This window comes from Camelus ferus, chromosome 31 (assembly GCF_009834535.1).
Source record: "Camelus ferus isolate YT-003-E chromosome 31, BCGSAC_Cfer_1.0, whole genome shotgun sequence".
Classification (NCBI taxonomy): domain Eukaryota; kingdom Metazoa; phylum Chordata; class Mammalia; order Artiodactyla; family Camelidae; genus Camelus; species Camelus ferus.
Window position 1 is genome coordinate 15589796 of NC_045726.1, and position 137467 is coordinate 15727262.

At 45.2% G+C, this 137467-nt stretch overlaps 2 protein-coding genes, 2 long non-coding RNA genes and 1 other non-coding gene across 9 annotated transcripts; 2 read left to right on the forward strand and 3 right to left on the reverse strand.

Moving 5' to 3' along the window:
- Window positions 1–9098: 9098 nt before the first annotated feature.
- On the reverse strand, window positions 9099–31939 carry ATP6V1B2 (ATPase H+ transporting V1 subunit B2). The gene is made up of 14 exons (XM_032470758.1): window positions 31756–31939; window positions 25429–25484; window positions 21072–21170; window positions 19771–19864; window positions 19568–19645; window positions 18960–19099; window positions 18522–18623; window positions 18078–18175; window positions 17319–17442; window positions 15605–15755; window positions 13884–13966; window positions 12577–12681; window positions 12298–12429; window positions 9099–10533 (listed from the first exon to the last, which is right to left on the reverse strand). The coding sequence occupies exons 1-14, from the start codon at window positions 31889–31891 to the stop codon at window positions 10453–10455; spliced, it is 1479 nt and encodes a 492-aa protein (XP_032326649.1). The 5' UTR covers window positions 31892–31939; the 3' UTR covers window positions 9099–10452.
- SLC18A1 (solute carrier family 18 member A1) lies at window positions 31281–71819 on the forward strand. The gene is made up of 19 exons (XM_006180224.3): window positions 31281–31690; window positions 38626–38841; window positions 41399–41607; window positions 44856–45023; window positions 47024–47267; window positions 49316–49676; window positions 50497–50555; window positions 53418–53501; window positions 54366–54458; window positions 56211–56300; window positions 56544–56587; window positions 58561–58621; window positions 58705–58800; window positions 65206–65284; window positions 66478–66529; window positions 69087–69150; window positions 69420–69539; window positions 69758–69891; window positions 70668–71819. Exons 5-19 carry the CDS (start codon window positions 47144–47146, stop codon window positions 70764–70766), a joined length of 1560 nt encoding a protein of 519 aa, XP_006180286.1. The 5' UTR covers window positions 31281–31690; window positions 38626–38841; window positions 41399–41607; window positions 44856–45023; window positions 47024–47143; the 3' UTR covers window positions 70767–71819.
- LOC116660842 lies at window positions 59003–59193 on the forward strand. Its single transcript, XR_004316494.1, has one exon. It is a non-coding gene; the product is annotated as a U2 spliceosomal RNA (small nuclear RNA).
- Window positions 71820–96566: 24747 nt separating the features above from the next.
- LOC106729055 lies at window positions 96567–122145 on the reverse strand. Of its 5 annotated transcripts, none has more exons than XR_001365338.2 (7): window positions 121939–122145; window positions 121732–121833; window positions 116066–116273; window positions 115259–115357; window positions 113280–113411; window positions 112709–113032; window positions 111894–112603 (listed from the first exon to the last, which is right to left on the reverse strand). It is a non-coding gene; the product is annotated as an uncharacterized LOC106729055 (long non-coding RNA). The 5 variants fall into 5 exon arrangements; XR_004316360.1 differs by having other exon boundaries at window positions 111894–112278; window positions 112503–113032; XR_004316361.1 differs by lacking the exons at window positions 111894–112603; window positions 112709–113032; window positions 113280–113411 and adding exons at window positions 96567–97753; window positions 101651–101814.
- LOC116660751 lies at window positions 118170–121162 on the reverse strand. Its single transcript, XR_004316362.1, has 2 exons — window positions 120771–121162; window positions 118170–120115 (listed from the first exon to the last, which is right to left on the reverse strand). It is a non-coding gene; the product is annotated as an uncharacterized LOC116660751 (long non-coding RNA).
- Window positions 122146–137467: the final 15322 nt, after the last annotated feature.

A 137467-nucleotide genomic window follows, 5' to 3' on the forward strand; every position in this document is an offset into this window, starting at 1 on the left:
CCTCCTTCCATCCCATTTATCTGCCCCTTCTCCGCCCTGGTCGCTTTACCACTTCGCAGGGCCCCTTGCCTCATTCAGGTCCCCGGTTCTGATTTGTCTTGGCTGAGGTTAACAGGACACTGTCCTTGAATAGTTCTCAGCCCGAAGGTAGACAGGCATCAGCTGAAATGCAAGGCCCTCTGACATCTGACATCACTGATGACCAAACCATGAGCAGTGGTGGCTGGGCCTGGGGTCTCCGGACCCAGCCAGGGCTGGGAAAGGGTGAGGGGTGGGGCTCTGTCTCATGGGCATGCGCAGCTGCTACCTGGGGGGTGATGCAAGGCATGTCCTTGTGGGGCACCGCTCTTGGAGGGGACAGGGCTGTGCCACGGAGACTCCGGGGCCTGCCGGGTAAAGACTTCCTGGAGCTGACACCTGCTCCTTGCTGTCCTGGGCCCTCAGGGACATTAGTCCTGACCCACGGCAGGGGAAGCCCCTCCCTGCGGGCTCTGAAGAGGAAGTGTGGGGACTGGGTCTCGTGTCCCTTTCCTGGGGCCACCATGAGAAAGTTCCGCACGCTGTGTGTCTTAAACAACAAAAATGTATTGATTGCCTCACAGTTAGGGAGGTCTGAAAATCAACACGTCAAAATCACATCCAAAATCAAAGTGCTTGTTACCGAGTCCAAACTCATTCTGCTCGCCGCACGACAGGCCAATAAACCGGGAGATGAGGTGTTGGGGCAAGGAATAGTGGCTTCATTGGAAAACCAGCAGACCGAGAGGATGGCAGACATGTCTCAGAGAACCATCCTACTCAAGTCAGAATTCAGGCTCCTTTTCTACTAAAAAGGGGAGAGGGTGTGGTTGGTTGTTGCAAACTTGCTGTAGGAATTCCTTGTTCTTGGAATCCTTTGCAGCTGTCCATGTGGGTCATGATGCCCCTGTAAAAACCTCCAACAAAACAAATGTTTTTTTCTGTTCTGCAACTTGTTACCTTTATAGGAGTGCAAAAGTGCTAATATCCTTAAAGGTCAGCGCCTTGAGAATAGGCTCTCCTGTCTATTTCAGGCTAAAGGCAATATTGTTCTGCAAACGGTGCAGAGCGAGCAGGACTAAGCCTGGAAAAAGGGGCACAGGGTTAAAGCCAAAGGAACAGGTCTAATATGGAGTCAGATTTGTTCTTCTCTATGACACGCTTACGGGGTCGGCCCCTTCTGAGGGCTGTGGGGGAGAATTTGTGTATCTCGCCTGGATTCTGGCGGTTTGACGCCGTCTTTGGTGCACGCTGGCTTGTAGCTGCCTGCCTCCGGTCGTCACATGACATTCTCTTTGTGTCACTGTCTTCACGTGGCAGTCTTTTTATAAGGAACCAGTCACGTTGGATTAGCTGCCCCCCATTCCAGTATGACCTCATCTTGACTGATTACATCTGCAATGACCCTATTTCCAAATAAGGTCACATTTTGAGGCTCCAGGGGACATACATGAAATTTTGAGGGGATATCATTCATCCCTTAAAAGGATTTTGACCAGATAAGCATCATCCCCTGATACGGTAAAAGCCAAGACCAGAGAGCCTGGAGGCATCTGATCTGGAAGAAGGCAGGGAAACCCTTGTGCTTGGGTCCCAGCCCCTCGGGGGTGGGCAGGAGGCTGCGCCCCGGATGGTCAGTGCCTCCCCTCTGCCCGTCTGCCGCCTGGGGAGCGGCGGGAGGCCAGCCTGTGTGGGGGCGTGGTTACGTGGGAAGTGGGAACTGCTGGGAGCTTTGCTGTGACTTAAGAGGACGTGCCCAGGGGTGGCTCAGCGCGTGGCTGGGGCTCCGCCTCTGGGGGAAGGGCCTCAGGTAAAGCCCGGGCTCAGGCTCTTCGCCCACGTGACTAAGAAAGCTGCTCGTCCTCTCCGTCCGCCCACTTCATCCGTCCACCGGGGCGACTAGCGGTGCCTGCATCGTGGCGTTGTTTTGATAATTAAATCAAATGATTCGTGTAAATGTTTAGATCTCTTCCTGGCATGGAGTAAATACACAAATTCCAGCCATGGCCGCCCGGCCCCTGAAAGAAGACACGGAAGCGAGCTTTGGGTGTTGGGGCTACTGTGAGAACCGGGGTGGAAGGAGGGTGGGGAGGGGAACGGAGGTGCCTCGGATGATTCCCGCTAGGGGAAGATGGGCAGCAGGACAGACAGCCCCTCATCGGAGACGAAAAGCACACTCTGCTCCTGAGAGCGCCCTCTTTCCTGTAGCCCACTGCCACCTTGTGGTGAATACTGGAATGGCAGTGAGAATCACGAGGGCTTTTTTTTTTTTTTTTTTAAATTCCTGTTTGCTTTTATTTCTGTAACAGGATTAAAAGCACCGCCACCGCTTCAGACGCACAGACAGCTCTGCTAGTAGCATCTGACTGGTCTAAGTTTCCCCATCTTGCTGAGTGGCCGACCGACGTGGACCTCAACCTGGAGAGGAGTTCAAGTCGTGGTTGGTGATGGATTTGCAGTGGGGGAACCTCGCCTCCTCACTTGGAACCAGGCCAGCCGCAGAGTGGACCTCAGAAGAAAGTCAGCGCTTTCTGTGCCCTTGAAAGTCCTCTAGAGTCGAAGGTTCCGTGACCTGCCTGATATATACTGTCCTCCCTGCATGCCCTCCAACCAGCGAAAGAAAAAACCCTGGCTCGATGCACAACCCCGAGGCTGCAGCACGGGTCCCAGCTGTCGGTTTGAGAACCTCGGGGGAAGGGAATGGGAGGGGAGGAGAGAGCAAGAGAAGAGGGAACAGCTTGAGAAGGACATACGTGACCCTTTCCAGAAATCTGTGACCCAGTTAGCATTCCCTGGGGAAGCCATGGTGCTACCAGCCCCCTCTTTGGGAATTAAGTTCCAGGCGCTTTGTGCAGCAATGTGGATGGGCTTTGCGGGCATTATGCTAAGTGAAACAAGACAGAGAAAGACAAGTAGTGTATGAGCTCACATATACGTATGTGGGGAAAACTGAACTCATAGAAACAAGAGATCAGACTGGTGGTTGCCAGAGGTGGGGGTGGGAGGTAGGAGAATTGGGGGAAGGTGGTCAAAAGGCCCCAACGTCTACTCATCAAGTAAGTCCTGGCGATGTGCCATGCAGTGTGATGACTGTCGTTAACAAGACTGTATTGGAAAGCCCAGGGAGTAGATCTTAAAGCTCTCATCCTAAGGGGGGAAAAATTGTAACTGTGGGAGGTGATGGATCTTAAATAATCTCATTGTGGCTTCAGTACTGACATGAACAAAATGGAAAGTGTCTCACCACCCACATAAGAGACACAATACAACGTAGCTTTCCTGGGACACTTAAGGCATCTTAAGATCCCAAATTATTCCAAGACACGTGGAGTCAGCATTTCCACTTTGTTGTGAGACCGTGAATTTTGCAACGATTTTCAGTGACTTGATTTCTGTCCCCACCCTGCAGCATCAGGACGCTCCTGCCCAGATGGTTTCACAGGGGAGGGAACTCGGCGAATCGTCGTCGGGGCGTGGCCTTAGCAGCGGCCTTCCCTTGAGTGAAACGGCTCACTCCTTGTGTGAACGTTCCGCCGCTGGCTTGGAGCGGCCTCCTCTGAAGTTTGGTTTGATAATTTATGGGGGGCAGAAAAAAGCCTCCCCTCCCCCCAAGAAAAGCAAGACGGCAAGTGTTCCCCAGAGGAATCTAGACCCAAGCCTGGCACGTGGTGATCAAATCTGAGACCCTGGGACCAGGAATCCCATGGGCTCCCTCTTCTCCCACCTCGCTGGGGACCCTGAAATAAAGAAACCCTCTGCAAAGTGAAGGTCCTCGATCACCCAAAGAAACACATGGAAAGGGGTAGGAAATCTGTGGTAACTTGGCTTATGTTAATGTAGTATGTATTTTTATGCATTAAATTATCATGGCTTTTTTCCGTTTTTAAGAGTTAGAGTGACTTCCCTGGGGAGCAGTGGGGGCGGCTGGTCCTTGGAAGGGCCGGATGGGAACTTCTGAGGTGCTGAAGGGTCTTGTCTGCCGAGGTGGGTCTGTTTGCACAGGTGTGTCCACTTTGTGAAAGTTCATCAAGCTATACAGACATTTTGTGTAACTTTTGTGTAATTTTCTATATGGTACTTTAATAGAACATTTTTCTTGAAATTAAGCTTTTGGTTTCGATTTTGTTTTTCAGCAAGAAAGACACCCAGTGCTAGTGAAGCCACAGCGAAAGGAACTCTCATATACTGACAGTGGGACCATGAAGTGTCATATTTTTTAAAGCAACTTGCCAATGTAAGTCAAGAATAAATTCATATTCCTTGTCCTGCGCTGGTCGAAATCTCTTAATATCTCAGAATAGAGAAATATATTTATATACCAACAAATTCATCACAGCACGAGGGAACAGTTGACATTACCCTAAATGTTAACAATGGAGGAACTCTGGGGTATTTATGATAAAGGATTATACAGCCATTAAACTGCCTGCACACCTACTACATGCAGCTTCCCCTGCAATTAAGTCAGAAGGCAGGACGCAAAATATGGATCTTTAGTTTCAACTATATTAAAGCACTTGGTCTCATAGTAAATAGAATTCTGATTAAAATAAAAAAGGCATGAAGAGTATCCTTAAAAGCACAGTGAAAAAGAGTTTTAGAAGTAACTTGCTTCCCAAGCAAACTGAAGTCTTTGGCCTGAGAAATCCCACCCTGACACGCTGCTGACGGGAATGGAGAATGATGCCACTGCTCTGGTCGTGTGGCGGGTCCTTTAACCTTTAACGAAGAGGTTAAACAGCCTTACCGGACAGCCGGGCCGTCCCGCTCCAAGGGGTGTGCCCGAGAGAGATAAAAGACGTGTGCACGTAAAAACTTGCACGTGAATGTCCACAGTGGGAATTGTCATAATAGCCACCCAAATGCCCATCAACCAGTGAACGGATACATAAAATGGGGTTATCCATACAGTGAAATATTGTTCAGGTGATAAGAGGAAATGAAGTCCTGCCGGGTACGTGCTTTGACTCGGATGAACCTTGAAGACGGCAGGCTAAGCCAAAGGGGCGCTCACGGAGGACCGCGTGGTGTATGATTCCAGCTCTATGAAGTGTCCAGAAAGGCAAGCCTGTGGCTGCCCAGGACTCACGGGGTTGGGGGGACCATGAGTGGCCTCTCAAGGGGATTCCACTTCTAAGGGTGAGTCGCTTCTTTTGGGGGGGTATCAAATGCTGTAAAACTGGGGTGATGGTTGCACAGCCCCACAACTATCCTAGGAAACAATGGCACGCTTTAAATGGGTGAGTTGTGTGGTATGTGGATGGTATCTCAATAAAGCTGCTATTAAAAAAAAAACCCCAGGCAGCAGTAAGCCCGTCCTGCGTGACCTGCGACGCTGCAGGGCGCGCTCAGTGCTGCAGGGCGCGACCTGTCGGATTCTGCTGGAGACCACGGCACGCGGACTGAAGCTGTGCTCGTGTCTTCATGTGGCCCTCGCGGCTTAGAGCATCGTTCACGCTCACGTTCTTGGGTCTTTCAGAGTCCTTGGTGAAACGCACAGACGACTGCCGGTGTTTCCACAGGCTGCCGAGCACTAGGGATACACTCCCTGCACAGGTCTCTCTGGATGGCCCAGGAATGAGCACATAGACTTTACGCTGACCTTGCCTTCAGGTGGGGGCGGGGGCTTCAGCCCTCCCTACTCCCGTTCCTGGGGTCTCCTGATGGGAGAGGGGAGGGATGCGCAAAAAGCAGCACGGCGGAGAATGGGCTTCTCGGCCCTCTCTGAGGCTTCGATCCGAGCAGCTGAAGGAGACAGAAGGAGCGAGCCGATGAGAAGAGACGGGCGTTTAGAAGTGCTGGGGAGGACCACAGCTCCCTTCACTGGGGCTCCAGAAGTCCAGGAGCTGGGTGGTTTTAACTGACGCCACCCTGATTAGACCTCGTGGTTCACTGTTTTGTAAGTGTAGGTACTGAGAGTTTACAGCTTAAACACGTCTCTTCTTGACATGATCCCCACGACCTTGTAGACACGGTGTGTGGGAGGAAGCAGCCACGGGCTTCGGCTTAACAAGACGGGTGGGCAAAGCTGTGGCTGTTCAGGGATTCTCGGTGCCAGCATGTTACTAGTTTGCTCTGAGTGGTAGGATTATGGGATTCTACGTCTTTGTACTTGTCTGTACTTTATCGGCAGGACGAGTATTGTATTTGGTAAGCAAACCAACCATTAATGAAACTTCCTTGGTGCTTGGGTTACACCTGACCGCAGCGGAACGGCAGATCCGGGGGGGAAGGTCCGCAGAACCAGAGAACAGAGCGTCTCAGCTCTGCGCACACTTGGGTTTTCAGCAGCCCGAGTCCGAATCACAGTCCCGGCCCCGGTGAGAGCGGGTCCTGAACACCGCGTACAATGTTTCCATGCCTTCAGGTCCAGCTGCCCGCCTGGGGGAGAGCCTGATTTCTGTGTCCAGGCCTCCACGTTTTGCAGACCACCTTCTGTGGACGGCATGAGGCTAGGAACCGAGGTGCAAAGACCCCTGTTCCAGGTTAGATCTGGGTCCTAATCCTGTTCAGTTACTGAAGGGCTGAATAACCCCATCACCCATCAGGGGAGGGAGGGTTGAGAGAACCGGAAAGACGCAGACTGAAGACTCCGAAGTGGTGGCTATCTTCAGAGTTAGGAGGGTTACCACGTGGCGGCGCCTGGGGGAGACGACCAGGACGGGCTGTGTGATGTTACAGGGAGGCCAGTTTTACTTTGATTGAGGAAGAACATTCCAGCCACCGGAGACGTCCATCCCTGCAGGGGGCTGCCCCCGAGACAGTTCAAGATTCACCAGAAGCTGGATCTCACCGTTTCAGATGCTTAGAAGGGCTGTCAGTCATCAGGAGAGAGCTGGACCAGATCATCTCTCTGATCCTTCCAACCCCATCTCCGGAGTCTGCAGCCCAGACCTCTTTGTGCTAGCTTTGGTGTTTTGTTTTTCATTAGAGCGTGTTCCCTTATAGCCCCCAGGCGAACGGGCAGCTCCACAAAAAGCCCGTTTGATTCAGCGAACCTTGACTGTGAAGTCTCCCTTCCCGGAGCTCGGCTGGGCGGGAGCTGCTGCCCCCTTGTGGGAGCACAGAATACAGCGGCTGCGGAAGTGACCTCGTCATCCCGTCTGCTGCCTTGTCTCGCTCCCCAAAGAGCTTAGCTTCCTGGTGTGAGCGCCGAAGTTCTCGCTCCAGACTATCAAGTCCGTTTGTCCATTATGTCCCAGAAAACACTGGAACCTTAGCCACAACATAAAGGCCTGCCTTCCAGAGTGGCCAGTTTTGGATGCCTGTTTCAGCCTGGAGTGACCTCTGCATGCTGACAGCAGGGCTCTGGAAAGCGCTCAGGACCCAGGCTCTAGCCCACGTTCTGCCACTCCTCCCTGACGCTGAGCTCGTCACAGATTCATCACGTTTGTAAAACGCTCTGGAGTTTGAAGGGGAGTCCTTTCAAGAAAAGTGGTCTGCCATGCGTGTGCTCGCTGGGCTAAGCACAGAAATGGCCCTTGGTTCTGTTCAAGGCTGGGGACCCTGAGCTCTACGGGGGGGGAGGGGGGGGATGGCCAACCCCAGACCCCGTCCCTCTGTGCCTGCAGCCTCGGGGACAGCCCAGGTGAAGGCTGCTCTTCCCCTCTACGGGGAGCCGGCAGACTGACCAGGGGTGGGATGGACAGTCCCCAGGGCGCCCGAGCTTTCTGGGCAGGCTTTGCCATTCGTGCTGACACAGAGCTCCGTGACCGAGGAGTCACTGCAAGAGGTTTCTCGTTGTTTCTAAGCATCAGGCACCTTCACTGTTGTCACTGTGGGCTTTGTACGGGGGGGCGGGGGGGCAGCTGAGGACACCGCATAGTCTGCCTGTGCACCAGGCAGGCGCTCAGCTCGTCTGGAAAAACAGTTTGGAATAAAACCACAGTTGGTAGCTGAGTAAGGAACACAACTTTGATTAAAAACAAACCACCAAAACCATTTCTTTGTGCTTAAGTTTTCCCATAAAAGATAACCATCCTTCAAGGACCTGCCTTGCTAAGTTTTCCTTGCAGCCTCCGCACTCGCACTGCGGCCTGGGAGCTGTTCCCCGTTAGCCCAGCACTGGCTTCCCGTGGCCGGTGGGACAGAAAATGTCAAAAGCAGACAACGCCCTGCCGACCCCACACGCCTTGCGTCATCCGCACTTGCTGCAAATAAGACATCTTAGTGAAGGCATTTATCACTTTAGTCTGAAAGCAGTTCTTCACTTCCATGAATTCTTACGAAGTGACGGTCCACTGCAAGCAATCAACGCTTCAGGAGCCGGAGCTGGGGAGATCCTTTTCTCCTCCTAAATACTTGAAGCCAACTGACACGAACACTTTTTCAATTTAATCATTGCAAGAGTCCACGTTAAAGCGTAATTTTAACTGGTCTTATAATTCAGTCTCATCACTGGTACAGAAAGGTACACTAAGAAAAGGTTTTCACTAAAAGATAAGCAACAAGCCAGTAAGAGTGCTCCGTAAGCAGATAACCGGGAGCGTTAGAGTCGGAAGTCAAACCCGCCTTAGCGTCCTCAGGCCCCGGGAAGGAACCCACAGCTGCTGCCGACTAAGCAGGGGCTCGCCGGCAGGGCGGCGGCAGCCGGAGCCCGGGCTCCCGCCCTCCTGCCACGTGGCCGCCCCCGCGTCCCCCAGCTGCTGCTGCGGCCTGAAGAGGCGAGGCAACCCGGGGCCTCCAGGACACCACGTCCTCGCGCTGTGACCGCTGTGTTTCCCTTACACACTGCACGGCTATTTAAGATTTCACTTAAAGCAAGTGTTGGCTTGCCTCAGCGTGTACTTCATTTTCTGTTTATTACCCTCCATCGGGACAGGCTCCAGAGGACGCCTGTCGCAGCTCTCAACCTCGGATCAGACTACCGTCTGCTGGAAGAGGTGTTACCGAAAAGAGCTTGAAAGGGGAGCCTGAGAGACAGAGGGGTACAAACCCCGGGCCGCGTCCCTGTAGCACAGGGGGCTCACAGTACCGGTTATGATGTTCAAAACTGTGAATCAAAGAGGTGCCTTGTTGTATGTCACGCGCCTGCTTGTTGCTACTGCTTTTCTGATTACAAGATACAGAGTCACTTTAGGTAACTTCCATTTAATTTAATATTTATTTTCATTTTATATCCAGGTCACATTTTCTACATTAAAATATAATCATGCTGACTCCCCCCCTCCCCCTACACCCTCAGAGAGAAAAGTGAAGAACTTCACACAACTTGAAAGATGGAATGCACAGAGAAGTTGCCATCGCACCCAAGTGACAAAGGAGAGACCAAGCAGGAGACACGTCAGAAGGGCATAGAGGACAGCGCAGGGCTCGCAGCAGGACGGAGGAGAAATTAAAAGGCTAAAGCTTTTAAATGCTATCACTTGTGCCACAAGATTACCCTGAAAAGGCAGAGAGGTCAGAAAGCAGGACCAAAAATGGGGCATTTCCCAAAGGCGAGTATCTAACAGAGTTTAAAATGTCCATCCACAGAAGAGCTTTCTCCCCCCAGCGTGCCTTTAGCAGCTGGTAAACACTGCAGAGACTTCAGACAACTGTTAGCACGTCCAAACGTGCAATGGATCCCGGGGTTTCTTTTTCTTTTTTTAAAAAACTGTATCCCAATTCTTTCCAAACAATTCTATGAATTATTTTAAGTATGATTCCTCTGCGTGGCAACGCAGTAAGTGTCATCGGGACAAGGCATCTCACTGCCGCCAGACCGAGGCTGGCCGTGCAAACGCTGCACGATTCCGTGTCACTCAGAGGGAAGGGGACCAGCGAGACACGGGAGTGGAGGCCCACACGTACCAGGGAGGAAAAGGAACCTCCTTTTCTGATCTATCATTAAATAGGAAAGAGCAGGAGGACAGCAAAAGCCATCTGCTTAGAGCAGCAGTAGACGGACCCAGAGGCAGACCAAAGTCTAAAGACAAACGTTCAGGAAAGCCTCTCGGCTCTGAGAGGAAGCCTCTTTCAGACCCTACGCCGCCCCTGACGTGGGGAGCGAAGCATCGTAACTCAGACAGCAATCTCCTCGAGGGGGTGGAGAGGGGAGGTCTGAGGGACCCGGATAACGAGGACCCCGGGCAGCTAGCTAACTACACCGCTATGTACAACAAATACACACGTCCGTGAGCACCCCTCACCTCCAGCCCTCAGCGGCTGTAAACTAAGCACTGAAGATCCAGGTTTTCTGAACAGGGGATATTTTAAAGTCTGTTAGCAGTTTAAAACATTGCAACACTGGCACGATATGTTACCTCGTCTTCGTTTTTAATTACAGGGTAACACAGTAAAGTCCAGCACAGAGGTGGGGAAGGAGGGGGTGTGCAGAAGGAACCAAGAGCACAGAACCAGCATTTCACAGGCGCACAGAGCCGGGCGGCAGCGGCTAGTGCTTGGCGGAGTCTCGCGGGTAGAACTCGCTCAGCGTGCTCTGCGGGATCCTCTTCAGCATCTCTTTGGGGAAGATTCGGAGCAGCTGCCAGCCGATGTCCAGGGTCTCGTAGACAGTGCGGTTTTCGTAAGGACCTTACAAAAGATTGAGACTGGATGAATGAAGGCCACCTCCCTCCAGTTTATCAGTGTTGCTCAAAGCTTGCCCTGCATGGGACTAGCACTGTGAGCACAAAGCACGAACGAGAAGGGACACGGAGCTGTTATGTCTCCCGGGGCTGGACGCGACTGAACGTGGAAATCAGGGCAGACAGTGAGAGAGACAGAGGGGCAGTGGGAGCGTGTGGAGCTCTTCTGACAACCGGGAGGCTCTCAACACATTCCACTGAGCAATGCAAACGAGACCCAGGCGGAGCTCTGTCCGAGCGCTCCCGGGAACAGAGGACGCCCTGCAGGGGGCCAGGCGGACGCCTGAGGCCCTAAACACCCATCAAGCACCTGAATAGGTCGGAGGCTTTCAAAGGTGTCACTGTTATTATTTTTAATAGTAGAATCATCCTTATCCTGCAAATAATTCTCGTTTTTTAACTGAGAAATCAGAGTGGCTGAAGTCTTCAGTTCTTTTCTTTTCTCTACCAGAGTAATGTTTATCTTTTGAAGTTATTCGGTTCTGCAAAAAAGTTTTTTAAGAAAATCCACGAATCATATATTTTGGGGATTTTAATGTTAATTTCAAAATGTCCTACATAATTAAAAAGTGCACAAATCCTAAGAGTGCAGCTTGATGCATTATTCCACAATAAATACATCTTCTCTAAGTACCACGGAGGTAAAAAAATATTTTACCAGCCCTAGATGGGGTGGCAGGACAGAGAGCGATCAGAGCAGCCTGGAAGTGTGGCATACGCGATGTAATAAAAACCATGATAAACTTCTTCATGGAGCGACAATCGGTGAAATTAACACTAAATCACTCGGCAATGGAACAGAGAGCCAGGGCGGCTGGGGAAAGGCCAGCAGCTTCCTCATCGCCCAGGAACTTGCGACCTCCCCCCCGACCCCCCAGAGCTACTGAGCCAGAACCTGCATTTCAGCGAGATCCCCAGGTGATTGAAAAGCGCACTGAATTCTGAGCATCCCTGGCCCGAGCGAATGGTGATGGGAATGAAAACAGGACAGGGTAAGACGTTTTAAAGGAGAACAATGCGAAGCGGCAAACATGTGATGGCCGGAGAGCACGGGAGGAAGGTTAGGAAATCACGCCCAGTTCCCGCGGGCAGGCGACCCAGGATCACGGCCAGGCCAGAGGGGGACAGGCATGGAGAGGGGACTGCTCAGCAGCTGGTCAGCCCGGGAAGCCCTTCAGTGCGCACCGCTGAGCCTCAGGGGTGGTGGCAGATACAAAGGTGGAGGTGTGGGAGGAGAGCTTCAGAACGAGGATGAAGGCTCACAGGCAGCAAGTCAGTCAACAGCAGGGGGAAAGGCAAAGCCAGGGACAGGAAAGGCCCAGAAGGAACAGGCAGCTCGGCCTTCAGGAACAGGAGCAGCTAAGCAGCAGGAAGAAAGCAACACGGAGGACGAGAAGAGCCCCAGCCCCCAGGCTGGAGGGCGTCGCTGTGGGCTGGCTGAGGGGAGGCAGAGGGGGGATGGACGCAGCAAAGCAGGAGGCCGCTCGTAAGGAAGGGAAAGAACAAGACAAGAGCTGAACAACTGCACGGTGGAGCTGAAGGCAGAGGGAAGCACCCAGAGGGCTAAGCACAAAGACACACAGGAGGCTGGAAGAACCTCTGCTCCCATCAGAAGGAAACCCGCGCAGAGAGCAAGCCTCGGGCCAGGAAGGAGGCCCACGCGGCGCACACCCCCACGGCGCTGCCTGTGCTCACGGGGCCGGGCGCTTACCCTGAGCGAATGAAGTTCCTCTCGAACTTCTGCAGGAACTCCAGGTATAGGAGGTCGTCCTGAGGTGAGGGCTTCTTCCCCAACCACGGCCTTCATGGCCTGCACGTCCTTGCCGATGGCGTAGCATGCGTACTGGGGAGAGGAGAGGCCTCCGTGAGCAATATTCTTTATTAAAATTCCACTTTGACGGGAGAGAGACAAGCAGTGTAAGACAGCAGGGAGAATGAGCCAAGGAAGCACTGAGGGCTTGAAACAGCAGCCCTGAGAGAACCTACGTACCAGCTGGTTCGACACATCAGCGTGATCCTTCCTGGTCATGCCTTCGCCAATCGCAGACTTCATTAACCGCGACAACGAGGGCAGCACGTTGATGGGCGGGTAGATCTTGGGTAGAATGGGAAGGGGGAGATACTACAGTCAAGTACAAAACCCAGTCCTTCCTGGTAATAAAGGAGAATTCTGAAACTCATGAACTTTGCTCAGAATGCGTAAAACCGCCACACGGGTTTCCTACGTAAGTGTGAGTGTCTCCCTGGTAAGACGAGGACGCTTAGGAAATATTTTATGGCTTAAGATTTCGAGAATCAAATCCAAAAAGCAAAATCTACAAAACAGTACCAGATTAAATCAAAAAACTGAATTTTCAGTATCTGCCTACACTATCAAATCTAAATGGTCTTCTAAACTCTGAATCATAAAATCACACACAAAAAATTCACAATTCCACCTAAAAGCTGGTATTAGAAGCTGGCATCTATGGTGGAACCAATCAAAAATCTGGTTTTGATTATTCAGCCGTAGAAAAGAATGAAATCTTGCCATTTGCAACAATAAGGATAGACCATGAGGGCACTAGGCTAACTGAAGGAAGTCAGACAGAAAAAGATAAATACTGTGTAATTTCACGTATATGGACTCTAAAAAATACAAAAAAAAGTCGAGCTCACAGATGCAGAACAGAGTGGTGGTTGCGTAAGGCAGGGGATGAGGGGTGGGCAAGATGGGTGAGGGGCTCAAGGTACAAACTTCCAGTTATAAACGAGTAAGTTATGGGGATGCAGTGTTCAGCTCGGTGACTAACACCCATGTTTGAAGGTGGCTGGAAGAGGAGACCTTCAAAGTTCTCACCACAAGAAAGAAAAATGCTCTGTAACTCAGGGGAGATGAACGGGAGCTGCACTGACTGTGGCGACCATTTTGCAACAGATACAAACACACCTCCAACTAATGTATGTTATGCCAGTTACACCTCAATTAAAAAAAATTTTAAAGTAAAAAGAATGTTTTTATATTAACAAGACTGGTAGATTACACCACCGTGGAGCAGAAGACCCCTCAAAAGTTCTTGGACAAGTGGCCCTATTTTAGGGCATAATAAGGAAAGTGGTAATTTAATTCCTGGTCCTGCCACCCTCACCCACACTAGGATTTTAGTATTACATAAGTGACACTTGTACAGACATATTAGAAACGATTCAAGTTGATATTTTCTACAGAAAACAATTCCTAAGAGCAAAGTCAAAATCACTAAAAAGTAACTGAAAGACAGATCTGTAGGCTTGCAGTGTTGCTCAGACGTCAAATACCTGTCTGTTGTGCAGCTGTCTGTCCACGTAGATCTGCCCCTCTGTGATGTATCCAGTCAGGTCAGGGATGGGGTGAGTGATATCTACCAGGGGGAGACAGCCCACATCAGTTACAGTGTCCGTCTCACACGAACAAACCCACAGGCGCCACTGCATTACTTAAAACAGTGCTAGATAAAAAAATAATTTTCTGTGATGATGGAAAAGTTCTTTATCTATGTTCTCCAACATGGTAGCCACCAGTCAAATGTGGCTATTAAATACATGAAGTGTGGCTAATGTGACTGAAAACCTTTATGTCAAACTTTATTTAATTTCAATAAACTTTAGAGCTTAAACAGCCAAGTGTGGCTGGAGCTTACGGCGCTGGACAGTCTACCCGGCTGCAGCAGTCAGACGCGCTGACGGAAGTTACACCAGCTGCACTCATAAAAAGCACTGCTTCTCCCAGGTATGTGATCTCTCCCTAAATATGACTCAATTCCATTTTAAACATAAAGTTCCCCTGCAGAGACTTGCCAGTTTGACGTATACTGGGCACGATCTCAGATGGACACACACATTTTAATATGGAAAATACAGAGGCTGGGCCAACCAGTAAACCGACACTACACAGGCAGCATCTCCCAGTCTGTGAAGTTACATGAAGTGACTGTGCAGCTGATTCCCCGGCACAAACCACCGTCACGTCAGAGGCAGTGTTCAGACCGCCTGGGTTCTGAAGCTGCCACATCTAACTGTGACAGATCACTTCGCCTCACATGGGAGCATCCACCCCAAAGTCCCTGTGAAGATCAAGTGAGTCAGTACTGTTTCTGAAAATATTTTGTAAAAGAGCTTTTAAAAAACTAACAAATTCACCTACAAAGCAGAAACAGACTCACAGACACAGTAAATAACCCTACTGGGGGGAAAGTGGGTGGGAAGGGGTAAGTCTGGGTGTTTGAGATTTGCAAATGTTAATCAATGTACATAAAAATAGATTAAAAACAAATTCCCTCTGTATAGCACAGGAAACTATATTCAATAACTTATAATAATCTTTAATGAAGAATATGAAAATGAGTATCTGTATGTATATGCATGACTGGGAGATTACACTGTACACCAGAATTAACACACTGTAACTTCAATAAAAACAAACAAACCGAGGTAAGGATGGAAAGACGTGCGGGCAACGGGAACGGCGAAAGCCTCACCGGGAGCCGCTGGGCATACCCGCAGGCAGGCACCACCCTGCGCGCTTTGACACACATGGTAAAATGAAATAATTTTTGCCAAGCCACTGGCGATCATTCCGCCTCTGGAGTCTTGTGGCATTCACTACCTGTGCTCTTCATCTGGCACTGAAGCTACCTTAAATTACTGGTGCACATACATAAAAAACATCTGACTAGAAGGAGTAGTAAGTAGAGCCCATCAATTATTTAAAAATTCCTTATATCCATACCAGCGTCCTACAAACAGCAGACACTAAATACTAGCTCATAAATGAAAATTAAAAATTAAAATTATGAGAAAAATTTTCTATAAAATAGTAATAATTACAGGTAGTTTTGAAATGAAAAATTTTATGTAGGCACAAATCCCTAGGTAAGGTAAACTCAAGGAGGATAAACTCTCAAAAGAATTTCAACTTAAAAAGATAACTGGTCTTCTCTCTTAGAATCAAAGTCCTTACAAGGATTAGTTCTTCCATAATCCAAAGACCCAAGACTTACCATCGTTAGGCATGGTGAGAATAGGAATTTGAGTAATTGAGCCATTTCTGCCTTCCACTCGACCAGCACGTTCATACAGAGTGGCTAAATCTGTATACATGTAACCTGGGAAACCGCGTCGACCGGGAACCTCCTCCCTGGCGGCTGAAACCTGGCAGTAAACCAAGGAGGATTGCGTCACATGCCATAGAACGAGAATTCAAGCTTGCTTAGGACACATCTGTGCCAAATTACAAGCTTGGAAATGTCATCTTGTTCATTTCAAATACCATCTCTGAGAGACGATTTAGAAAAATCTAGCAACACAAATTCAGATTATCCTGTAACAAAAATGTTGACAACTGGGGACTAGAAGTTTTCTCGCTAAAATCATACTGCCACAACATAAATCTTCAAACAGCCTGCTGGAAGAAAATCTGCTTGCAATTTATAAATCAAAGCTAGTCCATTTTAAAACTAAGAGAAAACACTTAGTTGACAAGATTCATTTCACACTACGGATCTAGCCAGGTTTACATAAACTAACCCTGAAAAGATCAAAAGGGAAGGAAATATGCCAGAAAGTGTTTGATGCACTTTACATACGTTATTTCATTTAATCTTCACAACGACCCTAAGAGGAAGTTACGTTACTAACCCCAGTTCCCAGTTGGAATCAAGGGCCAAATAAAGCTTCCTTAGATCACTGCACAAAATAACAATGGTAATAAATGATCTCTTAGAGACGTGCACACTAGGATACAGACACACACACTAATCCACAACCACCAAGAACCCTAATGCATGAAGCCCGACTCTGCACCTCCAAGAGCGCGCTTCCGCAGTGCGACAGAAAGCGTGGTCTGCAGACCAGCTTTTATCAGTGTGTAAGGAGACAACGCAGAAAGCAAGATAAACATATCGAAACTTCAGTGGCAATCTGATAGAATAACTATGTCTGATGAATCTAGCAATAATAATAATAATAAAAGGAGGCTTATAAATTGTGTATCTCTTTAAAATTTTCACTTTTCTAACACTTATTTTTACTGCATTTTGGAAAAGGAACTGTGATGGACGGGGGCAGTGAAAAAGCACTGTAGCAGAGTGAGATACAGTGATGGATCTTAGGGAGCTTTTAGAAGCCAGATATTTATACAGCATGTTTTTTCAGAAGTTTTTCTCCCTTTTTTTACACACCTAAAAGAGCAACTCACTCAAAATTTCAGTAACTTGCATGAGAAAAACACCCCATACTCCCGGATGGGAACTGCCAGAATCTTCATGCTGTTTCTAAAAAAACACTGAATTTTCTGAAGGAAAAAAAGTTCTGGAGAGGGTTCTGCCAGAGTACAGTCTTTATGTAAAGAAATAAAGATTTACATCATTAAAAATGAAATTCTTGGAAAGGGCTAAAAATTGACAGTCTGCACAGAGAGAGGACTTCCTGGGAGAGTAACTGACGTAACAGCTTGCATCCTTCACTCTTAGAATCAAGTCGTAACCAGTGGAGACAGTGACAGTACGGTAAGTACGCTAATAATGGTTTAAATCTCATCCTCTAGTCATTTCAACTGGGTTGACAGAAATTGTATTTTCTTTTCTGATTAATTAAGGTATTCTACTAATATAAGAGCAATGAATTTAAAAAAAACCATGATTTAAAAAAGTGAAAACTTGCAAAGGGACAAGATAACCCTGAAAATTAATTCATTTTAACTGAGAAAAAAATTACCTCTCGAAGTGCTTCAGCGTAAGAACTCATGTCTGTTAGGATAACCAATACATGTTTCTCACATTGATAGGCCAGGAACTCGGCCGTGGTTAGAGCCAAGCGGGGAGTGATAATTCGCTCAATACTGAAATGAAACATCAAGTCCTCTGTCACTCAAACAAAAAGGCCAAAAACAAAAGAGAATGATTCTGGAAATAACAGGACAGTCTCACAGCCTCCCTTTTAAAGTTTTACATAAACTGAGAAGGGCTGGGCAATGATTACTTTACAAGTTTTTAAGTAAGGCAGAGTTATCTTATGTATTTACACAGTAAGAATTACTTGTTATAGTTAAATTGATTATCTTATAAATGCCCCATAATTTCTCAGAACTATATAGTTTCAAAACTGAGACGGAGAGAGGAGGAGAAAGGGAGGAAAGAAACAGGCATCAGGTTTTGCAGGCAAAAGACCACTTACTGAGCATGGACTGGGAGCTGGGTAATTTACACTATTACCTCATTTAATATGTACAATAACCCTGCGAGACAAGTATTATTTACTGCACTTTATGAAAGAAGAAACTAAGCTTCAGAGCCTAAGTGACTTGCCCAAAACCAAGTAACTTGCAGGAAGCAGGGCTGGCATCTAAACTCGGTTACCTCCTTCCCAGGCCCACGCTGCTTCCACCGCAACGCTGTCACTACGCCTAGTCTGAGGTGCCGTTCGTGACCAGAAGCCCGCGTGAACCGAGAGAAACAGCTCTATTTGTTTACTTACGTTGGGTCATTAGCCAAATTCAAAAAGAGGCAGACATTGTCCATTGAGCCATTTTCTTCAAAGTCGGATTTGAAGAAGCGGGCAGTTTCCATGTTTACCTAAAAGGCAATGACTTCGTCAGTCCTGGGAAAAGAAAAACTCTCAATATTTACTTCTGATGCAGGCCGAGCTTTAGATTTGCACTGTTCCTTCTTCTACGGTTTCCAGTACCCAAAAAATGTTTGCAAAAGCCAACAGAGTAAACTGCCTGCTTTGGGCGCAAAGAGAATGACTCTTACATTCCAGTCAAATGCTGAATATTCATCCCTAGTTTGCCCGAAGAACCAAGCTGCATCTTCTCTACGCAGAGGTAAATTCAATGACATGTATGTGTACTTTTCTACACTGTTCTAATAACACAGGTGATTTCACAGTTCATACTGAAACAGAAAACGTTTTACTTACACCCATAGCAGCAAATACAATCGCAAAATTTTCCTCACTGTAGTCCACTACATCTTTAGATTTTTTTACCAAACCAGCCTGGCGACAGATTTGAGCTGCAATCTGATGAGGAATACAGAAGAAATTAGTTGAAATCTCAACTAACATTTCCACAACAAAATACCTTTTACCCTAAACTTTTGGTAACTGTAATCATAAATGAAATGGGATATCTTAAAGGGCTTTACCCAACAAAACCTCTTTGTTATTTTCGCAAAGATTCATAAGAGTAAGCAAGAAGCCAGATATGCGAGGATAAAAATTCAATGTAATTGGAATATATGAACAATAACATTGGGTATTTACTTTGAAAACCCTTTATTTGGTTTCTCATTAACAGCCAAGCATTTGGAAATTCTGCCTTCTTACATTTCATACCAAACAGACCCTAGTCCTCACCTCATTGTGCGGTAAGCCAGCAGCAGAGAAGATAGGAATTTTCTGCCCCCGAGCAATACTGTTCATGCCATCTATGGCCGAAATGCCGGTCTGAATCATCTCCTCTGGGTAGATCCGACACTGAGGGTTGATTGGCTGGCCTAATGCATTTCCAAAAGGGAAAATTTTAATATCTCTGTACATTAAGACTACAACCATATAAAGCATTTCTTTCTACTCTTAAAAAACCAGTTATTTTTGAAATCTGAAACTATTTTCTTCCATTAATTTTTTATAGTAGTAAAGTGAAATGTAAGGTATAGCAAGTAAGAATGAAATCCTAATTTCAAAGCCATCATGGCTTTACTATTTACCTTTCAGGTACAAACTAGTGATATCTTACAATATCTTAAGGTATTTTACATAAAATTTTAAGATGATCTCTAGGTAAAAATAAATGCATTAAATAACAAACAAATTATTAATGAACAAATTAATTAAGTGCTTTAATTATGGAGTATGCTGTCATCTACTTGAAGTATCACAAAAATCGCCCTTCATCTGGCAAAGGTGTAAGACAGACAGATGCTGCGTGCCCCAAACACCAAAATCCATTTTCTTGCCCCTACCCATGATGTCAAGGAAGTCCTCAGCCAGCACAACAGGACCTCTGTCGATAGGTTTTCCTGATCCATTGAATACTCGGCCTGTCAAACAGCAACACCACAGAGTGGACAATGACTCAAATATTTCTAGTTTTTAAAAGACTTCACGGAAATACGTCAAAAAGGAAACAGATCTCTGCGCATAGTGAGTAGTAACATCCGTTTACCAAGCATGTCCTCAGACACTGGTGTTCGGAGAATATCCCCAGTAAACTCACAGGACGTCTTCTTGGCGTCTATGCCTGAGGTCCCTTCAAATACCTGCCAAGAAAGTACAGTGAGCAGAAGGGTGCGAGAAACTTAGATCATAAGCACTTGAAGTTTATTTGTCTGTTAAACAGCCCTTACAAAGTAAAATACACAAATGTATACCATTTCTAACCAACACGAATGAAAGTGGTGAATGAGGAGCCAAGTTCAGCCTCTTAACCAGAGCCAGGCCTGCAGGCCAAATCCATCACGCATGCTAAGATCATTTTTTACATTTTCAAAGAGTTCTTTAAAAAAAAAAAAAAGAAAGAAGGAAAATAAAGCATAAGAACACATATCAGAGACCTTAGGTAACCCTACGAAGCCTAAACAATTTACTATCTGGCCCGTTACAGAAATTTTGCTGAATTTTTTGAAAAAACTGGCATTTGCAATAATCAGTAACATTAAAAACTAGGAATTCTCAGAGACAATTTAAAGAAACAAACTCAGATCTTGTTTTGGTTTCATCCCATAACCTGTGAACTCTGCTTTTCATCTTGCTCCTTCAATGTTATTGTCTGTTTCATTTTATCCATTAAAAAGAAAAAAGCCATTTTACCAGTGGAGCTATTGGGCTAGAATGGATATAGGTGGCTGACATTTGGCAAGAAAACATGCAAAAATAATTTTCTTCCCTTCGGCCAGTAATCAATCTCTAAAGACACAGAGGGTCCCTGGCGCATGATGGTGTGAAACTAAACCGTACTTGGAATTTTGAATGCCGACCGTTCCCTGGGCTAGCGCCACGCGGTGCGACACTCTCTGTGATGCTGGCGGCAGCAGGGCCGCAGCTCCCAGTCAGCCACGACACCACGGGCGGGAACAACGACACACCTACAACCATTCTGTGCCCAGACCGCCGCTCTGTTTCTCACTGCAGTGCAGCGCAGTATACAGCACAGTAAGTCACATGAGAGATTCAACACTTTACTATAAAACAGGCCCTGGGTTAGATGATTTCGCACCACTGTATGCTAGCGTAATTGTTCTGAGCACCTTCAGTGGAAGCCAAGCTGTAACGTTCGGCAGGTTCAGTCTGCTAGATGCACTTTCAACCTATGATGGATTAAGTACAACATGACCCCACCCATAGGGCGAGAAAGATCTGTGTATAGTTAGTTACGTGATAGTGACTAGAAAAAACTATCGGTGCTTCTTCCGTGGTTTTGTGATCAGAAAGCAGTTCAGCTGCCCAGGCTCTGAAAGCGGTGCTTACCTGAACCACTGCTCTGGAGCCACTAACTTCCAGAACCTGCCCGCTTCTCTTTGTGCCGTCAGGCAGTGTCAACTGCACAATCTCAGAGTATCTGGGAAACTGAACAGGAAGAAGGGAAGGCCGTTAACCCACATCCTAAAAGCGCATCACAATACGCCGTCCGCTCTACCTGCATCGCAGCACCACGCCTGTGCAGTCCCCCCTCCCCCAGTCCCTCCTCCCCCCACCCCCAGCACACAGGCACATGCCAAGGGTTCAGACTGTCCTCGGGTAGGTTAGGTCCTTGGAACACTCATCGCTGGCACATGCACTGGCAAACACAGCACAAGGTACATACAGAGGGAAGGCTCTTAAGTCAGTGAAAACCCAGCAGTTTAATTTTCTCCCTCTGTGTATATGTTCTTAAGTTTTGAGGCTATAGAAAGATACAAAACTGACAAGAAACCAAGTTCCCACTACTCAGAAATGATGTCTGCTTCTGGGCTGTGTAATCACCTCGGGAGGACAGGAATAAAAGGCAACTAAATAGTAAAAAATTGCTGTTGTAATAAATAATGCTAACATTCCCATCTCAATCTAATTCTCCTAACAGATATGTATTCCTCTAACCCGTTTTTAATATTTTAAACGGCATGTTTCCAAAAATACATTGTAGTGTTTTATTTACCTAAATAGCAACATACAGACGTACCATCCTACACCTTGGTTTTCTTCCCCCGACCTGACCTCATGTTCTGGATCTGTCATGGTGATATTTACCTTCCTTTATTAATACAGTCTTTTGAAAGATGCATCACTGTTTCATGTGATGTGAAGGAAAACGTCTGTCAACGCATCTGTGATGCAACACTGACTCTACGACACTTGATTTTGGAAACGCTAATGTGAATAAATGGGCGTTTTAGGAGTAATGTTGGCATAGACATAGCTAAAATAAAATCAAGTAACGCTACGTTTTACTTAGGTGTTCTTCCACCACTGGTGTTCAAGGCTGTTCCAGATTCACACTGTTGCGAACAAGCTGCAGTGAACATTCTCACGGGTGGCTCCTCACACAGGTGGACCCTAGCTTCCCTGAGGTACCTGGTCACCTAGCGGTGGGCTCTAGGGTGTGCCCGTTCTCTGCGAAATTACTCTGCAAAGGAACTGTCACTTTACAGTCTCCCTAATAGTACAGAAAAGCCTCATTTCCCTACATCTTTGCCAACCTTATATTATTAAATTTTAACTTTTGCCATTTTGATACAGTAAAAAATAGTATCTTTCAATCTGCATTTTCCTGATCCTACCAATATTGAGCATCTTTTCATGTTTCCTCACAATTAGACTTTATTTCCTATAATTGGCTTATTAATATTTTTTCCCTCACTTTTCAACTGGGTCTGCTTTTTCTTATTTTTACATAAGTTTCATAGATTCTGAGTATGACTCCTTTTGAAAATTCATCTGCTCCTCCATTTCTTGTCTTTTGTTTATGACATCTTATCAGAAAGAATTTTTGTAGTTTTTATTTTCCTTTATGATTTATGCCTTTTATGCCTTGTGTAGGACGACCTTCCAATTTGAAGTCATAAACATGGCCTTCTATATTGTCTTCTAGGTTTTTCACGTTTTGTTTTTTTTCACATAGGAAGACAAATGCCCCGATAATATTTACTGTGCAGCAAAAAATGTCCCCCACTGACCTGCTAATGTAGCCTTTACCATTTACCAAGTCAAATTCTCAGGTGTAAGCAGAACTGGTTTCAAGAATCTTAATTTTGCTCCACTGAAGTATCTGCTTATTACGAGACCAAATCTTTACTCTGAACTATTCTACCTAACTTCTTTTGTTTCCTGGGGAGAATCAACATCTTTCCTGTTCTGAGCCTCTTCATTCATGAACACGGACTCTCCTCTTACTCTGTCTTCTTTTACGTTCTTCGACAAAGTTCTACAGTTTTCTATAGAAAGTTACCAACTGTAACGACTTCCGGCATTTTACACGTCACTGATAAAGGGGTGTTATTTGTATGTAGACTGACCCTTGGACCCAGCAGCACTGCTTTACGGCACTGTTTCTAACAGTTTGTCTACCAAATGGCTTGTGTTTTCCGCTTAGTTCATCACGTTGCCAAGAAATGGTGAGAGCTGTGCCTTCTCCTTTTTAATCTCTTTATGCCCCAATTTCTTTTCCCCACAGCACTGGTTAGGGTCCAAGCACAAAGTCTGATAGTGGTGCTGACAGCAGGCACCCTCATCTTGTTCTGATTTAAATGGGAATGTTTCTAGTTGCTCCTTAAGTGTGCTGTTTGCTGTAGGATACGATGGGTATCCTTTAAGAGGTTTTAAAAGTTTGTTCTATTCCTTATTTCAAAGACCTTCTTTTATTTTTTTAAAGATTTTTTTCCTGTATTTATTGAGAAGAGCATAAACTTTTTCCAGTTTAATAATCTATGAATGACCTGAACTATTCTGACATTACCTAATTTCAAATCATCTTTGTATTACAGGGATAAATTCTACTTGGTCATAATTCTGTTGAGTTTCTAATGTATTTTTTGCTAATATCCAATACACGAGTACATTTTATGAAGGATTTTTGAATTGGTGCTTCTAAGTGAGAACTGCTCCCCTGTTCCTTTCCTGATACGACCCTTTGTCTGGTTTGAGAATCTCAGGTGTGCTGCCTTCACAAATTGGCGGACAGCAGTCTCCATCTCCTTCTATTCTGTATAACATTATCTGTTCCGTGATCTTATGTGTATGTTTTAAGTTAAAAACAAAAGCCAAAAACTAAAACCAAAAAAAAAAAAAAAAAAAAAAAAAAAAAAAAAAAAAATCACTCAATCTGGCAGTAGAAAGCCATTCTTACAACTACATAGAACTTTATTTACCAGTTTTTCCTCAGCTGGAGCTGTACTCAAAGCATTCAATAAAACTTTTTCCAGCTTTCTTAAAATTACTTCCTCCAAGATGCTTTCTTAGTCCTCCCTGTTACTGATTCTCACAGCATCCTGCGCTCACCCTGCACAGCACTTACGAATTAGACATTTATGTGTCTGTAGTGTGTATTTTGGTGTTGAGCTCAATGCTTATCATAGAAAGATGAATAATTTTAACTGTTTTTCAAATACGTATTTACCAGTATAAAAGCTTCATATTTGAAAAATATGAGCCAAAAATTGTATCTAATAAAGAGTATATAAAAAAGAAATACAGAACAAAGAAATAAACAAAGCTTCCCACAGTTTCCTTGAAAAATAAAGGTGTACACTCAGTCCTTTCACAAAACATTAACAGGCGCCTGCCTAGACCTGTGCAACTGAAGTGGTGTATGCTGAGGCTCTGAATCAAACTGCAGACTAGTATGAAGCCGTAGCCAGGGGTAAGCTGTATCCTTATGTGGAGATTAATTTGTATAGGTACCTTGTCACGCACAAAAATACCATCTCAGTGATAAAGCTGGAGACACAATGTGCTCTGCCCTTTCTTTTAAGAAACTTTATTTCCTGCTTCCAGAGGGGCCACATGCCAAATGTACTTCCATCATTACTTCTCTCAACAAACTGTTAACTGTGCACCTTTCCTCCTGACCTACCCTCAACAACCACCGGTGCAGAGCTGCTGTCCTAGAGAGCACGTTACATAAACTACTTCCTCTGAAGATAGTCTGATCACAGAGCTCGGGCAGGCGGCTTCACCCAGGGAATTCAATTACAGAGTGTGTTCTATGCCTCCTTCTCTAAGATAACGCGAATGGCATTTATAATTCTTACATACAGGTGTGGCTAAAAAAGCAGCATGTAACTAAAGAGCTTCAACAAACTGAGTAAGTAAAAACGATTCTTTGCTTTATGGTTTTAGTCACTGTTGAGATAACCTGTTGCTTATTCATGACTTGAGTATCAGTATCAGGCCCTCACAGATAAAAGGAGCATTGCTTACTCACTCAAAGACCATGAAATTTAATAGAGAAGGTAAAACAAAGCTACAGCCAACAGTTGTAACTCAAGGCAGCCTCTGACAGGGGCCACACACCACAGGAATCTTATAAATTCCTACAAGTCATTAAGCACATTCATAAATATTATTGTTGTTTTCCTAATAAACCTATGAGGAAGGATTAAAAAACAAACAAATTTTACATTTAATTTTGCAGGTGAGGGACTCAAGGCTAAAACAGAATCCGCAGCAGATCCAGTACTGGAATCCAATCTTCTAGCCTTTAAAATTCTCGTCTCCTATACAGTACTGACACTGGGACCAAGAAACGGCTTAAAAATCATCACAAACAACTTAGAGTGTACTGAACGGTACTTAATACCATGCTTTTAAAACTTCACAAATGCTTAGACAGCAACGGTCGTGGTATTACCTTAACGTGGTCTAAGATTACAAGCGGGCCGTTGACTCCTGACACTGTCCTGTACGCTGGAAAGGAACACAGGAGAGTCAGCTCCAGTCACACAGAAGCACCGCCTCAGTCGTCTTGGGGTCGCAACAAGCCCCCTCTCCGCTTCGCCACGCCTATTATTGTATGGAGCACTCAAACAGTTACGGATTTTCCACTGAATTTATAAAATACGCCTGTGTCTGTACAACTTTTCATCATCCCCCTTTATCCAACCCAAAATATTTTGGATCTTCACTATAAATCACATTGTTTCAAGGACCCAGGATACAAAAGCAAAGGCACAGGGGGAGAGCTCCCACAGGAGCGCACAGTTAACAGGGAGCAGGGGGAGTAAGGGCTCTAACAGGTGTGCAGAGTCTGGGAGCACCAGGAGAACCTGCGGCAGCTCTGACTGCGAAAAGAAAAGGCTTTCTAGAAAACGGAGCACTTCGCAAAGCAGACAGGAGGGGAAAGGAACCCTTTCAGGAGTGACAAAACTCACAGAGGAAACCTGGAGAATGCAGTCTGATAAGACAAAAAGCCCTGAGTAAACTGGTGTATGGCATCGCTTACATGTGGACTCTAAGGAAAGAACCAGAAGACACAAAAGAACGTATTTACAAAACAGAAACAGATCACAGACGTAGAAAACAAACTTACCAGGGTGGGGGGGGGGAGGGGGGGAAGGGATACATCGGGAGTTCAAGATTTGCAGATACTACTACATATAAAATAGATAAACAAGTTTCTACTGCAGAGCAGAGGGAACTATAATCAATATCTTGTAGTAATCTATGGTGAAAAATACGAAAAGAAATATGTGTATATGGATGACTGAAACATTATGCTGTACACCAGCAATGGACACAATGCTGTAAACTGACTATACTTCATTAAAAAATAAACAAAAATTTTAAAAGATAAGCATCCTTTTTAAAAGTCAGATGTAACTGTCAGCATGAAGACTTAATCTTCTACTGCAAACTACACCCTAGCAACAAACTGCCCAAATCCCTCGTTTGAGAAAGGAGGTAGCTATCCTTGAACCGTATCACACCTGCATACATGCCAAGTGGGATCAGTGGTTATAGGGTATAAATCTGAACACTCAGGAAAGCAATTCTAACAATGTCAGAATTAGTTAAATTTCATAATCAGAAAAGCTGGGAAAAAATGAAATAAATGCTTACAAAGGCCTAAAATAATTTATAAGAAGCTGTCAACCAATTGGGAATTTTTCACTTGCTTGATTTCTTATGAGGCCCTGGACAGAAATTTCTGGCATGAACACAGACTCCCAAGAATGAAGGAACCATTTAATAACCAGTCTGTCCACTTAAAAGGGCTCAGCATTTGAAAACACAATTCCTTTAGCCAGGAAGCACGTGCCCTGGTAGAAAACCGGGACACACAGAGCAGGCAAGCACTATCAGGGGCCCTCGTCTTTCATATTCAGGCTGTTTAAATCCTGACACCAAATATTTGCTTGAATGCATTTGTAGTTGTAACGATCTCAACAGAAGACCCTAAATGACTCTTTTTTTTTCAACCTTAGATAAAAGGCAAGTCACAAATTCAAAAAGTTAAATTACTTACAGGCACGGTAACGTAGAAGAATTAATCATCCCTCAGGATTATCTGAAAGACCCTAGGTATCATATTTTCTGCTACTTTTATGATAATCCTCCCCACTGTTTTAAAATAATCTAATACTCTTAAAAATAATTCCTACCCCCAAACAATTTTTTATTGTTTTTATTTTAAAAGAATTTAAACACTATTTTTCAATGACTTCATAAAACTGCTACGAGGATATGCAAAGTGAGCTACGTTAGAAACACGTTTTCTTAGAACCCAGTTTTTAAAACGATAGAAACACAGACCTTTTCAGAATCTTTACCTAAACAGTTGGAAATGGGAGGAGGGAGTGGGCCACTGGGAGTGGGAGAATCTAGTTTTGTTTACAGACAACTCCGTTTTGAATAAAATGTAGCATCAGTAAAATGCTTCAGGTTCTGAAATTCTCTTTACTTTCTGAACAAGATTTGCATCTCCTTTGAACTTCTCACCTCCATGACAACGATGCTTCGGAATCTCATGTTTAAATTCAAGCTCATTCAGAATTATGAAGTTTTGCCAGTCATGAGGCAAACGCATGACCAGGAAACAGAAACACTAGTCACTGCTTTTCTTGGAAGCAGTGAATCAAGCAGACTTCTAACTATGGAAGATAAGATCCTACTTCATCAAAAGCAGTCTTGAAATCTACAACAATGCATACAGGTTTCAAAAAAAAACCCAATAAGCAACCATGTGGAATTAATCGATTAACACCAATACCACCAATACATATTTAATTTTACTTGTCAAGAATCTTTAAAATCTCCCTAACAGGTCTATGAGTTAACTAATATTATTCTAAGTTTTATAAGAGAAAAATGATTCTCAGAATTTAAGTAACCTGCCAAAGGATCTGAAGTTATACAGAGTGGCTCCGGTCACTTTTCTTTAACTGTGTGCTGCAGCTCAAATTCTAAACCTGAACTGTCATTTTTTGTGTTCTGGGACACAATCTTTCTCCAATGGAGGGCAGTCACCAGAAGAGTTAAAGCAGAGAAGCAATAATCTAATGGAGATGCTTCAGCAGTTCTCTCTCCTGGAAAGCATGAAAAGCATGAGATCACTTCAGATACAAATCACAGGTTAAGCAACATGCTTGGTTTAAATTAAACTGGGCTACAAGTAAGTGTTATAATCCAGACTAAACAAAAGGTACGACCAAACTGAAGTGCTTTACGCTTTACAGAGCATCTTCAGATAGGCTACCTCACTGCAGCTTCACAAAACACTGGCAGGTAGGCAAGGCTGATGCACCCACTCCAGCTGTTTCTTCCTCCCCTCAACTACGATTCTAAGGCTGGCTCTCTATGGCCGGTGGTCTCCAGTATAATTAAAAAATATGGAGATGACACAGTTCCTAAGCAACAAGTAGCAGAAGACACTTTATACACAAACTATAGCTCTTTCCCACAATAACAAAAGTATTTGGGGGCAGGGGACGGCAACATGCAGATAAAATAATACCAAACACCATCTTTTATCTCTCAATAGTATCTACCCAGCTTTCCTCACCATTACTATTAACAGCCCAAAGCAGAGACACCAGTTTAGGTTACAGCTGCCAAAGACATCAAGCTGCTCTTCAAAGAATCAAAACCTATTCCCCAGTTACATAAATATTTACCAGTTCACCAATTATATAAATATATCTATGTTTAGAAATAGTAACAACCACTTTTGTCTTGAAAATTCCAAATGAGCAGGAACTTGGGTCTGAGGGGCGATCAGAACTCTGCCAACACGCAGGCATGTTTACACTGCACACGGAGCACATTTTACAACCAAGAAGGCCCACCTCTGATCCTGAACTATCAAGCAGGTGACAAACATTTACAGAGTAACAGGTAAAACCCCAAATCTACAGAGGTTTTAAGAAGCACATACTCTGTCAGATGGCATCTTCTTCCTCCACAAGTTGCAAGGCTGTTCAACAGGACTAACACTACTTAATGATTGTGAAATTTTCAGAGAGAAATTTGACAATCATTGCATAACGATAGTTCGGTAGCCTACACCTTATTAGCAACACAAAAACCGGAGCAATCATCTCCTATTGTGCAAGAAAAGTAGAGACCCACGCCTTGAGTGGTAGACAAGGAGGGAAAGGTTCTAGAACAAGGCAGGCCTAGACTCCTTTGACTTGTCACTAGGCTGGCCAGCTCTGCTTTAAAAGAAGCGTAAGATCAGCTGATCTAGGATCTCAAGAACAATGGAGTTTATCTAATTCAAACACTGTCACTTCCAAGAGCTCTCCGTGTATTATTTAACTTTGCACAAAGTTTAAAAGGAAATCAAGTTTTCTTTCCTTGGACTAGAAATTTAACTAATGTGCTCAAGATCATTTGAAGCCTGCGTACCTCATTTTCCATTTCTTGTTAACAGCCCCCAATTCTGAAATCAAAAAAAAAAAAAAAAACACACACACACACACAAAACCCAGGATGAATCTGTACAGTGGAACTGCCAATATTACTCCATTCCTTGGTTCAAAAAGCACACATTAAATAACAGTAACTTTTCACCTATGATGGTATCATCAGTCTTTAATGAGAAAAATTAAGAGGTTAAACGATATTTATTCAGAAGAAATTCAAACTTTTAACTAGAATCAAGAATGTGGCTTTATGCTGTAAATGAGAAATTGATATACTGTAACTGACTACATCAATTAAAAATCAATCTCTCTGCTGGGGGTAAAAAAAAAAAAGGATGTGGCAATATGGGAAAAAAGATGACATTCAAATGCAGTCAGCCGTTAGCTTAAGTACGATATCATTTGCGCTTCTTGGAATAACCCAGGCAGAGAAGGGAAACAGCCCACATACCCCAACTCCCTACTCTGGTTCCATCCACAATTAGAATCCACATACTAGACTATTAGAACCAGAGGTTTAAATTAAAGTTATACAACAATTATAAAACACAGTGCTTCCATGTGTCAACTGTACTAGGCATACAAAAAGGATTCTTGAACTCTGAAGGTTCAGTTTTAAGCTCTATGTTGCAACAGTTTTGTAGGGAAGGATCTCATCTGCAGAAGTTTTTCAGTCACCACACACAGAACGTTGAGAAATCACATTCATCTCCCTTAAGGGTTTACAACCTTGATCACAGAGCACTCTTTAAACTATGTTATTATTTCAGTCCATGCTCTCTGAATTGCGACAGAGTGAATAATTATATGGAAAAATGACTACTGCCCCTTGTAATCTTTTCCTAGACGCACCATTAATGTCCATCTGTTCTAACCAAAGAACAGCAGAGCATACAAATGCAATTCACGAGAGTATTTGTAATTGTTATAAATTTCTAACAATTTATTGTCAACATCTATAACATTACTTATTGCCAACGTCTATATAAGCATGCAACATCTGTCAATTTCTTGAAACACTTCAGCTCGCATAAACTCCCAACAGGCATTCTCTAATGCAATAATTCCCAGTACAAAAAGCACATCTCTGCAAACCACTGACTCAAGTCTTTTCCTCCTTCCTCACACTGCAGTGCTGTCACATGACCAGTGACAGCTCAGGATGGGATTAGTCAGGCAGGAGAGCTCCCAGGCTGAAACCCTTCGTCTGAAATTCTTTTTAACCAGTGAGCCACCCACAAACAGACACTCCGGCAATTAACCCGTGCAAACAGTCTCACCACCTGGGAAAACATCAAGCGCTTTCCTGACTCTTAAATAAGAGTCTGTGCCCAGGCCTCATCCCAGCTCCTAAGGAAGCGACGAAGAGGTCTGATGCTACACAACTGCACTGTTCAGTGATCAGGAACCACTGCTTTCCGAAATGCTGAGCAGTCCACCTCAGACTGGTTTACTGACGTCTTTTTACAACCACAACACTTAAACATGCCTATGCATATGTTTTGCATGTATGCAATATGATACGGGCAAAGCTGCTGGGCTTCCTCGAAACAGCCTTGCACTCAACAAAGTTAATGGCAGAGAAAGGTCCAGCAAGAATTAAGAAACCTGGACTTTCCCTGCTCTGCCAATAATTAGGTATGCATTTCTAAAGCCTGGCAAGCCCCGTCCCTCCCCAAACCTCGGGCTTCTCACTGTAAAGTGAGAGGGTTAGACTAGACGACCTGCAGGGTACTTTTCAGCTCTAGCTGTCTCTGATATCTAGGTGTCCTGCGGAGCAGCCTCTCCGCCGAAAAACATCTCCCTCTGGCTGCGGGCCTGACCTCCATCCACGCAAGGCCTGACCACGTCAGCGACGGCACTACACCGACTCCCCCCGCAGGAGCTCAAGACTTGCCCTGAGGTCCCCACTCGAGGGGTGGGGAATGGCGAGGGGCGTTCCCTCGACCCCTACAGATCCAAGAGAGGCCAGGAGAAGATGAGGCTCGGAGGGGCACGCAGCTGCCTTCCCGGAGGGCCAGGAAGCGAGCGCCTGAGCATGCTCCAACCCCGGGAAGCTGGGGAGGGCGGGGCCCCAGCCAGGAGCCCACCAACCCAGGGGAAGCCGCCCGGGGGTGCTCTCGCCCTCGGCCCACCTCTGTCACGGAAACTAAGGCACACGAGAACCTCCTACTAGAGACAGGCCTGGGGGTCGGGGCGCGGGGATGCGAGAGGAAAGCAACCCCCCACCCCGCCCCGCCGGCTCAGCAGGTGAGTGGGAGCAAGGGGCTGGGCTAAGGGCACAGACAGGGCGCGTCCTGCTCCCTGATACTCACTGAGACGAGGCTGGGAGAGGTAGTTCCGGCTAACCGCCAGCGCCTGCTCTCGAGACCCTACCCCTGGCCCGCTGGTGGGTACGGGCAGCTCAGGCGCGGCCCCGTTCACGATCCCCCGCATCGCCCGCAGCGCCATCTTGTCTCCTCCGTCCCGACTGGCCCCGCCGCCGCGCCGCGCAGGCGCAGATATAGCCGAGGCGGCCCGCGCGCCGCTCCGCCCATGCGCACTGCGGAGCCCCCGCCCCCTTGGCTGCGCCCCGCCCGCGGCCTCGTGACTTGGGCTCCGCGCGGGCGGGGCGAAACCCGCGCGGACCGGGCGGGGAGCTGACCAGCGTGCTGGGAGGAGGGCGCCGGGCCAGGGAGAGGGGCCCGGGGCTCGGAGAAAGGCAAAACTGAAGGGAGAAGGAGAAGAAGGGGGTGGGAAAGGGACGCAGACGAAGGGAGGGAGGGGGAAGAAGGCAGCTACGTACAAGAGAGAGTCAACTGATGTGCATTTTATAACGGCGTTTCATGGCATTGAATGAAGAGAGCTCAAACTCTAAAAACACACTTGACAGAACAGAATTTAAACCCTATTCCAGTGGATGTAACATAGGGCACTATGTGCCATCATTTCTCACCTTATTGTCTTCCTTTCCAATGCTTTCACTCATCTGTCCATTCAAAAAACATTTATTGGACTGTTTTAGGGTGCTGACAGCGGCGTGAAGACAAAGTGGAATGTATTTGAAAACTATTTAAGAGAGAGAATTAACGCACGAATGACTAGCTGGCTGTGGAAAGTGACAGTCCAGGTTTGGAGCCTGAGTAATTGGTTGATTATGGTGCTGTTTGCTGGATAAAAAACAAGAGAAGGAAGTGAGGAACTTTGCTGGTGGTGGAGGAGGAAAAGAGAAAAGCTAATTGTCTGGAGGAGCTGTTGAGTTTCCTGTGGAATATTCAAAATGAGATTTCTACTGGACTATATAGGTAGATATCCCGGGAGAAGAGATCTGGGCTAAACCAAAACCAAAATTTATAATTTATCACCATGTTGGTAATGTGAAAGTAAAAAGATAAGCGAGAGAGTGTGTGTATTGTGGAAGATGCTAAAGATTGGCTTTTCAGAGATCACCAGGATTAGGGGGTGTACAAAGGAAGAGTATCCTGTAATCCAACCTGGAATGGTACTGGAGTTGGAGAGAACCCAGAACACATGTCCTAGAAGCAAAAAGAGAAGAGAAAAATCTTAAGGAGCGATTGTTGTATTGTTAATACCAGAAACTGAAGAAAAGGCAATAGGAATATTACAAGTATACATTGTATTTGGCCATTAGAAAACCATTGTGATATAATAGGGAGGTAGATGCTGAATGGAGAGCAATAAACTTTTTTACATGGGTGAAAACTGTAGGGGTTGAGCTGTATATGACAGTGTTATATTACAAACGAAGTGATCATCACTTAGTTATTTAAAGTCTATTTTAGAGGCATCTCATTTCCATGCCCTTTGGTATGAACACCTATAGCCCTTTTGAACCAAACCACTGAAGCAAGTACTCCTTAATTTTGAGTAAATTGAGCATGAATAAATATGTCTTATAATTACCAAAAAAAGAAAGAAAGAATGTGAGACACCATTTTGTTTTAATTCATGGGACTGACGACAATTTGTAACTGATGTCCAAACTCGTCAAAGAGTATAAGAAAATAAGAATTTTTATATTTTATTGCTAAAAGAATAATTGGTATCTAGAAGAGCAATTCGATGGTGTGATATTCAGATATTTTATTCCTAGGAACTTGCTTTATCCTCAGGAAAATTATATATACATATGACAAATATTTTCAATTATATATGATATATTAGTATCACATATTATATATTATTCTATATAATATAATGTATATGACTTATATTAATCTATATACATGTAAATATATAGACAGAGATATTTATTGACACCTTTTTGAAATAGCAAAACTGTAGAAATAATCTAAATTAAATGCCCGTTCATAAGGTATGGCCTATCTAGTCAAATGTATTCCTTAGCCTTTGACAAATTAGTATGGTCTTCAGTGTTGAAATTTTTAAAATTCTTCAAGATAAATTGTTTTTTTAAAAGCAATTGCAAAATGGTATGTAGAGTAGATTAATTTGTATACATTTTAAGTATACATGTATATGAATATGGGAGAGATTGTTTTAAGTTAATAACCTTTCTGTGTGGTCTCAATCCTTTAATATGTATTTGCATTGATTTTTTTTCAAGTACAGTATATGACAGCTTTCTTTTAAAAATTACAAATGTGGTCCTCTCATGCTAATTCTTCACAGTGGTAGTTAAGTTTCAGATCTGAATTCCAGAATGCTGCTATCATTACACCTTTTATCCTTTTATTTTAGGAGTAATTCAAGATTTTTACTTTTTAAGAAGTTGTCTTTAACTTTTTACTCTGTGGGCAGGAATCAGTTATGGCCTGTAGTGCACAAGCAAAGTATTAATTCCAACATTTATTTAGCAAATATTGGAACAACTTATTATGTGTATTGGGTACTGTTGTAATTCCTAGAGACTTACCAGTACTTACACGAAGTCCCTGTCCTCGGGGTGCTTATAAGAGTGGAAAAGTTAAAAAACAAAAAAATGTATTAATAAAGTGCCTGGTAGTGACACGTGTGATGAAAAGTTCTAAAACAGAGTGAGCAGGTAACGGTAAAAGAGTGATGAGGATGGAGAGAAGATTTAGATAATGTGGTCCCAGAATGTGCCTCAACCATCTGAGATCTAAATGAAGAGAGCAAGGCAGTCATGGAAGATCCAGGAGGCATGTGACCCACGTAGAGAGAAAAGTAAGTGCAAAAGTCCTGAGGCAGAGGAAAAGTGGGGCTAGGATGGATTAAGTTTAGCAGAGAACAGTAGGAGAGAGGGCGGGGCCAGCTCAGATGGAGTCTTGGAAGCTATGGATGGGGGTTTGGATTTTATTCTTAGTGTGATTGGGAAGCTTTATGAAGGGATAATGTGATATGATTAGGCTTTAAAAAGACATCGTGTTCTACTAAGCAAAAAAGTGAATTGGGGCAGGAGGCAAAGTAGAAACGGAAACTAGGCAGGAAGCTACTGTCACTGTCTGGGGTAAGCAGTGGTGACTCAGAGTCCTCCAGCGCACCTCCACGGCGTGCTGGCCTTACCTCCACCACAGAACTCAGCATTGTAATCACAGCATTGGTAAGTGCCCCTTTATGTTTTTCTCCTCTGCTATTCCCCTTTGTAACCTTAGATAACCTTAGACCAAGGAGACTGGCAATGAGATGTAGAGAAGAGGGTAGTTAGAAAAAACAGTTTGAAGGAAACAATAAAAAGAGATCAGACTGCTGTCATGGGCATCATTAACTGGGGACTCACGGAAATCTGTGAGACCTCATGCACAATATATGCATTTGGGCATCTCTCATGGGAATGGCCCGTAGATTTTGACAGATTCTCAAAGGAGCCTGAAGCTCTTAAAGGAAACAAAATAGCTAAGCAGTAGTTGGAAGAGCGATATTTCCATTTATAGAACCATTTTTCTGTATGGTAGTATCAGATATTTGTATAATTGTCACCATCTCCAACTTTTTAGACAATTACAATATTTTTATTTAAAATTTTTTCGTGTCTAATGATGGTATCTGTGTAAAGGGCAGTTCAAAAATATTTGTCAAGTGAAATTGAATGTGAGTATTGCTTAGTTCTTCAGAGCATTAATATTTAAACACTGTTCCTCTTGGTTTTTTTAAAAAAAATTCCTTAATATGTAAGAAAGACAAAAGGAAAAAAATTCTACACACGGAACAAAAACACATAAGGAATTATAGAAAAATCTTAGTTTCCCTACTAATGAAGAAATTCAAACTGAAACACCATGAGGTTCTACTGTATTTGTTAAATGAGCGTAATTAACCCAGTGATTCTTTTTTTGAGCATTGACAGGATTAGGGATTAAGAGATGCCCCAACACATCTCTCCTGGCTTTATCAATTGGTCAGTCCTTCTGGAGGGCAACCTGATGTGGGTCCCAAGCTGCTCATCCAATTATTCATTTCAGCAGTCTCATTAATGGGATTATTAACCAAAGGAATATTTTCCTAGCTTGTTTTGGCAATACTTCTGCTTATCATGGTGAAAATGAAATAGTAATCTGAGTATCTAACAGTAGTGAACTGGGCAAGGATTCTGCATTTAATGACTACTAGCATGCATGTGATACATAGCTAGTGGAATTTAAGTATGTGGAACTATTTATATAAAATAATAGTGAGTGGAAAGAACTAAACACTGATATAGGCCGATTGCAATAGTGTAAAACACTTCTATACACTGCTAAAAATCAGAAGATGTAGTGACATAAATGATATTGCAATTTTTTGGGGGGGGGTGACTATATTTTTCTTCCTAAAATGGGTGTTATAGGTCCAAAGGCACACATACTCACACAGAAAGTATCACCTGGGGGACGGCGTGGACTGCAGCATTTTGGTTAAGAGGGTCTGGGGCCGGACTGAAGTCCTGTTAATACAAAGTGTTCGGCGAACAGCAAGGGCTAAGTATGTTTTAACTAGTAGTATTATTATAGCCTTTGGTTGATTGATTGTTCAGACATGCCCATATTAATTACTGTGTGTCAGGCTCTTTGCTAAGAGCTCTGTAAATGGCATAGCTCCCTGACTAGTTTGTATCAAGCAGGACTGTGTCTTATAATTATCTGTGTGTTCTGGCTATGGTACTTCCCAAGATAACTTGCACATAGTACATAACAACTATCTAGGAGATGAATGCCAATGTGTTGCTCCTTTTCTACGGATGAACAGTTCTCCACTAAACTAATACTTCTACGTAAAGGGTTCTTCCTAGGGAACACACCCTATCAGATTATATGCTGGTTACTGTCCTCTTATTATTTGTTGAAATCCTATCTTATTTTACCCTAAGGAATGCACGACCAGCTGGCCTCAGCAGCAGGGAATGTGGTTGGAACATGAGACTCAGAGTCACCAGCCCCAGTCTCACACAGTATGACCCTGCCCCAGTCCTCGATTCCTTTTGTCTCTGACTCTCCTTATGTCAGTTGGGAAGATTTCGTGTCATAGTTCTCAAGGATTTAAAAGAAGGCTTCCAGGAATCAACATCGCAGACAGAAATGCCAACACTTACTCTTCTTCATAAATGTTTACGGGAAGAAAATTATAGGAGGGCAGGGGAAGAAAAGCTTATGCCAGTGACCTAATTTTCCCCATTTAACGTGTGTCTGTCTTCATTTGCTGGAAAATCTTGATCAAGGAAAACATTATGAAGACAAACCACAGCAAGTCAGTTCACTAGGTCTGTAAATTTCCGTGTCACAAGGCATAAACCAGTCTACGGTCATCAATGTAAAAGTTTCAGCATGAGGTGGGAGAGGGAGCTGACTAATTCATATTTATATTTTTTTCTTCCTTTGTTGTTGTGTTGGGTGTTCTCTGATTTGACCATCGGACACAGAGTGAGCTTCATAGTCTGGAAGCTGCACTTGGATCACCTGAGAGCCAAGATCTCTGCTTCTGTTCCGTATTACTTTCATTGTCACCAGGGTCACTGATGTGTAGTGAAAAGAAAGGAAACAGCAGAGGGCCCCCTGTGATCAGAACAATGGCCACTTAAAAGTGCACAGTGCGATGTTTAAACATACAGACCCAAGATGAGGCCAGTGGCTGGAAGTTCCCTTACCAGGTGCTGGCTGTATCATTGTCTGGCAGTGGGAAGTGGGGAAAAGTACCCTTGAAACTTGGGGTCCCCTTTGTCAAAGACTTTCTTTTGTTGCCAGATCCAGACAGCCCTTTCTCATCCCAAATGTGCCCAACGATAGGAATCTGTTGGATAAATGCTGATAGGATATTATTCAGACACTAAGATAGAAAGATATTTTAAACATGGGAAAACTTTTTACAATACAGTATCAAGTAAAAATTCTATAGGAAATGGCATACACAGTATAATCTCTGTTTCTACATGTGTACATACAACCTCAGGAGAAATATTAGAAAGAAATATATACAGATGTTCAGAGTGACTATCGCTGAGTTATGGAATGCTTCGCAATGTTTATAGTTGTCAATTTTTTTTGTATGTGCCAACATTACACTTTTTAATCAGAAATGAAATTAGGAATATTAAGGCACTTCTGTTTCAAATGTTCCAGGTTTCATTTTAACAGGCACCAGGGTCAGCCAGTGGTAAGATAATCCTGTGATCAGACAAATGAAAAGTTCGGTATTGCAGAGACCTGGAAGGAACTGGGGTCAAAGAAAGTAGTGAGGGATGACACAGAGTCCGCATTCGATGGGAACTCATTGTTTTACCTCTAAGACTGGTTTATGATTGTTAGACCTGGAATAAACCTTAGGGATCAACTCGACTTAACTCTCCAATGTACAAATGAGGAAACGGAAGTAAAGTGATTTCCCAAGTTGCAGAAGCAAGATAGTAGCAGGGCTAGGCAGTCTGACCTCCCTAGACTTCAGATTTTTTTTTTAATCTCCATTGCTTCCATAGCTGCCCACTTCTGGCTCTGTTAGCTGTGCACGCGTGTGGACAAGTCTAGGAGACTCACTCTGATGCAGGCTACATAGATAGGCTATTCTATCCTCATGTAGGGGAACTTTGGAAGACCCAATTATTTCTAAGACAGGTGGGGGCTTCTGATTATCTGAAATGAGAATCCAAGACCCGGGCTTTGACCTGGTGACTGTCTGAAGCCCCTTCTTCGGTTGCAAAGATGACCTGGGGACCAGCTGGACTTACAACATCTGGGATTCTCAGGAAAAATTCTAGGGATTTATTCTAATTTGGATTATGTTGACTTTTCCACCAGTTGTCATGACAACATGCCTGCCCTCTCTCAACATCAGAGCCTGACCATCACCAGAAAAAGGCCTTGTTTCCTGGCTTATTTACGATGAACACATTGGGGAAGTGCAGTGAAAGCCCAAATGATATTTTTTATCAACAAATGCATACTGAGTGAGCACTGGTAATGCACTCCACATCCCGCTGGGCACTGGAAACCTTTCAGAAGGACCAGAGAGTGGTAAGTACATTGGACCGAACTCTGTGTCCTCAGGCAGTGTCTCTGGGCCTGTGTTGTATCTTGAAAGCAAGGATGACATTACTGTGAAACATGTTTCTAAGGAGCTAAAGGCTAAATTGTAGAGACAAGGTTAAGGCACATGATCTGACAGCGAACATGTGAAACAGCATGGAACGACATGCTGGATTGTCTAACTGGTAAGAGAAAGGCCCGCTAGGATTTGCTCAGGTCAGATTAGTCTCCATCTAAAGGCAGACGTTTTCAGTTAGATAGCATCTGGGGCCGATGTGGATCAGAGGAACAGTAATGGGTGTGCCATGTGATTCTTAAGCAGGACACATCGATTCTCATGGTTAGCAAGACAGAACAGCTTCATGGTGGATGCTGCATTTTGAAGAGGAATTTAATTTTTAGGGAACTTAGTGTCTGGAAATTCCCCCACCAAACAGAGGAATTCAGTCAGAGCAGAGTCAGTGTGTTACTGTTTTTCTGATAAGTAAATGCGTGGGATCTAATATTATGTGCCTACAATGTGACAAGCATTTTCCTAAGTGCTTATGGTGAATTAACTCACCGAATCTTTGCAGAAACTCTATAAATTAGCAAAAACTCTGTAAGTTGAGGCACAGAAAAGTTAAGTAATTTGTCGAGTCTCACAGGTAGCAAATGACAGAACCAAGACCCAAACCTTACTAATTCAGGTGCTTCTTCTCTGTTTCCTGGTATGTATAGAAAGATATTTATAGAAAACATGGCCTTTGTTCCTAAGTTACTGCTGGCCTTTCTTACCCCACTGAAGTCATGGACATTTCTGCAGGCGCTCTGACCTAGCTTGGCAGTTTGTGGGACGGTAAATTTTTTCCGTCTCTGATCTATGAATTAAAGTGAATAAGTAGCCATGACAGAGGCTAAGATTCCAAGTGTTAGCTGAGGATTTTAAAACCCTCAGTTCTGCTTGTGGAATTCTGCTCACATAGTCAAGGATGGTAGGTTTGGGAGCTGAATTCCAAGTGGAAGGTCGAATTCCCTGAGTCCCGTTCTTAAGCAGTCAGGCTCTGGAAAAATGCAAGTCTCCTTCCAGGCTTCCCATACCTCGGCCAGTCCTGTGTAAATCTCAGAGAGGCAAGAATGTTTATCATCGTCGTCAGTAACAGCAGCAAATAGTTACTGAACATCCCTACTGGGCAAGATGCCAGGTGCTGTGTAGAACACAAAGGTGAGGAAGATAAAAGCCTGCCTTTAAGTAGCTTACAGCCTAGAAGCAGATAACTGTAATTGAAGGAAAAATGTCACAAGTGTCATAAAACGTTGCATCTCTACAGCTGGTTTTTGGTCAGTCTTGTTCTTAATCAGCTCTTGCATAGCTCCAAGGTGGGCACTAAAGGAAAGGAGATAGGAATGCTGGCTGATAGACATAACTGGGGCTGCATTTTCCAAGCAGAGCAGGCTTGAGTCAAGCTAGGCGGAGATGGTATAGCCTGATCCTCAGGGGACAATGGCCAGGCTGAAACTTGATCGTTCAGGAAGGATCTTGAAATGACATAATGAGAAGCAGTAAAGAAGGGAGAGACCTCACGAGGGCAGAAGAGATGAGGGGCGTTGAAAGTATGCAGAGAGTACAAGATAACCAGGAGTGCAGCCATGAGGCTTAGGTCTGTGCTGAAGAATCAAAGAAAGAAGACTGAGCAGCTTGTGAGAAGCAACAGCCAGAAGAGCCCCCTGCCCGCCCCCAACCATGGGTAGGTTCTACCAGAGGGACCCCCTTCAGGTTCTACATTTTAATGGGACAGCTGCAGTTTCCCCCGCTCGCCCTGGCCAGAGGAAATCCGGACTGCGTTTGAAGGAACCTGGCTCTAGGAAGCCAGTTTCTCGGGGGCAGAATCTCTATCTTCTTTGGCTTTAAATGTTTCTGAATCTGCTCTCTCTAAAGGCAGGGCTATCTCCTCAAGAGCTCTGAGGGTGAAAGGACGGACACTGCTGGGCAGGCGGGGAGGGGGCTGAAATTCCCCACCCCCAGTTCATTTATTTATTGCTGAGTTTGTCACCAGTTCCCTACAATACTTCAGGGAGGTCCCAGCTTATTTTGAGTTTGGTTTTTACTTTTTTATTTTTTATGTACTTTTTAATCTGTAACTTTAATAAATTGAATATAATTTAAAAAGGTTTTATTGACGTGTAGTTGATTTACAATGTTAATTTCAAGCATACAGCAAAGTGGTTCAGTTATTCATGTACATGCATTTATACATTCTTTTTTGGATTCTTTTCTATTATATGTTATTACAAGAAATTGAATCATATAGTTCCCTGTGCTGTACAGTAGGTCCTTGTTGTTTATCTATTTTATATACAGTATTGTGTGTCTGTTAATCCAACTCCTACTTTATCCCTCCCTGCCCTTGAGTTTGGTTTTTAAGGCACCTCGTTTCCCTTTATCTATAATAAGCTCTTTCTCCAGTTTACCAGACACAGCGATTCCCAGCTTTTTGGACACAGATCCCTCTGACTGGGTACACAGTGCCATGAAGCTCTTAACCATAAATTAACCTCTCTCCAGCCTTCTTTTCAGAAGCCTGTGACAGGAACCAAACCTCTCTAGTCTGAGGCTGGAACGCTGACGTATGCTGGATAGAAGAGGAAGTCTGAAATGATGGTTAAATATTTGACCAGCAAGAGAAAGAGAAAGCAATGAGAAACAAAAGCAAACTCCATGTTGGAGTCATGGGGCCATCTACTCTGGCAAGGCCACATCGGCCGCCACCAAATGTAAGTGTAATTAGGTTATACGTGTTTTTCGGTCTGGAGAAAAAAGCTGTCTGTCTGAGGATGCTGTGTTCCGGCCACTCTAACTAAGTGATAACAGAGCCACTGTCAGAGAGCCCTAAGTTCCGTCTCAGGCCTAGGTCATTCTCAGCAGGCTGCTCCGGCTGGAAATCGTTAGTCCTGAGGACCCAGAGTCCGTGCACACAGACTGAGATGTTACTTCTACTGGCGACTTTTTTATTTTTGAATTTTCCCACTGTAATTTGGATAATACATTAGCAAAATCTCCTTTACTTTTGCCATTTAGCATCACCACTAATAGAACTTAGGTATATTTTAAAAATTAATTGTAGTATATACAATATATATATATAAAAAATACATACCAGAAGATTTATTATCCTAACCATTTTTAAGGGACAGTAGAGTGTCATTAAATACATTCATGTAGTTGTGCAACCAAGCAATCTCTGGAAGTTTTCCAGCTTGCAAAACAAAAACTCTACACCCATCAAACAACAGCTTCTCACTTCCTCCTCCCTCCAGATGCTGGAAACCACCATTCTACTTCCTGTTGCTATGAATTTGAGTAATCCAGTTACCGCCAGTTAGTGAAAGCAAACAGTATTTGTCTTCTTGGGACTGTCTTATTAAACTTAGCTTCGTGGCCTCAAGATTCATCTGTGTCGTAGCATGTGTCAGAATTGCCTTCCTTCCTTTTGAAGGCTGAGTATTATTCCACTGTCTACAGATATCACATTTTGTTTGTCCATTCATCCTTCCACCTTCTGGCAATTGTGCATAATGCTGCTATGAATTTACATGAAGTTTAAATAATTTTTTTAAATATTTTATTTATTTGTTTGTTTTGGAGGGAGGTAATTAGATTTTCTTATTTCCTTATTTAATTTAATAGAGGTTTTGAGGGTTGAACCCAGGACCTTGTGCATGCTAAGCATGTGCTCTACCACTGAGCTGTCCCGTACCCTCTATGTGAAGTTTTATATCCTACCTGTTTACTTACCATTTTAATATCTATATATAAACATATATAATTTTTTCCAGGTTGATACATAGCCTCCAAAATCTTTTTTTTCTATTTTAACAGCAACATGACAGCCTTTCAAGCCCGTGTGCTTAAATATTTTTGTTCAGTTGTACATTTGAGGTGTTTCCATTTTTTCCCTCACTGCTGATAAAAATTTTATACCTATGATATATCCTCCCATATTTTAGCTTCTTTTCTTAGAACAGATTCCTAAGAAATGAATCACTAGATTAAAAGTTATGGACGTTTTCTGACTTGATAGACAAGAGATGGAAAGTCAAATGCCTTTCTAAAAGAATGGTCCCCATTTGCACACTAATAATGTACATGAATGTACATTTCCTCATAGTCACACCAGCTTTATTTTGTTCTCTTACATTAGAAAATTAAACAGGAGGAAGATAAGAGCTCACTCCTGTTTGATAGACAACACTCTGATTAGTAAAAGTGATGGGCATTTATGAGAACAATCCAAACTTGGCTCGCCCGTGAGTACCAGCGTGGTTACAGCTAACTGAAATGTATATGATGTATAAAACAGGTGTATAGCAGACATATGCCCGATATGTAGGGGGCTCAGTAAATGATCGCTATTATTATTACTGCTGTTGCTTCTGTTAGAGCCCAAAGTATGATGATTCTTATTTAGCTGGTACCTGGTCTCTCAGGCCCTCAGCTCCTCTAAACCGTGGTTTTCCAATTATGTGGGGCATCCTCAATGTGGGGCATCTGAGAACGGCTTATTCTTCCCAGTGGAGAAGGATGGCTTCCCTGTGGTGGCTGCCCTGAGACCTCAGGCACCAAAGCTGTACTTAGGGTGGAGGGCATGGTGGCAGAAGTGTCACCTGGGCTCCAGCATGACACTGCCTTAGGCCCCGAATCTTGTAAATGTCTTCATTAGTATAGGTCTTCTCCATCTTCTGGCCCTCATGCCCTCTCTCCATAGAGGCTCAGGCAACGGGGTGAGTAAGGGAGCCAGTGTGTTGTGCTCCCTGTGGTGGGCAGAATAATGCCCTCTCCACAAACCCCCCAACCTCCCCAACCCCCCCGGAGATGTCCTCACCCTAATTCTGGAACCTGTGAATACATTACCTTAACATGGTAAAGAGCCTTTGAAGATAGGATTGAGTTCAGGATCTTGAGATGGGGAGATCACTTTGGATTATCTGGACAGGCCCAGTGTCATCCCATGAGTTATTTTAAGTGAAGGGGGGAGACTAGAGGGAAGAGACAGAAGGGCAGAGAGTTAAGCAACTCTGCCAACACCTTGAGTTTTAGCCCAATAAGACCTATTGGGATGGGGGAGGAGCAGGGAAGGGAAGGGTACAGCTCAGTTGTAGAGCACATGCTTAGCATACAGGAGGTCTTGGGTTCAATCCCCAGCATCTCCATAAAGGAAAAAAAAAGACCTATTTTGGAATTCTGACCTTCAGACCTCTAAGCTAATACATTCATGTTGTTATAAGCCATTAAGTTTGTGGTAATTTGTTACAGCAGCAGTAGGAACCTCATACGCTCCCCTCCCCCTGTTTCTATTGCCTCCTCCCTGTTTCTCTTTCCAGGTCTCCTTTACATCTCTTTCGATTGGGAGGGGCCCACAAGTTCCACAATTTGAAACTCTCTGCTGCTACTCTGCCCATTAGTCATATTTGCTCTTTTGTAAATTACTTATGTTCTTTGCCCCACCCCCCCGATGACCCTAAATGTCATAAAAGTATAGATCTATAAGGCCACTCTGAGATTCCACAATGAGATACACTCTCTCATGTAACCATCCAGCCAGTCATCGATCCAAGAAATGTTTACTGGAGGCTTCTATGGGCCAGGCATTGAGCTAGTATTGGGATGTAAGGATGGCAGTGCACAATCTACGCCTTTATGGAGGCCACAGGGGATGGATTTTTATACTTGAGAACAACATGCATAGTTTTTTTTTTTTTTCCTGTGAGTGTTCTAAGAGTTGTTTCTTTCCAGAAAGCAACTGGGGTTACGTGGAGCCTCTTTGACTAAGTAGCAACGAACAGGAACGGTATTCTGGTTCCATTCTGTCTTCCAATTTGTATTCAAGACCCAGACAAGAGTTAATGTGTTTGATGGTAGATAAGCGGGGATGAAAAACAGCACAGCCCAGTGCCTCTTTGTTTAGGATAATTTCTCCCCTCTCTTTGTCCTCTTCGGTGCTGCTTTCCTGCCTCTGACGCAGGGAGCTAAGGTTTCAATTAAATCTTTGTGGACAAAGGGCACACATGGCATCCTCAGATAACGGGTGGCAATAAATCCATCAGCACATCCACTTTCAGAGAAGAGTCCCTGCTGAACTGCCAAGAGCCGCCGATACCTCGCTGAGTACCTCGCACAGGTGGCCCGTCAGGTAAGATGTTTCTCTCTTTGGATGCATTTAATCCTTCCCGGAATTCGTGTCTCTTAACGGAGAATTTTGACTTTAAAGTAAGTTGACTTCTGATTTGTTGGCAAATTCCTAGTTTGGTTTGTTTGTTGTGTTGGTTTGGTTTGCTTTGCTTGAATATTTTTGGTCTGTCCTCAGAGTACTTATTTCATTCCATTTTACGTCTTTCAGTTTTCCATCGCTTTTCTTTTAGTCTCTTTTTATTTTCCTGGATATACATTTCTTACGTTTCCTAAGTAAATTTGTGTTTAGAAATACCATTTTTTATACACAGAGAAATGAAAGGTATTCAGTGATTTGCATGTATTTTCTTTTTAAAACTTACCTGGAAATCGGTTCAGTGGGCACTTGGTCACTCCGAACTGTAGTGTGGACAGTGTTTTTCCAACCCTGGCCTTAGAACAGGGTAGCTCGGTGCTGGGATAATTCCAACATTCGAATCTGACTGTTGAACCCCAATGATAATCATTTAAAATTATTTACTTCTTGTATTATGAAAGTGGTTAATTATCAAATGATTACAGAATAATTAGAAATGACAGAAAAGGAAAAAGAAGATAATTAAAGTCGTTGATTATAATAGCTGGCACTTGGGTGTGTCTCTTTCTAGTGTTGCAAAAGGGTGCACATATATTTATTTTTTATGTAATTGAGCTCAAGCTGTAAATACAGTTGAATATATTTTTTTCTCACTTAACATACGAAGAGTATTTTCTAAGTCATCAAAATTATTTGAAAACATTATTTATGAGAGCTGCTTCTATTCCACCGTTGAAATGTATCATTTTTTTTCACTAACATAAATAATTCAACAATTGTTAATTTTAAATATAAATCTTTGGCTGCATTTCCAATCATTTCCTTAAGACAAGTTCCACATCAAGGGGTGTACAATGATTAGGGCCTGATATGCTTCCTGACAGTAAGCTGTTTTAAAATTTATAAGATTGGAATTGTTGATGCCACAACAGAAGCAACATATAAGAAAATGGAACTCTTCCCAGCAACGGTGATCGCCTGAAATTCAACAAAAGCCTGTGACGTAATGCTGACCGATGACATGAAGTCCTAAGGGGAAAGCTAATCGTGAAAGTTAGTGTTCTGTTTACACAGAGCAGTGCATCTTTCTGAGCAGGGGTCTCGAGCTTCAGCCAAAGAACAGGAGCGTTAATAGTGCCACAGGGCAAGGGAAGATGGTGGAATACATTTCTGCAAGTTAAAAAAGAGTTGGGATTTTGTTCCAGTTTGACACTAATCGTGTGACTGGAGACAAATGTCTTGACCTCTTGGGTCTCAGATTTCTCATCTGTGAGATGGGAGGGTTGGCTTCTAGGTCACTGTTTGTCAATGAGCGACACAAATAACACATGTGGCACCTGGGACGTTTCTGGATGGTACACACACATAATTTTTTTTTGGCATAGTACGTCAAGTTATATTTTAAAGCAGCAGTATTTCAGGTTTTAGAAAGAGTGGATTTAGAGGACAAGATTAAGTAGGCAACAGCACACTTAGTCTTCAGATGTGACAGAAGCCTCCAAACATAGGTCTAATGTTTGAGAAACACAGAGTCAGGTGATCTCTAGAGCCTGCTTCATGTGCAAGGTGGAATTCAGATATAAAAAGCCGGTAACCAGTGCTTTCTTGGAAGGCATTCTGGGAACTGGGCGGAGTTAACGAGCTGTGTAAGAGATGAACAGAGACACAGGCTTGGAAGAGGTTCCAGTACCATCCTGTCACCTGCACCTCTTTGTGCTTCTCATTTTATTTTTATTTGTATTAAAATATATATTTTTTTTATTTTGAGGGGGTCAGTTATTAAGTTTGTTTGTTTGTTTATTTAATGGAGGTGCTGGGGATTGAACCCAGGACCTCGTGCATGCTAGGCCTGCGCTCTACCACTGAGCTACACCCTCCCTCCTTGTACTTCTCATTTTAATACTGAGTTTCCCTTGTCTGGGCAGAATTTCTCCCCTCTGCTGCAAAGGCTGCAGGAGACCTATACCTGTAACAGGATTCTCCCTGAGAACCTGGCGGAGAAGACGCCCCTAGCCCAGCCAGCCCAGCCCAGCCCAGCCCACACCATGCTCAGGGCGGTTTTGGATGTTCCTCAGCAGTTGCTGAAGAAGGGAAGACAGTCCCGGAAGCTGGTGCTGCTGGTGGTGTTCGTCGCTCTGCTCCTGGACAACATGCTGCTCACTGTGGTGGGTACGTTTGGGGGTCTCGATGCTGGGAGTTAATTTGCTCTGGGCGCCAATGGGCAGCATGCACCCTGTTGGAATTCAGCAGTGAATGGGCTTGAGAATTTTTCTTTTTATGCTTGAAAACACAAGGATGGCTGGGGATTGGAGGAAACAGCAGGAAAGGGAGTGTGTAGCTTGCCAACCACTGCTGCAAAGACCCCCGAGGTTCAAGAAAGAAGGAGGTTTAGAGAACATCGTACCAAAACAAAGAGGCTGACCTGGAGCCAGAGCTGACAGTACTTTTCTTCCTTCCCATACTATCTTTTTTTTTAAGTTTAATTTAATTTTAATTTAATTTAATTTATTAAAAACATATTTTTAGGTTTATTTGTTTTTTAACAGCGGTACTGGGAATTGAACCCAGGATCTTTGTGCATGCTAAGCATGCTCTCTGCCACTGAGCTATACCCTCGCCCCTCTTCCCTATATTCTCTTCCCAAGGTGCCCTTACTTCTGGAATAGTGAGCATCTTCTCACTGTGTTGCCTTCCAGCATCTGCTCTATCAAACCACACCTTGTGTGGATACCCAACTCCTTTCCTGTGGTTCGTTCCCATACAGTCCTACTTTTTTAGTTGGTAGCTTATTAATTTTTACATTGAATTATGCTGGTATATAAATGGATGCCAACATGTTTCCCCTCTTGGGTCAAGTAGATGCTTTTTTTTTAAAGGGAGGTGCTGGGGATTGAACCCAGGACTTCGTGTCTGCTAAGTATGTGCCCTATTACTGAGTTATACCAACCCCCCCAAAATATATGCTTTTAAACAAGAAACTTCCTGAGACAGATTGTTAATCAAATACACTCAATTCTCATCATTCGTGGCAGTTACGCTCTATACATTTGCTGTGAATACTGCATTTAGCCAGTACTAAGTCATTGCTCCTGGAGGAAATAAACACACATACACTATATAGATTATAACCTTAAATCCTAAAAACACATCCAGGTAGATTGTATTTTCTTTACGAAAGAGAAAACGGGGCTCAGAAGTGTTCAGTGACTTGCCTGAAGCCCCCCCCCCCGACAGGTGCCCAGTGGGGAGTCAAGCTCTGCCCAGCTGGCCCCTGGCTGGAGTCTCTTGCGCTGCACCGCCCTACCCCTCCCGTCTCCATGCTCTGCATCTCTGTGAGAGAGCTGGAACAGGAAGGCAGAGCCTGCCTCGATCAATCTCAGCTGCAAAAGTGAGCACCTGGCAACTCAGTGCTTCCTCCATTCTATGCATGGATGGCCAAGAAAAATTGTGATGGCTCCATGAGCAATGGTTTTGTGATTACAAATAAATTTTAGCCAGTCAGTGAATTAGCCAATATGGAATCCACGGATGAGGAGGACCAACTCTATGATGGTAGGAACTTAGGTTCGTTTTTTAAACTTATTTTTTATTTTTTTATTGAAGTATAGTCAATTATGTGTCAGTTTCTGGTGTGCCACACAGTGTCCCACTCATACATATACGTACATATTCGCTTTCATATTTTTTTCCATTAAAAGTTACTACAAGATATTGAACATAGTTCCTTGTGCTATAGGAAAGAAACTTTTAAAATCTATTTTTATATATAGTGGCTAACTTTCGTAAATCTCAAAGTCCCAAATTTATCCCTTCCTAACCCACTTTCCCCAGTAACCATGAGATTGTTTACTACATCTGCGAGTCTGTTTCTGTTTTGTAGATGAGTTCATAGTGTCCTTTTCTCTTTTTTTAGAGTCCACGTATGAGTGATCTCATATGGTATTTTTCTTTCTCTTTCTGGCTCACTTCACTTAGAATGATGATCTCCAGGTCCATCCATGTTGCTGCAAATGGCATTATTTTATTCTTTTTTATGGCAGTGTAGTATGGAATTTAGGTTCTTGAGCCAATAAGGATAACTTGGGCAGGCACAGCCTTTGAGGGGACTTAGACACCTTCGTGGGCGTGAATCTGAACCCCACGATGGTGCCCCTGAAATGACTGGTGGTAAAAGGACAATCTGTCCTTAGTTCTCGTTTCTTGTTCTTCACTCACAGTGCCCATCGTGCCCACCTACCTGTACGCCATAGAGTTCAAAGGAGTCAACACGTCTCTGTACCTCGGCCCCACCGCAGCCTCCCAGCACACCCTCACTCCTGCCTTTTCCACCATCTTCTCCTTCTTTGACAACAACACCATATCTACTGAAGGAAGTGTGCCTGGTGGCATAGCCTGGACGAGTGGCACTTCTGGCACCACCCCTCCTCCAGTCACTGAAGCCATGCCAGCACATAAAAACAACTGCTTTCAAGGCACAGAGTTCCTGAAGGAAGAGAACATATGGGTGGGGGTTCTGTTTGCTTCCAAGGCTCTGATGCAACTCCTGGTCAACCCGTTTGTGGGGCCTCTCACCAACAGGTATCTCAGTGGGTGCAGGGTCCCACGGGGCGCTCAGGGGCTCAGAGACAAGAGGATGGGCTGAGGTATCATAAAGGGGGTCAGAAGGGAGAGAGAAGGAAAACTCACTTGTCTGCACCCCAGGGCAGGCAGCACTTTGGGAAGCTGGTTACTCCAAAGGATAACGTGATGTTGATGAAATGCCGTGGGCTTCAGATGTCCTTAGTGATGTAATGACTGTTGGGCACCAAGAAGGAAACCGGGGAACAGAAGTAATATACTGCTGGTGTTGTTTCAGTGTCCTGGAACGTGGCTCAGGTCGGGTAAGGGTGGAAATAGGACAGGCCTGTTGCAGACTAGAGCACTGGCTCCTTAGTCGAAGTGTTTGGGATTATCCTGGTGTTTCAAAAAGATATGCTCTCTGACTGGGTCATCCTTCCTGGAAAAGAGGATTTGGGCCCTGGTCTGTGGGTAAATGTGCATGCTTTTTAATTCCTTTCTCTATACCTGCATTCAGAGATCTGTTTTACCATGCACTCAAATAACTGCATTTCTGTTACCAATTACATGAAAAAATATAGTGCACGTATAATGGGTGCCTATTGGAATTGTATCTCTTTTTCCCCTTTTTTAAAAAAAATTTAAGTATAGTCAGCTTACAACGTTGTATCAATTTCTGGTGTACAGCATAATGTTTCAGCCGTATGTATATTCCTTTTCATATTCTTTTTCATTATAGGTTATTACAAGATATTGAATACAGTTCCCTGTGCTCTACAGTGTAAACTTGCTGTTTATCTGTTTTACATGGAATTGTATCTTTGTTTAAATTCCCTTCTAGGATTGGATACCACATTCCCATGTTCGCTGGCTTTGTTATCATGTTTATCTCCACAATTAGTAAGTAATCTGCTTCCTCTTCTCTTTCCTTCACTGATTAACTTTGATTTTATCACATGCTCTCCAGTGAAAAGAGCAGGGTCAGGTTAGCTACTTAAGTCATCTGACTAAGTGGCCTGTGACACTGATTTAAATGCTTTACAGTTTTTGCTATGGGGGCGAGAACAGCCGAAGTAACTCAAGTCTGGGTGGAATTTGTATATTCTGCTATAAAAGAATAGATACTTCCTCCAGCTGGAGAAGATTGTAAAGGCTGTTTCTTAAAAAAAAAAAAATAGGTTTTGGGGTGGGGAGGTAATTAGGTTTGTTTATTTTTTATTGATTGATTGATTGATTGGAGGTACTGGGGATGGAATCCAGGACCTCCTGCCTGCTAAGCATGTGCTCTACACTGAGCTATATGCCCCTCCATGAAGGCTGTTCTAATGCGTATGGTTTTGTGTGTGTGTGTGTGTGTGTGTGTGTGTGTGTATCAGTAATCCCTTGAGTAAATTTAGTACAAACACCCCATCTTGGAGAAGAGGTCATAGCATTTTCATGCAAAGGTAAAGGGCAACTAACAAAGAATCTAAACTGGACCACAGCAACCGGAAAATTCCGAAAAGCCTGCTGCCTTCCAGGAAGGCTGTGAAAGGTGATAGCTTTGGGAAATAAATCTGTAAGGAAACAAGAAAGAGAAGAGGCAAATAGTCTACCCCGTATCAGATAAATGTTCTCAATATGAGAGAGATGGAATGAAAACAGTAAGTAAAAAAAATACACCTGGAAATTGACCCTGAGAAAATAAGAAAATGACTGTGGGGCGAGGGGTTGGGGGAGGGCAGCCTGTGGACCCACGGGTGGCTCCCGATGCCTCTGCTGATGTCTGTGGTCTGGGTGACACACCTCCTCCTCCCTCTGATCTTGCTAATTACCTTTCTGTGACTTTTCTGCTTGTCCTGTTGCCCCTCCTCAAGGTGTCTTCCCTTCCAGCGCAGGACTTGTCACCTATCAACCAGTGTCGAACAGGAATTTGTTGAGTTCAGGGCTGGTAGGCGCAAAGTGCAGGGACTCCACGTGTGAAATTCTGTCCGAGAACTGCAGCTTCCTCGTGAAATTCCAGCTGAGCCAGAGGAAACCAGAAAGTTAAATTTAGACGTCTTCATTGAACGTCTAGGAGTCCAGCCCATGCGACACAGTAAACAGAAAACTAATAAGATGCTCTGTTTCATCAAATGAGACTTATACATCATTCCACAGAACTTTAGGAAGCACGTACATTATGCTTCGAGGATGAAAAGTCACCGAGGGAACGTAAAAAATAAAAAGGCATGGTTCCAGCTACCCAGGTGTTCTTGATACGTGCCTGGGAGACCTGCAGACTCTGCTAAATAAGTTAATGCAGTGTCCTGGTAGATCCCAAACTTTTTAGCCTAAGGTCCTTGCCTGATTCTCTGCCAAGAACTCATGTTTCAAAAACTTTTCGTATCCACCAAGCTGCATGTATTCAATAATAATTATTGTTTCCACAACATAACCAGTGTTGCTGTAGTGAGTTGACCTCACTCTGGCAAACTTTTGGTGTGTAGGGTGTCCTATGTAGCATTCTTTCAGGGTTTTTAGATACCGAAGTGAGTTTTCTGATGCCCAAATCAGTACCCGTAAGGGCCCCCAGCTGGGAAACTTGCTAAATGTAATTAGGTGCTAAATAGTGGCCCACGGTAGGGGGTGCAAAGTGAAAAGGAAATTACTTTGGTCTTCCCAAATAGGGTGGCCCAACATCCTAGTTTGCCTGGGATGGAGGGGCTTCCCAGGATTCGAGACTTGATTTTCAACCCAGGAAGGTCCTAGGCAGACAGAGATGGGTTGGTCCCTCTGTGCTCAAAGGACATAGGGAGAGCAGACCTGGAATAGATTGGAAGTCAGAAAGCCCAGGAGAGGGCATTGAAGCCCTGGCAAGGAAAGACCCAGCATTTGCATGTTTGGGAGACGGTGTGGTCATGTCGGGAAGTAATGGGAGAGGATTATAAGCGCGACCAAAGACGTGTGTAATCAGTGGGCAGAGGGGCTCAGCTCTGGCTGAGTCAGACGCGCTGGGAGGGCGTCCTCAGTTCTGGCGGTGCTGTCCTGCACTTGGCGGTGTGAGATGTGTCTGGACTCAACGACCTTACCACCAATGACCGCCCTGTAATTTGGCTTTTGGTAACACATCCCTGTTTGGTTCTCAGCTGCGTGTGTGTTAGTCTGAATCTCTTCAAGGGCATGAACAGGATGTTCTCTTTATTTCATGTCTGTTACAGAGCCCAGCCCAGCCACATGTTCAGTATCACTTAATAAATACTGATGTGATTTGGCTGAAGGAGCTTCCAGTATAAGGGGGAGGATCTGATTGGATCACAAGATACTATTTTCTTCCCAACACCTGTGGTCCTTCAGGTGCACATAGCTTTTGTCCCACGTTCTAGATGATCCCATGGGGCCCAACAAGGGCAAAGCTCAGATCTGAGTGTTGCATATGGAGGATCCCAAATTAGGGTCTAAGGACCAGTTCCCAGCCCAGGGCACTGGGCACGGACAGCCCTGGCTCCAGTGGACAAAATGTTGGGCTCTAGGCAGGAACAGTGGACACCCAGCCTTCCATCCACTTTGTGGTGAATTGGTTTATACATCTTTGGTTTCTCAGTCCTCAGGCCAATCAGTGCTGTCCTGGTTAAGGAGGGGTGGGTAATGGAACGACAACTCTGAATACAGAGAACGGTGATCATGCTTTATTAAAAGGTATGCATGATGGCTCATGCCTGTAATACCCTGGGTCTCTTCCCGTGGCTGGGGAAGCAAAGGCAGTCTGCTAACTGGAGCATTTTTGCTGTTCTCTTTGCCTAGTGTTTGCTTTTTCTGGTACCTATACCCTGCTTTTTGTGGCCCGAACCCTTCAAGGCATCGGATCTTCATTTTCATCTGTTGCAGGTAATGCCATGACAAACAAGTTCTCACTGTACAGCACAGGGAACTCTATTCAGTATCTTGTAGTAACTTATGGTGAAAAAGAATATGAAAATGATTATATGTACGTTCATGTGTGACTGAAGCACTGTGCTGTACACCAGAAATTGACACAACATTGTTAACTGACTATACTTCAATAAAAAAAAAAAAAAAATATATATATATATATACAAAAACGAGATAGTTGTAGAGTTGCTGGCAGTGCCTGTAAATCCCCAAGCCTGAGGTCACCTTCTCTGACGATATTCAGATGCAGCAAGCTCAGGTCAGACCACGCCCAGGGTCAAACCGTGAAGTAGGCCAGGTTTTTATTTAACGCCACTTTGTGGCCTTTTCTCTGTCCCCCTCTTAACATTTTATGCTATTTGAGACATGCGTACGTGGACGTAAGAGCCCGCAGCCCACACTCTCTCCCAGGTACTCACTCTCTTCTTTGGGCTCCCGCATCACATAGAACCATGCTCTGTGTTCAGGATTTTCCCTCCCTTGATCTGCTCCAGACCCATGGATTCAGGGAGATGTGCTGGGAAACGGTACAGTGATAGGAACTGTGGCATCGCTGGACAGTGGTGGTCCATGTTACCCTTCCCAAAGACCTCTGCACTTCCAAGGATATTCTGACCAGGAGGAGTGAGCAGTGTGGGCATTTCAGGGGCCCGTGGGGGCAGTATGTGTGAAATACTGTGGGTTGGTTTCTATAAAACCCCTCCAACGGAAACTCTAGCTAAGGCGGCCCCTGAAGATGTAACAGGGCCGAGATGGAGGTCTCTGGGAGAGAGGCGGACAGGGAGCTCCTGTGTGCCAGCTCTGTCACTCTCCTTTCAGGCCTTGGGATGCTGGCAAGCGTCTACACTGATGACCACGAGAGAGGGCGTGCCATGGGAATTGCCCTGGGGGGCCTGGCTCTGGGAGTGCTGGGTAAGTGGGCGCCGGCCCCTGATCTGGGTTCAGGAGGGGAGGTGCTGTAGACTCTCGGGAGATGGCTGCAGGACACGGTGGTTTCTCAAGTCATGGGAGATAGCGTTTTCCTTTGTGCTCTGTCCAATCATGGTGTGAATCCTTCTGAGATTGTGCCCGGGGAAGGCAGACTCTCTTTCCCCTTAAGAAGCTGCGTAGCCCGTCAGGGCCTGGGGATGGTCCAGAAACCTAGTCTGTTCAAGGCAGTGAGTCTCTGCGCGTTCGCAGCCACTGCCTCACCTCTGCTGCCGTACGTGGCCGGTGCTTTCAACGTGAGAACGTGCACTTTGTCAGGCTGTGTGCTAAATGCATACGTGACCTGTCGCCCTTGCCACCACACTGTGAAGGAGGAATGACTGTCCCTCTTCCGGTGATGAGGATAAGAAAGGTTAATAACCATCTGAAGTCACACGGCCAGGAAATGTCAGAGTCAGGATACAGACTCAGACTTTCTGGGCTCGAATCCCACGCTCCAAACCACAAAGTTAGACTTCCCTTGAGGTCCGTCCTGCATCTGGTTTCATCGACCAGTCCAGCAAGCCCCAGACTTTCACTGAGCACCTGAGACACGCCAAGCACGATGGTTGCACAGAGGGATACAGGTAGGAAGCCTCAGACACGCTTCCTGCCCTCTAGGGGCGTACAGGCTAATTAAGAGGAAAACACCAAAAATCTCTTCCCTGGCCCACGCCTGATCTCTCGACCACCATGGCGAGGAGAGGGAGCAAACGCTCTGCTATTTGTTGGCATCCACCTCCCCAAACACAGACAGCCAAGCTAAAGCCTGGTGCATCCTGGTCCCCTGTGTCTCCTCTCATTCCCCAGAGAATAACCCTATTATACCCTCTCCAGCCGCTCCCCCGAGGCCAGCTCCTCGTCACGTCCCAGCTGGAGCAGGGCACCAGCCTCCTGCCTCATCTCTCGCCCACCGCCTCCCTCCCCAAGGAGCCCCCGGAAGAAGCCGCCTACACGCAGGGCCGGTGGTGTTCCTCCCCTGCCAAAAGGCACTGATGCTTCTCCCGAGCCCGCGAGGCCAGGGAGCTGCTCTGTCTGGATCCGTGAAGTCCTTGGCTATTTGGCCTCAGCCTTCCGCACCTCCGTGATTCTCCCAGATACTCCTATCCTAGTGTCAGGGGCTTTCTCCGAATTCTCCCCCACCCACACACTCCGTTAGAACACCTCTGGGCTCTTTACATATGCTTTTGTTTTTATTAGGGTTTTAAAAAAGTTTGGGGGGGTGATTAGGTTTTTATTTAATTATTTATAATGGAGGGACAGGGGACTGACCCCAGGACCTTTGTGCATGCTAAGCATGCGCCCTACCACTGAGCTATCCCCTCCCGCCTACACATGCTTCTTCCCCACGAGTATTACCCACTGGACAAAGCCCCTGTGGCCACCTGAACTCACTCTGCCGTGCATACACAGCACTTCACAGATGGGACATTTACCGCTGACATTTACTTTTCATCAAGTTCTAATGATTTGGGTCCGCCCCCTGACCCCCGCCACACACACACATTTCCTCCGCTAGAAAGTGAGCCCCTGGGAGCAGGTCTTTGTCATCTCTGAATCCCCAACACCTCATGCGCTCACGCGGAGCTCAGCCCCCGGCAGGCCCCTAGGGAATGCTCCCTGGGTGCATGTGGACAAGTCGCGCTGGCTGGGAAGTGGCCCTCACGTCTGGAATCCATGCCTGTTTTGCTTTTCCAGTGGGAGCCCCCTTCGGAAGTGTGATGTATGTGTTTTTCGGGAAGTTCGTACCCTTCCTCATCTTGGCCTTCCTGGCGCTCCTGGATGGAGGTAAGTGACCATAAGAGGCCACCAGGCAGGCGGCAGCCCGGGTCAGGTTGGGGATGCATTGTGCTGTGGTGTCACTCTTGACGTGTCCTGTGGACTAAGGACCACCCCATCGGAAGAAAGAAGGAAGAAGCTCAGGGAATTCGGTCTGTACGTGATAGGATGCTAACGATGTGGCTGTTACCGGATCCTCCAACTCATACGTGGACAAACTGATCTCTTTCTCTCTCCCTCTTCCTTTCTTAGCACTCCAGCTGTGCATCCTGCAGCCTTCCAAGATTTCTCCTGAGGTAAGTGGATTCCAAGCTCCATTGCCAAGAGATAGGTAGAATGGCTGAGTGCAGTGACCCAGGCGTGCCTAGATCATCCCGTCAAAGCGTAAGAAGAAAGAGGGATGGGGTTGGAGAAAGCAAGAACTGTGCTGGATTCCCAACAGGGTCACATTTAGGATGGTGTGGGGGATGGGGAGGGAGTCTGGCTGGAGGTTGGGCAAGGATGAAGGAAGAGCCTTATAAAGAATCAAAGGAACCTCACTGAGATTTTATATATAATGACTCAGAAATGGGAGACAGTGACTCTGGGGCCTGAGAATCACAGTTATAACATCTCAGAGCTGAAGACCTCAGAAACCGTGCAAACGGTCTCTCCCCCAAAAGCATCCTTACAAACTGTCATTCTGTAGCGGTTAAATGTCACTGTCGGTATTTGTCTGACTCTAACACAGAGATGGCTCTGGAAAAAACGTATCAAACCATGAAGAAAGAAAATTAAGAAAGCATAGAAAATATAGGAAAGCTTGATCTGAAGACCTTGATTTTGTAGCCACGTCTGACAGTGCGGGCATCCTGGGAGCGCTCTGCCTGTGACTGGCGTCTGAAGTGAGGGGCAGTCTTGTGGGGTCTGTGCCAGCTCCACGTAGTTAGCGTCAGAATTGAATTCAACTTGCAGGGACCCCCAGCTGGTGCCCACAGAGAACTGGGGAAATGCTTGGTGTGAGAAGCGACACATTTGGCATCAGAAGTGTTCTGAGTAGAGAAATGATTTTCCTTTGACACCTTTTTTTTTTGAGGGGTTTCGATTTTGGGTGGTAATGTTCTACATATTCAAAAAAATGTTGTTTTTCTGGCCACATGGTGTGCCATTGTATGAGTACCAGATTTTATTCAATCCTCTATGCTTGGGCATTTAGGTAGTTCCCAGTATTTTGCAGTTACAAATAGTGCTGCAATGAGTAACCTCATGTATATGCATTTTTATAAAGTTGGAGAGCATCTTTAAAGTAAATTTCTGAAAGTGGAGTTGCTGGGTCAAAGGGTTTACTGGACTTCTTTTGTGTATATTTTATGATCTAGCTCTCTCTTTACTGAGAATTACATATGGGAGAGCAGGATCTTTTTAGAGTATCTCTGAATATCATAATCCACCCCTGTGTGTGCAGCGAGGGTTATCAGATTAAAACTATTAAATCTATTACAACATAGAAACAGGATAAACACCACAGATTAGGACACGGTACTCAGGAAGTTTGAAAGAGAGAGAAGTTCCAGCTACTGAGTCAGGGAAACCTCTGGATAAGAAGGAGCTGTTTAAACTTGACTTTGCAGGGTGGGTGAGGTTTGGACTTTTGGAACGGAGAAGGAAGGGCATTTAAGAGAAGGTAACTGTGACACCTGAGGGCCTGCCGGTGTGCAGGGGAGGAAGGTGGATGACTGAGTTTAGTGGAAGGAAGATGTTTTGAGCAGTGGGTGGTGTCAGAATTGGACATTTGGGCTGGCATTCTAATCTAGTTGCTCAGGTTGTCGGCTGCACCAGTCAGTGTGGCTCCACGTGGTCAGAACAAGACTTCGGTCACCTTGAGCAGCTTTCTGAGTTGTGACCTCTGGGCTTACCTTTGGGCTTCAGCGCCCTGCCTGTGGTTCTCCTTGGACGAAAGTTAGTGCCAGCCAGATCCTGTGGAGAGGCCCAAGGCCCGGAGCCCAGACACCTGCTGTCCAGCGTCGGCCTTGCTGACAGTCCGCTGTGACCTGGTTGACGGCCACTGGTAGGCAGGAATCGTGTTGGAGTATTGCCCCCCTCTCTGTGCCTGCCCTGCACCCGGTATATGCAGTCCCAGCTCACTCTGCGACATTGGGCAAGTCCCTCCCTCTTCTGTGACTTGGGCGTCTGGTCTCCACGGTAAGGGAACCGACGTAGAAGGTGCTGTGAAGACAGGAGAGATGTATATGCTGTACAAATGGAAGGTTTTTGTTGTCCATGTTCTCAGAGCGTCACGGGGACTCCTCTCCTCACACTTCTCAGAGACCCTTACATCCTGGTGGCTGCAGGTAAGCTGACCTTGCCTCCCTTTCTGGCGGGGAGAGCCTGAGCTTCTGGGCAACCTCGGGGGCTCACTGAACCATCTCCCCAGGCTCCCTCTGCTTCGCCAACATGGGAGTGGCCATGCTGGAGCCCACACTGCCCATCTGGATGTTGCAGACCATGTGTGCACCCGAGTGGCAGCTCGGTGAGTGACCTTGGTCCCCAACTGGGGCTTGGGCAGAGAGGTGTGTACCATGGGCCCTTTCTCAGGACATCAGGAGGCATCCTCAGGACCAGGTCTTCCAGATCACAGAGAGACAATGTGCTTCCTTCCGAGAATTACCTTCCTTGTCCACACCTGTGAATCAAGCCTGGTTGGGTGGGCAGTCCCTTCAAGACGCAGGCTGATCGCTTCTCGGCCTTTTGGTTAAGATCAAATGTAGTCCCTGTTCTTTTCAGTTTAATATCTGATGCGTCCTCTAGCTAAGGACAGTACATTAAATGGATTTTTGGAGCAGGGAGTTGGACTAGGCACTTGCTCCGTCCGCTGCACGCATCAACCTGGTATTGCAATACTTCCGGGAACGGTGCACCCCTCCGGTGGAGAAGGTGGGGAGGAAGCAGGCCGAGAAGGGATGGAGTGGCAGCTGTGTGGTAGAATGATTAATGACTTGTAGTCAAAAGACGTCAGGTTTCCATTTCTACTCCATTGATGTGCTTTGCGCAAACTGGTGCAAGTCACTCAGCCTTCAGAGCATCACTTTTCTCATCTCTGAAACAGATGTCAGAATCCTATCTCGTTCAACGGGTGAATCTGAGGAATGAATGGCTTCATCCGTGGAAATGCTTGGCACCTGTAGAATATAAACAGGCACCACCATCACCATCGATACTTTCCTCTTGTCCACTCCCCTTTCTGCAGATTACCCTTTTGCTATCTTTATACCCTAAAAAAGTGCTTCTGGAGTACACTGTTCTGTGAGGGAGGCCTCCAGCCTTCTCTGCCCCATGGAGAGATGTCGTCATGACTCATCTGAGCCTAGAGAGGAGGCAGTGGACCCTTCCAGGAAGCCGGAGCAAAGGGGACAGGGAAGGTTACGTGCAAATCGCTCAGTCACTGCAGGGAGGAGAGGTGTATGCGGCCAGGGGGAAGCTGATAAGGACCTGATGGAGCTTAATATGCAATGGAAAGCACTAAATCTAATTTTTCAGGGGACAGTTCTAAACAAGGATCTCGGCTGCACTCCTGGCCCCAAATTGAATTTTTCTGGGCTGCAGCTGCCTCTGACCATGATGGTTAATTAAGTTAGTTGTGCTTGGTGCCAATCAACAGCCCCTGCCCCAAGGCTCCAGCCGCCCAGGCTCTTGGGGCAGGTGGGGAACCAACCACGGCTCAGAATGGCCCCTCCCCTGCCCCTCTTCAGTCCACGGGAGAGAGAATTAAAAGCAAACCAGCTGTCAGCCAGTAACTGGTGAATTGTTAACTTTACGTTTAATTGTAATCATCGTGACGGTGCCTGCTAGGCAGCACTGTTTCCTCTTGGGGTGCAGAGAAACAGAGAGAGGCTGGTGAGACCCAAGGGAACTCACAGGCCTGATCTCACACAGTGCCCCGTGCAGGTGAGGCGGCTGCGAAAAGCCCTCGGGAGAGTCAGTAGGGGCTCCGAGAAGGCTTACGTCCTCCACCATCCCTGACGACTTGGCTCAGTGCTCTCTGCATCTGTTAAGTCTAACATCAAAGGTTCTCAGCTGCAGAGCGTGTTAAGATTCAGACAGCTGGAGGGCAGGGTATAGCTCAGTGGCAGAGTGCATCCTTAGCACACATGAGGTCTTGGGTTCAATCCCCAGTGCCTCCAATAAAGAAATCTAGATTACCCATCCCGCCAAAAAACAAGCCAAACCCCCCCCAAACCCAAAACAAAACACACAGCACATTATGAACAACAAAATTCAGAGGCCCCGTTCAGCAAATCAGTAGAAGCAAGTCTGCATTCCCAGTTGCTCGTGTGCCTCAGTGGCCGCGCTGAGAAACACGGCTCTCAGGGCACAGCGCCTCTCCAGCTTGTCGGGAGGAGCAGTCTGTGGTCTGGGACTGAACTTCAGTGCCCCGTTGTGGACTCACTGCTCTCACCCAGTGGAGGAAGGAGCTCAGGGTTAGAAATCCTGACTCGACCACTGACTGGTTGTGTCCTTGGATACGCTATTTAACCCCTTGGAACTCCGCTTTCTTCACTTGTGAAAATGGAGACGCTTTTTCGGGTTGTTTTCAGGATTCAGTAGATCTGTGTATTCTAAAGGGATTCGGAATAGCGTGGTGCGTGGAATACAGGGAGTAAAAATTAACACCATTGTCATCACTGTTTTTGTTGAAATCACTTTGACAGTCACCCCTATGTGTGGTCCCCCATCCCTTGAAGGTGTGCTGTGGAAAGTGTATGCTCCGGATTCACAGATAGCAACTACTGCATATGAAATAGAGGAACAGCAAGGTCCTACTGTCTAGCACAGGGAACTACATTCCACACTTTGTAATGGCCTATAGTGAAAAAGAGAATGAAAAAGAATATATATATATATATACTTAAATGAATCACTATGCTGTGTGCCAGAAATTAACACAACGTTGTAAATCAACCATAAGTCAATTGGAAAAAAAAGTGTAGGCAGACAGGTAGTCTGGAACACCTGCTTTGCACAAAACGCTACGGAAATGCAAGCTATACTCAGATCCTAAAGAACAAGCCACATTGATTGAGGAACCTCTCATTCAGGAAGTCCCACATCACTTAGAACAAAATCAAAGAGACATATCATCCAGCAGGCTGTGGGCTTCCTGATGGTGCCCGTTTCCAGATACCAGGTAAACAATTGAGCAGCTATACTATTAAATTTTTAAAGCCATGAAACACAAACGTTTGCTGTTTGAAACAGGTCGCCGCCTGTCCAGATAGCCTAGGCAAATACACTCAGGTGTGCTTCACCTCCAGCCCGTGGAAGAGAATATTAAAAGCAAACAAGACATCAAGCCAGTAACTGGGGAATTGTTGACTCTGGGTTTAATCGTAGTCGTCACGACAGTTTCTATGAGGCAGCGCTGCTTCTCCTCCGGACAGAGAGGCAGGTGAGACCCAGGGACGCTCACACGGCCGATTCCACGCAGCCCCGCAAGCCAGAGCCGTCCGTGCTGCCTCGCTGTTGGCGTGGGGGGTGGAAACACCTGCAGTTGCAGGGAGACGTCTGGGTTCAAGTCTTAACCCTGTTCGTCGCTGGTTGTGATGCTAATAGTTAAGACTGATGCTCAGAGGGCCCTCATTTTGTGCCCCGCACCTTGCAGAATGGTCGATCTGCATTATCTCAGTTAAGCCTTACAACCAACTTCAAGAAATTATTGGAATAATTATTATCCCTATGTTTCAGAGACATCTTCATCTGCCCCAGTGTCCCATTGCCCCTCACAAGTCCTGGGCCTGGCAGGCGTCCCTGCTGTCGGCACGTGTCCCTACGCACTCAGCCTCTCCTCTGAACTCTTCTTTCATCTTCTCGCCCCAAGACCTGAATGTTTCCTGAGAACTCCACTTGCCCACAGCCCTACTGACGGAAGCTTGGGTTCCTGCAGACTTTGCTTTCTCTCACTGCTTCTGAACCATTTCTTCTTCATTCTCCTTCAGAGACCCCGATTTCCTTGAAGACCTTGTCCTTAGATTACACCATCCCAGCCCTCTTCATTGTAATCATCTGGTCGCCCCTTCATCACCCCACCGCCTCATTCATTAAAGCTGTCAACACCTGCCCCATATTCTTTTCACCTTTACTTCTGTCACCATTTTTTGGTGACTTCAGCATCCTGGTGGATAACCCTACCAACGTCTTACCCTGTTCCTTAATCTGACCTCTTGCCGTAACCTTTTCCCCCTCTCCACCTTGACCAGTCGAACCTTTGTATAATGCTGACCTTGACGTCACCATTAATTGTAACACCTCTGAAATTTCAATTCCAAGCAGTCCCACGATCACCTGACACATTCCTTGCTCAGGTGTTCTCAGAGCCCTGTATTAACATTTTGGCTACACTGAGGTCACCCGTCCATTCAGTTCTTCCTCTGTTTCCATCACGACTCAGGTCCCTCACTTTGGGTTACTCAGCTTGGATTCCGTCATGCTGAATCCAAGTCCATTCTTAAAGTCCCTCCTTGGAAGGCCTTGTTAATTCCCGTGCCCCACCTGCTCTCCCTCTGGGGTCGTCACCTTGGAAGCCTTAACTCTGGTAAGTCTACACCTGAGTGGTGAAGACACACGCTGGGCTGTTGGTCTCACCTGATATTTATGGCCACAAATCTAAAGTGGGTTTTCACACTGTCCAACAGTCTTTCTTGAAGTCCCTGGATTTGTTCTTCCCACTTTCCAAAATGATTATTTTACCCTTTTCCACTCAGACCTCCTACACACCCTCATCCCTTGCTCATCATTCTCAACTCATAGCCGTTGAGAAAATAGAAGCAGTGAGAAGGGAACACGCACGTTCTCATCACGAACTTTACTCATTTCCCTGGACCTCTGCCCACATGCACTGCCTTCTCTTTATGGCTGAAGCAGCCCAGCTCCGTCAGAGGCTAAACTTCTTCTCTGTTTTTCTTTTTTGTCCCCTCTGGATTCTCTCTCCTCTCATCTACTTCGTTGGCTGCTCCTTATCACCTTTGCTATCGCCTCCTCTTTGGTTAACTTTTAAAGGGAGGAGTCCCTGACGTCTCAGATCTTAGATATCTTATCCTTCTTCCTCTGCTCTTTCGTGGGTGATTCCGGTCATTCCCGTGGCTTTAAGAACGTGTGTAAACCTATTAGTCGAACCCTTGATCTGGGTTGAAGATCTCTCCTCGGAACCCTAGGCGTGTGCACTCAACTGCCGGACATCTCCAGTTGGACATCTAAGAAGCATTTCAAACCTTTCATGTCACCACCCCCCCCGCCCCAGTTTCTTCCTCCGTCTCCAGCGACCCAATTAAGACAAAAAGGAGTCACCCTTGATTTCTCTCTTTCCCCCACTCCCACTATGCCCACACCCCATCCAGCAGAAAAGTCCACTGACCCCCACCTCCAAAAATCTATTTTATTCACTTCTGTCCATCCTGACTTTTTTTAAAAAATTTTTTTCAGGGGAGGCAATTCAGTTTATTTATCTATTTATTTTAATGGAGGTGCTGGGGATTGAACCGAGGACCTCGTGCACGCTAAGCATGTGCTCTACCACTGAGCTGTCCCCTTGCTGACTTCCCTCTCCATCCTGACTTCCAAACTAGGCACTGTCACATTTCTCCTGGGATCTGCAAATAGTCGTCTGGCTTCCACTCCTGTCCTGTGAACCCATTTTTCTAACCACAACCAGTGGAATTTAGGAAATAAATATATATGGAAATGTCATGCCCTCCAAAATTTCCCATTGTGCTTGGAATAAACTCTAAATTCCAGGCCTGGGGGTTCTGTCACCTCCACTCTGTTCATTGTGCTTCAGCCACACAGACCTCTTTTCCATTTCTAGAACAGACCAAGTGATTTCTTCTTTAAGGCCTTTGTATTTGTATTAGGTGTTCTTTGTTTTTCTTGCTTAAGATGTTCTGTTTCGGTTATTCAGGTCTCAGCTTGAGAGTCACCTCCTCAAAGGAGCCTTCCCCGACCCCCTAAATCTAAGTTTGCCCTTATTCCTGGTCACTCTTTCACATCAGCCTGTTAAATTTTCTTCCCAGAACTTGTCATTTGTCAAAATTATCTTCTTCATCTCCTTGTTTACTTGTTTATTGTCTGTCTCCCTCCCTTGGAATGTAAGCCCCCTGAAAGCTAGGATTTGTCTGTCTTATTCACCCTAGAGTACCTGGCACATAGTGAAAGCTCGTTAAAAATACTAAATGAATGAAGAACTGAACGAACAAATGAATGAGACTCAGAGAGCGTAAGTTGCCTGTGGTCACAGAGCTAACAAGTGGCCAAGCCACAGTTCGAACCCAGCACCATGTGGCTCCGAAGCCCATGTTCCAGAGCACTTTACTGTCACACACACACACACACACACAAAACCTAGAGTGACAAGGGTTTCAGTTTACAAAATCCATTTGCATACGTTATCTGATTTGCTCCTTGGCGTAATCTGATGTGATGGAATCGCAGCTTTGTTTTTCCCAGATGTGGAAACCAAAGCTCAGAGAGGTTTGGTGACTCATCCAAGGTCCCTGTCAGGGCAATAGAAGGGCAGGTAAATACCAAAGCGGGGATTCCACTTCCCAGGAGGTATGAAGGCCTTTCTCTAAAGCTCAGGTGCTCATGCTGACAATCAAGAGGACCTCACACCTGAGAATGGCCCGTGAAAGCCCTTCATCGGGAAGTCCAGGTGGGCGGGTGGAAGGGCATTAAATGTGCTGAAGTTAAACAGGGCCTCGCTCCTGAGGAAAGCAGAGGTGTGGAGCCTTGTGCCGTCTGCTCCGGGTTTGCACAAAGAATCTCCAGCCCACGAAGTGGTTTGGGAGCCTTGAAGGTAGCAGGGGGACCTCACTATCTTGTAAAGAACAAGGTGTTTTAGAGTAACCGGGCACGTGCTAAGGTCAGGACCTGTGTCTTTCTGCAGGTTTAGCTTTCCTGCCGGCCAGTGTGTCCTACCTCATTGGCACCAACCTCTTCGGCGTGTTGGCCAACAGGATGGGTCGGTATGTAGCCTGGGGATGTGGGAGGAGTAATAGGAATGTCTGGTGGGAGAGACTTGAGGTTTTCCCTGCACCTGGGACGATGAATAGCTTCTCTGAGACTGAAAACTTAGGACAAATACACACAGATCAAAACTGCCCACTGGGGGAAAAAAAGTGAATGAAGGGCTGCAAATGGCAAAATATCCTTCTTTGTTATGGGTGAGCTGTGTTCCGTTACACATACACGCTGCATCTTCTTTATCCAGTCATCTATTGCTGTTCACTTAGGATGCTTCTGTATCTTGGCAATTATAAATAATGCTGCTGTCAACAGTGGGGTGTATGTATCTTTTTGAATTAATCTTACTTTGTGGTTGGCTTTGTTCCTTTGATAGCTGTATGAAACAATGAACTGTACATATACATAAGTTTTAAAAATATGTGCAGTCTACAGTGTACATGTATTCACATGCAATACATTGTATGTGTGCAGCCAAATTGTAACAATGCTACCTAATAAAACTGAAAAATGAAAAAAAAAATGCCCACTGGTGGGATGGGGGTGGGTAGGTCATGGGGACTGTATGGAGAAAGGACGGGCCAAAGCTGGCTGCTGTAGAAGAGACAGTGAATACACGAGGGACAGCCTTTACTTTCCAGGTGTTTGTGGTCCAGTTGAAGAGGTAAAGTAACTCCACAGGGAACAGGTATGTGGTTGTCAAACTGTGTTCCGTGGGGCCCCAGGGAGCTCTACAGTGGTGCCTCAGAGGCCACCAAGTGGGAAGGGTTTGGGGCTGAGAGGTATGTGTCTGGATTCTGTTCCCCCACAACAGAGAAAACAGCTTTAATTTTATTTTTGGAGTTCAGCATGAGGATTTTAAAAATAAGGTTAAAAGCCACTGCCACGGGAAATCAGAGAAGGGAAGAATTTGGTGTATTTTAAGTTTGAGGGTTATTCTCAAAGGGGCAGGTATCTTCTGAGGCAACTGATTCCTCTTCTAAGGAGAGGAAGGCTGTACCCCATTGCTCCTCGTCTGTCTCCTACTGTGGGAAAAAGGAAGAGATGAGGGGCAGGGAGCAGGCAGGGAGAGGGCTGACCTGGGTTCAGACTGGCTGTGTAGAGATGCATTGATCTTCGCATCTCCCAAGGGGTTCCTGGGATCGGGGTGGTGGGACTGGCCAGTGTGCTGATGGTGTCGGCTCTTTTCTTCCAGGTGGCTGTGCGCCCTGATTGGGATGGTGGTAGTAGGTACCAGCTTGCTTTGTGTAAGTATAATAAGGTCTAGTTGAGAAGGGGATGGAGAGAGAGACCCAGACATTTAAAGGCCCCTTTCCTTTGAAATGAGGAGAGGGTTGACTTGGCAAGAGCCATCAGAAATTCCGTCTCTGTGTCAGCAGGAATTTTAGCACTGGGGGAGATGCCGCCTACCGTCCCACTGAAAGGCGGTAGGAAAGGAGAGGGCAGTGGGGCAGCTGGATGGAGGTTTGAGGCTTTATGTGTGGGCACACGAAGCAATACATGTTGGTGTCTGTTTCCGGGGTCTGGAAAATGGTGCATTTCATGCCTTCATTTACTCAGCCCACCCTGCCAGGACCCCGTAAGTCAGCAGGGGAGCCATCATCTGTGCCTCAGTCTTCCGCACCAAAATGTTTGGTAGAAGAAGAAGAAAGAAGGACCTTTCCATTTCCAGGAGTCCCCTCTCTAAGCCTTCATTTTCTCCTCTCCAGCACGGGCATCATACACACGCTTGCCTCCCAGGCTCGAGGCAGAGGAGCATGGCTGCAAGGCACTGGACACCTGCTCAGGAAAGGCTGGAGGTCCTGATCCAGCCCTGGAGCTCTGGGTTCACTCCCAGCTTTGCCACCTGCTGCCCTTGTGACTCTGAGCCCGTCACGTCCCCTCCTTTCGCTCAGCGTCCCCATCAGTGTAGAGAGGGTTCTGTTAGCACCTCCCAGGGTCACCCCCGTAAACTGCAGCAGCATCTGGCGCATACTGAGCCCCCTGTGAATGTTAACCAGCACTAGAGGTAAAATATAAATACCCCTTGAGGATTTTTTTTAAATTGAATTATAGTCAGTTACAATAGGTCAATTTCTGGTGTGCAGCACAGTGTCCCAGCCATGCATTTACATACATATATTTGTTTTCATATTCTTTTTCATTAAATTTAATTTTTCATTAAAATTCATCCTGTTATTACAGGATATTGAATATAGTTCCCTGTACTAAACAGAAGAAATTTGTGTTTTATCTATTTTTATATATATCGTGGCTAACATTTGCAAATCTCAGACTCCCAAATTTATCCCTTGCCACCCCCTTTCCCCTGGTAACCAGAAGATTGTTTATTATGTCTGCAAATCTGTTTCTGTTTTGCACATGAGTTCATTACTGTCCTCCTTTTTCTTTTTTCTTTTTTCTTTTTTTTTTAGACTCCACATATGAGTCATATCATATAGTATTTTTCTTTCTCCTTCTGGCTTACTTCACTTAGAATGACAATTCTCCAGGAACATCCATGTTGCTGCAAATGACATTATTTTATTACTTGTTTATGGCTGAGTAGTATTCCATTGTATAAATATACCACAGCTTCTTTATCGAGTCATTTGTTGATGGACATTTACTTTGCTTCCATGTCTTGGCTGTTGTAAATAGTGCTGCTGTGAACACTGGGGTGCCTGGTACAATGAGGTATCACCTCATCCCAGTCAGAATGGCCATCATTAAAAGTCCATGAACAATAAATGCTAGAGAAGGTGTGGAGAAAAGGGAACCCTCCTACACTGCTGGTGGGAATGTAGTTTAGTGCAGCCATTATGGAAAACAGTATGGAGATTTCTCAAAGAAACTAAAAATGGACTTACCATATGACCCAGCAATCCTTCTCCTGGGCATATATCTGGAGGATTCACCTCTAACATTGTTTTTAGCCACTAACCTCTAAATAGTATGTTAAACCTCTGAAGGGTGAGAGTGTGCTGGTGTAGCAGGTCTGGGTGGCAGATGCCCAGGGAAAGAGGTAAGGAGCCAGCCGAAGAGAAGACAGTTTCACTAGGGGATGGAGAGGGCAAGAGGGTGAGTTTCACAAGCTTGCTGATGTGGCAACGCAAAGCACGCCTCCTGCCCCCCTGGCGGGTGGGAAACTGGTTGTTGGTGTCTCCTTTCTGTCGTCTTGCTCCAGTGACTCCCAAGTTAGGGATTAAGGAAAACCTCTGGGTGCCCTGGCTAATGGGAGAGAGAGGAAACTCCGCCCCGTGAAGGATGAGGGCAGAAGTGTGTGTCTGGGTGGCGGCGGGAAGAGGAAGGGGAGCGAGAGTCCGTGCAACAGAAAAGGGCCGTTGTTACGGTTTAATAGAGTCACAGCTGAGGTTCGCGCTTGACCTCATGCTCTGTGACTCTGAATGCAGCCTTTCACTCAAACGGCACCAGTCTAGTTTTCGTATCTTTAAAGTGGAAGTAAAGATTGTTTTTCATCAGGAGGTACAGGAATCCAGACAGGTAAAGTAGGTGGCACGCAGCGCGTGGTTAATAAGCGCATTTTGCCGGGGGTGGGGCACAGCTCCGTGGTAAAGCAGGTGCCTGACATGCATGAGGTCAAGGCTTCCATCCCCAGCGCATCTGTTAAATAAAAAATAACAATAATAAATAAGTAAAATAAATAAACCTAATTACCTCCCCCCCAACAAAAAACAAACAAAAAAAATTAGGAAAGATAAACAAAATTTTCAAAATGCAGTTCATTGGAAAAATGCTTTGTTTTGTGCTGCCCCACCTGACCCAGCGGGACTCCTGATGACCCTTCCTCCTTCCCTGCTGCAGGTTCCTCTCGCTCACAATATTTTTGGTCTCATTGGCCCCAATGCAGGGCTCGGCTTTTCCATAGGTAAGGAGTACCCTTCAAGGGGACTAGAAGCCCCTGAATGTTGGCTTGGGGTCAGATCAGAGGGGGCATATGGAGAGGCAGAAGGAGCATGAGGGCAGCTGGCAGGGATGTGGAGGGATGGGACCATAGCTTCTGCTGGGAATGGGTGTCAGTGCTGAGGGCACCAGGCAGAGGCAGTGTACTAAAGGGAGGAGCGGGGAGGATGCCACAGATGGGGAGGGGGGCTGTGGGCAGAGCTGACAGACGGTGTCCTTTTGCCTTGATCACAGGCATGGTGGATTCCTCCATGATGCCCATCATGGGACACCTGGTGGACCTGCGCCACGCCCCCGTGTATGGGAGTGTCTACGCCATCGCTGACGTGGCTTTTTGCATGGGCTTTGCTATAGGTATGTTGGTGGAGGGAGTTGAGCACCAGGACCTGGCGTCCCATCCTCCCTTACCTACTGTTCCCCAGCAGGAAGTAGAGCCAAGAGGCTGCCCCTCCTAGGGCTCTGGAGATGTTTGACCCTGGGACATCCTGTGGGTCACCTGCTGCCCCTAGCGTGGTGTCTTCCCTGGGATCAAGTCTCCATAAATACTTGTAGATTTGATCTGTTCCTCACAGGTCCATCCACCGGGGGTGCCATTGTGCGGGCCATTGGCTTCCCCTGGCTCATGGTCATCATCGGGGTCACCAACATCATCTACGCTCCTCTCTGCTGCTACCTGAGGAGCCCCCCAGCCAAGGAGGAGAAGCTTGTAAGGGGCTCTGACCACTGTTCTTCATGTCTCTCTCATTCCTTTTTTATCCTGTGCTCTGATTCCCTCCCTCTTTGATGGGCTCTCTGCTTTGCCGTGTTTTCTGATGCCCCTTTCATCTTTGTCTTTCCCTCGTGCCCTTCCGTATCTTCCCTTCTCTGCACACCCACCTGCCCTCTTACAATGGTCACTTAGGATGGGACCTGAGTACAGAAAGAAAATGGTACATTTGTAAAGCGTTGGGATCAGGGACCAGCGGAGGCGTCCTGTGCTTGCTGTCATGACCAGCACAGTGTAAATTCCCAAATCGTCCCCAGCAGTCCCCGTGGGCAGAGTTCCAGGGACACATTCATTCATTCAGTAACATCTGTCATGATCCTTACCAGGTCCTTTCTTAAAGTGCAAGCACCCCGGGGCGAGGGGAGCACAACATATGATTTTAGTTAATAAGATACTTTCCTCTTATCACAGCACAAGTCCCCGGAGGGTCTGGGAGGGCTGGGGGGGTCGGGGGGAGGTGGAGGCTGCTTAAAGGCACCACGGGAGACGGGAGGGTCTGATGCCCATTTCAGCTCCCTGCTGTTACGAGTCTATTGAAAGCATCTCAGATGATGTCTGATCTGGGGTGGCTACCCCTCAATGCCTTGGGAGGGCGGCTGTGCCCACACATGAAGCAGAAAGAGGGCCCTCTGAGCAACACTAGACCTGGATGAGCGAATTGTGGGAAGGAATGGGGCAAGATGTGCGGTGATTTCTCCTCCTGCCTCTCGCTGCAGGCAATTCTGGGCCAGGACTGCCCCATGGAGACCCGGATGTATGCGGCCCAGAAGCCCGCGAGGGAGTTCCCCCTGGGGGAGGACAGCGATGAGGAGTAGCAGCAGACACTGGTCACAGGAGGCTCAGACTTCAGCGACCGCCTCTTTCTCTGGAGCCAGATGACCGGGGGCTTCCCTGCTCTGGCCCCTGGCTGTCCCTTCCCTCCGCTCCCACGGGCGCTGTTCTCCGGTTCTCTTCTCACCTGTGGAGCCCAGAGCTCCCCGTCTAAGCCTCGATCCTTTGTGGGAGGACGGAGGGCTGCCTCCTCCATCCTCTGTGAGGCTGGAACGGGTTCTGCGAGGGGTGACTCACTTCCTGGAGGCGGCGGTGAGCGCAGTGTTCCCTGGACCCGGTGGGGTGGCGGACCAGCCGCGCTCCGTCTATTATCTGATTTCCTTTGGCCCCTTCCCAACAGACCACAGGAGTTTTATTCTCTCCTCCTCGGTGTGGTCCTCCTCCCTGAGTTGTCCCTGATGAGTTGAGGATGTGTCCTCAACATCGTATTGCCACCAAATTGCCAACTTGGGGACTGTCCGGGCTGGTTCTTACAAACTGAGTGTTTGTGGTTTGGGTTGATCTGTGGCCACACCTGCAGCCGCTCGAGTGAGTCCGCCCTCAGGGAAAGGAGGGCGTCTGTCTTCTTTATCACCAAGTGCAAAGGGAAAGAGCCAGTTTCTTTTATGCTTGCGTTATGACATTCTCATGACTTCCCCTGCGGGTTTCTACCTTTCCTTAAATTTCCTAGATTCTTAGAATAAATGTAGGAAGACAGAAAACTCAATTAACGCCAGGATTGTATGGGAGGAAACCTAAAGGAACTGCCCTGAAATCCCTCAACTGTGGCTTTCCTAATATGAGGATTAAAATCAATGAGACAGTTGTTCACATTTGCTAACGAGTAAGTTATTCCCTAATGCAGACATGGCAAGCTAGTTGCTGTTTTGCAGCAAAAGAGAGTGTGTGGGCACATACGGTGTGTACTATACGTATTTTGATATTTTGTTCCCTTTTTGAAATAGCTGCTAAGAGGTGGAGTTTCAGAGATGGAAGACAAGGCACCCAGCCTTTTGACCAGCCTGGGGCAAGCTGGATGTACACCGAATAAAAATGCCTGATACTGCGAGTTTGCATCACTGTGTTCAGATATAAAGAGGCAGGGACGCTCATGGTCTGGGTGGGGATAATGGTGGAGGTGGAGGCAGGGGTAGGGGTGGGAAGACCCACGGGCACAGGCTGTGGGGCGCCTGGGTGTTAGACTGGGGGGGTTAGACTTTACTCTGGAGCGATGCCTGGCTCTGACGATTGCTCTGCTCTGTACGAGGTCAGTGGGTTCAGAACCAGCCCTGAATCATCAGAGCACGTTCCAGCTGAACCTCAGTGAGTTCTTATCACTTGCACAACGGACGTCTGATTTATGGATATGCTTTTAAGGGGTTCGCATTCACTACATGGTACCTGATTTGCAAAACCCAATGTACTATGTCGTCATTTCTCAGGATGACCCTGTCTTAGATTCTGAAGGAGCTCAAAGGAAAAATTAGGAGATAATTTGTCATAACGTGTCAGCTGTCACGACAAATTTAGACTGAGCGTGTGGTCGCTGTGACTCCTGTACAGGGTGGGAGTGGGGTGGGGTGAGACGTGTAGGGGTCACGAGCACTGACTACAGCTCACTGAGGATCCGCACGCCCACGTGGAGGGGGGTTTAAGACAAAGGACAAGCTCGTTACAGAAACTGCTGTTCACACATAAAAAAAAAACAGCAAAGATTTTTTAAAGGAATAACTCATCTTTAACTTGCCGGTTATTGTTTGAGCAATTTAAAACATATACTTAAGGAGAAACAGTGGATATAATTTATTCAGACTTACAAAATACTGTTGACAAGAGTCAACACGACGATGCAAAGAGTCAAACACTGCAAAGTAAGTTAGGACGCGTTTTTTATTACAGATCGGAAATAGGTCATAAACATAACCTATGTATGGAAAGTTATAAAAAATAGAATCTCATAAAAATAGAAAATGATTTAGTCTTTATTCGTGGCTTTACAAATGATTTGAAGAATTCGTGGTAAACGTCTTACATTTACAGGAGACACTAAGTTCTTCTAAAAATGGAAATACCAACCCAGCAAAAACGAGCCACAAGAAGTTTTTGTTTTGCTTCTTTTTTTATAAAAGCAACATAAAATGTCAGACGGCCTCCCCCGTGGAAAGGTTGAAGACATGCATTTTCCCCTCATGAAAGGGGGGCGCTGCACACACTGTACACATATTTGCAGGATGATAGCCTCTGAACCCCCGATGAGGTGCAGCAGAGGAGACAGTGGAACTCATGAGCTGCTGTGCTCCGTAGACCAGAAAAGTATTGGGCATCCTCAGAGCTGGGAACAAAGCGGAAGACACTTGATTTCCAAAGCACAAAACCTAGGGTGGGAGGCAGAGCACTGCAAATTAAGGCAATAACCGTGGAGTTAGGGAGGACACAGAGAGGGCACATGAGATGACAGATGAGTGGTGGGGAGAGAGACAGGAAGATTCTTGTAGGGAGGGACCCAAACCCAAGGAGATGTGATTAAAGTAGCCAGAACCTTAAAGCAAGGCCACTGGGTCTCAGAACACTTCCACAAAGGGCCACCCCAAAAGGAATATTGTCTCCCACTGTGTTGTCTGACCTACGGAGTTCATTGCTCCAAGATGCAGCCCTAACTAACTAACTAGCTACATTTTCTAAGGAAATTATTCCTGGAGGCAGCTCTGTAATGTTTGTGTAAGTCTGTCCCCTGAAGTTGACAAGAAGAAAGGGCAACGCGGTCCTTGCACACAGCATCCCCAGGTCCCGCTGGATGGGACGTGCCCGAGTCCCTCTCTCATCTCTGATACCTGTCTGTCCTCCACCTGAAGCCTGATCTTCACAGGCGATGCACCACGGTTGCTGTATCAGCAGCTCAGTCCCACTGGGTTCACCCAGCAATCTTGTCCAGAGGAGGAGAAACTGGAACAAGGGAGGATCGGAGCCTGGTGGCTTCGGCACACAGTGTTCTCCCCGCTTGCTGTGAGGGAAGAATGCTGGGGTCACAGGAGGACAGAAGGACCAAAGCAAGAGTAAACAGACCTGGGGGAGGGTATAGCTCAGGAGTAGAGCACATGCTTGGCGTGTGCAAGGTCCTGGGTTCAAGTCCCGGTACCTCTATTAAACAAACAAACAAACAAATAAACCTAATCACGCCCCCAAAACAAAACAAAACAACAGACCTCATCCTAGTTTAGCTCTGCCTCTGACCAGCTGTGTGTCCTGGGACAGTTCACGTCACATCTCTGGGCTTCAGCATCACCCCTCGTGGACCTGATTTTCTGTGGTTGCATCCCACCCCTGGCCCACGTGGGGGCAGCCTTCAGTGAGTGCCAGGCGCAGGGCCCGTGTGAAGAGCCTGAGTCAAGGATGAGAAGTCCATCCGATGCTCCAGCAGGACCTCGGAAATACAAATGTGACTTGAGGTTCGATTTCCTGGAGGTTTGTATTCAGGAAATTATTGGAAATAAAATGTGTTCCTTCTTCTTCCCCCTCCTCCTCCTCCTTCCCCTTCCCTTTTCCCTCTTTGTTCTTCTTCTGGAGGGTGAAGAACACAGCGTAAGCAGAGACAAGAGAAATGATAAAGATCTGTTTGCGTTTATTCTCCGAACTGAGTCACCATCCGCTCTCCTGAAGTCACAGGGAGAACATTAGGTCGCTGGGTTGAATCTTGCTGGTTTTGGTTACTCGGACTTGTGGCCCAGGTCAGCAACTGATGACTCTTCCTGAAGGGAGAATTGTAAGGTCCCAGGAGTGCTGAGAGGCACAGCCAGACAGGGTGCTGGTCACAGCAGGCTGCTGGGCAAACCTTCACAGGAAAGCAGGAAGTCCTGTGTGTGCAGGTGGCCTGGGCTCACCCTGGGTCTACCATGGAACGAATCACAGAGTGTCGGAGATCTGGGGACAGGGCAGCCGTCTTTCAGAGCGAAGCAGATGGCAGCACTCCACTCCCCAGAAACAGTGGGACAGCGGACACTTCCTGGCTTGCAATACTAAATGCGATAATACTAAATGAACCAGGAATGCACTTTATGAATCCCCACGCCACGTCCAAGCGCCACTTTGTATTATCAGTTCGTCCAGCTCTCTTATCTCATAGAAGAGGAGACGGAGGTCCGACAGAGGAAAGTTTGGGACAAGCTGGGAGGAGAGTTCGGCCTGTGTGCCTGTGTTCACGCCTCACGTTGGCCGGAGCAGCCTGCAGTCAAGCCCTTTGCTTCTGCAGCTGGCCTGATCGCTCCTGCCGGCCGCCCGCTGGGGCGGAGCCACGGCTGAGCTTGTTCGGGGGCGCAAGGCTGTGGGCGGGCGGGTGACGCTGGAGGGTGGGGGTCGCTGCCCCGTGCTGCCCCCTGCATCTACCGCGCTTTCCAGAAAGTGCGGTGGCAGCAAACCTCGCGCATCCGACGCCACCCTGGCTGCCCCTCGGTCCGTCTGGACCTCTGGCCCCTGCCACTCTGAGCCGAGGGGGTTTCTGGTGGAAATCCCTCCCACCCACTCCCCAGTGGGCGCTCCTTTCTCCTGCCTGCATCACAGGTTACTCTGCCTTCGCTCTATCTCCTCGCATCAGTATCAGCAGAAATTCCTCAGTCCCTGCAGGTGGATGTCTGGTCTCATAGGTTCTGGGACTGATCCTGGCCATTTAATGGGCCCTCGGGGAGGGGGGAGGTTGGGCGGAGTTAAAAACACTTAGATCACGATCTTGACTCCAGTTCTGATTCCCCCACCCCCCACCTCCACAGCGGCTCTCCTTCTTTCCTTTTTCCCCTTTCCTTTCCCTTCTCTTTTCTTCTCCCATTTCTCCTCCCCTACTTCTCTTTCCTCCCCTCTCCTCCCTCTTTAAAAATTATGTATGTTATACATGCAGTAAAGGGTATTAATAAGGGTGTGTTGGGTAATTTATGTATGTGTGTGTAACCACCACTCAGACAAAAATATAGAGTTGTGTCCATCAGCGCCGCCGGTGCCCAGGCCCCACCCAAAGTAAATACTATTCTGACTTCTCTCCCCATCATTTGTTTTTGCCTGTTCTTGAACATATAGATTTCTCCATTGACTCAGATTTCACTTTATTTTTCTCATTACGATTTTATAGTTTTTTTAAGTAAATTTCCTTTTTATAAAAAAAACCTTTATTGTGGTATGGTTTGGTAAACTACACATATTTCGGATGTACAATTTGATGGATTTTGATAGACATATATACACTCATGAAGTCACCACCCCAGTCAAGACAGCTAACATTTCCCTCACTCCCCAAGAGGTGGAGTAAATTTCCTTTTTTAAACTGAAGTATAATTGATTTAAAATGTTATATCAGTTTCAGGTCTACAACATGGTGGTTCAGTATTTTTATAGAGTATCCTCCATTTAAAGTTATTGCAACAGAATAACTATGTTCCCCTGTGCTGTACAGTATTTCCCTGTTGCTTATTTATTTTATACATAGTAGTTTGTACCTCTTAATCCCTTACCCCTGTCTTGCCCCTCCCCTCTCAAGTAGATTTCTTCACGGGAAATCTGTGACACATTGGTCCTTTCGCATATAGCATCTCACTTCCTCTTCCTGGGTTCGGCGTTACTGCCTCCACTTTGCAATCGAAAAAGCCCAAGGCTGAGAGCTTAAATAATCACCTTGAGCTCACATGGGCACTTTCTCACATAACGAGCAGCAGAGTCCAGGTTTGAATTCAGGTTGATCTGCCCCCAGAGTCCGAGCTCTTTCCTCTGTGAACTCATGTCTCAACTAACTCCTTCTGCTCAAGAATAAAACTCAATACAGGGCCCTTTTCACAGCAGTGAGTTATTACCAAAGTTTGAATAGGCTGTTGAGACTTTTCTGCATATTTTGAGAAATATGCTGTCACCTTTATTCGCTCCCACTCTGCTTCTCCTTCCTCCCGAGAACCCTTACCAAATTTTCCCTCAACTTCCACAGTGAAAGTGGTCTCGGATTTCCAGTGTTTTTGACCGACGTGGACTATCAAAAGTAGCGGTCAATTCCCCATTCTTTCCAGAAGAGGGCAATAGAGTCCGCACCAAATGGGTTAGGTCCTGAACCGGTTAAGCTAAAGGAATCTGCCTAAAGCCAAATTCCGGTGAGACCTGATGCCCTTGACTTGCTGAGCAAGCTCCTATTTACGATGGGGCCCTTCTGCACCCACAAAGTCACGTAAAGTTTACGCCCAATTCTAAGTGAAGTTTATTTTCTATCTTCCCGTCTCCCTTCCCCCTTTGAGCCGCTCCACACAACCTTATCATCTTCCCTTATCGCGTCAGCCTGCCTGTCACTCACCTTGCTTCTGACCTCCTCCCAGGTCCGAGGTGAATGAGTGAGGATTCTATTTCCCTTGGGCTCTGTTGTTTTGGGGGGAGGGGGGATTACATTTATTTATTTATATTTAGAGGAGGTGCTGGGGATCGAACCCAGGACCTCATGCTGGCTAAGCATGTGCTCCACCACTTGAGCTGTACCCTTCCCCCGTTCTTGGGCTCTCTTTTCTTCCAAAGACAGTCCTAGGAAGTTGGTTGCCAGTTTGACCTACATCTAAGTGCCTGCTAACGGCTGACTGCAGTCATGCAGCGAGCATGGTCTAATGTCCTGGTTAGCATTGGGTGTATCTACAAGAGAATTTTTAAAAATAAAAAATTTTTAAACTACAATTAAAAATAGCTGCCACTTAGGGAGGGAGCTCAGTGGTAGAGCACGTGCTTAGCATGCCTGAGGTCTGGGCTCAATCCCCAGGACCTCCATTAAAAAGAGTTAAAATGCAATAGCTGGCACCTTCCATGCCTTTACTAAGTGCCAGGCACTGTTTAAGCCCACGCGCCCTGAGAGGCACTGTGTGTCCCTGTGCAGCCGTGCACATGCAGGTAAGTTCCAGACTCACAGTGCAGAGAGTCTGCAGGAGGGAGAGACCTCGGAGGACCAGCACGACCACCGAAGAGGTTAATCTCTGCGCCTTATTTATAAACAGCCTACTTTGGCGCCAAACCTGCCGTGTATCTGGGGGTAAGAAAGCCTCCGGAAGAAAACAAAGCCCAAGGGAAACAGAATCCTCATTCATGCACTTTGGAGCTGGGAGGGTGAGTGAGAGGCTTCAGGCAGGCTGAAGTGATAAGGAAAGGTAAAGGTGTGGGCCAGACTCCTAACTTATCCCTCCCCCCTCCCCCCTTAAAAACATGCTTGTTTTCTATGTCTGTGAGTCTGTTTCTGTTTTGTAAATAAGTTCATTTGTGCCATTTTTAATATGCCACATATAAGTGATATCATATGATATTTGTCTTTGACTAACCTCACTTAGAATGAGAATCTCCAGGTCCATCCACGTTGCTGCAGATGGCATGATTCCATTCCTTTTTTGTGGCTGAGTAGTATTCCACTGTATATATATCTTCTTTATCCAACCATCTGTTGATGGACATTTAGGTTGCTTCCATGTCTTGGTTATTGTAAATAGTGCTGCGATGAACTTTGGGGGTGCATGTGTCTTTACCAATTGGAGTCTATAAGACTAAATTGAGGACTAATTGAAGAAAAATCTACATTCACATGAATGCCTTCCTGAGTAGCTTTGTTTGTGGGTAAGATTATGTCCTGTGAGTCTAACATGGAATGTGATCTTACAGTTGATTACATTGCTTCACATAGTTTTTGTTCCACTGAAACATTTAATTCTTCACTGTTGGTCAGACTTGAGATGGTGCTCAATGCTTTGGCCATAGGAGATCATTAAAAGAGGTACAGGTCAGAGATTATTCCTTAAGGGCCCTGCACACATTTTGTGGATATTAGAAACCTCAAAACTAATGAGTTCTGGTGTGTTCATTTTCTAAAATAACTATGCTATAGTGGGTACAGGCTTGGGCTTCAAAATCAAGGCCAGGTCTGGATCCCCTGGGGACCCAGCAGAGATGATGGCTTTACCTCATTGAATCCCATTCCCTTGAGTGTAAGACTCATGTCTTATGTGTCGGGCTGGCTCGGGGGACAGTGAGTGAGCAGGTCAGCTTGGCTGGGGCTGGGGGTGAGGGGGGTGCAGTGCAGTGAGGAGGGGACAACAGGACCGGAAAGGTGGCGAGGTCAGATGACAGAGGATGGTGTCCATCAGGCCAGGGTCTGTGACCTGTCTTCTGCAGGCACCAGAAGTCGAAGAATTACAAGGTGAAAGCACGTGGGGAAATGGACCTGGCTGTGCCACACAGGATGAACAGGCAGGGAGAGCAGCAGGAAGGTCATGTCAGACTCCAGCCATCATCCGGGCACTTTCTTCCCCTTGCAGAGTGTTTGATGTCAAATTTCAGTCCAGTGTGAGGCGCTGCCTGTCTGGGTGACTTTTATAAGCTCTATTTCTTGATTCCTGTCTGCTAGTGTCCCTCGCCCGGGGGCTGCTCGTGGCTCCTGTGGCTGCCCCGTGGCTTCTCTGTTCCCTTGACAGCCTTGTCCGTGGCTCTGGCCCCACATCCGTGGCTTGGCTCTGCTGGCCTCAGGTCAAGGATGGTGACATCAGGTCAGGATCCCTTAGAGCCAGGTTATGCCCCCGTGATAGGGCCTGGCCTGCCCTGATCTGTACTCTCATCACTTACAAGTCGGACCAGACGCCATCTCAGGGCCAGCACCCAAGTGTGGCCAAAGCGAGCTCAGAAGTTTGGTTTTGGTCCCCATGACCTGCGGTCATCTGCCCAGTGCATTCTAGCGGGGCCTGCGTGCCCTGGAGTCTCCTCACCCCACAGCTCAAGCCTCTGGATCCCAGCTCTTCACTGCCGCCTTCATCCCTTTCCCAAGGGACAGCCAGGCCTTGCTCAACAAGCCATCTGGTGTATGTGGAAAAGGCTCCCAGCCTCAGGGTCCAAAGACCCAGCTGTCTGGGTTTTCTGCCTGGATGCTGGGGGTGTGACTAACATCTGCAGTGGGGCAAATAGGGTCACGTGTGGGAAGGCACGTTGAGCGCTCCCCGGATGCTAATAAACCTGTTGACGGACATGTCTTGGGCCCTGGGTGCTCTGGGAAGACTTCCCTCCTTTCCGGGACGTCTTTGTAGGTTTAGCTGTGTCTTGTGGAGGCTGCATTTTGTTTTTGTCTTTTTTGGGGTGGTAATTAGATTTATTTATTTATAAACGGAGGTATTAGGACCTTGCGGATGCTAAGCAAGCGCTCTAGCGCTGAGCTGTGCCCTCCCCCACCTCGGAGGCTGGAGTTTTAACCCAGAGGAGGGACGACCATGGAAAGGAGGCGGCGGCCCCTGCACTGCGGCTTCTCAGCACCAGGTGGCGCTAACAGAGATGCTGGCATCCGAGCATCCTCGTCCGGCTTCAGGGCGCAAGGACCCGGAAGGAGGAACACGGACACGTTGGGAGGCTGAACTCATCACTCCAAACCCCTTGACTGGTCACAACAAGTCCAGCCCGGCAGAGGAACAAAATTAACATAGCATGTAAACTGTTTCTAACAGTGATCTTCTGTCTGCGGTTGCGAAGTCAGGACCCAACCAACGCACAGTGCCCCGCTCCACGGCCGCACAGGCACCTCGTGCTTGTGTTTGTGCCCGGCCCTGCCCGGCGGGACTGAAGCAGAGGCTGTGAGTCACATGCACGCAACACCCAGCTGGAGTCCAACCCTAGTGTCTTGACCAAAGATGGCAAAGAGAATGCAGAGGTGAGAGCCAGCCTCTGCTCTCCAGTGTCTTAAAATCCTGTGTGACCTGGGACAAATCGCACAACCTCTCTGGGCCTCTTTTCCCCATCCCCACAGTAAAGCAGGACCTTCCACTTTCAACAAAGAACCACAGGCGCTCAGCTCTGGCGGAGGAGACCTGAGGGGGCTGGTTCAGCCAACCTCCCCACGCCTCCAACCTCCCTTCCACCACAGCCAAGACAAAGGGTCCTGTCACTTTTGTTTCAGACCTCCTCTCCTGGGGACCTCACTCCTACCTGTGCAGCCCGTTCTGTTGTGCGACAGCTCTAACAGTTAGCAAGTTATTTCTTATCTCAGGAAGATTTAATATCCAGGGAGATCGAAGAAAGCCGGGCACCGGTCCAGGGAATCGGAATGCCCTGAGCTGGCATTCCTGTCTGTGCTGATGGCTCACGCCAAGGGGAGGAGACAGAGTGGCAGCTTCTGCTGTTCTCTCTGGCTCTGTAATCGGCCAGGGCCGGCTGGCCCTCATCCTTCACCCTCCATGCCTAGTCTACACTGTTTCTTCAGACGGGAGTGAGTTTCCCCTCACGCCGGATAGAAAGCCTCAAGATCTAGCTCAACTGTCTCCTGTAGAGGAGGGAAATATTTCCCTTCTTTTCTTCTCAGTCCTTTGGCTGACTTAATAATGAAATTAATGTAAGACAGAAAAACGGGAGAAAAACAAACTGAATTTCATATGTATGGGAGCCCATCAAAATATGAGACTCAAAGAAGTGACCAAAGCAGGCAGCTTTTACACCTTTTCAACAAAAAAACAGTACATTTGTGAAAACTGACAAGACAAAGACGTTTGGGCTTGGGGTAGGAACAGACAAGGTTTATTTAGACAGTCTTCTCAGCCCTAAATTCTCTGGCTCTACTGATACGAAGCCCTCCTGTTTTCCTGGTGCTCCCTGGGAGGTGCCTTTCCCACGGGAGAGCTCCCCCCTGCTTTCCGGGGGAACAAGGGAAGTGCAGAGTGTCCTTCCTGCACTGGCTGTTTCTCAAGTAACTTGAATTCAAAATGATCAATATGCCAAAGTGGCAGATTTGGGGAGTGGCATATTCTGTTCCTTTTCACACTTCTTCCATGAAGCCTTCTCTGATTTCTCCAGGCCGGGGACTGCTCTCCCCGCATTCCCTCTACACTGGGCACTTGCCTCAGTTACAGCAGGACTACGTAATGTAACTGTCGTATTTTCACAAACCGTCTTCCTCACTGGACTCCGAGCTCCTCCAGGCTGATTACTGGGTGTTCTAGCCAGCTTTGCACCCTTTGTCCCGGAACATGGTGTGTACTCAGTTAATATCTGTTGCTGTGACCCATCCACATAGAGACATAAAGATACACAAATACTTCTTTTTATCCGAGTGTGCATAAGCTTTATATTTTTTGTACCCATTACTTTTTTAAAAAATTAAAATATAGTCTGTTTAAAATGCTGTGTCAGTTTCTGGCATACAGCATAATGTTTCAGTCATATAGATACATACATATATTCCTTTTCATATTCTTTTCATTATAGGTGACTACAAGATACTGAATAGAGTTCCCTGTGCTCTGCAGTGGAAACTTGGTGTTTATCTATTTTATATATAATAGTTAGTATCTGCAAATCCTAAACTTCTGATTTATCCCTTCCTACCCCCTTTCCCCCAGGTCACCATACACTTGTTTTCTTTCTTTTTTTATTTTTTATTTTATTATTTTTTTAAGGGGGGAGGTAATTAGGTTTGTTAGTTTGTTTGTTTGTTTATTTCATGGAGGCACTGGGGACTGAACCCAGGACCTCATGCCTGCTCGGCATGCACTCTACCACTGAGCTGTACCCTCTGCCCTCATAAGCTTGTTTTCTATGTCTGAGTCTGTTTCTGTTTTGTAGATAAGTTCACTTGTATCTTTTTTTCTTTCTTTTTTTTTTTAGATTCTACATATGAATGATATCATACAGTATTTTTCTTTCTCTTTCTGGCTTACTTCACTTAGAATGCTGATCTCTAGGTCCATCCATGTTGCTGCAAATGGCATTATTTCATTCTTTTTTATGGCTGAGTAGTATTCCACTGTATAAATATGCCACAACTTCTTTATCCAGTCATCTGTCAGTGGGCATTTAGGTTGCCTCCATGTCCTGGCTGTTGTAAATAGTGCTGCTGTGAACACTGGGGTGCAGGTGTCTTTTCTGAAGACACACGTATACTTCTTTTTCTTTTTTCTCCCTCCATCCCCTCTTTCCCTCTTCCTGCTACAATCTCTTGCTTGTGGAGGACCGAGGGGGATGCCCTCAGAATGAACTGTAGTTGCAGGAGGAGGGCCATCCTCCACTGGTGGTTCAGAATTTCTCATAAAACTCCTTAAAAATTATACATATTTTTAGCAGTGAGTAATAGCACCTTACAAAGAAAAGCAAGCTAAAAATGTAATTGTTTAAAAAGAACGTGGATTTCTAAGCAAAGGAAGTAAAGCTGTTGTTTAAATATCCCCTTCCTTACTTTCGTCTCCCTGCCCCAGCCAATAAATCTTTCTTCTGTAGCCCTTCAGTTAATTTCCGTTGTGAGTAAGTGATGGGTGCACTGACGTGTATCCTACCCAGAGGTGACTCCGGAGGTTGATTCAGGAGGTGGCAGGAGGGAAGGCCTGCCTTAGAAACCCTTCACCCACGGCCCCTCGTCTGTCCCTCTGTCCCACGGGTGTGTGCAGCCAGCTCTGTGAGGAATATTGTAATGCGTGTGATTCGCAGTAAACCAAGAGCGAAAGAGTCCTTCTTGCCAGTGTGTTGGGAGTTAATTTCCAGATTTAGCTTGAAGCTTCGGGGCCATAAAGAGCATACACCCCGTTGCTTCCAGCTCCTTTCTTGTTTGGGGGGAGCCCAGAGTGTTCTGTGGTAGTCTAGCCAGCAGGGGGCACCCCAACCTCCCCACAGCTCGGAAGACGCCCTGGGCGCCCTCAGAATCAGAGTGGGGAGCAGCCCTCCTCCTGCTAACAAGGCCCACGTTCTGCCGTCACCCTTCTGGGCTGGTGGGAGATCTTGAACTTCTCTGTCGCTCCAGTTAGGGGAATTGCACTAATCTCTGAGGCTTGGATGAGCAAGGCCGTCGACAAAGACATCTGGAACTAAGTTCTCGGCGTCTTCTCTTTTCAGCATCGTTACACCAGGCACACCCCGGTCCTCTGGTCCAGCCCACGAATGCGCCCCGAGATTCAGCGTGAGGAGGAATGAAGGTAGCCACCCAAAGGCGCAGTGGTCACTCTCTGGGCTTTGGTTAACATCTTTGTTTGGCCTGAATCAAAGATTTTTCCTTTGTGCCTCTCAGAGCTCTGGGCGATCCCAGGAGATGGGTGGGCAAAGTCAGGGGTTTCCCCCAAAATGGTCACCTAAAGTCCTGTTTCAGCAAATGACTCTGCTGCTTATGGGAGAGGGTACAGCTCAGTGCATGCTTAGCATGCACGAAGTCCTGGCTTCGATCCCCAGTACCATTAAAAAAAAAATATATATATATATATATAAACCTAATTGCCTCCCCACAAAAAATTAAAATGAAAAAATTTTAAATATAAAAGTTAAAAAAAAAAAAGACACAAGGTTGGGAACCACCACCCTGGACGGTATCTGGGCTCAGCTGTGGGCCTGGTACTCTCCCCACCGGGATGGAGGAGGAAGCTGCAGGAACAGACGTTGCCCAGACCAGTTTGCTGGCCCGGGCAGAAACACGGCGCATCTTACCAGTGAGGGGATGTCCAGCCGCAGGGTGGCTGCCCCGGGGCACAGCGGGACCTGTACGGAGCAGCGGCTTCAGAGCCTCTCGGCAGGGTTTCAGGGAGCTGTCTGTAGGGAGGAGGAATCTCTGATCAATAGTCACACTGGGATGCAAATAACTGCACACAGCGTTGGGCCCTCCCTCTTCCGGGACCTCTTGCATTTGAATAACAGAAATTTCGCTTCCTTTTGGATTTCTTGGCACACTGGTGAAAGCAGAGTTGAGAGGGGAAGGGGGTCCTAAGCCCACCACGGGAAGCAGTGGGGAACACGCCTTCCTTCCACAAATACCTGTGAATGTCTGCAAACGCTCGCCCGTGTTAGGGGCCGGGGTTACAGAGGGTGACTGATCTGGCCCTCGAGGGGCTCTGGTTGGGGAGGGCTGGGTGCTCACATCCGCAGGCGGGGGCATTACCTTAAGTCAGCAAGTTAGGTGCTGTGACGACCCCACGGCCCGAGGATGCTGCTGGAGTCTGAGGCCGGACCCAGCTTCCAGGCCCACCTGCTCTTAACTTGCTCGAGGATCTGAAAAGCATCACTCTCTCTAGGTTTTGGGGGGATGGGGGTGGAAAAGCTGAAAGTAGTCCAGATATCCATCATTAGTGAAGGAGAGGCTGGGCTGGGCTAACAAGGTAACTCACAAGTCTAGGAATGTGAAGGAGAGGCTGGGCTGGTCTAACAAGGTAACTCACAAATCTAAGTATTGGAATACTGATCTGAGTTCTGCTAGACTAACTTGTAAATCTAGGTTAATTAGTGTTGGTTTGCTGTTTATGTGTTTTTGCTAGCCAGCTGGATTTTCAAAGATACATATCTGGCTTTGGAATGTTGGTTTGCTGCCTCCCCACCTCCACTTTTGTGATGATAATGCTGCTAAAGCTGTTCCATGCCTATTGGCCGAATACCCCAAGCTTGTACTTTACCCTATAAAACCTCATGTGCACATCTTGAAGGTGCTCAGAGCTTCGGAGCAGAAGCCCCTCTGAGCCCGCCGGCGTAATACACCTGAGTACTCCAACCCTCCGAGTGGTGCTTGTTTCTTGACTGGCCTGTCGTTTCCGTAACAGTAGAATAGATAAATACACAGCAGGCTGCTTACACAGGAACTATCTTGCAGCATTAGGAATAAATGACGTACTGCTATTCTCAACAGCACAGACGAATCACAAAGCATAATGTTGAAAGAAAAAAAAAAGCCAGACAGAAAGGAATACATTCTGCAAGAGCCCATTTATGTAAAGTTCAAAACCAGGCAAGAGTAACTGGGGGGTTAGAAGTCGGCGGCCATCGCAGGAGGAAGGAGTGGGGGAGCCCGGGCAGGGGCATAGCTGGGGGAGGAGGTGAGGCTCTGTTTCTTGATTTCGATAGTGGATGTTGGGGTGCATCCATTTAAGATTTATTCACTGTTCTGTGTGTATGTGATATTTTATTTAGAAGTTTACTGAAGAAGGAATGCAGAGACTGGACTGTGTTCTCCCTTCTAGCGTGAATTACATCGAAGAACTTGAACATGCCCTTAAGGTAGACCCATTCCTTACCCTGCGTGGGGTGCCTTCTCAGAAGCTTGTGTTTCAAAATAGGCTGGTGGACTTCAAACCACGTTCCAGGGCTAAGGGATCCACAGTGTTGTCCCGGCGGTCCAGGGCAGGGTTTTTATACAGCCATTTTCATCTGTATTATCCCTGGGGAGTCACCCCCCCCCAGATCAAGATATAAAGAAATTGCTGCACCCAAAGGCTACCCCCCGCCCCACCCAGTCAGTTAAGCCCAAGGGTGACCATTACTTAGGGAAGCTCTGTCTCCATTTGTTTTGCTTATTGGACAAAGGTAAAATTTCACCTGCACAAAGTTTTTCTGAGCATAGAAATTATTTAAGAAAATTGAAAGCTACATTTTCCATGGCTCCCACACCTCCTAGGAATGAGGGGCCTTTCTGTGGACACTTAAGCATCCCCTGGTCTTTTAATACCATCCCATGTTTTCTGAAAGCCGAATAGGAAAATGGTCTAAACACAGGGGAGAGAGTAGGCTCTAATCCTGGACGGGGCGTCCAGTAAATGTTACTCCCAGATTCAGCTCTCAGCTGAAATATCGTCCTCTCTGGAAACGTCTCCAGTCTTCAGGCAGAGCTGATGCTCCCTCCTCAGTGCTCCTGGAGTGCCTCCTGCATCTTAAAAGTACCGTAATGCCGGGGCTGGTCGAGTTTGAGCTCCGTGAGGAATTCTTACTCTTTAGCACGAGGAATATGACAAACAACAATGGTGACCGTGGTACCTTACATGCAAAAGAGGCTTTGCAGATGTGATGAAGGGTAAGACTCCTGATGTGGGGAGACTATTCTGGATTATTCGGGGAGGGTCCCCTGAATCAAGCGACCTTTAGAAGAGGAGGCCTTTTCTTCCAGCCGGGCTCAGAGTCAGAGCCCAGAAACAGGACGACAGAAGAAGGTCGTAAGGATTCGACACTGCTGGCTTTGGAGACGGAGGAAGGGGCCATGAGCCAAGGAGTGTGGAGGCCTCTTGAAACTTGAAAAGGCAAGGAGGGGGAGGGTAGAGCTCAGCGGTAGAGTGTGTGCTTAGCATGCGCAAGGTTCTGGGTTCAATCCCCAGTGCCTCCATTAAAATAAATAAATAAACAAACCTAATTACCACCCCCCACCCCAAAGAAATAAAGAAAAGGCAAGGAAAGGGATTCCTTCAGCTTCCAGAAGGAATGCAGCCCCTTCAACTCCTTGATTTTAGCCTAACGAACCTCATTTTGAATTTTTAACCTAAAGAACTGTAAGATAATGTTTGTGATGTTTTAAGCCTCTAAGTTGGTAATAATTTGTTACACATCAACATAAAACTAACACAGAGACAAAAATTGATGGCGAGAGAGGGAAAGTTGAATAAATGGGTTAAGAGGAGAGAGTCTTTGCTCACTTCATATAGATCCACCAGGTGGCGTCCAGACCACACGATTGAAACAGCTCGGCTCCTCGGAAGCGCCCAGCGTTTTTCAATTTCAGGGAGTTTTCTTTAGGCATCGAAAGCTTTTCCTCCACAGAAAGGCTCAAGGGGAAATTGTGAAGTGGCAATGTCGATCATTTTTTTTTTATCCCTTTTCTCAGGCTTTCCAGAGGCCGGGTATGACCACTCCCCACTTCCAGGCTGGGGTCTGCTCACTGCTGCTTCTTACCTGGCCTGGGGCTCCCCAGGCAGCTCAGTGCCAAACTGCCAGCCAGCACCCCGCCAAGTAAAACCCACCTGGCCCTTTCATATAAATACAGCTGGTGACCCAAAAAGACAGTTTATGCCACGTGCTCTTTGCCTCTGCATCCCTTTCTATCCACACCCAGCTCCCTCCTCCCCTGCTTCCTGAAGGTCCTTGAAAGAATGATTTAAACACTAGTTCATTCATTCAGCCATCCATTCATTCATATGTTCATGGTCATCCTTACCACTTATTAAGCTCCTATGAGGTACCAGTTACTGTACTAGAAAAACGGAATTAGGTAAAACCTGGCTCCTACCTGACTCGATATTGAAGAGGAGCATGGAGGTGGGGTTCTATTAGCAGAAGGGTTAAAATGCTGTGGGAACAAAAATGGCATCTAAATTTTTTTTTTAATTGACATACAGTCAATTACAATGTGTCAATTTCTGGTGTACAGCACAGTGTCCTGGTCATACATACATATGTCCACACACATATATTTATTTTCATGTTCTTTTTCAGTGAACCTAAATTTGACTATTCTTAGGGGAGGAGAGAGACTTGGCCAGAGGAGGTGACATTTGAGTTGGCTCTTGAGGGATGGGTAAGAGTGTGCCGCTCATAAAGGAGGGGTAAGCAGCAAAGACAGGGCAGCATGGCTTTTTGGGAGTGTCAGGTCCTTCTGAGGGCCTGGAGGGCTGGGTGGATGGTGAGAGAGGCTGGAGGCTGGCCAGCTAAGCACAGCAGGGTTGGTTTGTCAAGAGGCTTACAGGCCAGGGGGTGCTCAGTGGTAGAGTGCATGCTTAGCATGCATGAGGTCCTGGATTCAATCCCCAGTACCTCCATTAAAAATAAATAAGTAAATGAACCTAATTACCACCCCCACCGAAAGCATGCCCGGGTTACAAGGAACCTCGAAGGCCAAGTTAGGGGAGCCGGCTTTCATCTTCCTGGTAACAGGGAAGGAGGCTCAGTGCACACGATGATCCAGGAAGGTGACTCTGGCAGGGCTGTGCAAGATTTACAGGAGGGAGACAGGAGACAGGAGGGCTGGCACAGAGGGGGCAGGAGAGCCCGAATCCTGAGAGATCCCGAGCCTGAACCAGGGCCTTGGGCTTTGCCTTCCTCTTGCCATGTGGCTGGCGACCCCTGGTTTCTCTCTCTCTGTCTCTCTGTCAGAGTTAGGAGTTTGAGCAATCTGGTGGAGGGTGCAGACGTCCAAGGGATTCTTTTAGAATCTTGTTCGGATGAAGGAAATGAGAGAGCACCAGGAGCCGTGCCAAGAAGAACCCCTCCTGCCCAGAGACACCGTGAGCAAACGCTGGCAAGGTGTTAGGGGCATGCCATCCTGCTGAGCTGCATGGAACTTGAGAGCGCCGTGAGATCACGTGTCAAAGCGCTCACTGGTCAAAACCCATTTCCCCCTGTGTATCAGGCATTGTGAACACATGCACAGTATCTCTGTGCCTTCTCCCCCATCCACAGGGGACCCGAACTAGAGAAAGCAGACACAGTAGGCCTGGTTTTGTAGGATTCACTTTTCCACTAAAAAACAACAGCGGAAAAAAAAATAGTAACAAAGAAATGTATTCACTCTCCAAACAGCATATCTCTGGAGAGTTCTCTGAAAATCATTTCGCAATTCTCACGGCTGGGCCAAATGTTCCTCAAGTGTATGACCACTCCTCCCCTGAGAGCCCCGGTAAAGGAGTTGCATTATATTTGGCAAATAAAACGCTAGGGACGTATCCTTTTAGGTAAAAGAGGACGTGATCAAACTGCGTAATCAGCCAGACTATCCATACGTTTCCATAAGCCCAAGTCAAGAAGAAAAATCCAAATCATAAATTGACTATACTTCTATAATAAAAAATAAATAAATGCATAAAAAGTAAAAAAAAAAAAAAATTAAAAGAAAAATCCAAACCAAAGGCAAGTAATACCTGCTTTGATTTACCCCACATATGCCCCAGATACGGTCAAGACGCTGTCGCTCCTGCCACTAAACCCAGTGATTCCTGGAGAGTGTGGTCCATGGGCCAGTCAGCCTTGCTCTGCAGCTCCCCAGGACAGGAGCCACCTGGCCTGAAACTGGATCTGTCAGAGAAGTCACATCATAATACCGTGTCCTAGCATGTGTCAAGTTGTGTTCAGACCAATCAGAGGGCCCCGTTTCTGGCCATCTCTGCTGAAATGTCTTAAGCCACATGGCACATTCGGTCTTGACAGGGAGAGAAATAGTACATTCTGGCAACCACCTACCTCCTCATGGGTCTGAGACAACCTGAAAAATCAGAGAGGCTTCTCTGGTCTTGGGAGAGACTGAAATTTAGTACAGGATATGCACATGAAAGCCCTTAATGGTAAATAGTAATAAGAAGAAGAATGTCATTTTAAGTTTATGTGGCACCTTACAATGTATAGAAAACCCCGCCTTTGATCCAAAGTGAACAGGGCAGGTATCAGTCACTCCCCTGTGCAGGTGGAGACACGGATGCTCTGCGGGGTTCAGCGTCATGCTCAGGTCACGTAACTAGTCGACGGCAGAGTCAGAAGGCAAATCCAGGTCTCCTGACTTCTGTCCACAGTACTTGCTGAACAGTAACAGGAAGGCTCTGTAAGATGACTGGATAAAGAAGTTGTGGTATATTTATACAATGGAATACTACTCAGCCATAAAAAAGAATAAAATGATGCCATTTGCAGCAACATGGATGGACCTGGGGATCGTCATTCTAAATGAAGTAAGCCAGAAAGAGAAAGAAAAATGCCATATGATGTCACTCATATGTGGAATCAAAAAAAAAAAAAAAAGGACACTATGAACTCATCTACAAAACAGAAACAGACTTGCAGACATAGTAAACAATCTTATGGAATGTTATGGTTACAGGGGAGAGGGGGTGGGAAGAGATAAATTTGGGAGTTTGAGATTTACAAATGTTAGCCACTGTATATAAAAATAGATTTTTAAAAAAGTTTCTGCTGTACAGCACAGGGAACTATGCTCAATATCTTGCAACGAGCTTTAATGAAAAAAAATATGAAAACTAATACATGTGTGTATATGCATGACTGGGACATTGTGCTGTGCACCAGAGACTGACACATTGTATCTGACAGTAGTTCAAAAAAAAAAAAAAAAAAAAAAGAAAGCTCTGTAAAATGAACTTATTTCCTTTACTGAGTAAATGATCTGTAACACTGGTGGTTATAACAGTCATTTGTAATAAATGTTTTACCTGATTTTTATCCAGTTGACAATCATTATTTACGACTTAAGCCAAAAAGACCTGATTTTCTGCTCCTTCCAATGCAGAGAGGAGAGAAGCTTTGCACTAAACTGAAGCCCATTCATTACTTCACTGCTCTCCTTTCTACCAAAATTATCCTTCAACTCCCATATATTTACCCCAAACATACAAAACATACCTGGAATTGTTCCTAAATCATTTATCTAAATAAAGCTGAGTCACGTACCCCCGCCCTCCGCCCCCCAAGATCCCAGAGTCTGGAGGAAGAGGGGGCTGGCAGGCAGAATGTGGAGCCGTGCTTTCCATGTCTCTCACCAAGTTCACAGAGTTTGTTTCCCTCACCAGTTCTCCACAGACAGACTCTGCGCAGCCCCCAGCTTGGAAATCCAGTGCCAGCAACGCACTCTTTGTGGAATGAGCTTGGGGCAGACCAGTCACTGATGTTCCAGGCCATCACAGTAACACTTCATCTGGGGTGCGGGTGTCTGTTTTTATTTATTTATTTATTTCCCTTAACGGGGGCACTTGCATGGCAACCACACTCTCTACCACCGAGCTATGCACCCCACCCCCGGGGGTATATATATATATATATATACATATATTTAGAATCTACAGTGGGAAGAACCTTGTAACATTTTCAAATCATTCTCTTACCTCTGGACCAGATTCTCTCTTGAATCGTGTAAGCCTCCTTTTTGAGTTGTATTAGCAGAGATGCGAACATATGTACATGTGTGTACCTACATAAATACAATTCTAGAAAACCTAACAGACATTTCTGGGAGTTGTTGGGAACGTGGGTCAAAATATGCAAAGGAAATCCTGGTTGGTGCTACTAAGTCAATGGAATTAGGACCAGCGACCAGCAGAGCTTGGTAAGAGCTTGCAGAGCATCCAGTCCGGGGTTGCACCGTGTTTTCTGTCCGCATCCTCCTTGACAAACATAAAGATCTCATAGCCTGCTTCAATGCTAGTGGAAATTTAAAACGTGTTGCCATTGAAGTGGGGGAGGGTATAGTTCAGTGCTCAGTGTGCATGAGGTCCTGGTTTCAAACCCCAGTAGCTCCGTTAAAAATAAATAAAATAAATAAATGTAATTATCCTCCCCCCAAAAAGTGTTGCCTTTGAGAATATATTAAAAAAACAAACAAACAAAATAGAGCAATGGATCAAAGCTCTGCTTTGTTTTCAAATTTCCTATAGGCTCCCCACCAATGTTTGATCTGCCTCTCAGAAGAATAAAATTGCCAAGCCAGCCACAGCTTCGTAGAAGAGAGGAAACCCGCCAAGAGAAGAAGAGTGGGCAGCGTGAGTAAGAGAGACCCAAACTGGTGAATCAGATGCTTGAATCAAGTGTAATACAGCCCACGTGACTTTATAAAGGCGTCGGTTTTCTCACCTAAAAAATGGATTTAAAAACCACCACCACCCGATTTTGCTTTTTTCCACAAGAATATATTGAGATCAAGATGGAAAATGGATATAAAACTATTTGAGGGGGGAAAAAATCTATGTACATATAATACGAGGAATGCTTACTGTTACTCTAATAGAAAGAGGCTGGTAAAATAATTATTGCCCCAATAAAGGTCCCAATATATTTGCTTTTAGAAACTGTCCCTCCAGCCCACAGTTTATTGCTCAACGTTCTATGACCCTTTTGGTTCTCGTGTGTGGCGGTCAGCTGTTCCAGCGCCCCCGGACTCACCGCATCCTTTCCTCGTAGGACTCCTGACGTTCTCTGCCCAGGATAGAAAAGCTAGAAGCTTAAAAGTGAGAGAAGGTCACCTGCTGAAAGCACATGCGTTTGATGGGTGGCTCTGGGTTACAGGTGGGGCTGCGTGGGGCTCAGGTGGAGACCCGGCACAGGACGTCCTGCAAAAATGGGCTTCTCAGACCCAGACCTCCGTGAGGAAACAGCCCCGAGGGAACATGCGTCTGCGAGGCCAGCTTGAAAGGGTTCCCAGTGACCAAACCTGAAACTGATTAGAACGAGTGGAAAAAAATTAAGAATCCTGAGTCCATGCTGATGTACGTAAACAAAGAATCATTAAGTAAATGAGGGAATAGAGGAAGCTTTTGTTTAGTGTAGAATTCCAACTAATCAGAATAAAAGGGCTGATGGGACTAAAACACGGCCATTGGCAAACACAATAATGATTATCGTTACAGGCGAGAATCACCAGGGTGGGCTGAACTTCACGGGCAAATGTGTGATGGAAGTGTGGCATCTACACGCTTTCAGAATATCTGCCCACAAGATACTTCTTAAGCACAAAAGGCAGAATAGTAACTTTCCTTTGGAGAAACTTGGCAGGCAGCACCTGGGTAAGCGAAGGGACAGATGGCAGCACATGCAGCCTGATGCGATGCACGGAGCACAGAGCATCATTCTGCGCTGTTCTCGCCCCAGAATGTACAACCTGAACTTAAATTGTACGGAAACGCCAGGCGACCCCACACTGAGGTATACTGTACACAGTCAGTATCCTTCAAAAATACCCGGACGGCGACGTCAAGAGAGACTGAGGAACTGTGTCAGATTAAAGGCAGCTAAGGAGAAACGGGAGCAAAATGCAATATGCGATTCTGGGTTGGATCTCGGACCAGAAAGTTACAGGAGTGGGTTATTCATAGATTAGAGGAGGAGAGAATTTTTCCACAAAATGAGGGAACCTCAAAGAGTAGCAACTCATTCCACCCAGAGTGCGCTTGTCTAGAGAGACAAACATTCACGTTCGCAGCGGCGGCATCCTCACGCAGCCCCAGTCCTGCGTTCCAGTGTCTGCGGTAGACATAACAGGATGACCACATATTTAAATCGGGGAATAAAATAATTAGCAGAAATTACTTGCTCCAGAGTAGGTGTAAACCAAGTTAGTCTGGTGCAAAGCATGATGTATCAGCGCCTTATCTATAAAGGGGTGCTGTGGGGTTAGTTCTTTGCTAGGGTACACGTCCTCAACTGCCAGGCCAGGGCAGCCAGCGCACACCCCACCCTCAGATGGCAGACAGCTTCTCCCACGGAGCCTCGGAGCCTCGCTAGCATCGGAGCAGGACAGACAGAATGTCTCCGGACATACTCACTCCCCCGGCCCTGGCCCCTGCATGCACTCCCTCTGCACACACACTCACTTCCCCCCTCTGTGCAGCCTTGGCTCCCTGCCAGGGGAGGACCTCACAAATGAGTCCTTATGAGATTGTGCAATATCATTTCCACAACTGCTCCACACCCAGCCCTGACTGCCCTCAGTTCCTGCCTCGGTTTTGGGCGAAGGGTGAAGCCCGCTCCATGCATGAGGGTACCTTCCACTCACCAGTGATATGAGGGGTGCTACAAGTCCCCCAGATAGTTCTCCCCAAGCACACTCTCCTGCTTGCTGATCTGTGAGATTCCTTAGCAGAGGATAACGCTTCTGTCCGGGAAACAGAATGACGTTGGCGGAGGCAATGGAAAAAGAAGAATGAACTTGGAAGACTGGGATTTTAGTCCTAGCTCGCAGCTTTGCTATTTATCCTTTGCCCTTTTTTTGAGAGTCATTTAACTCTCCCAGTGATAGAGTCTGCTTATCTGAAGGGAGGACAGGAAACTTGCTATAGATGTCCCAAGAGCTGCTTTGACGGCTTTATGACTTAATGGGCATGTGGGGAGGGGTCCTTGTCATGAGAGCTGATGGTCAAATGCACTTGTTCCCCAAAGAAGGAGCATGTTGCCACTACAAATCATTAAGGTCAATTATTCTGAATCTGATGTTTGGAGAGTTGGTTGTTGGCTAGTGTACTTACACATATATTTGACATGTAAGTTAGAAATTTAAAAAAAGCTGAATTGTTTTTAGAGCATAAAGCAATCTTTGCATATTTCATAGGTATCATTTATAAAAAGTACAATATGGTTGATCCCTTCTCCTGCGTTTCACAGAACTTAGATGACTGGCCAAGAAAAGAAGATCGGAGCAGATTTCCCTTGGCTCCTGGCTTCATGACTCTCTCGTTCATGTTTATGGGGTGCCGGGTGATGTTCAGGTCTTAATCTCCTTTCATAAGGTGCTCTGAAGGCAAGCAGCCTGTGTCAGTCAGGGATGAACTGGGAGACAGAAACCACACAGTCATGTGAACAGGAAAAGTTTAAAACAATGAGCAATTAATGGTAACAGGACATTGAAATTATGGGGAATTGGTTAGTAAGGAGTGGCGAGAGCCCTAAAGAATAGAAGATTCACAGATAAAGAGAGCAGGCTTCATCCTGCAAAGTGAGATCCAGACCGCCTGGAGGGCACAGTCACGGCTCACTGGATGGCCATGAAGTTCCCAGGTTAACCGGCAGAACTTGCTGGAGACCTGTCCTCTGGGATGCTGGGGAGAGATGCTCACAGGCAGGTGCCACACCTCGGAACTCGCTGCAAAGCTTCCTGAGGAGTTGCTGAGCAGCACAGCTGGCCACTGCGCCCTGCAGGAGCCGGACGCTGGAGCGGCCATCCGCTGCGGGGGCTGGGCGTTGGACAGACCGGGCACCGCTTCGCCCTGGAGAGGTGAGCGCTCTGGAGCCAGGAAGAGAAAAACCCCTTCCTCTGGCAGTGTCTCTCCAGCCTCTGCTGCTAACAAAGGTTAATGTTGTACCAGCTGGTGCAGAAGCAGGTTCAGGACCCAGCTCCATGTACACAGAGCAATCAGGGTGGATTCTGAGCTGAGCCCATACAGTAGTAACTGACACAGATCTTGACATATTACAAGAACCACTGGGCTGGAGACCCAGCACCGTGCTCACTAGGCATGGGGCCCCAGGCGTGTCCCACTCTCTGAGCCTCGAATTCCATGACTACAAAATGGGATCCTATACACTTATGCCTCAAGGTCATTGTGAGGATTAAATAAGACAGAGAGTGGGACTTGTGTCATTCCTAAGAGGAGCAGCGGCCTGGGCTGGGTTAAAATGATGGGTTTTGTAACTGACTGCCTGCATCCCTGCTCTCCTCTCACAGGCTGGGTGCGTGGGCAATCCGCTTACCTCTGGGCCTTATTTCCTTATGTGTCATGATGACACCTACCCATCGCCTCATTATCTTGAGGACTCAGTGGGATAATCCACTCAGGGTGCTTGCATGTATTAAGCTCAATATAAATGTTAGTTGCTGTTCCCTCATATTAAGTTACTCCAAAAAAACAGATATATGTTTGCTTTCCTTTTACTATGGATCCACTCGCCCTTATTTATCAAGTGCCAACTATTTTTATGCATCAGGCTGAGTGTTGTCTTAGAGGTCCAGGAACAGAGACCACTTGGAGAAGTGCGAGGTATAACATTTTTAGGGATGTGGTTCCTTAGAAGGAAATGCTGTTCATTTTTCTCAAGACAAGAAAAGCCACCCATAGTCACTCAAGTTATGGCCTTTCTAAAACCAGTCCAATGTGGTTTCCTTAATTCTGAGTATTTAAAATCTAAACAAGTCTTTATTTTTAACAAAATTTTTGCTAGCAGGAATTTCTCAAAACATTTTCCGGATGAAAGGATTGAGGTCTAGGACCCAAATCTCAAACAGCAACAATAATAAACAATAGACCAATCTCTACTCTGAGAAGATAAAGATAAATAATTTTAAAATAACAAATAATAAAATAATTTTAAAAAGGAAATTTGTTTGTATAGCTGTAAGATACTAACAGGAAAGCAATGGTTCTGTACATCTGTAATCTTCTCCAGCTTGTAACAAGTATGTCTACTTCTGTTGTCTCATTGTTTCCAAACTTGTCTGATGATAAGAATCGTTTAATTCTCTGGAAAGCACAGAAATCTGGGTAATTAGTATTTTCAAAAATAAGCAATTTAAGTAATCCTTATAATTAAGAACCTTTACAAAATACTGTTCATTTCCCCCTCAAAATAAGCCAGAAGGTAGGTAAAATATATATTCTTTATTTCCATTCTACAGATGAGGAAACTGAGGCTCACGGAATTTAGGCAACTTTCCCTTAATCACAGAGTAACAGTTCTGAGAGCCAGCATTCTTTTTATTATTCATGTATCTTCTCCTTTTGTAGCCTAACTTATGATCATTATTCACTCTCAACAATTAGAAAGGAAAAATACTTTATGAATGCTAGACTACCCTCATCCCAAAATTGCTGCTCATACCTCGACCACTGGTTGGATCCCTGTTCTTTAAGTCACGAGAAAGGAAAGTGACTGGGGGTGGATGTGCACCAGGATATAATGCTTACATAAGTTCCACCCCACTCTTCCCATTTTAGGATAAAAATACGGAGTGGAAAGGAGGAGGGGGAGTTTTGCAAGTCAACAAGCTAATTCTGACCTGTCACTAGATTGCTGCAGGAGGCATCTTTTTCTCATCTAGAAGAGCTTTTCTAAGACTTTGTGGGAGGAGGAAGTAATTGCGTGAATCATGCTGCTACTTGTCCTACCAAAAAAAAAAAAGTGAAAAGTAATTTAAGGAGAAAAAGGGAAGAAGTGCCTTGAACCTACATGCATCCACCAGAGATTTGGACAGAAGTCATTACAGGACGAACTTGAGCAAAAGTACCCGGGCTGGAGGAAACTCCCTTCTGCTCATTCCTCTGAGGAACCTTTCCTGGCCTTTCTTTCCCGACTTCAAAATGTAGTTAGATTTTGAATACTCAGAAGCTTAGGAAATTAGCTGTTCCTGAGGGCCAATTTTTATTTTCATATTCGAGGGTCTTTGCTTCTAAACATCAAAATATGAGTGCATCTAGCTGTTTTTTGATAGAAATCAGCTTAAAATATATCTTTGCAGCCTTTGGTCCAGACTATGTGAAGCAGACTCTTGCCTCCTGCAACCGGGGGTCATTGCCAGAAATCTCCGTCCTGGGTCTGCTGTTCCCGTCACCGCCTAAGAAAGAACACTGAAATTACAAAGCTGATCTGTCCCTAAACTAAAATTAAACGGTCTTAAGTTGATGAGCCAATTTTTAAAATTTTTAAGGTTTTTTTTTCCCCCCTGTGGTTGTTTTCAGTATCCAATGTCTTGAATCATCAGAAATCCTTTCACGTGTCTCTTTTCTGTAGCTGGATTGAAAATTCTTCAGTAACAGGGACCACGCACAGACTCCTGCAACATGGAAACCGTGAGATAATCAATGTGTGGCGTTTAGGCAGCTAAATTCGTGATATTTGTTACCCAATAATAGAAAATGAAGACGCATTATTACATATCTTGCTCTAATAAAAAGTAAGTTCCACAAGGGCAGAGATCTTTCCCGGTTATATATACTGATATATCCCAAATTCTTAGGACAGGTACACAGCAGATCTTCAATAAATACTCATTGAGTGGATGTAGGAGGGAGTAAGGCTATTGGAATGGTGCCAAAGTCTTAAGGACACTTTAAGAATTTAGCAAAAAAAAAAGAAAAAAAAAAAACCAAAAAAACAAAAAAACAAAAAAAAAAACTCAAAAGAGAAAGGTGCAAATGTGTAGGTTAATTTACTTTTACTGCCATTCTTCTAAAACATACATACTAGAGATCTAACCGTGGTTCTGTCTGGAGTTCCCTGAGTGATGGAGCAAAGGCAGAGGTCCAAGACAGATCCAACTTATAAAATATAACTCTATATGGAAGTATATTGGGGGGAGGGTGTAGCCCAAGTGGTAAAGTGCATGCTTAGCATGCATGAGGTCCTGGGTTCAATCCCCAGCACCTCCTCTAAGAATAAATAAATACTAAATAAACCTAATTACCTCCCCCCACCAAAAAATAAATGAATAAACTTAAAAAAAAAAAGAGAAAAGAACTATATCAAAATGGTATCATCAGTTGAGCTACGGAGTTGTTACTTACACAAGATAACTCTGTAGGTGGGTAATTTTTAACTTGTTATCACCTTATCTTAGGACTTTGAAAATTAAAAAAAAAACAAGAAAATTAATAGTTTGTCCAGCTATGTCCTAAAAGTACAAATTTGTCACACGAATGCATGCATGTTTGGTTCTGTTCTATTTTACTTTGTGTTTGGCCATTTCTGCATCGCAGATGACCTGGTTTTAAAGGTTTAAACTGACAATTCGTTTTTCTAAGGAACCCTACGGAGCTGAACTTTTTTGGGTTTTATTTGAAACATTTTAAAAGCTAAAAGGCATGTTCCAGAGGATACATAGAACATATTTTTGACTTGATGGGAAAGTTTACCATAGAGGCCAATTGTTTATTTTGTGAGTGTGCGTGACTATGTGTGCGTGCACGCCAGCGTGTGAATATTCACGTATGAGTTTATGTGTGTTAAGCTTGGTCCCAGGGCGCTCCACTGAGGGTTAATTTCCACTCACACAGCTTTTCCAAATAGGATTCTCCCTTGAAGTGATGCCATTATAAACTGATTTAGAGCCGGGCATCCCTAGGGAGCCCCAGGTTCTGCGTCAACACTAGGAAATGTGGTTCGGAAAAGCACACGACACTAAGAGGGCCCTCGAAGAGTTGTTATCCAGATGAAACCCCAGCTCAAAAGATATTTTAGGGAATCTTTAGAAAGAAAAATGGTCATTAAATGGTTATGCGAGGGAAGATTCATTTACTTATTTATCCACCCCCTGTTGACCCCCTTTGATGAGCACATGGGACACCTCAAGGGACACAACAGAAAGATCCCGCCTGGTGGGGTTCACATTCCAGTGGGAGGGGGAGGGGTACCTACAATAAACAGGCGAGTTAATTCTATGCGAGGCGGCGATAAGTGCCTTGAAGAAAAACTAAGCTGGGTAGGAGTGACAAGGGAGAGAGGCTATTTTAGAAGGAATGGCCAAGACAGCCTCCAGCAGAGACCTGAATAAAGGGAGGGAGGGGTCAGGCAGTTGTCCAAACAGATGTCCAGAGGGCAGAGAGCAGAGCAAGGGTAGGGGCTCCAAGGTGGGAGCTTGCCCGGAGTGGCCGACTATCACCCTCATTCATTTCATGCCCATTCTCCCACATCATACCCACTAAGCACACAACTGCAGTGCCGGCTGTCCTCAGCTCCACCCGTAGGCCTTGCTCATGAGCGGAAGGTGGGTGCGGGGTAGAAGGGAGATCGGCAAGGCAGTCAGGGAGAGACCGTGGGAGCACCAGCATAAAAGGCTTCAGGTTTTTTTCACAATGAAGTGGGAGAGCCCTTGGAATGTCCTAGTGGAGGGGTGATACCTGCCGACTAGTTTTTTTTTTTTTCAAGTTGAACATTTTAAATGTTTACTCTTGAGCTAAGTGAGGAATAAACTGGAGGTGGAAGGTGGAGGCAGGTGGACATGGAGAGAGCATTGCAATAATTCAGTGAGAGCACACAACATCAAGAGGGAACCCGAATGGAAACGATGGACTTCGGTTGATAATAACGTGCCTATGTTAGTTCAGCCATTGTACCAAATGCGCCCCACTGATGAGGGATGCTGAGGGTAGGGGAGGATATATGTGTGGGTGGGAGGGCTGTGGGCGAACTCTCTGTATTTTCTGCTCTATTGTGTTGTGAACCTGCAACTGCTCTAAAAGAATAAAGTCTAGTAAAAAAAAATAATTCAGTGAGAGTGGATTGTGGCTTGTACTAGGATGGAACAGTGGGAGTTGAGAGAATTATCTGCCTTCTGGATCCATTAAAAAAAAAAAACGCCAACAGGGTTTGCTGACATAGAAGTCAAACTGTGGTTACCAGGGGGAGGGGGAGGGGTAAATTGGAGGTTTGGGATTGACAGATACATATTACTATATACAAAATAGATGAACAACAAGGACCTACTGTATAGCACAAGGAACTATATTCAATTTATCGTAATAAGCCTCAATGGAAGAGAAACGGAAAAAAATATGCGTATGTATGCAGATATATAGCTGAATCACTCTGCTATACACCTAAAACTCACATTATAAATAGACTACACTTCAATAAAAAAATAAGAAATAAAAAAAGATATCTCTGAAAACACTTTTTCTTTCTGTGTATCAGTGTAAGAAATGATATGTCTTTGAAGATGAAATTCAATTGAAAAAATCATTCTATTTACCCATCGGCTATATTTTCCTGGAGCTTTTGGGCCCCTGGGCAGACCCTGTGATTTGGCATCTCTCAGACCAGCTCCGTGTATAGCAGAAAGCTTCCTACAAACACATTCCAAAAGACCCACGATCCCAAAAACGTTTCCAGGGCTCGGTGTGGCTGAAAACGCGGACGGGCCACGTGAAGAAACTTTCCAGTGAGCTCAGATGTTTCAAGCTCTCCAGAGCCTGGGATTTGCTGGTGAAGAGGCTGTCTCTTTCTGCCTCTCTTGCCTTTATTCCTTTTCCACAACTGATCCCAGCAGAATTCGGTGAGAGGATCACTTCATGGGCACGAGGACCATGAAAAGACCGTGTCCCACGTTCACTCTAACGAATACCTTACACAGTAATGGTTCTTGTTAAATGCAAGGAGGCAAAACACAGTGTCCGTCTGCTGTGGAGCGAACAGAGGAGGTACAAGGAGAAATCAGTCCTTACTGGGCACCGGTAGTGTGCTTTGCTCTGTCCCCTGTAATGGTACTATTTTTGTGACAATCCCATGAAGCGGATCAGGTAAGTAATGAAGATTTTTATAGGTGATGAAGCCAAGGCTCAGAAAGCGGCTTGTCAATGGCCACTGAGCCGGGATGTAAACTCGCCTCCTCCCCAAACAGACCTCTCCCCTCCCCTAAGTTCCGTGACCTAGAGCTTTGCTCTCAATGCAGTAGCTGCATGAGCAGTAAGTGCCCGCAAGCATCCTTCTAAGTGCCTGCTTCCTCTTGGAAGTGGTCCTCTGGAGGGGGCGGTGAGCTGAAGTTAGCGCTGCGTCCAGCAGTTGGCTCAGCTGCGTCACCCTTTCCCCAGGGCTCCAGTGTCCCAGGGGTTGGGAAACCCAAACTCAGTACGCCCCGTCCCTGCTCCCTAAACCGGTTTGTCTCCAGGCGCCCCGAAGCCTGCTGTTTCTGTTTCCTCTGTCCGCCTCAGGGGCAGAAAGTGGGGAAATCACTGACCTTTGACTTAAAAGGAAGTCACTGAGCGAGACACCCGAGATGCCTGTTAATCCCACGATCATGCCTTCCCCGTATGACCATCCAGCTGCAGACGGAGGAGCGGAGCGCGCCGGCTTCTCTGTGGCTCTCCCGTGGGCTTCTCCATCTCAGTGATGCCAGGCTGTCTTTTGCAAAGAGATTCAGAAATCAGATATGGAATTTTAAAACTGGAAGGGGTCATCTGATACAATTCCTCCGGGAATTCCAAGGGAGGTCACGCCAGCAGGGAAGGCTGGGTTAAACATTAGAACAGGTCTCTTGTCTCTGTTCGCTGCTTTTGCTGGCAATAGTCTGAAGGGCCATCTTCAGAAATGTGACATTTTTTTCCAAAAAGCAAAGTACGGTCTTCTAAATAATGGGGGCAGATACTCATTCCTCTTCCGTGAAGTTCCCCAACCTGGGTCAAACTTTGAATACAGAATAATTTCTTATACTGATACACAGAAATAAAAAGACTTCTCAAAGAATATGAAAAGGAATGTGTGCATGTAGATGTATGACTGAAACATGATGCTGTACACTGGAAATGGACACAACATTGTAAACTGACTAGACTTCAATTTTAAAAACCAGTTACAAAAATAAAAAACAAAAAATTTTAAAAAGGCTCACTCTTTCTAAAAAAAAAGCTTTTTCAGAGATACAATCTCTTTTACTTCCTCCCTTTTATTCAGCTTTTACTATGTGCTTGGCATTGATTTAAGCACTTTAAAATGTGTTCAAAGCATTTAATCGTACAAATTTTTCTCATGTCAGTTTGGACCACATTAAAGACATTGTTGGAAAATAATAGCATCGGCCAGCACTTTTGATTGATTTTGAGCTAAGCATTTTACAAACGTGATCTAATTTAACCTAAATTTCTCTGAGCATCAGACTCAAATCACCACTCCCCCACTTCAGTACCTCCTCTTGAGTGTTTCAGTGGCACCTCGAGTTCGACAAGTCCTAAAGCAAAGGCATACCTACCCCTCCTTCCCCCCTTTCACATCAGCGCTCACCGCCGCGGGGAACAGCGCTTCCTACACGTGGGACTCACGCTTGACTCTTTCTCCCTCGCTCCCCATCATCCCATCACTAAGATTTTACCTCCTCTCTCAAAGCTATCCACCCATACGTCTCCATCTCTATCAGATCACCCTATTCCAAAATGTCATCTCTCACTTAGATTTTAGCAGAAGCCTCCTAATGAGTGTACCCACATCTACCCTCGCATCCCTTAAATCGGTTTCCCCAATTCCATCCAGGATAACCTCTTTAATAAAACAAATCTGTGAACACATTCTGTTTCTTAAAACATGTTAACGTCCCATGGCTTCTGGGATGAAGACGGACTCCTCAGCACAGTCTACTGGTCTGCGTGCTCTAGCTGCTACCTCTCCTTCATTTTCTATCACGTTTTCCTCCACTTCCACTGCGTGGTTTATATGTGACAACATTTGTCTTGTTACATATCATGGTCCCTCTGGCCACAGGACCTTTGTACATACCGTTTCTACACATGCATTTTCTCTTTCCCTTGTCTAGTTAAATCCCTCATCTTTCATGTCTAGTGTTCTCTAACTCGCCCTCTATCTTCTCACCACATGGACCTCTCATTTATAAGATTTAGCATAATTATCTTTCCCATTTATTTGGGTGATTCCTATCTCTTTTTTTCTCACTAGGCAACAATCTCCATAAGGGCAGATATATTTGCTCAGAATTATATTCCCAGTGCCAAAGACAGTGCTTCACCTAGAGTAGGCATCCATTCATTTTTTTAGATATTATCTGATAGAGGAAAGAGACCAATAAGTAGATTTGCTCAGCATGGTCGAAGTCTTACTGTGCTGTCACTGCTGTTTCAGTAAACGTCACGCTGACTGTGGAAAGTCTACACATGATGGAATCACAGTCTCAAATACTCCTAGGATCAGGCAGGTACTGTACATGAGAGGGTAGCCATCACCCCAAGGGGGCAGTTGAGGGAAATACATGCTCAGTGATGTTTCAATAGAAACTCTATGTGTGAATTTTTTTGGTAAATGTTTCTTATACATAGAGAACACCCTGAGAGGACAGGCCAGAAAGACGAGGAAAAGGAATGGGGAAAGTTTGTGTTTACTTTTAACAAATTTTAAAATGTTTTAAAGCATTTAGCAAACTAAAAAGGTGTAGTGGGTTGAACAGTGTCCCCTCTGAAATTCCCATCCGCTCAGGACATCAGAATGCGACTTTATTTGGAAATTGAGTCTTTGCAGATAGACTTAGGTTAAGGGCTAAGATGAGATCATATTGGGTTAAAGTGGACCCTGAACCCAATGACGGGTGTCCCTATGAGAAGAGAGGAAACAGAGACTCGGAGAGAAAAGATCGTGTGAAGACAGAGGCAGAGATGAGAAGGATGCTGTCACCAGCCCAGGAGCACGGAGGACTGCAGCCAGGAGAGAGGCAGAGAGGCATGGAACAGATGCCCCCTTAGAGTGCCAGGGAGGAACCAACCCTGCGACACCTGGATTTCAGACTTCGGGCCTCATGAACTGTGAAAGAGTACGTTTCTGTTCTTCAGTCCGCTCAGTTTGCGGTACTCTGTTATGACGCCACGGGAAACCAACACCGCAGGCAAAGCAAAACCAAAACAACTATATCTAAAAATAGATTTAAAAAAATCAAATTTCTTCTGTACAGCACAGGGAACTGTATTCAATATCATGGAATAACCTTTAATGAAAAAGAATATGAAAAAAATATGTATGTGTATGCATGACGGGGACACTGTGCTGCACACCAGACATTGACACATTGTAACTGACTGTACTTCAATTAGCGAAACAAAACCAAACCCCTGAAAATTAGTTGAATAATGTCGACTTTAAAAAAAAAACGCACAACGTGAGAGCTGTGAGTTTCAGTTTATCTGGGGACTTACTGAGGACTATAGTTGGGGAGACAGCCTCCCATATGGCTCTGAGGGGCTGCTCCAAAGAGGTAAGGGGGGAGGCCAGTGTATAGGTGATTTTGGCCGAGGAGGTACATCACCAGGCACACGTCGAGGCAGAAGGTTGCCGCTAGTCAGGAGGCACAGGCTGATGGTTTATTAGTTGATGGTTTCAGCGCTTTTCTGAGTATGGGAAGATATAAGAATCCAGATTCATACAATTTTCTCTTGAAAATACCTAACTATCTGAGGGCCTGTTCTGCCTGTTTTCCCAGAGCACAGAGGGCCTCATTCCTGATCTTTGCCCTGAATTCCTTTCAGGGTGGACTGTAGGCAGAACTGGATGGTGGGAGACATTCTTTGTTTTAGGATGAGGTTTGGGTACATGGAGATCCGAGGAGGCCTTCGTAAGGGGCGTTCCAGGGGAGGGGTCTGAGAAGCGCCGAGGAAGAGACAAGGTGGAAGTCTTACGTCTAGTCCTGCTGACCCACCCGTGCTCCCCACACTGATCCATGCTGCGAACAGAAGCTTCTAGGGCTGACATGACCCTGGACACCTGCCGGCCTGCAGCCTGCCTGCAGGTCTGTGTGACGTCCACAGAGGGGAAGGACTTCCAGTCCTTGGCCATCTCCCCAGGGGAACGCAGGAGACTGGTTGGGTGCATGGCCAGGAGGGAACCGGGCTCTGCTCAAGGCCAGGAATGTGACATGTGAGAGAAGCGAAGAGACCTGGGAGGAGGAGGACAAAGGGCCCCTCCCTCTAGGGGCGGATGCGGGGAGACGAGAACAGCTGGGGGATGGATAGATTCAGAGGCCAGGCGGAGCCCCAGGCCCCGTCCAGGGAGATGTCGAGCTCAGGCTTAGCCCGGAAAAGCACACCAGGAGGCTGGTCCGCCAGGAGGGAAGCTGGTGAGGGATTCCAAGGGCGGGTGATAAGAGTGGATAAACTTTTTGTTCTAAGAACCAAGCCTATTCTTGATCAGAGCTGGGAGCTGCAGAAATGTGGACCAGGACGCGGTGCTCTCACAGAGGGGAGTGGCCGAGAGGAGTCCGGGTCTGCAGCCGCCCACTGAGCCCTTCCTTCCACAACAGCAAACGCTTTTAACCCGACCCTGAGCACCTCACCTCCAGCTGCCCCCCACATCGCGCTTACATATCACTTAACACTCTGCACTTTCATTTCTTTATTTAGTTTATATAGCAGTTTATCTAGAAAGACCCTTTTTCTTCTTTTTTTTTTGAAGTACAATCAGTTACAATGTGTCAGTCTCTGGTGTGCAGCACAGTGTCCCAGTCATGCATATACATACATGTATTCGTTTCCATATTTTTTTCCATTAAAGGTTATTACAAGATATTGAACATAGTTCCCTGTGCTGTACAGCAGGAACTTTTTTAAAATCTATTTTTATATATAGTGGCTAACATTTGTAAATCTTAAACTTCCAAATTTTTCCCTTCCCAGCCCCTTTCCCCTGGTAACCATAAGATTGCGAATCTGTTTCTGTTTTGTAGATGAGTTCCTAGTGTCCTTTTTTCTTTTTTTCTTTTTTAGAGTCCACATATGAGTAATATCATATGGCAATTTTCTTTCTCTTTCTAGCCCTTTTTTCTTTCTCAACCTAGTACTTACAAACTCAGTCAATGCTCAGGAAATTGCGAATAATTCATTTCAGTGGGATTAGCCATTGCAGAGACAGCTCAAACCGATAGTCAGAAACGGCCGTTTCTCACATTCCTGGGAAGGGAGATGTTGAAGGAATTATCCTCATGACGGTTTCTTCCTTGTCTTTGTGGGGATAACACAGGATAAGCTCAACACGTCCCTAAGCTGTAAATTCCTTTGCTGCGGTTCCTCCAACAGAAGCCCAGTTCTTCTGTTTAAAAAATAAATGAAAAGTAGAAAATGTTGCTTCAATAAAAATTATTATTTTCTTAATGTGCTCATAGCTCCCTGGAACACAGAGAGTGCCTTTGTGTGGGCTTTGGCACAGGGCCTCCAAAGTGCTGAAAAGGCCACTGTCACTCTTCTTACAGGTGGGTCTAGACTGTTATAGGTTAATGGAGACACCCTGGAGAGGGGAGCCACCACCCATGGACAGGGCCACCGGGGACCACCAGGAGTTTATCCAGTAAACACTTAGAGGATGAACAGCAGTTGGGGAACATAGGAGACCAAAAAAAATTAAAAAATAAAACAAAACAAAAAACCAGACAATGAGATAGGGCCCAGCCCTTCGGGCGGCGGGGCTGGCTGTGCTGTCCAGAGAGAGGCTAGTAGCTCTCCAAACACACATCTGGGTCCCCAGGGAGAGAAGCCTGGAGGTGGGAAGTTGCTGCCCAAAAGGAAGGCCTCCAGGCTCCTGGCCATCATCTTTTCCCCTGTAACCGTCTACAAGGCTCACACTGAGTTATTAGCAAGAGGCAGGAACTAAAAACCATGAATAAGACGACGAAGCCTAACCACCTCCCCGCCCCCTCCACCCTGCCCCCCAAAAGAGAGAGAAAACAAAATGCTAGATACGGGAAGAAAGCAAAGGTAAGTAAATAAATTAGGTACCTACGTAAAAACGTTTTCCGTAATATGGACCAATTGGAAATCCAAAAATTTAATATTAATATTTGTATAAAATGTATTACTAAAATGTATATATAACAAATTATATACATATAAAATTCTATATACTGAAAGTTATATACTAAAAGAATTTGAATGACAGAAACGTGAGAGGGTGCTGGCTGGCTTTTGTGTCTCTACAGCATCGGCCCTAAGTAACCCTAGCATTTGTTAAAATGCAAAGAACTGACGTAGCTTCATGGACTGAATGCTACACCTGGGGATACCACGAAATTTAAACGCCAGATCCCTTATAATCTTAAGACAGTAACTAAGTATAAAATGGAGGGGAAGTAAGTCCGCCTCACTTTAAGGGTAGCCATGCCTGGCCTGTTGTCCCAAAATGTCCCATGGTGGGCGTGGACATTCGAGCACCATGAGTAATGAATTTGAGTTCAGTTACGTCTCTGGCACGTACACGCTGCCTTGGTAAAACGGAACCTGGAGCCCCAGGGACCTCCCGTTAAAATGGCCCAGTGCAAAGGGAAATAGAGCCTTCAAGAATTAAACCTGATTACATAGAATCGAATTAATCAGAGGATAGTTAGCCCCACCGCCTCTCCGTTTATTTATTTTTTCAAGACGGAAGGTAATTAGGCTTATTTATTTACTTATTATTACTCGTTTTTTTTTTTAATGGAGGTACTGGGGATTGAACCCAGGACCTGGTGCCTGCTAACTACGCACTCTGCCCCTGAGCTGTACCCTTCCCTGTGTTTCTCCACTTTAAAGCACGATTTTTCTGATTCTTAAGCCTGGAAATTGTACATGGTGCCTTGTGATGGGTTACTACAACCTTGTGGTGTGGTCCTGTCCCTTAGACCCCCATACTCAGCACTCATTATTTTAAGAATTATTGACCATCAACGACTGGTAAACATTTTGCTGTTATAGGATTGGCCAATATGTTCTGTTCAGCGCCCATCTCAGTAGCCTCTCATCTACAGTCTGTTCCTCCGAAGGCCCGTGGTACACCTGTCCAGGCTTCCTGTGAGGACCCTCAGTGGGTACATAGTCTTTGCAAACAAGATGTCAAGGTACATAGTCTTTGCAAACAAGATGGTAACTGCACCCACCTCTCTCCAGGTGCCCAGGAATGGCGTCACATCAGTGACATCCTCCTCCAGGGAGATTCATCTGACAAACTCATCAGGTTCGTACAAGTCCAGCGTCTTTCAGGCCTTTCCGGGATCTGGTGGCAACGTGTTTCTCATTTACGGATTTTACTTAATCTCGCTAATGCTGCTGCTTCCAAATCAGCCCACCGTAAATGGGGCTCCCTCTGACAAAAGGCTTAAAATCATCCCCAATTAGGATCTACAGGCACCCCCTTAGTGCCCCAGAGACCCCTTCACTCTAGAGGCTCTGGACAACCTTCTGGAGCCTTTGGACCACCTACGATGGCCATAAACTGCCGAAGGGCTTCTGATGCAAGAAACTGATCTTCCCAGATGTGTGCTATACACCATTAGAAGAACAAGTGACCGGGCACTTCCTGGGCTCTCCTGGAAACAGAGGCTCTCATAGACCCTGAGCCTCTGGCCTTTCCATACCGTTGCCCATTACGCTCCGTGTCATGGAAACGTCACCCCACAAGTTCAGCGTGGCCTCAAGTCTTCTTTAGCCAAAGCTGGGTCCTCTTGCATATTCCACCTGCAGGAGGCAGTGGCCTCCTCGGTGCTCAGTCCCCTTCAGATGTCGTGGTACTGGAGGAGGTCACCCTGCCCTGTACCTCCTGGCTACCGGGGGAGCCCCCGGGACTAATGGAATGCACAGCAATGGAAGTTGATGCATTGTACAAATGGCACTGCCAGCTGTCAGAAAGGATGGATCTCAGGGGAACGTTGCTGCTGTTTATCCCTTAGCCAGGGTGTCCTGAGAAAGGACGGGGTCCGAGGGTCAACTCAAGTGGCCAAACTTTAGGCAGTTGTCTTAGCACTGGAGGCCCCTGGAAAAGTCTCTTTCTTGCCCCAGGCCTTAATCTCTCTTAATCCGAGACCGCTTGGCTGATTCACATCTGATACCAATTTAGAGAACTTGTCACATCACCTTTCCCTGTGTTGAAAGGGGAATTTTTATCTCGCAACCATGCATATAAAGGCTCAGTATATATGAGGTCCCTTAATAGTGTGTCCCCGCATCTTTATACTTGTTTGAGCCTTCCCTCCTCCCAAGAGGGCTGGAGGCCCGATCTAGGATGCATATATGCCCCTGGGATTCATTGACCATAGATTGTCCCATGAGTCAGGCTCATGTGATAGGGGACCCATTTGAGCATAAACTTCCACCACACAAAGCAAAACAAAAACTGCCAGGTGCAGCCTAGCCCCATTCTGTTGACTGTTGGTCTCACTGCTGTTGGTCTGGATGCTCTCACTGGCTCACAATCTGGAGGCTCAAACCCTGCAAGGAGGCCATGCTTTCGTCAGACGTGGCAAATGCCGAGGCCCACCCGCTATCGAGTTTGGCTGACACAAGCCCTGTGACCCAAAGACAGTCACTGATGAAACCAACAACTGAGACGTAGGGCCACAGCCATTGGCCAGATTGGAAGGCCTGCCTACAGGCTGATGCTGGAGCTCCAACCTGATCCCCAAGAATTTTAACAGGCAAACAATCTGACACCCTGTCAATGACATCCTGCCCCTCCCAGCTCTATCAGATTTCTAGAGATAGTGAACAACCCATCTTGAGCAGGCCTTTCAAAAGCAAACTAACCAGTCTAGAGCCCGCAGCCCCAGCCACCTTTTCTATCAGGCTGTCACTCACTGAGCCACCATCCACCTGCCCTGATCCCCCTGGGCCAGTTACCAGACAACGGAGGACAGTCCCTAAGCCCCACCACCTGCTGAAATTATTCCAAACCATCGATCTAAAGCCTGCTTATCCTGTCTTGCCTGTTTTTTTCCCATAGAACCCACAATAAAGGCTCCTCCCCCCACATCCCCCAACCCATTGTACTTGTGGACCAAACGTGGTACTTCTCGTGTGGCCCCTGGTACTTCCCCATGATGTGCCCCCTTCTCTAGGGATCTGGGAGCATAGCAAAGTATCTTTTCAATAGCACTGATCTGTTGGCCCAGCTGTACCTGAGTAACCACAAAACCTACATTGTAAACCACCCAAGCCGTACATGCCTGGCCACTCTAGCTTTTAGACTTATCAAAGGGAGGGCCCCATGGCTGCCTCCCCAAGGTGGTGATGAGATGAGCTCTCTCTGCATCACACGGAGGCCCGCTGGTGGCCTCGCTGCCTCTTCCATACCCTCCTCTCCTGTATCAGCGGTGCTCACCCCACCTGGAGTACAATATCCTGGGACAGGAAAAGCCCCTTCTCCTCCTGGTCTGAGGATGGCTGGGAGGGTGAATTCAATGGTCTGTTTTTTCACTCAGAGCATCTCTGTAAAAAGACCCACCAAACGAGGAAAAGGACCCTCAAACTTAGGATTTAATCTTTAAACAGACGAATACACTTGTGCTGTCTCTCTGCCAGTTTAGAAAAACCACCTGGTCATTCCTTTAATTTTATTTATTTCTTAATATTTTTTGTTGATTAATAATTTCTGTTGGGGAGGAGGGTGAATAGCTCAGTGGTAGAACGCTTGCCTAGCATGCATGAGGCCTTGGGTGCAACCCTCAGTGCCTCCACTAAAAAGCAAATAAAGAAATAAACCTAATTACCTCCCCACTCCAAAAAAAAAAAAAATCCAACAAGATAATGTATGTGAAAACACCTCAGAAGTGACAAAGGGAGAGAAAAACAACTGTCATTTCTAACTCCTCTTTAAAAAAAAAAATTGCCATAATTTCTGTTGACTCTTATCTGCCATTTCTAACATCTAAATGTATTTTTATCCAGTTTATTGAGAAACAGTTGACATACATCACTGTAGAAGCTTAAAGGATAACAGCGTGATGGTTGGCATTCTTTTAATTTTATTCTAAAAAATTTTTTATAATTTTAGTTTATTTATTATTTTGTGAGAGGAGGTGATTAGATTTACTTATTTATTTATTTTTAGAGGAGGTGCTGGGGATTGAACCCAGGACCTCGCGCGCGCTAAGCATGCGCTCTGCCACTGAGCTGTACCCTCCCCCTGAAGTCAGTGGACTATGAGTAAAGCGGGTTGCTCTCCGTGGTGTGAGTGGGTCTCATCCAACCCGCTGAAGGTGGGAACAGAACCAAAGGCCGGCCTCCATCCAGCAGGTCTGCCAGCCGACCTCCCTAGGATTTCACCCACAAAGCCGGCTTGTCCCGATTCACCAGCAAACTGCCTGTGGACGCAAACTGAACCTCCTTTCTGAGCCTCCAGCTTGTGGGCCTCCCCCAGATTTTGGACTTGTGGAACTTCCACAACTGCGTGAGCCAATTCCTTAAAATAAACCTCTCTCCACATCTCTCTCTCTTACTGGTTCTTTTTCTCTGGAGAGCACTGACTAATACCCCCGTGCTGTGCCACAGGTCAGACACCAAACCAGTGGCAATAACTCTGATTTTTTAAAAAAAAGTCTGATTAAAGTTGATATGACTCTGCTCACCATTGAGTTAAAAGACACAGTATTTCTAGAAGTCACATTGTCATGTTTGTTTTTGTATCTCCCAAACTCAAACCATGAACTCAGCTCATTTAACCACATAAACACTTTATTTTCCAATTTAGGTTGTGGATACGAAGTTTCCCCATGCCTGTGGCTGGCATCACTCACTACCAAGTTTTACAAGGGGGAATAGAAGGGTTCACTGCAGCTTTTAGTGGTTCTCAAAGTGTGGTCTCCGAGTAGCAGCATTGGCATCGCAAGAACTTGTTAGAAATGCGTATTCTCAGGCCCAGCCAAGCCCTACAGAATCAGAAACTCTCAAGGAGTGGCCCAGGCATCTGTCTTTTAACAAGCTCCTACGGCAGTTTTGATGCATGATGAAGTCTGACAGCCACTGCTTTCCATGTAGAATGCTAAGACAGCTTTCCAATGTCCTCAGGTATAGAAGGTGAAGGTACCCTCTGCAAATACATCTTTTGACTGGGAGGGTCTTGAATAGAATCTTTCTCAGTTGACTGTTGAAAAAGTAATAATTTTGTATAATCAGAAATGCAGGTAGGTTTAGAACACAATCCCAGCCTGACTTTCGTTGCATCTCAGAAATTAGCAAAAGCAGTGAAAACAAGCAAATTTCTATCGCGGCTGAAAATTTACCCTCCACCTTAGTTAGACTCAGATCCTCTGCTTTCATGTTTTTGTGCCTTCCCGCGTGCTTTTCCTGGTCGCCTGAGTCACTCACCCTCTCTCCAACTCATTTGTTAATCATTCAAGGTCCAGCTGAAGTCCCGTCTTCCTCATCACGTCTTTGCCGCTGCACTGCACTCTCCCTTTACCAAATATCTGATGGGATCATTGCATTTTCTCATTTAACTGCTTTAAGTTAGCGCTGGATTGCATTGATATTTATTTTCCTCCCCTTCCCAGATTCCACAAAAGATTGCCAACCTCTGAAGTGAAGGAGACACAACTTGAGTCAGCTCGGGCTGCTCAAACAAGACACCAGGAAGCAGCTGGCTTATCAGCAACAGACATCCCTTTTCCGCAGCTCTGGAGACAGGAAGTCTGTCGTGGTGCCAGCATGGCCGAGTTCTGGTGAAGACTCTTCTGGGTTGCAGACAGCTGGCTTGCTGTATCTTCCCACGGTAGAAAGAGTTAGCTAGCTCTCCGGCCTCTTCTTCTAAGGGCACTAATCCTACTGTGAGGCTAACATGACTCACAAGTTTGCCAACAGAGCTGTCTTTCTCTGAGCACTGGGACTGATGAGAAGCCCTGGGATGGATAAAGAAATTGGGGGTGGGGGGTGGGGGGAGGTCATTAGGTCTGTTTATTTATTTATTAGTTTTCTTTTAAATGGAGGTACTGGGGATTGAACCCAGGACCTTGTGCATGCTAAGCATGTGCTCTACCGTTTGAGCTATTCACCGCCCCCCAACCCTGCCAAGAAATTTTTTTTGAACGAAGAAAGTGGCTTCCCTTGCCCAAGGGTCAGTTGCTCCATAGGATGGAGATAATTTACCATCACAGTGGACAGCTTTCTGGTATACCAGAAAGGACACCAGCACGAGAACCAGGAGACGCCCGTTCTGAGTTCCGCCGTTCGCTAACTGCATGACTCTGGACAATTCACATTTGTGGGTTTCAGTTTTCTCTGTAGAACAAACAGATCATTGAGCACAACTAGTGCCTTCTGACATTCTGTTCTTTATGACTTTTCTGCTCTTCTGCCTGCTTGCTATCAGTTTCTAGGCCTCAAAGGGTCTGTTTGCCTCAATGTACTATGTCCACCTGGATGACGCTTTTCCTGCTTGCTCAAGGTTCTGGCTAACTTCTCATCAGTTTCTGCATCCTTCTGAGATTCCTGGCAAATCCTAGGATCAGTCTTTTTATGTCTGGTTTATAAAGCATGCAACTAATCTCTAGTTTAGTTTCAATTGTTATATTTCAGAACCAAACCCTAATTATCCAGACCATAAAATCAAGACTCTGAACCATCAGCAAAGGAATTTTCACAATTAGAGCCATTTCTTCATGACCAGACTCACTAACGTTCAGAGAGCTTGGAACTCCTGAAGCCCGAGTTACTCAAACCTTGAGGTCTCCAAGGTCACCTGGCCCAGAAGGGTTGGTATTTTTAGAAACTGGTGTAGAGTTACTATTGACAAATGCGAGTGTGATAAAATTACTTCCAGCAGTATTTGTTGGCTGAACTGAGTAATCCTGGAGCCTGTTTTGTGTTGTCGTGACAAGGTGAACAAAGCATATAGGAGTGTGGGATCTGACGTGTTCAGAGATTTTTCTCGTAAGCTTCGGGATGAAGCTGACCTCAAGCGCTAACTACAAGAGTTCACTTGCTCCCTCAGGGGCTTTGATAGTATCTTTGGTGACTTGAGGGCTGAAACGTTAGGGATAAAGGGCTCTCAGTCCAGGATTCCAGGAGGACTGTCCCCTAGTGGGCACAATGACAGCAGGGGTGGCCATGCCAGGAGTGAGGAGGATGGGAAGTCCTGGTGCAGCTGATGGTCTCAGGGCTGGGGAGGGGACATAGACATGTGAGGCCAGGAGGATCTAAAAGGCCATACTTAGGTGTTCTTTTTTTTTTTTTTTCAGGTGTTCTTATGTTAACGTGCCATAAGGTCTCATAGAAAAATCTCAGAAAACTTTGATGAGAATTCTTGGCTTGTCAAAGTTGTTTTGTTGTGTTTTGTTGTTGTTGTTGTTGTTGTTGTTGTTGTTGTTTGGTTCTTTGTTTTAGACCATCTTTCAGGAAATCCAAACCTCCCATTATTGACGATGTCAATGCCTATCAGCTTTTGATGACTCATCATATTCTAGAGCTGTGATGTCCAACAGAGCAGCCACATAAGGCTGTTTAAATTTAGGCGAAATAAAATTAACACTTCAGCTCCTCAGTCACAATAGCCACATTGCAGATACTCAGCAGCCATCGATGACTAGCAGCTACCAGTTAAGACACAGCAGAACAGGGAATTCTGCCTGTTCTGCTTTGGGATGGGACAGACGGCGCCATGGGCACTCTCTAAACGTCTTATGGGCGTTCACCCTAATTCTCGCCCTCTCTGCAGTATTATCACCTCATTTTTGCTGCTGAGGAAACCACATCTCAGAGGGGTTCTGTGATTTGGCCAAGTTCGTGTACAGAGTAAGTGACAGGGGTCGGACTCGATTTTAAGATGGTCTGGTTCCCAGGTCCCTGTTCCTCTCTTTGTACCATGTTTCTTGAATAGAGTTTCTTAGCATGAAACCTTCTTTTTTTTTTTTTCAAAAAGCCTTTCAAAGGCATCTTTTACCAAAGAATAGAATTACCATTGAGCCACTGGGAATTGAAATCGACAGTCCGTCAAACAACCAAGGTGAAGGATTACTTACACTGACAGAAAAGTGGCATAGGGGCTTCAGTACAGTTGTGTGTAAATATACGGTGTCACATTCAGGCTTAAGTAATGCAAACTCGATTTGGAAGCTCTTGGGCCATACCTGGTTGCTCCGTCTAAGAGGTGGATACAGTCGCCCTTGAAGACATCATTCCAGCTCACTCCTGAAGTCAAGAAGCATCAACCTGCCATTGGACGTCACCTGTGAGTGATGAGACAGAAGCAGAAAATATGCCTCCATCATTTAGAAATTCATGTTTTGTCTAAAGCAGAAAGACATATTGTTCTAGAAGGTACCTCAAGAAAGTCTTAAAACTGGATCAAAAGATTCCAGACAGAGAGAACTAAATGCATTTAAAAAAAAAATAGATAACTTCTAGGTAAAGGGAGAAAAAAATATGAGAGTGTTTGTCAATGGGATGATAAAGTCAGGATTATGACCAGAGTCACTGGGCTCCATGTTTCTCAAGGGCAGGACCAGGCTTTGTCTTTTTTCACCCCCTAGAGATGTTACGTATCATCAGCATTCAGTTGTTGCTCAGCAATTATTTCTTCTTTTGTGTGTGTGTGGGAGGTAATTAAGTTTACTTATTTATTTTTAGAGGAGGTGCTGGGGACTGAACCCAGGACCTCATGCATGCTAAGCATGCACTCTCCCACCTGAGCTATACCCTCCCCCATTAATTGTTTCTTGAACAGAATCAAGGGTAAGAACTTTCTGTCTCCATAAATCCTGATAAAACCATTAGAATAATGGGATAGATGATACAGCGTGGCATTTTGGTCAGTTTTGGAGTCAGAAGAGTTCTGTTCTCCACTAAAATCCACATTCTCTTCCTCGGCACGTTTGCCTTTGATGCTGTGTTCAGTTTAGGGGCTAACACATTATGGTTTATGCTCACAAACTCACCGTGAGGAGACAAGCTTCATGCGCCTGTGGTGGGCGGACCCTTCAAAGTCAGGAGAGCTGGGATCCGAGGAAATCTGTGTGTCCCATCACAGGTGCCCGAAAGATGGTCTGAGCACTGACCGTGAGTCCTTGCAGCTTGGGTGTCTGCCCTGGAAGGCAGTCCGGACAGAGGTGACATCAGCTGTTCCCAGACAGGAGAGAGGACACCCTGTTTATGAGACAAGGAACAGGCCTCCAGCCAGAGGGCAGTGGAGGGAACAGAGGGGTCTGAGGAGAGCACTCTGTCTGGCCAACATTTTTCTACCTCTAGGCAAGCGGTCATGTTCAAAGACACTTCCTGTCAAGGCTGCGATGGTAGGAGGTCAGTCCGGCCTCACCCCTGCAGGCCGTGGATACTCGTGTTTTATATTAGCAGGACTTCATCAGCCCCGGTGCCAGCTCTGTGATTCACAAGGGCACAAAAAAATGGCACATGCTCGGGGTTGTGAACTTTCCAAGACTCCAAATCCCAGAGCTTGAGTTTCTGCTCTGAGTGTTTTCCCTCCGAGGGAAAGATTTCGGAGATAAGACACACACAATGATAGCAGTTAGATTAAAAAAAAATTAGAGGAAGGGTGTTCTGTGTCATGGGAGTGGCGCATACGGGGACCTACAGGGGAGCGAGAGCCTGACTACTCGGGAAAGAGTTCACGGTGACTGGGGCACAAAACCTAAATTGGGAGCAGTACAGGTGATGATGGAGAGGTGGGAAGGGCCAGATCAAGTTCTCTAAGCCACACTGGCCCGGCTGCTGACATCAGCTGAGGACCTGTGTAAAGCCCACGATTTGTTTTATGCGTGTGATTTTATTTACTAGTCAGAACAACCCTAGGCAGTGGTTACTATTATTTCCCCTAGTTTTAAAGATAAGAAAACTGTGAATTTATAAGACTTGTCTGTGACCCTTGTTCAGCAGTAAACTAATGAGAGCATCAGAATTTGAACACCAGCATTTACCAGGGCAATCCTCAAGATGAGCGGACAGGATTGAATGACACAATTAAACTGCAGCTCCAGAATTGTTGATCAAAACAGATCTTAACCCAGGAGGAGGGTGTGCAGGGGGAGTGGGGGGGGGGTGGGGGGGGATAGGAGGCGCGGTAAAGTGTGCTCTTGGTGCACTGGGGATGGGACCCATGATGTCCTGGCTCCAATCCCCAGTGCCTCAGTTAAGGGAGGGAAAAGGAGTCAAAAAAACCGGAACCAAAATGGACCTTAACCAAGCCCACTGAGCCACAATGCTTTATAATTTGGTTAAAAAGAATTACTAACCAATATTAGAATTTAATTATATAACCCATTCATTTATTCCTTCAATAATCAAGTCACCGTATATTTGAGTGCCTACTGTGTGCTAACACTGCCGTAGGTATTAAGAATAAACCGGTGAACAAAACATGCAAACATTCTTGCCTTCAAAGAAGCTACATCTCTAAAGAGGAGAGTGAGGCAGTTAATAAAAATTTTTAAAAATAGGGGGGAGGGTATAGCTCAAGTGGTAGAGCACATGCTTAGCATGCACAAGGTCCTGGGTTCAATCCCCAGTACCTCCTCCAAAGATAAATAAATTACCACCTCCCCCAAAAAATTTTTAAAAATAAAAAATATTTTTTTAAAAATCAAAAAACATATAATACACAGAAGCAGAGTTTTTCTCAATGAGCAGAATTCTTTCATTTTAATATAGTAAAATATATCAATATTTCCTGACAGAATGAATTTAAGAATATTTTTCCTACCTTAAAGTCTAAAGGACATTCATGTCCATTTTGTACTATAGTGATTTTCCTAACATTTTATTTTAAAAAATTTCAAATCTACAGAAATATAGTGAGAACAGTACTAAAAACCCTCCATATACTCTCCACCTAGATCCAGCTGGATTCCTGAATTGCTTATATTTGGCCATATATAAAAATGAGTAGTTCTGTCGTGATCAGTTTACTGAACTATTTGGAAATAAGTTACTGATATTAAGCACCTCACCCTTAAATAGCATGTGTTCCGAGGTTCTTCAAAACTGCTGTATAACCACAGTGCTCAAGAAATGCACACTGATACAATGTTTTTTATCTAACATGTATTTTATATTCTAATTTCCCCAGTTGTATCAATAATCTCATATTTATGTATATTTGGATTTAGGGTCTAATGAAGGATCACGTGTTACATTTACTTGTCATAGTCCTTTCATCTTCTTTAATCTAACATTCCAGCCTCCTTTTGTCTTTTACGACCTGACAGTATTTAAGATTCCACGCCAGCTGTTTTGCAGAATGCCTCTCTACGTGAGTTTATCTGATTGTTTCTCCTTGTTTAGAGTCAAGCTAGTATTCGTTCCTAGTCTTACTGGCCAGTCCTTGATAAAAGTTCCCATCTCCTCTAGGACTTCTGTTAAAAACTCGAGCTTTCTTTCAGTCATTGTATTCATCTGAGCACAGGTGAAGCTACTACTGCAGCAAAGAGACCCTCAGCTTTGGAGCTGAAACCAGACAGATTTGAATTTCTCTCTCATGAAGTCTACCGGTGAGCAGTCTGCAGTCCTGATAGAGTGGCTCTGTTCCGTAAAGTCATCCAGGGACCCAGTCCCTTTTATCTTGTTGCTCCATCATTGTCATCCTCAAGCATCCATTCTTCACAACGTCAGAGCTGCCTCACTAGCATTTCAGCCCACAAGAAAAGGACGAGAGAGGAAAGTGCATGCAGTTGCCCATTTCAAAGGATGAGACCTAAACGCTGCTCTTGTTACTTCCGCTTGCACTCAATGGCCAGATCTTTCTTCTAGGCACAAAGGAGGCTGAGAAAGGCAACTGGTGGCTGGGAAGCCAAATGCCCAGCTAAAGCTCCAGTGGTTATATTAACAAAAGGAAGGAAAGAGTAGACACTCAGGGCCATTAGTGGTCTTTGCCACAGCCATCCACGAGGTTGTTATTTCCTTTGGTGAAGACTCAGCGCATGAACGAGAGGATTCACCTCGTTAACCTAACCATTTCCTTGATTCTCCTTCACGATGCTCATTCAGATGTCTTCTTCTCTGGGTAGAGGTCTGCAGAATTCCCTTAATACAGTTTTAAAATATCAAAAATATTCAGTAAAAAAAAAATCATCAGACCTAATTTCCAAGAATGGGTGGTTGTCATCTCAGAAGGTTTTTGCAGAATTTCTCAAGGACAAACATGATGATGATGACAAAATTAATTCAGGAGGGAGGGTACAGCTCAAGTGGTAGAGTGCATGCTTGGCACGTACAAGGTCCTGGGTTCAATCCCCAGTACCTCCTCTAAAAATAAATAAATAAACCTAATTGTCTCCCCCTCCCCCCTAAAAAAAGAAAATCAATTTTAATTCAAAAAGCAGAAACTAATGGCTTCCATCCCAGAATTGAAGCGTATCACTTTTCATTCAATACTGGGGAATCTTATGGAGAAAAAGAGATGTTTATTTGATGGGCTTATTTAATGTCTAAAAGGTGCAAAAACACTGAGAGTTAGGTATAGTGTGATAAAGTGAGCAGTGACCTTAGAAACTGCTTAAATGTGTTTCCTCATCTTATACGTGATGAAAATTGTAGGTGCCTCGCAGCTGATTAACTGTAGACCAAGACTTGGGACCAGATTTCCTGACTCTGGTTCTGATTCTCCCTTCATGTCGTACAACTTCCCATTGCTTTGAAGTCAGTCTGTCCTTCCTCACGTATCTGACTCAGTTCCTAGAGTTCAGATAATATCTTTGTCTTTTCCAAGCCATCTGAAAAAGAGGTGCTTTTAAAAAAGCAAAGCAAACGAGCAGTTGTCGGAATTGTTGGAAGGATTTGCTTGAGTCATGCTTCGGAATCTCTTTCAAACTAAGAGAAGAACATGTAATGCTTCAGGCTCGGCACAGCCACCTTCCTTCACACTTAGGGATTACTTGCTTCATCTTTGCCAGATTCCAGTGTCAGTCACGGCCCAAATCCCGGTGCCCTCGATGTTCAAACTCACGTAAAACTGTTTCCGCCAACAGCTCCCAAGGCTTCGTATAAAAACAAAACAAAACAAAAAATCAAGCAAGAAGACATAAACCCTTTCTTTTGCGCTTCATTTCCACTTTGATACGAAAGGGTCCTACCATGTTTTATTCATTTTTGATTTTATTTCACATTTTTATTGTGAAATATTTGAAGTATAAAAAACAAGAACTGAGAATAATATTACATTAGTATACTCACTATTGAATTGAAAAAATTCTTAACATTCTGCCTTATTTGCTTCAGATATTTTTTTCAGGATATAAAACTTTACAGATGCTCTCAAGGCTTAATTTCCTTCCCTTCCCTTCTTCCTCCCTTCCTAGAGGTAATTCATAACATTTGGAAATGTTCTCCTTTGAGGTCTCCCATATCTGTCATTCCAAATCTTTGAATGGTAATTTGGGGCTCATTTCAGCCCTGGATACATATTGGGAGGTATCAAAACCAGTGTCATAGCAAAGGCCTGATCTCCAGAATGTATAAGCAGCTCATACGACTTAATAATAAAAAAACAAACAACCCAATCCAAAAATGGGCAGAAGACCTAAACAAGCAATTCTCCAATGAAGACATACAAATGGCCAACAGGCGCATGAAAAAATGCTCAATATCACTAATTATCAGAGAAATGCAAATCAAACTACAATGAGGTATTACCTCACACCAGTCAGAATGGTCATCATTCAAAAGTCCACAAATGACAAATGCTGGAGAGGCTGTGGTGAAAAGGGAACCCTCCTACACTGCTGGTGAGAATGCAGTTTGGTGCAGCCACTGTGGAAAACAGTATGGAGATTCCTCAAAAGACTAGGAATAGACTTGCCGTATGACACAGGAATCCCGTGCCTGGGCATATATCTGGAGGGAACTTTAATTCAAAAAGACACCCCAATGTTCATAGCAGCACTATTTACAATAGCCAAGTCATGGAAACAGCCTAAATGTCCAACGACAAATGACTGGATAAAGAAGAAATGGTATATTTATACAATGGAATACGATTCAGCAATTAAAACGACAACATAAGTCCATTTGCAGCAACATGGATGTCCCTGGAGAATGTCATTCTAAGTGAAGTCAGCCAGAAAGAGAAAGAAAAACACCATATGAAATCGCTCATATGTGGAATCTAAAAAAAAAAAAAGAACATAAATACAAAACAGAAACAGACTCATAGACATAGAATACAAGACTTGCGGTTGCCAGTGGGGAGCAGGGTGGAAAGGGACAGACAGGGAATTCGAAATTTGTAGATACTGGCAGTCATATGCAGAATAGATAAATAAGATTATACTGTATAGCACAGGGAAACGTATACAAGATCTTGTGGTAGCTCACAGCGAAAAAAGAATGTGACATTGACTATATGTATGTTCACGTATGACTGAAAAATTGAGCTCTACACTGGAAATTGACACAACATTGTAAACTGACTATAACTCAATTAATAAAGAATAGTGTCAGTAGAACCAATTCCTCTTGAAATGATTTGCCCAAAGTGCTCACAGCTAGTAAATAGAAGAGGGGCCAAGACGGGAGCCCACGTCTCCTGACTTCAGCATTCCCTTTTCCCCGTATTCGCCCCTTCACAGCTCCTTGCAACAATCGTCTTACTCACGTGTTGAAAACCGTTGTTGGTATCAGGACACCATGCAGCTGTCCCATTCTGTTGGGACGTAATTCTACACCAGTTGACCAAGGAATCACTCTCAGAACTGTGCTTTGGGGGAAAAAAAAAATGAAGACTAAGAAAGGCTACAAAGAGAAGGGAGGAAGAAGGGTTTGAATAAAGAAACACAAAAAACAGCAAACATCCAAACCCCACCTATTTCATAATAGGTTATCTTGAGCCAGGCCTCCTGCTAATCTGCAGCCTAGATGTGGTTGAGGGCAGAGGCTGGAGTGTCAGGGCCAGAGTCATTGTCTGTGACTGGATCCTGGGAGTGGGAGATGAGAAGGGCAGAATATTAGAGACAGACTTGCTTATCTTTGGGAAACCTGTGTTTTTTTTCTCCCCTCGAATCAAACCAGTTCCAAGAAAAGAATCTGCTCTTGGTCACTTACACAATCCAAGCCAGTAAATGACCTCCCCAAGGGGCATTGCATTTCAGCTGTCTTATTTTGTCTGCAAGAAATAGACCTGAATTTTGGCTCACATTTTTGCTAATCGGATTGTAGGCGTCCTGTTTACTCACAGTCCTCTGCTTTCATGTTGAGATTTGGCCTAATTTTCCTTTCCGTTAAACTCTTTATTGTAAAAACATTTGTATTTTAAGGTATGTCAAAATCTTTTTGTTGCTAGACAGATAACTTATTAGGTTGAAAAATAACCATGTCCCCAGCAACTGAGAAATGTGTATTTTCCCTAAGGCCCTTTAACCTCTTAAATCACAACATTGAGTCATATGGCCCTGGTCTGTTCCACTAACAGAAGGGAGCTGTCTTGCCCTCCTTACCCCCCAAAGAGGCTACAGAAGCCCCTCACCCATGGAGAGTCTTTTCTGGAGCTCTAAGCAAAGGGCAAAACACCCAGATGTGTTCTAGGGTGCTTGGAAACTTAGAGAAAATCCAGCCAAGAGGCAGGAGAATAAGAAACAAGACCTTCAAAGAAATTACAGGTAAACAAAAGTCTTCCCCTTTTTAACATTTTGACAGGGGAAACTGAAGCCACCCCAAATATCAAGACGTGGATTTCTTTTGCCTTCATGTTACTTCTCTGATGGTTCTACCGACTGTCTCCTAACTCCTCCCTCTCCAGTTGAGAATGTTCCTTTAGTTCCTGCGTCCAGCTGGTGCAGGTCCCGGACCCACCTCACACACACTCCTGCGGGAGATTTTCTCTCTAGTCCATCCCGAGGGGCTTCCTGTTGTGAGACACAATGTGGCGGCCAGTTGGTGACATGGCGGCACATGGGTTGGTTAAAGAATTTACCAGAGATAAAGTATGAGAGTAGAAGGGAGTTCATTGGGGTGCACTGACATAGGTGAGAGGTGCCTGTGTGAGCCCCAGGGGCCAGCTGTTGGGGTGTTTTATAAGGTTGGGCCATGAGGTGCCTGATCATCTTGGGCACACGTCTCTGCTTGGTTGTAGATTTGGTAAGAGGTTTAGGGTCCAGTGAAGGGCCGTGGGGTTTGACTCTGATCAGGTAGGCATTACCTGGGGCTATTAGTTTGTTGCGGACAACACGCCCAGTAAAGAGTGTCAGGCTCTGAGAGCCCAGGAATGGGGGTCGTTGGAATTTGAGGGGCATCAGTTGGCCCAACACTTCCCAAGCTCAACTCTGTGGCTCTGTCTTGAGTGCGCCTTCCTGCCTGGAGGCCACTCTGCCTGGCTCCTAAGTGCTGGGTCCTGCCCCATCAGGAGAGCAGGTCTGGCCGATTCCTGCCGCCCCGCAGTAACCTACACGTCTTCCTCAGCCTTCACTGTCCTGCAGTCCCCCCCTGCAGCTCTCTTGCCTCAGGCAGAAATCAGAGCTGTCAGGGAAACTGTCATTTGTTGCGTGTTTGGTGAAGATGATATGGAAACAGAATAACGAAGAGACCGTTAAGCAACTCCCCTCGGAGAGCGTAGTCCAGTGACCTAATTAGAAGCTCAGACCCAGAGCCAAGATCTCTGTAAAGATCTTCTTGTTTGTAACTCCAGTCCCTTCTGCCCTACTTCCTCCTTGCTGCAGGCTTAGCAGAGATGCGACACAGATGGTTGTCATTCGTGTCTCCACGTAATTGAAGACGCTGACTTCAGACTTGCCTTCCTCAGATCCAAATCCATAAATATTTCCTCCATGTTCCATTTTTCCAACTCTAATCATTTTCAATGCAAACATCTCATTTGGGGACTTATTTCTTTGGGGACAAAGATTCAAATAAGACAATGTTAAAATATTATTTGTATTTATTTTTAAACAATTTATGCGTATGTACAAATTTTAAAGGGTGTGTAAGGGGCAACCATGCAAAGGCTGTCTCCCTCCTACTGTAAGCAGAGAGCAAAGGGGGGCCCCAGAGGAAGAGAACCAGGCATGGTTTTCTTGACATAAGAGAAGCCAGTTGGGGGTCTAAGCCATTTTGTGATCTAAGCCAGGCCGCAGTGTTTGCCTTTGAACTGGGCTCAGTAATTAATGATCTTAAGGGAGGGGAGGGAATGCAGGAACAAAGGAAGGGCTGGCAAGAAACAGCAGTTCAGTGATAAAACAGAGTCCTCTTTCCTCCTCAGAGAATTTACAAAACAGACTGATGCTTATCTTTGAGTCCTGCAGGAACCAGGGCCCCGCCCAGGTGGAGGATGGAAGGATGATGTTGACCCTCCTGACTTCAGTCAACTGAATCTTAGACTTCATCAACCTTTTTTTTTTTTAATTTATTTTTTTATTGAAGCACAGTCAGTTACAATGTGCCAATTTCTGGTGTACGGCACAATGTCCCAGTCATGCATACACACACATATATTCATTTTCGTATTTTTTCATTAAAGGTTATTATAAGACATTAAATATAGTTCCCTGTGCTATACAGAAGAAATTTTGCTTTTTTTAAATCTATTTTCATATATAGTGGTTAACATTTGCAAATCTCAAACTCCCAAAATCATTCCTTTCCACCCCTTTCCCCAGTAACCATAGATTGTTTATGGACTCTGTCAACCTCTGCCCCAGTTCGATGCTGAATTCTCCACTCAATTCTCCTCTGTTCAAGCCCCTTCATGAATATGTATGTACCTTTCGTGCAAAACTTCCCCAATTTTGCTGTTGGGAGAAGCACTTGCTTTGGGAAAGATTCCTGGTGTCCTTACTTGCTTCAAGCGATGAATCCTTCCTTCTCTTGATCTTGCCTCGATGGTGCCTTCTGGCTCCACACCCACCAAGAGGCGAACCCAGTTTTCAGGTAACGCTACCTCTGTCCCTCAGCAGCCCAGCTCCCTGACCCAGAGCACTTACTAATAGTAGTTTCTGAGGGTCCGACTAGGAATGGTCAATGCATTTAAAACATGTGATTCTTTCCATTCCCCACACTCAGGTGGTAAAAAAAAATACATACGGTCTGTAATCATTTGACTTAGTATATTTTTAGGAGGTCTTCCCAAATCAATACATGTGTGAAGGAAAAGCCGGGCTGGGCTAACAAGATAACTCACAAATCTAAGTATTGGAATACTGATCTGAGTTCTGCTGGACTAACTTGTAAATCTAGGTTAATTAGTGTTGGTTTGCTGTTCATGTTTTTTGCTAGCCAGCTGGATTTTCAAAGATACATATCTGGCTTTGGAATGTTGGTTTGCTGCCTCCCTGCCTCCACTTTTGTGATAATGATGCTGCTAAAGCCGTTCCATGCCTGTTGGCCAAATACCCCAAGCTTGTACTTAACCCTGTAAAACCTCATGTGCACGTCTTGGAGGTGCTCAGAGCTTCAGAGCAGAAGCCCCTCTGAGCCCGCCAGCGTAATACATCTGAGTACTCCAACCCTCCGAGTGGTGCTTGTTTCTTGGCTGGCCTGTGGTTTCCATAACACATGAACATATGAAGCTCCTTCTTTTTGAAATAACAGCGTACAACAGTATAGTGACATAGCATAATTTAACTCTTCACTGTATTAAATTTGTTTTCGATATTTTGTTAGTACAAACACTGCTATAATTAATATCAGTGTGCATTTATCACTTTGCACATGTAAGAGTTTATACGCAGGATAAAACCTTAGAAGTGTTGTCGTGGGACACAGGGCAGCAGTGGGCTGATGACACGGTGAAGCGGGTTGGTAAAAGAATTTAGCAGAGATGAAGGAGACTAGTAAGGGAGTTTATTAGGGGATCAGGGGTACACTGCCATAGACAGCAGCGGGCCACACAGATGAGAGGTGACTGTGTGAGCACCAAGGGTCAGTTTGGGGGTCTTTTATAAGGTCAGGTCACAAGGTGCCTGATTGGCTTGTGCACGAGTTGTAGGTGGTTAGCTGTAGGCGAGGTGAGAAGTGTAGGGTCTGTGAAGGGTGCTGGGGTTTGTGACTCTGATACAGTGGGCTGAAATGAACCAGCTTGAGCTGTTGTGATATTAGGCACTTCCTAGGGCTGTTCGTCTGTTAGCGGAAACACGTCCGGGAAAGAATGTAATTTATCCATTGAGGGATCACGGGCAGGCATCTGAGAGCCCAGAAATGGGGGTCATTGGACTTTGAAGGATGTCAGTTGGCCCCACAAGCACTAGTGGGCCAAAGCTTAAATCAGTTTTTAATTTTGAAAGATATATTGCTTCACTCAATTTCCCTCCAGGACAATTGCATCAATATATTCCACCTACAGTGTGACAGAGGGTTGGTCCCCTACACTCTCAATCGGCGCCATTTTTATTAAACTTTCTTTTTCTTTTTTTTAAAGTTTTAGTTTGCATTTCTATTATTATGACTGAGTCTAAGTTGAATATCTTTACATAAATGTTAAAACCATTCATATTTCTTATCCTGTGAACATCTGGTCATATTTTTGCCCAGTTTTCTAGTAATTCACTGCCCTCCCCGGTATTGACTTGTGGTGCTAAGGAAATTAGCAATATGATTACTGTCTGATGTTCTCTTGCCACAAAGAAATGCTTTAATCTGATGTGGTTGCATTTTTCAATATTTTTTTTAGTGGTTTCTGAATTCTGTGGGTATTACTCAAAAATGTCTTAACCAATTCCAAGAATATTTAAAGAAAAACTAGAACTTTCTCAGCATTTTTATTTTTTTTTATGTTTACATTTTTAAACCATTTAGAATATATTTTGCTGGAAGATGTGAAAGAGTAATCAATTTATTTTCCCAGGTGGCTACTCAGTGTTTCCAATACCATTGGTTAAATAATCCAATTATTTTCCAATGATTTGAAATATTAACTTATAATATGTATATATACATATTAAACACACATACATATGCAACTAAAATTGTACATGTATTGGATCTATTTTTTTTCTCTACTGATCTGTCTTTTCATGTGTCAGACAACAATATTTTAATTACTTGTAGCTTCATAATACATCTTAATATCTGGCACAGTTTGTCCTCATAGTTGCCGAAAGATCGGCCCCCGTCCTTGAGGAGCCAAATAACCCAGAGACAAGGGCTTGGAGATTAGAAGGAAAGAGGCAATTTTATTGCTTTGTCGGGCAAAGGAGACCCACAGCAGGCTAGTGCCTTCAAAACTGTGAGCCCACCTTGGGGATGGAGGGGGTGGTTATACAGCCATAGCTCAAACAATAAAGCATCCTTTGATAACAATCAACAGAATCATTTTCTCATCAGAAGACTTACAATGGCAGTCACTGATGTCTCCAGGTGACCAGTTCTATAGAGGCCAGCGGTTAGATCTTTTTATCTTTGTAAGCACTCAAGGTGTGGTCTTCTCGGTAATTCGGGCTATTTTGTAAGGTTACAGTCCTGTGACCTTCTCCCTGGAGACTGACTCAGAGACCAAGCAGAATTACAGCTTTTGACTGCCCGAATAAAGTAGAACCAGTACGATCAATAGCTTTAGTTTTAACAATGGGCCTGGAGCTGCGAGTAGCAGCCAGTCGGTCAGGTCAGTGACCAGTTTTAAGGGCGAGCAGAAGAATAAACCACCAGTGGCCCTAAGCGTAGCCATTTTATTAATCTTCCTTCAAAATGACTTGCCCAAGGGCACACAGGATGGAGAGGCAGTCTGGAACTGAGTCTCCTAATTTCTAGTCCATACTTTCTAGTCTATATTTTTTCAACATATTATCTCTCTACTCATTGAAACACAGAAATATAAGTCAAGAAAATTATTTTATTGGTTGTTTCTTCTCAAAAAAAAAAAATCTCAAACATCCCCTGTACTGGGCTGAATAGCGACTCCCCTGAAACAGGCGTCCTCCTGGAGCCTCACCAAACAAACTTCTTTGGAGTAAGCGTCTTCGCCAATGTAATTTAGTTGCGGATCTTGAGACTTTTGGGCTTACAATGGTCCTAAATCCACTGACAATTATTTTTATAAAAGTACAAATAAAAAGAGGCCCAGAAAGGAAGGCCATGGGACGAGGAAGACAGAGATTCTCCCTCAATCCAATGAGCACCAAGGACTGCTGGCCGCCACTGGAAGCTAAAAAAAAAAAGGCATGAAATACATTCTCCCTCAGCAGTCTCCGGACAGAGTCACCCTGATTTCAGGCTTCTTGCCTCCAGCACTGTGAGAACAAATTTCTTTTGTTTTAAGCTGCCTAGTATTGTTTCCTGGTAATTTGTTATCCAACCCTAGGAAACTAATGCACCTGCCTACTGAGCTCCCTTCCTCTGTGCTGGTCCACACAGCAGGCAGAGTAATCCTTTAACCCAAGTCAAATCAAGCCATTGTTTTCATCAAAGCTTTCAAGTGGTTCCCATCTTAGAACAAAAGCCAAGGTCCATTCAATGACTTTCAAAGCTCTCGGCATTGGGTAGTGATGATCTGGTCCCTTTGCAGCCTTGTCTCTTAACCAACCCGATCATGACCGCTCCCAGCAGCCCCCAGAACACGAAGCTCTAGCCGCTTTGAAATGTCCCTGGAACTTGCTTCCCACCTGCCTAGTGTGTCCTCCTCTAGAGGTTTCTCTTGGCTTATTTCCTTACCTCCGTCAAATTCCAAACATCGCAGTATCAGGAAAGAGGTCTTCTCAACCCTACTTCAAAAAGACACCTGCACCCCAATGTTCATAGCAGCACTGTTTACAGTAGCCAAGACATGGAAGCACCCTAAATGTCCATCAACAGGTGACTGGATAAAGAAGATGTGGTGTATTTATACAATGGAATACGATTCAGCCATAAAAATCGACAATATAATGCTGTTTGCAGCAACATGGATGTCCCTGGAGAATGTCATTCTAAGTGAAATCAGCCAGAAAGAGAAAGAAAAATAGCATATGAGATCACTCATATTTGGAATCTATAAAAAAAAAAAGATCATAAATACAAAACAGAAACAGACTCATAGACATAGAATACAAACTTGTGGTTGCCAAGGGGGCGGCGGATGGGAAGGGACAGACTGGGGTTTCAAAATTTGTAGATACTGACAGGCATATGCAGAATAGATAAACAAGATTATACTGTGTAGCACAGGAAATATATATAAGACCTTGTGGTGGCTCACAGTGAAAAAAAATGTGACAATGAATATATGTATGTTCATGGATAACTGAAAAATTGTGCTCTACACTGGAATTTGACACAACATTGTAAAATGACTATAACTCAATAAAAAAATGTAAAAAAGAAAAACAAGAAAAAGAAAGAGGCTTTCTCAGAACACCCTATCTAAAATAATGTCATTCTTCTTCCTTCTCCTCACCCTGCTCCCGACATCATGCAAACATATAAATGTGAATATACACGTGGCTATAGATTGTTTATTTGTAATACAACTTGTCTCTCCCAAAAGAATGCAATCTCTTTGAAATATAAGAAGTTTAAAATATAAGTAAGTATTTGTTGAAATAATCCAAGTTATAACCTCCATTCTTCAGAAGGCCACAGCATCAAAAACTGTGCAGGGTCAGGAAACCCCCTTGTTTCCCAGGGTCGGCCAGCCCAGCTGAGACCGTTTCCACGAAGCCCTCAATGACGTCTCTGGTCCCTTCTCTAACCTCATATAACCGTGACTGTCACATTTCAAGAGAGCATTTGTGTGTTAGTTAAGTTCTCTGCAGGAGCCCTTTATCCCAAACCGTTTATCACTTAATCAACTCCCTGTAGAGGGCAAGGAGCATCTCCTGTCTCGACTTCAGTGAAACAAAAAACTTCGCATGCTGAGGCTCTAATCCCTCCGCACTTGGGCTGCATAGCTGTTGACTGATCGTCTGAATGACTCACGACAGCCTAGAAAGCTAAATATCTTTGACCTTCCTAACTGCCTCTGCGGCTAGAGGAGGAGGGGGTGTTTGTGGACAATTCATACATACGTATGTCAAAGATTATAACTATAGCTGTAATCTGTGATGAAGGTCCTGTCCCTGCCACTTGTGGTTCTCTCTGGATTGAGGGAGAAGGCCATTCCATCCCTTAATTCCATCAGGGATTTTGGGGGAGTTTTTGATTCTGTATCTTCATTCTTGGAGGTCCCTCTTAGGACAATGGTTCCCAGATGCTGTGCTTGGGAATCACCTAGGGGAGTTTTTTAAAATGCAGATGCCTGGGTCCCATGCTTAGAGCTTTTGATTGAGTTCATAGGGGGTGTGGCTGGATCTCTGCATTTGCCAAATCTCCCCAGTCAATTCTAATATGCAGTAAACGTAGAGAACCATTGTCTCTGCACAGCATGTCTTGCTCCAGCCAATGATCAATTATTAGTTTGGGTGGGGGTCTTGTCCATCTCTGCATTTTTTTGCACGTGGGGGAAAAAAACCCTCGATAATTCTGCAGGGAACTCCCCAATGCCAAACCCCCATGTTGCTTTACCATCAGCTGTATGCCCATCACAGTCAGTAATTATGAGAAGGACTCTGCCTGAAAGTAACCTCCCTCTGCCCTCCTGAACTTGGATTTTTACTGTTTTAACACTATTTTTCGTGTTCCGTCTACAATAAGCCACTTGATCAGTTTTCAGAAGACACAGGCAGTGCAAGGGTCAAAGTAGAATGACAATGTATTACCTTCACGGATGTTAGGGAGGCTAAGAGTCCTATTTAATTACTGTTTGTTTCTTAGGTCAAAGAACACCTGGCCCCTCCCATCACAATCATTTATATCTTCCCTCAAACTCTTAAACGCAGTGGCTTCCAGGGGTGCACTAGGAATTCTGGTGCCTGAGCACAACTTCAGACTTTAAGGAAAAAGAAGGGAGGGAGAGAAGGGTCTTTCTTTTTAGTTCCAATCAATTAAATAAAACTTGAAAAAGAAAAGTTTCCAATCAATAGTCTTACTTGTTTTGCCTTAAAAAACTTTTAAAAAGGGCACATTAAACACAAATAAGTAGTTGAAAGAAAACAATACAGATCAGATTAAAAGTCAATGGAAAAGAAAGCAGAAAAATAGAGTAAATCAATAAAATAACAAACTGGTTCTTTGGGAAGATCAGTATAATCGATGAACCTCTAGCCAGAAAGATTAGGGAGAAAAGAGGACTACATAAGTGATCGGTACCAGGAGCGATACGCCAATAAATCTGACAACGTCAATGAGATGTACAAACTCCACAAAAGACACAAATGACCTGTATTTACTCAAGAAGAAATAGACAACCTGAATTGTCCTGTATCTGTTAAAGAAATTGAACTTGCAACTGAAAACATTTTTAACAAAGGTTTTTAACAAATTTCACTTGTTGGTCCATTCTAACCAACTTGAAAGAACAAATGACACCAATTTAAACAAATCCTTTCAGAAAACTGAAGCGGAGGGACTGTTTCCTACTTCACTTTAGGAAGCCAGCATTACTCTGATAAGACCAAACACATTGCAAAGCAAGACAACTGCATACTAATATCTCTCAGGAATATAAATGCAAACGTTGTTAACCAAATTTAAGCAGATCAAATTCAACATTACTCAAGATTTGTAATGTACCGTGACCCAGTGAGGTTTATCCCACGAATGCAAGATTGGTTTAACATTAGAAAATCAATGAATGTAATTCACCATTTAACCAACTTAGAAAGAAAATATCTCAGTATATGCAGAAAAGGCATTTAAAAAATTACAGCCCCTACAGATTAGAAATACACTAATATCAATCTGATAAAGGGCAAGAGTAACCTACTACATATCTTACAGTAGAAGCTTGAATGCTTTCCTCCAAAGATTAGGAATATGTCAAGGAAATTCGTTCTCACTGTTTCTATTCAACAATTTGCTAGAACTTCTCACTAGGTAATAAGGCAAGATAAATAAATAAAAACATTCTGATTGGAAAGAAAGAAGTCATACTGTCTATAGTCACATTAAATATGATCTTCTATGTAGAGTGTACAAAAAAATCTTCTGTGGACTACATAAAAAAGAAAGGAGAACTAATAAATAAAGTTGGCAAAACTGTGGGATTAAAGACCAACAGGCAAAAATCAGCTGTATTTCCATATGCTTGCAGTGAAGAAAGAGAAATTGAAATTTCGGAAACAAGATCATTTATAATACCATCAAATACATGAAGTAGGATAAATCTGACAAAAATGTGTGAGATTTGTATACTAAAAACTACAAAACAACCAACAGAAATTAGAGAAATCCTAAATAAATTAATATACACACAATGTTTATAAATTAGAAGAATCAATATCACATAGATGTCAGTTCTCTCCACAATGATCCGTAGAGTCAAGGCGATCCCAATAAAAATTCCAGCAGTACTTTTTTTCTAGACATTGGCAAGCTTATTTTAAAATTCATAAGGAGATACAAAGAGCAAAGAATAGCCAAAACAATATTGAAAAAGAAGAAAATTGGAAGACTTATACTGACTCAAGAATTATTACAAGGCTACAGTAATCAAGACAGTGTAATATTGTAAAATAGATTAATGGAGCAGAAAAGAGTTTCAAGAAGAGGCCATAACTGTATGTTCAACTGATTCTCAACAAACGTACGAAACAATTAAGTACAGACTGGATAGCTGTCAACAATTGATGAAGTAATAACTTTATATCCTCATGCAAGTAATTATTTTAGCTCCTACATCACAACATATATAAAGATTAACTCAGTTGGGTCACAGACCTACAGAAATCCTGTCTCTAACACAGGACTATATCAGAACTCTGAAAACTCAACAACAAAAAAGTAACCATTTTTTTTACATGGGCAAATGATTTTAACAGACAATCCCCAAAGACGATGGCAAATGAGCTCGTAATAAGGTGCTCAACATTATTAGTCATTTGGAGGTGGTGGATATGTTCATTATATTGATTATGGAGATGGTTTCCTGCAGATACCAGCAGTAATTAGAAGGAAATTTATAGAATTAAATGCTGCATCACAAGAGAAGTTACAAATCAGTGACCCTACTTTACTTTCTGCCTTGAGTAACTAGAAAAAGAAGAGCAGATTAAATCCTCTGAAAGTGTGTGCATAGGGCCTAGGGCAGGCCACCCCAGAATACGCCTCAATGGCATGTTTATTATTTTGAATTAAAGCTACTTAAAGAAGAGACAATGTAAGAGGGACATTTGACCCTCTTCTCTGTCTCCTTGAAAGCAAGAAATAAGCCTCGCATGTGAAAGGTGCCCTCCCTGCATCGGGAGACAGGGACACTCATCACCAGAGAGAAGGGACTCAGTGCTGAGACGCTTGTGCGAACAAACCTTGTTACTTCTTTACTCTACTGCTTAAAGCGCAAACTGTTTAAATTCTGCACTATTTAAGCACCCAAAGCCTAAGGGTCTTTGTCCTGTCAATTCATCACAAACTTATTGTCCATCTAAAAAGGATAAAGCAGTTTGCTTTGGCTACCTCCAAGGTCCTATTTCTCTAAGGCCTTGTGAACAAGCCTCAAATTTGTTTCTTTTTCTCCTATTAATGCCTTGTATTTATTATTATATATTAGAACTCAAGATGGGTAGAGGGGAAATTTGCCCTGCCCTGACAGTATCTATCCGTATCCATACTTTAAAAATTGTGTACTTCAAACATACGAAGCTCTTCGTTGGCCAGTTATAGCCAAGTGGTGTGCAAACGGAGACAGCTGTGAAGTACTGTCATCCTTTACCCCATCTGTTCGTCACAAAAAGCCTTTGAGACCTTTTGCTTTTTATTGTCATGTTTTTACCTAAAAGGAAGTACTTTTTTTTTTTTTTAACCTGGAGGGAAATATCTCATCTTGTAATCTGGTCTTATTCTATGACCTGGGTGAAGGTGAAGCCACCTCATTTACATTTTTTTGTTTTAATGGAGGTACTGCGGATCGAATCCAGGCCCTTGTGCATGCTAGGCACGCACTCTACCACTGAGCTCTACCCTCCCCACTACGTTTATATTTTTATCAATTAAGCAACTGGTCTTTTTTGAACCCCTATCATCCATCTCGAAGGGGATTCCCAAGAGGAGTCGGAACTTTCTCCTTCTTAGCTTTAGCATCTGAGCAAACAAGATGCTCACGTTAGTGTTTTGAGACAGTGCAAAGCATTTACATTCAGTGCAGAGTGAGTGGGGGGACACAGTGTCTCCTGAGCTAAGGGAAAGCAAGACTCTGGCCTCGATCGGAAGCCAGATGGAGGAGATGTGCCTTAAACAAGGCCTTACACGCTGGGGAGGACTTGTCTGGCTGGAGAAGCTGAGAAGGGAAAGAACATTCACACTAAGGGGAGGTTTGGAGTCTGGAATAGACTGGCTGGCCCAGCAGAGGATTTCATGGGAATAACATTAGGTTTGTCCAAGTTACTAGATGAATTCTATTTTTTGATAGAGTTGTTAACACATGCAGGAGCCCCCCCCCCCAACACACACAGTTGGCAAGGGACAGAGACGGAGAGATAAAAATGTCATCTTTTCAAGATATTTAGTTTTTTAGTCATATTCTCATTGAACACACACTCTTTCGTCCAGAAGAAGTAAAAAGAAGTCACCCTACTCATTCGCTCGTCTCCAGGCTCCTCCCAGTGCCCTCTGGAGACCCAATAACATCAAAACAAACACATAGGTCAATTTTGCCTTAATTCAGTGCCGCCTCACCTTCAAAAAGGAGCAGATAGCATATTTACTGATGTATGTTCCTCCTTTGGACAGGATCAGAATTTGATTCTAATTTTAAGAGGCAGAAAAAAATGTGTGTGTGTGCTTTTGACTTCTTCCACATCACTTTCCACTCGTGGCAACTAGCACAAGCCCTTGCCGGGCCCGACTGCACGGGTTTCCAAAAGTGCAGCCAGTTCACGGGCTCACGGCTGTGAACTTCAGAAGAAAATCAAACTCGCAGTTAAGCAGGCTTTGCCCACACTTTGCCCACAAGGCAAGTCAGACGCAGAGTGAACAAATGTATTTTGAGTAATACTACACTTATTTTTAGGGATCTTGAGACTAGTCGGTGTCGTAGATTGAATTGTGCATTCGGTGTAGATTTCTGAGAAGAAAGAGGAAAAGTCAAAGCTGATTTCCTGCAGCTCTGTGTTCCCCATGAGTTTTCAAGACCGGAGGTTCGAGGAAAGACTTCTGACTGTGGGACATTTCTAAGACTATTTGGTGGCTTCCATGGATCTTTGGATAAAGTCTAAATGGTGCACAGTTCTTGCCTGGCTTTGACCATGCCCTGAGCACCACCTTCCTCTTGTGTCGCAGGCTTCCAGAAACACTGACTTTCTCTTTGTTCTTCATTCTCCAAACTCCTTTCTGTCTCAGACTTTTGCACATGCAGAATACCCACTACTTAAATTACTCTCTCTCCCTTCCCTCCTCCGCTCTTTGCCTGAATAACTCTTATTTATCTTACAGATCTCCATTTAAATTGACCTTCCTCAGGGAGGTCTTTCCTGATCCCCAACGAGATTGGCATCCCTGTTAAACACGCTGAGGGCATCTGGTCCCTTCCACTCTTGGCACGTTATCTAAACTTGTCATTAACTAAACGCCCATCTCTCCCTGATAGGCAGGGTCATGTCTCTTTCCTTTACCATCATATCCCCAGCAACTGGCATAGAGATTGGCTCATAGTAGGCACTCAAATATCTGTTAAATAAATGACTGAATCAATGACTGAATAACTGAAGCTTGATGGCATCTCAAGCAGAAACGCAAGTAGCTGTTTCTTGTTAGCTAAACTTTGAAAAGTGTGATAAAACACTTGTTTTTTTAAGCCACTTTTAAGTCCTTACCACTTAATAGTGTCTTTCAGGCTGAAAAAAAAAATGTTTTAGCAATCAGGGGTCAGAGATAGTATATTATACTGCTAAGTCAAATAGGCATGAAGTCCTGGACTTTGAAACTAGACCTTGCAAAGGTGAGTCTGCTAATGAATTGGGGAGCTTCGTGTTTCACAAGCAGCTATTATGAGCAGTCAGCATTGCTGGTGATCTGCCCTCACTCTAACTTCCTGAGTATGTCAGACGCAGAGACTCTGGTGCCATCCAGAGTCTGGGGAAAGTAAACCTGCCTCAAACCGTTCCTGGTGGGATCCGTGCTTCCTCTCATCCACCCCGTGTTCTCCGGAGCTGCCACGGCGAAGGCAGCTTATGTGACAGGTCTATGAACTAGAAGGAGAAGGAAGAAGCTGTGATGGGGGAGGGGGTGGGGGCTTGTCCAGGGCTGTGAGATCCTTCCTGTTAGGGGACAGGTGACTGCACGAGATTCAAAGAAGTATCAGAATCAAAGAAAGTCAGCTTTACTATTGGAAACGCCCCTGGGTCTTGCCTTGCTCTTTTGCGCTTTGCGACATGATTTCTTTCCTTCGTGAAGACTTTCTTCAAAGGTCGTCGTAACCAGGCTTCTCTTGAATAAACCATATAAGGAAAAGTACATTGCTGTTATCTAATTTTCCAGTAATGATCCTGGTGTCTCTAGGGACAATTGATATAGCCACACATTTCTCTTCTGTTTTTCCACTCCTGAAGGAATGGGCTTCCAATGCCCTCAAAAATTCTTCTTCCTCTTCCCCTTCCCCTTCCTCTTCCTTTTCTTTCTTCTTCTCCTCCTCCTCTTTCTTCTCCTCTTCCTCCTCCTTTTCCTCCTTCTCCTTCTTTTATTATTATTATTATTGTTGTTGTTGTTGTTGTTGTTATTGTTATTGTTATTATTACTATTTTACACAGCACTTGGGAACACACTACTTTATGTAAAATTCCACCTTGTGCTTTAAAAAAAGAACAATTAATACATTCATTATCTGGGATCCCGCTTTACCTTCTGCTGTGAAGGATGAGCCTTTGTTTTACCCAGAATATTGTGCTTTGATGAAGGCATAGTGAGGTAACGAAACTATAACTGGACATTGTTTTCTTTTATAGTTTTTATTATCTTCATGAATAGATAGTATAATAACGTAGCTCAAAAAATGAAATGGCATTGAAAAGACGTGTTAGAGGAGCACTCTTATTCCAGAGAAGCCAGCTCTTCAACCCCTCTCACCGAGGGTAACCACATTCACTAGTTTATTCTGTGTCCTTCCAGAGTTTCTTTGCGCTTATAATGTTGTCTAAACAGCATCCAATCTGGATTTCACAGAAGAGGGAAGACTCAGCCTATACTTAATAAACTTATCTCTTTGATCAAAGCCAAAGGCTTCCGTTAAAAAATGAACCATTATCCTTCACAAGAGAACAGCAATAGTAAGTATTATGTGATGGGATGTATTCATTTCCTTCTTTATTCTTAATGGAATAACATTCAGTGTTTAGTTACAAAACGGATATCCACACCCATACATGAAGAGAAGCACACTGGCTTTTTTTTATTGACATATATTTTGT

Bases quoted from the DNA above. Each gene is read 5' to 3' on its own strand.
- ATP6V1B2 (XM_032470758.1), bottom strand. From the start codon at position 31,891: ATGGCGCTGCGGGCGATGCGGGGGATCGTGAACGGGGCCGCGCCTGAG. The intron at 18,176-18,521 runs GTAAGTAAAACG...ATTGCCTTTTAG, and splicing joins TTGTATTTGCTGCTATGGGT to GTAAACATGGAAACTGCCCG. The intron at 13,967-15,604 runs GTAAGTCTTGGG...TCCCCCTGGTAG, and splicing joins TCTCACCATGCCTAACGATG to ATATCACTCACCCCATCCCT.
- SLC18A1 (XM_006180224.3), top strand. From the start codon at position 47,144: ATGCTCAGGGCGGTTTTGGATGTTCCTCAGCAGTTGCTGAAGAAGGGA. The intron at 56,588-58,560 runs GTAAGTGGATTC...CCATGTTCTCAG, and splicing joins CTTCCAAGATTTCTCCTGAG to AGCGTCACGGGGACTCCTCT. The intron at 69,151-69,419 runs GTAAGGAGTACC...CCTTGATCACAG, and splicing joins AGGGCTCGGCTTTTCCATAG to GCATGGTGGATTCCTCCATG.